The sequence below is a fragment of the Mytilus edulis genome, chromosome 2 (assembly GCF_963676685.1).
Source record: "Mytilus edulis chromosome 2, xbMytEdul2.2, whole genome shotgun sequence".
NCBI classification, from domain to species: Eukaryota; Metazoa; Mollusca; class Bivalvia; order Mytilida; family Mytilidae; genus Mytilus; species Mytilus edulis.
Genome location: NC_092345.1, coordinates 9,497,015 through 9,641,193, shown reverse-complemented (window position 1 = coordinate 9,641,193; position 144,179 = coordinate 9,497,015). Strand labels below are relative to the sequence as shown.

Below are 144,179 nucleotides of genomic sequence, written 5' to 3'. Positions count from 1 at the left end.
AAACTTCAGGACCACTTCGCTATGGAGTGTTGCATAAAAATATTCATATTGCTTCAAATTTTCCCCCCAAGTGAGGTTGTTGACTTATCTTTATTGCAAGAAGAAAGATAGTATGGAACAAAACCATCAAATTGTTTCAGATTTTGCCAAAAACATGAGACCAAAAATTAACTAACAACATTTTTCTATGCATTTGCTTTCATTTTCCATGTCTGAACAAGAGGTTTCTTAAGAGCCTGAATTGGTCAACCATTGAAAATATATCTTTTTCACAATCAATCCATACACCAAATATAAATCCACCATTGCTTATAGTATCTAGGAAACAGACCAAGCCACAAAAACTTAAAATGAACCATGAAAATGAGGTCATGGTCAAGAGGAAACATGCAAGTTGGAAATGTACATCTATACACATAATATAGTTGAGCTACTGCTTAAACTATCTAAAACATGGACTTCGCCACAAAACCTTAAACTTGGTCACTGATCCATGAAACCCTGTCTGATGGACGTCACATAGACCTTGCAAGGATCCCATTAAAGCCATTTACCAAACATGGTTATTCTATTTCCAAATATAAATGATTATCTCACAGGAAAGCAGTCGCTTCTCAATGATTAACTGTTATCACAGAGATATGTGATTTTGATAATGCAAATGTTGAAATTAAATTGGCAATACTTAACAAGTTAGGCTAATATTCAAAGTCAATGAACCATGACTGAGGTATATGGCTAAACCATCTCCATGTAAATGAGATGTGTCAATGCTAATACAACTGCATACTAATTAACTTGTAAACAGAACTATGATAAAGTCAATGAACCATGAAGAAGGGGTTGACGTATAAAATCTCCATGGAAACAATACTTACAAATGCCAATTAATTAGCATACCAAATATCATTGACTTAATATAAGCAGTTGATCTTAAACTGATCTAATCACAAACTAATACATGTAAACTAAGCAAAAGTTTCAAAGTCGATAGACCATGACTGAGGGGACAGGGTCAACATTATCCATTGAAATGAGATTTGCTCATGCTTATTAGTTATTACAACTGAATAACAATTAACATTGGCCTACCCCTAATGGTTCCCATTGCACTGACCTTATCACAAACTACACCAAATATATTTGACCTACAACTTGTGGTTCACCACAAACTAGACCTAATCATAAACTAATACATTGTTGACGCGGTGCTGCCAGAAACAGCATACCTATGTCTAGCTTTTTGACTCCGTCAAGCAAGACAAAAATGAGGTCAAGGACAAAGGACATATAACAAACAAAACCTTGTAAAAAATTATGAAGCATCATGATCTTCTGAAATATAAAGCTTTACACAAATAGTTTCACAGCTGCCAGTGGGTTACCATTATGTACTGCATTCCGAGATGTTCGTGGCAGGCGGGACAAAATAAGAAGAATGAAATCAGCAATATGTCATTTTTTTTATTCAGATGAAAAAGAACAGATTAATAAATTATATCAATTATTGGTGCAAGAGATTCTTGGTAATTGCTTTTATTTTGTACAGACAGTCTGAATTTACCATGAAAATATTTGTGACCAAACTGGTGTTGTTCATACAGCACAGCTGTAATCTGTTATATTTCTAAACAAGGGAAAAGAAATTATTGTCAAAGTAAACTAGGTATGTAACTATCAATCTATTTTAAATATTATTGTGTGTAAAATATATATAGTGTTGCATTTCACATTTTTTTGCAGGGGGTGGGATAGTATAACCTTATTTTATGAGCATGTGGGGCAAGGATGGTTGATTGATTCTTGTTTGCTGTAAATCCAATGGAAATTATTTTATGCATATTCAGAATGAGTGTAAATCAACAAGGAATATAATAGATTGGAAACTTGGAATGTCAACATAATTGAGAATAAGTATGAAAGGGGTCAAAAAGTTAAGATCAACCAAACACTATCGTTATTCCTTAAAATTGGATCTTTTAGTTTTGAAAAAAGAAATTTATCAAACATACATAGAAAAAAAAATGTTGAATTTAAAATAACTTTTTTTTATAAATTTTATCATATCATTTACCTCACACACAATTTTAATGACTCATGAGTCTCATCAGTTTTTTAATTCTTACACCTTAATGTTTGGTGCTTGATGGAAAAGCAGCTTTGGTTTTACCTTGTCCAGGATATAAATCAAGTCCTCTGACATTGAGGCAAAGAGGCTATGGGACCATGAAGGTAAGTTTCGAAGAACAAAAAAAGTCAATTACAACACTATCTATAATAACACACCAATATGTTGTTAAAACAAATAACTTCATGTTCGATATCAACAGCTGTAGTATTTATTTTTCTTTTCTAAATTCCAAGAAAACAGGAACAAAATGATATGAAAGACAAAAACATTGAAGACAATTTTTTAAAAACACAGAATACTCAATGAGAATATAAAATTTGAGAATATTCAACAAACAAAAACAATTGTCTGAAACAAGATAGAATTGCCTAGCGATTGGGCAATACTGTAATATTTGGCAATTAAATATATGTACATTGTAAAATAGATTTTCAACTTATTCTACAACGAAAAAAAGTCATAACAGTAATTTGAAAATACTAAATGTTGAGCTGTGTCTAGCACAGCATGATATGACAACACCATGTATGGATCAACAAAGCAGAGCTAAGACTCTGACATGGTTATACTACTGATATCAAAGTTGATCTAAAGAACTTTTCAAAACGGAGAACCTATGCAGCGTTTATTGGATTTGTTTAAATTTTGAAATGGGTCCTTTCTGACTCTCAATATCAAGAAAATGGTATGGGATGTTGTTTTGTTGAAATTTGTTTTTTCTAATTTAGTGAAAACATCTATTCTGTATTGAAAAGAATACATTATTTTTTATTTTCTATAAAGGGTTTGGTTTAAATCTTAGTTTACTTTAATTTCCAGTACTGATCAATGAGAACACATTACTCCACGAAATGATTTAATCAAATGGACGATATGATGGTACAATAAAAGAACCTGAAGTTTTGCAATCATATTGAAATCTGGTATTTGTAATTTAATTAACATAAACACATAAAAAAATTGTACAGTTAAGTTAAACTTTATTAATTTTAAAAAATTTGATATGTTCTATAATCCAAAGATGTTTTAGGATTTCAAATATAACTATTTAATTTTGAAAATTGGTTTTGATTACCACAAACTAAAAGTAAATATGGGTTGTTTTTTAACACACAAATTAACATTTAGTCATATCTGAGGTATTGTTAAATTTAATAGTAGTAATATATATATTTAGATCATAAAACTTTTTGCATAACAAAAAAAGGATTCTTAAAAACAGAAATGACATCACAGTTACACTCAAATACTATTCTTTTTCTCAACTGCAAAATGCAGTACATACACTTTCATCGACATACACACAACTTAATTTGGCTATTTCTTATGTTATCCTAAAAAGAAAGAAAAAAAGGTGAAATGATGAATTTTTACAAGTCAAACACTTACGGAATCAAGTTTATATAATGCAGTTAATGTTTAATTTGAAAATCTTATGTTTCAAATCAGAGGAGCAATCTAAGCTCTTCATTTGTTGAAAAAGCAAACTAATTAAGCACACAACAAGCACTTTTTGGTTTTTCTTCAGTGTTATACAAGCAGTATATGTGTACAAACTGCTTGCACTACCATCTTAAAGATATAAAAACCATAAATAAATAAAACAAATTAAAAATGTACATTGCACAACTTAGGATAAACAGCAAAATTAATACAAAATGCTGTTTTGATGTGGTAAACAAAATATACAAAAAAATAATTAGGACTAAAGAAAAGTAAAACTCCCACATCCCCAAATTTTTTTAATCAGGTTTTTTTCCTTAATTAATTAATAATGAAATTGCATCCAAGTGAAACCTTCAAATTTGAAAAATAAACCCAAAATTCTGAACTGATCGATGAAAGTTTTTGTTTTGGTATCTGGTACATAAAATGTATGATATTTGACAGCGAAAACTTGTAAACAGAAACCCAAGCAGTCGTCTCAAAGGTATAACTGTTGGACATTTTAAATGATGTGATGAAAACTGGAAAAACACTCCTTTTAACATGGAAATCTTTAATTGCTAAACAAAAAAATAATCTTTTTTAATATTTTAAATGAACAAAATATCTGACAGAAAAATAGCAATGCAGCAGCTATTTATAGGACAATTGGATGACATCAATTTTTCAATGTAAATAAATAACAGTTCATTGACTTGATTTTGCCTTACCAGGAATCTAATGCCAGTATTTTTCACTAGAATATCTTTGTTATTTTATTCTATTTGTATTACACACCTTTTGTAAGTTTGTTATTTCACTTATATAGCCCTAGTATAGAATATATAGGTAAAAGATATACAACGGGAAAGAGTTATACATCGTTGGCACAAACATGACAGTCTAGTACAAAGTATGTTCAATATCTAATTCAAGAACTCTCAATAAAATAGAGAGAAAAAACTAACAGTCCAGCAAAAAGTGATTGTATCAGAGGACATAACATACTAAACTGTTGAACTCTAGTAGAAATCTTGTCTGCATTCACAACTGACAAACATTCTGCAAATTCATCATTTCCTCAATTCCTCTTATCCAAACAAAAACAAAATTCAGTTATCTCCCTTTCATACTTTGATGAATTCACTCCCTTGTCATCGGCAGACATTTTAAGGTGAATTTACAAAACAGCAGTGAGTTTAAATTTATGCTAAGTAACTGTATGTATCCTTCTGTCCTTCAACACGTTCTAGATATTCCTTCTCTATCAAAATGTCTATACATTTCTGAAAGAGAAAAATAAACAAAATATTATTCTAAAAGTTGTGTAAACAGTTCAGTGTAGTTAATATGATTTCCCATCCCTTTTCATTTTTATCTATTAATCAAGTTGTTGTCTTGACAATATAGGTGATCATAACATCAGACTTTTTAACAGGAACCTGTTGTTTAGTGGTTGTGGTTTGTTGATGTGGCTCATAAGTTTTTCTCATGTTTTATATAGATTAGTTTGTTGGTTTTCCTTTTTGAATTGTTTTATACTTGTTATTTTTGGGCCCTTTATAGTTTGGTGTTCAGTGTGCGCCAAGCCAAGTCTCCATGTTAAAGGCCCTACTTATAATTGTTTAATTTTTACACATTGAGTTTTACATATATCTTGTTGACTCATAGAATTCTTTGCTACAAAAACTTGTACCCCATGTACTGCTTGTCCAAAAATCTCACACAAAACTTTAAAAAAAAAAATGAAGTACCTTAATCACAGGAACTCTTGGTTTAAATCTAGATGATAGCTGGTTCAAAACTTCTCCTAAAAGTTGTTGATGTTTTGATGTCTTCCTCATTTTCATAATACGTACTATGGCTGCCTAAAAACATACAAGAAATGAATACATCAATATCTTATTATTTTTCTCCATTGATTTTACATAAAGCATTTTAATCAAAACTTATAGAAGTTAAGATTTACTCAAGTTCAAATTCAAATTTTGTTTTTTTTAAGTTCCTTTTTGTTAAAAAGCTCTTCAACTGATTTGGTTCTTATGCATCCTTGGCATTCAAATACTAAGGCCTTGAGCGTTGCTAATGAAGGGAAATCCAAAAACTGCTTTGGACACACAAAATATATATGTTTTTTTATATATTTTTTTTTCATCCTGTAGAGTTTTGATGTGAATAATAAAGTTTTTTTAATTGTATGTTTGTGTATTTATCAAGTCAAAACTTTGAGCCTGCAGATTCACTATTGTACATAAACGTCCTATTCAACTGTAATTTGTGAAGAATGTTTATATTCTATGATGTAAAGCTTTTAACAGTATTTTCAACACTTTGTTGTACAACACTTTTATTGTCAGGAAAATTTCCTTATTTTCAGCGGAAGATTACTCATCATAAGTAAATGTTCATAATTTTAGCGTTAAGATAAATCATCTTTTATTTTGCAGGAGGATCACTCATCCTACGAGGTAGTCCTTTATTGGTGGATGATTTGAGTTACAGTTGCAAGTTTGCAATGAAGGTTCCCATACCTTTTAAAAAATGCCTTTTTCGTTTTAAGTTTCCTGTTTTTCTGGGAAAAACTTGATGGATTGTAAAAAAATAAGTTGAAAAGAGAATAAGCCTGAGGTCTGACAATCAGTGTGCCTTCTACTTATATGCCACAGTTTAATAACATGCTCCCATTTTAGGTATTTTCTATTTCATTATGTATATGTACCTGTATTAGAAGTTTTCTGTCTTCTTCAATGTGTTTGTGTGTAGCTTCCTGTTCTATTTTCACCTCTTGTTTCATTGGAACGTTTATATTTACACGTAACTTTTTACTGAAAATATATAGCGCCATATCAAACTATTGTTTCTTCATAAATATATTAAATCATAATAGTATCTATACTTGTATTCACTGTTTGAAACAACGTTCACAGATTCTCATATTCCACAATATGTCACAATACTTTTGTAGCTAATGTCTTTCTATTCATACATAAACATTTTCTTTAGACATTATATCAAGATCAAATTTTATCTAAAACAAGACTTGCACTATCATTTTCTATGTTCATTTTCTATGTTCAGTGGAAAGTGAAATTGGGGTCAAAACTCTTATTTGGCATTTAAATTTAGAAAGATCATATCATAGGTAGCATGTGTCCCAAGTTTAAAGTTGATTGGACTTAAACTTCATCAAAAACAATTTTGACCAGAAACTTGAACTTGAAGCGAGACAGACGAACAAAGGAATGAATGGACGCACAGACCGAAAAAAATACTGTTAAGCAAGAATAATTCTCAGAAAAGACTAAACATAACATTCATAATGAAGACCAGACAGTACATGCTAAAAGCTTTAAAAGACTAAAACATAATTAAATCATTAAAGCTTGAGTAACTCATCAGAATTTTTTAAACGTTTAGAATTAGCAAAAAGAATATTGATCCAAAATTCAAAAACAAAGAAAGTTTGTTAAGTAATAAGAAACACAATTTCCATTTTGTGAGTGTTATTTGTTTGTCAACTTACTTTTTGTATCCAAAGAAAAGAGACAGTTGTGACGTAGGGACAAGTTCATTTTCATCATCGTCTGTAACTAGTAACTTAGATTTGAGCAGTATCTGGAGAACTTGCTGTAACATATCCTATAACAGAACATATACTAAAGCTATATATCTATTTGTAACAGTAACGGTACATTTCAGTCTTAGAATTGAACAGTAACTGAAACTAGAAGTGGTATTCTTTTAATTCAAAATAAGCGATTTAAATTGTCTGGTATCTAGAAAGATTCAAATATACATCAAAACAGAAATATTCATAAATATAGAATATGGAATATCTGTAGGACATGCAATACAACATTAATACAAAAGAACCTTAATACTGAGCAATATTTATAGATCTGCACAGAGTAAAAAGAAAATATTGACATTCTTATTTCATAATTACTTTTTGTTTGGTTGCAGTTTCAATTCATTTTGATATCAATTCTGTTCTATCTATATCAAAGTATTACACATATACTTACCAATTTGATTTGTGTACTATCCAGTAATTGTTGAACTGTTAAACTATTTTCTAAATTAAACTGTAAAAGGACGGCTATTTGAAATGTGGAGGCCTGAAAAATATTTAAGAAAAACGTATATCAAATCAATAAAAATTTAAACCAATAAAATAATAGCTTTTATAAAATTGCACTCAGTAATTATGTTCTAATAAAACCTTAAGGTACCTGGTACTACCAGTCTTGTATTACAGTGCTGGTGCATATGTCAAAACATGGAGGGAAATGAAATAGTCCATTTTTTTCTGATTTTTTTTTGGACTAATTTTTTCTGTTTGATTATAAAAGTTTATGCTGAATTGAAACATATATATAAATCTTAAAATAAAATCTTGCATCTTTTTTGGGATATCAATCCAGGAAAGTGGAACTATATCATGTTTACTGAAAGTGGTGTGGCCTAGTAAAAACAGCAAACAGATAGTAGAAAAAAATTGTTTGGACTTCAGAGTTACGTAACTTTTTATTCTTCGTGGCATGACCCACTTTTATTTCGATTAAATCACAATTAAACATTTGACATAAGTACATACATGATATGAACATGAATTTATTTTTCTACGTAGTTTTTTTATTTTTTTATTTTCAAAGATCCACTGTTTTGCATGTTAGCCTATAGAGCAATCAATAACAACCTGCATAGGGTATTTTTTCCTATGTTCACTCAAAGGAAGTAGCTCATGTGGACTTATGTGTGCCCAAATTCTGGTAGTATTACATACATGATTTTGAATTAAAATGAACATAGAATGATTTTTTCCTCTATGAAATCTTCTTCTTGTGATGAAAATTCTAGTTGCACAATTCATTGAAAATTAGTGTAAAGTTGAAGAGCTTCATACAAAAGTAATGTTTTTCTTTAGAGCTATTACTTTTATGGCTCAATTGTTGACATTTAGGTAGAATATGTATGAAATTAAGTTTTGGTGAAAAGATTTTCACAAAATGTGTACTTTACACGAGTGTATGACTTCTTTTCTTGTCTGCAGCATTGCATGGTTAATTGAAAATTCCATATTTGGGTTAAAAATTTGTTTAATACGGAAAAATTTTCTAACACTATCAAGGACTTTAGTAATTAGGTGTGACAAATAATCAATATTCTTACCTAAAACACAAACTTCAGTATTCATTTTGTTTTAACTTGAATTTTATTGAAAATTTTATATGCATTGGTGTGTCAAGTAGTCTAAATACCATCCTATAGTAGGCATATATTACAGTTTGATACAATCTGAAATGTGAAACCCACCTGTAATGTATATCTATTTTTAAAACAATGTGTGACCAACTCTCCTTTAGACATATGATACAACCAATTTAATTTTCTACCACTGTGTCGATTACTATAGAAACAGGTAAATCTTTGAAAACTTCTCTCCATCTGAAATTAACAGCATACATTCAATTGACAGTTCATATAGATATTCAGAACCTGTATTTTCCCCGGTTATCTAGATGATGGTGTGTTACATTTTTCCCTGTTATCTAGATGATGTTGTGTTATATTTTTCCCTGTTATCTAGATGATGTTATGTTATATTTCCCCCTGTTATCTAGATGATGTTGTGTTATATTTTCCCTTGTTATCTAGATGATGTGTTATATTTTCCCCTGTTATCTAGATGATGTTATGTTATATTTTCCCCTGTTATCTAGATGACGATGTGTTATATTTTTCCCTGTTATCTAGATGATGTTGTGTTATATTTTCCCCTGTTATCTAGATGATGTTATGTTATATTTCCCCCTGTTATCTAGATGATGTTATGTTATATTTCCCCCTGTTATCTAGATGATGATGTGTTACATTTTTCCCTGTTATCTAGATGACGTTGTGTTACATTTTTCCCTGTTATCTAGATGATGTTGTGTTATATTTTCCCGTTATCTAGATGACGTTGTGTTATATTTTCCCCGTTATCTAGATGATGATGTGTTATATTTTCCCCTGTTATCTAGATGATGATGTGTTATATTTTCCCCTGTTATCTAGATGATGTTGTGTTATATTTTTCCCTGTTATCTAGATGATGTTGTGTTATATTTTTCCCTGTTATCTAGATGACGTTGTGTTATATTTTTTCCTGTTATCTAGATGATGTTGTGTTATATTTATTTTTCCCTGTTATCTAGATGATGTTGTGTTATATTTTTCCCTGTTATCTAGATGATGTGTTATATTTTTCCCTGTTATCTAGATGAGGTTGTGCTATATTTTTCCCTGTTATCTAGATGATGTTGTGTTATTTTCCCCTGTTATCTAGATGATGTTGTGTTATATTTTCCCGTTATCTAGATGATGTTGTGTTATATATTTCCCTGTTATCTAGATGATGTGTTACATTTTACATATATGAATCTTTAATTTATTCAATATCTTACATATAAGATTCTGTGTTGTATACTAGTGAAAATGTGTTGTCTTCAAATAATTACATGAAAACATTAAAAATCATTATACTTGAAATTATCACATCAAAGTAAACATGCTTAATCAACAAGAATGCATCCCATATCTAGCTAATTAGATCCCACATGTTTAAATATTGGTAAACAGGAAGTGGGTGTTCAAAAATTTGTATCACTGTCAGCTGCTGACCACATCTGAAGTCATTCTGTTAAAAGTTTACAAGAAAAGTGTGATGAAAATATTGTTGGACAAATAACAAACATTCGAATAGACACCAACAAGATATCACTTTTATAGTTGGGGTATAATATTGTTCTCATTCAGTTGATTTTATTTCTTTCAAATATCTTACCTCTTGTGGCAGAGCGAATGTACAAGACTGTTGAAAAGGCCACGACCCTGAGCTTAGCACCTGTACGCTGAAATCAACTACAACAAAAAATATAAGCAATTTACAGAACAGGTTCAAGAAAAATTTTGTCAATTGTTATAGCAATAGTTGTATATTCAATTCTTTTATAGTGAAAATAAAAATTATATGCAGTCATTAGTGGGGTATATAAAAAAAAAAAATCCAACTCTCCAAACATTTTCCCTTGAATTGCCCTAAGCATATAGTTATCATGCAGAAATGGACTGATTTTTTATCCTATGGCGCCTGAATGAAAACTTACTATCCAGCTGGTCTTCAGCAGGAGATTTTTTGAGATGTTCCCTGAATTGATCATTAAGTTCTTTACTGACGCTGATGTCCTGAAACATTCTTTGAAGTTTGGATGTATACTCAAATCCACAGGCTTGCTATCAAAATAAAAACAAATCAAGTGTGAATTAAAACTTTAATGAAACCAATTAACATATGGTTTAACAGATAACACATGTATTGATTACCTTTTGCTCAACTCTTGCAAAAGTATAAGTATAATGGTTAATTTACAAAAAAGGTTTTTAAAACACTTATTCATTTTATAAAATGTACTGTGTTACTATGTGATTCTTTAATGTTTCAGTTTTGCTCTGTTCAGGTGAGTAAAGATGATGATTATGGTTTGGTGTCTAACATCCAGTGGCAATTATTACACGCAAATTAGATCAAGAACATATTTGTGGGATGATTTTTGGGGCATGCTTTGTACTAAACAGTGACCTAGTGGTCCAACTACTGTATTATAAGCCAGTCAAAACTGAGGTTGTGAGTTCGAATCCAGCAAAGAGAAGGTACACTCAAAATCAACCTTCATTGTCAGTTTTCACACTGAAGGTCGGTGGTCTTTATTGGCTTCCTCTCCAAATAAAAACTGACTGCCATGAAATAGCAGAATAGTGTTGAAAGTGGTGTTAAACATTAATCAATCGATCAATTGTACCCAACAGACAAGCTGAACCATATAGTTGAGATTTATGAAACAAATCTTTATTCAAACTGTATAACTGGATTGTCACTTGGAAAATCAACTAATGACAGATTTGACAATCACTACATGTTAATTTTGGTTCATCTGTGTTGTTTGGTAGCTGTCCCATTGATGTTTATCCTGCTTTCTCTCATTCATCTTAAATTTAAACACTGTCTTCACATCATATTTATGTAATACAATCTAAATCAATATACCATGTAAGATAGTATAAGTATATTTATTTTGCACTTGCCAAAAATTCAGCATTGTTATTATTTCTATTCTTCATAAAAATTCACATTAATATGTATTAGGAAACTAAAATTGTTTGTTTTGTATGTGTGTCGTAAACAACAAGTCCAAATGATAGCTATTACTCACAAATGATATCACTGGAAGGATAGTTAATATTGATGTAAAAACGTATCACAAAGTAAAATATTCTAACAAGAACTTGATTCTAAATTTCAGGAAGTTTTAATCTGTTGTTATTGTGAAAAAATTCATATGATGGAAAAAAAATAAAACCAGTTTTTCCCTCCTTTCTGAATAGGGGTATAATATTACCTTTATTTTTGTTTTTCCCCTCATTTCTGAACAGGGATATAATATTACCTTTAATTTTGAGATCATACTGGCTTCAGCATCATCACTTGCAGACATGTGTTGCACTAATCTCTTAGCCAACATTTTACTATAGAATTTCTGGAACACATCTTTATCTTCTATGTATTTAAACACTATCATCTACAAAAGACAGAGGATATTGACGATGCCAACGTGATACCAATATACAACCCAAAATTTTTTCAATTTTTTTGGTCATATAAAAAGAATAATGGACAAACATGTACAAGATATCTTATTATGATAATCCTATATTTAACATTGCAATTTTACTTTACTTTATATTTTATATATTGAGAGATATTTGAAAAGTATTTAACGTTTAATACTACACAGAAAAAAAAATCAAGCTATTAGAACATAGAATGCATCAGAAAAAATGTTTCCGACTTTATCAATATATATTTGCAGATAACATATGAATTCAACTGGTAGACTGATTCCATACTAGTGTAATTATAAACAGGCTCAGTTTTTAAGAGGATTATAAATAAATGATATATTTTATAAATGAAGTTAATGTTTCGGTTGACTGTAAATGCATGAAATGATAAATAAACATTTAAGAGTATATTTTCTCTCTCTTAACAATTGCTTTGCAAATTCTGAATTTTTCTCATCATTATATTAATACATGATATTCAGTCACCTACTTTTCTCAAAAACAATAGATCCAAGTTTTCTTAAAGATAATTCTGTTGCGTTTATTGCATAATAAATTAAATTTCATACCACTTGATTTAATGTATCTTCTAATTCAGCTTCCTCTGGGTTCTTGGAACTGTCAAAAATAAGTATTGTCAGTATCTGAACACTTCATTCATAGCAGCAAATAATGAAAAATATTTCATTTAAAATATAAACAACTAATTTATCAATTAAAATAACTTCAACAATGTTACAATTTAAGCTTTTAAGACTTTTAAACTTATGCATGAAAATGTGACATTTGTGAGTTTAAATTAATTTAAAAGTCCAAAGGTTATCTAGCCAAACATAATCCAAATTGACTTTCCTTAAAACTACAATAAACAATGCATAGACCTGATATGACAAGAATGTTTACATTCCCAAAGCTTTTGAACTCATTAGACTGAGGTTGAATTTACCAAACTTTCTTTCTCCAATTCTGAATTTTACTGAATGTTGAAAAAAATTGCCCTAATACCCACACAAATACTTGAACATCAGTTAACGTTTTTTGTCATATACTGGAAATGCAGAAATTATTGCGAGGTTTTCATTACTGCAAAAATGCGACAGAGTTGTAAACGCAATAATTCAAACTTGCATTTTGAAATATTTTATATGAATTCAACAGGATTTTTCTCAAAATCATAAAATTTAAAATCGCATTTAAGTCTTAAATGACAAAATCGCATTACTAAATGCACGCAATAATTTCTGAATTTACAGTAATGCTTCCAACTTAAAATACAAAGGAAAAGCAGATTATAAATTTTACCAGAACTGACATACCTCTTTTTAAGTAAAAGATCACAGTATCTTGCTAACAATTCAGGTGATTTACTGGAGGAATTAGCCAACTTTGTTACTGAATTATTATTTATAAATCTACCACACGCCTGAAATATAAAACTTCCGTTACTCACTATATTTGTATCTATAATCTATTACTTGCCTGAGGTTTATATTTAATTGCTATATAACCTATCTAGCAATTTAATTGTAAAAGTTAATTTGGTCACTTAATCATTCATCATTAATTTCTTGCCTTAAATATAAAACATCAGTTTTTACTCAAGTGAAGTGTTTTATAACAAAAGAAAATGTTATGACAGAGCCCTTACAACATTGCAAATGCTCAAATTTAAACAGCTTTATTTTAGGTTTATAGGAGAGGTTTTAGCCTTAATAAATATGTTTAACCACACCAACTTTTTAATTCGGCCCTTAGTTTTCTCCTTTGAATAGTTTCATATTTTTTCATGTCTGGGCTTTTTATAGCCAACTATACAGTACAGTTTTTTTTCTCATCGCTGAAGGCTCTATGGGGGCTATTATTTACTTAAATCCACTTCATTTGAACTCTAATTGATAGTCGTCTCATTGGCAATCATACCACATCTCCTTATTTTTGTTTATACACCAACAGTCTACTTTTACAGTGTATATCTTAAATCCCTCCGTTTCAAACATTATTTTTTATCAGTATGAAGCAATCATTTAGTAGACAAACAACCATAAGTGACACTTGACCAAAACTAAGAACTTCTTTTCCTACCCGACCACATCATTTAAATGGAATAGCCCTAATCAAAGTTGTATTCTTTTAATTATGACAATAAACAAATGATACAGTTGTAATAAAAATGGAATGCTGTTAAAGTATTTCTAATTCTTACACAAAAATGTTATGGAATTATTTTTTACATACTTGATTCGCACATGATTTTTTCAATGAAAAAAAAATCATCAGGTTTAAATTATTAATGCATTGCAAAAACGAATATTTCATCAATGAAATTCCAGTTAGATCTTTTCATGAATACTCTTTTTATATTAGATACAAATTTTATTAAGTCTGATAAAGTTTTTTTGTAGGCAAGACGCTTCAACCGAGGCACTACACAGGCGTCATTATGGAGTAAAGGGGTGGCGTCAAAAGGCATCATTATGGAGGAAAGGGTTAATGATATATAACTTACCTTTAGGGTTAATGATATATAACTTACCTTATCTAAGGCTGCCACAAACCCTGAGTCATTACTAAATGCTGTCAGCACTAAGGCATGATATTTCTTATGAACATCTAAAATTGTCTGTACATATATCTTAGGGTCCTGTAAAAATTAAAAATAATAACCAGATGCTCCGCAGGGCGTAGCTTTATACGACCGCAGAGGTTGAACCCTGAACGGTTGGGGCAAGTATGGACACAACATTCAAGCTGGATTCAGCTCTAAATTTGGATTGTGATTAAATAGTTGACACAGCATAGGTTTCTGACACAGAATGAATGTGTTCTAATGAACTTAAAATTTTTGTTTTCTCTTAGAGCAATTCACTATGCTGTTGAATATTAATCCTCTCAAAAAAATGTTTGAAGAAATTTTCTTTTTTATTTATGAAATTTCAAATGAGAAAAATTGAACCCAATTTTTTTAATCACATCCCCCTTTCCCTTATTCCAAAACTAATTTCAATTAAAATTTCTAATGGAGTTTGCAACAATAACTACTCATTTAAATACATCATAAAATATTAAGATGTAAAAAAACTGCTTGTTATCACTGAATGGTAAAGATTATTTTAATTTATCAGTTGGTAGTAAAAAGTGAATATACATTGTATATTGTATATAACAAAGATTTAAGTTGATTCTGGACAAAGAAAGATAACTCCAATTAAAAAAAAATCTTGCTATTGCACAATATTTTGCAATTAGATATTTCTTGCTTACTATTCTGGACAAAGAAAGATAACTCTAATTAAAAAAAAAATTGCTATTTCACAATATTGTGCAATTAGATATTTCTTGCCATTGCGCAATACTGTGCAATTGAAAAGACTTGCTATTGCACAATACTTAATATAATAATTTTAGATCCTGATTTGGACCAACTTGAAAACTGGGCCCATAATAAAAAATCTAAGTACATTTTTGGATTCAGCATATCAAAGAACCCCAAGATTTCAATTTTTGTTAAAATCAGACTAAGTTTAATTTTGGACCCTTTGGACTTTAGTGTAGGCCAATTTGAAAACAGGACCAAAAATGAAGAATCTACATACACAGTTAGATTTGGTATATCAAAGAACCCCATTTATTCAATTTTTGATGAAATCAAACAAAGTTTAATTTTGGACCCCGATTTGGACCAACTTGAAAACTGGGCCAATAATCAAGAATCTAAGTACATTTTTAGATTCAGCATATCAAAGAACCTAACTAATTCATTTTTTGTCAAAATCAAACTAAGTTTAATTTTGGACCCTTTGGACCTTAATGTAGACCAATTTGAAAACGGGACCAAAAGTTAAGAATCTACATACACAGTCATGACAGTTAGATTTGGCATATCAAAGAACCCCAATTATTCAATTTTGATGAAATCAAACAAAGTTTAATTTTGGACCCTTTGGGCCCCTTATTCTGTTGGGACCAAAACTCCCAAAATCAATACCAACCTTCCTTTTATGGTCATAAACCTTGTGTTTAAATTTCATAGATTTCTATTTACTTATACTAACGTTATGGTGCGAAAACCAAGAAAAATGCTTATTTGGGTCCCTTTTTGGCCCCTAATTCCTAAACTGTTGGGACCTAAACTCCCAAAATCAACACCAACCTTCCTTTTGTAGTCATTAACATTGTGTTTAAATTTCATTGATTTCTATTTACTTAAACTAAAGTTATTGTGCGAAAACCAAGAATAATGCTTATTTGGGCCCTTTTTTGGCCCCTAATTCCTAAACTGTTGAAACCAAAACTCCCAAAATCAATCCCAACCGTTCTTTTGTGGTCATAAACCTTGTGTCAAAATTTCATAGATTTCTATTACCTTAAACTAAAGTTATAGTGCGAAAACCAAGAAAATGCTTATTTGGGCCCTTTTTGGCCCCTAATTCCTAAAATGTTGGGACCAAAACTCCCAAAATCAATACCAACCTTCCTTTTGTGGTCATAAACCTTGTGTTAAAATTTCATAGATTTCCATTCACTTTTACTAAAGTTAGAGTGCGAAAACTAAAAGTATTCGGACGACGACGACGACGCCAACGTGATAGCAATATACGACGAAAATTTTTTCAAATTTTGCGGTCGTATAAAAACCATGGAAAGTTATTCATGATCTTTTTTTATAACCAAAATTGTAAAAAAAAATGTTCGTCACATTGAACATTTAAAATCATTTTTATGTTAATTTGAGTATCTAATATTCTATTTAATATAATAACATACAATGTAATAAGAGATAACAACAACTAGATTAATGTGAATTAGATGTCCACTGTGGACAAGTTAAGAGTAAAATACACATGAGAATGTAGTGAAGATCTAATCTACAGGAAATACACTTACATTGAGCCCAGCCTCTCCACATTTATCTATAGCTTCCATTCCTTGGTTATATATATGTGTTTCTAACAAATTCTTCAGTTCTCCCAGACCATCCTGTATCCTAGACACCAATTGATACATTCTTCCTAAATCTAAAAGAAAATGTGAATAGTATAAATTACCTTCTGCCTCCTTTGTAATTACTAAAGATAACTGAATGTTTTTGGTTCTAAATACTTTGTGATGTCAGAGGGTGTGGGTTTTTTTGCCACAGAAAACATGATACAAATCAAAGTAAGTAAAATCAATCAATAGGAGATACATTGTAGCACTGTGTAATGAACCCTATATACCGGTAATAGTTTTGTTAAAAATTGTTTGGAAATTTGGCTTTGAGTTACAGACAGAAAAATGGAAAGGGCTTTACTCATCAGATCAACTGACCATTCTGTTTTAACGGTTTCTGAGGAAAATGTGACAAATCTTCATTTTTGAACAAACAGTTAGACAAGAGATTGCAACATAGCTCCACTTTTCAGTAAGGTTAAATTTCAGAGGACATTTCCAACGGAAATCATTTAGAGCAAACTCTCTTTTTTCTTAAAAATGTTTTCTAATTTTCCCCATACTAACCATCATTTTTATCATCATGTAAGAGATTCTGGAATTCTTGGTGGAATATTTCCAGATGTTTCTCTATGAGAACTTTCTCACACTTCCTGGCTAGAACATCTTGTGTACTTTCATGTAAATACAACTGTACTCTCTTGTGTTCTTCCATTAGTCTGGCTTCAGCCTAAAATATACAAAAAAAGTAAGATTATCAGTCAAATTTGTCAAAACCTGTCGATAGTGTTATTGCAAGTTGTTAAAGCATGTCACTAATTCAGTTTTCGTGAACTTTTACATCAAATTATTAGTGTTATGAATTACTGAACAGCAAAAAGTTGATTTTACCATGGGTTGACCCATTATGCAGATATTTACCCCTTCACTTATAACAAAATGTCGTCATTTGTTTTACAAAATACTTCTTATAGCTGCAAATCTGGAAACTGATCAAAATGGTCTTTGAGTTTGTCCTCATGGAATTAATTAGTGTGTACTCATTATGACAGATTTGATAAAGTTAACTTGAAAAGATGAAAACACATAACATATATGTTTTATATTGGTGTATACACAGTTGGAAAAATGTTCATCTAAAGAAAACACAATACAAGTTCTGCATAGATAGCCTGTATAATTTGTTATAACAATGATAATTCTAAAAGAATTTTAACTTGACAACTAAATGCCATCTCTTACATTCAACCAGTAAGTTGTGTTAATAACCTTACCTTTTTCATATATTCTGTAACAGGATTTTGTCTGAGAAACTCTGTACTCTCTCTTGTATAAAACTGTTCTGTGTCATCCAAGAATGGATTCTCAAAGTGATCTTTATAAACACTTAATGTTGGACCTTTAGTAGAAGGGTCATCTTCATTCAGGCCAAGCTCAACTAAAATGGACTAAATTTGTTAACATCCTATTTGAACACATATTTCATAGATGGTCTTCAATAGGATTTTAAAGATTATAGTATATTCAGCCTTTTAAATAAATTATATTCTCAGGGTATTTGTAGTAAACACTCAATGAAAGACCTTTTTATTGAAAGGTCATCTTCAATCAAGCAAAGCTCAACTAAAATGTAGACAAATTGTAACCTCGACTAAATAGTAAACATATTTTAAGAAACAAATCAAAATGGCCTTGAATAGGGTTTTTAATAAAATAGATATTTGGCCATTCTAATTAATAATTAAGAGATTTATCATATGGTGAAAGTATAGAATTTTCACTTATTTTTAATGACTTACAATCAAATATTGGCCAACACAACAGCAAAAGGTTTCAACTTATTTGATTATGTTTATTTTTCACTTGACAGTATCAGCTGTTTACCATAACAATTAATTAAACCACTCAGCGGGGCACTGACAAGTCTGATGATAATGGTTTCACCATATCTACTCACCATAACAATTAATTACATCACTGACAAGTCTGGTGATAATGGTTTCACCATATCTACTCACCATTAAAATTTATGACATCACTGACAAGTCTGGTGTTAATGGTTTCACCATATCTACTCACCATAACAATTAATTACACCACTGACAAGTCTGGTGTTGATAGTTTCACCATATCTACTCATCATAACAATTAATTACACAACTGACAGGTCTATAGTTAATGGTTTCACCATATCTACTCATCATAACAATTAATTACACCACTGATAAGTCTGGTGTTAATGGTTTCACCATATCTACTCACCATAACAATTAATTACACCACTAACAAGTCTGGTGTTAATGGTTTCACCATATCTCTCCTTTTCTATTAGTTTAAGCACAGCATTTGTTACTTGTTTATTCAGTGGTTTGAATAAATTATCTCTCCATATAATTAATGCAAGCTGAAACAAACAAAAAAGTGTTAGAAGTAGTTTTCTTATATTTTTTTCATTTTTCTCCCTATACACAAATATAGACAGCTACTTCAATTCTCACTACAATCCATGAACTCACAAATTTGAAGTTTATCAAAACTGACTGAAGTGGCAAAGATTTATGTCATTACAAATCATATGTAGGTGTTTTTGTTTGAGATCCTATTAACAATGATTAACAATAAAAAAAATATAATTTGATGTACCTTTAAGCTGTAATGTTATTGTTTTAAATAACCTATAATTTATTCTTCTGTTAGTACTTACAGAATAAATTTCATAAATGCCTTTAGTTCCTTCATCACATTCTCTCCTGACCCAATGTCTGTTTAGATAGGCACACACTCCATTTAATACTTTACTGGAAAACTGATAATCCTCCCATTGTTTGGTGTAGAATGATAGAACCTGCTCATCAAGAAAATCTTGTCCGTCCTGTTGGAGATACATGTAAAATTAAAATTTGACATATAAAAAAGTGCTGGTGAAAAATTTGGTAACGTTCATGTTCAGAATATCAACCTATGAAACTGACATAAAAGCCAAATTATAATGTTTAAAACTTTTCCCCCCTTTGGTTTAATGTTGAATGTGTCAAGAAGAGCAATATAAAGAATTAGAATTAATTAGAGTTCCAAATGGTGAAGTTGAAATCATCCCTTCGTAAATTTTACGGACGCCATCACGAGTTGGTTGACCGTTATGGAATAACCGTTTCACAAATGATATCGGATATGTTCCTTACGTCGTAACTACAATCCCCTTCCCTTTCATGAATGTGACCTACCGAATTAGACTATTTACCGGATTTGTAATCACATAAGCAACACGACGGGTGCCACATGTGGAGCAGGATCTGCTTACCCTTCCGGAGCACCTGAGATCACCCCTAGTTTTTGGTGGGGTTCGTGTTGTTTATTCTTTAGTTTTCTATGTTGTGTCATGTGTACTATTGTTTTTCTGTTTGTCTTTTTCATTTTTAGCCATGGCGTTGTCAGTTTGTTTTAGATTTATGAGTTTGACTGTCCCTTTGGTATCTTTCGTCCCTCTTTAAGAAATATGGGCTGTTGATCACGAATATATGATATCCTTCCTTTAAGGCCATAAAACAGTAGCAAGGGCAGATAAAACTGCATTCAAATTTAACGTCCTGTTTCCCATAGGTTCTGCTTCATGAAGAATGTTATGTCCAAATTGCAAGAAAAAAATCAACAGTAGATGTTTCTGTGTATGCATTTGTATCAAGAAAAATTGTCCAAGGCTTTTTATAATATAAAATTATAATTGAACATCATATTATTGAATAGTGTTCAATATAAATCAAATTTTTTAAGTCTGATTTCAAACAAAAGAAAGTAAATGTATAACATGACGTGTAACATACCCTCAACACTGTGACCAGGTAGGATTTAAGAAAATCTTTTAGTCTTTTATACAGCTCAAATCCAACAAACTGGGCTCCTCCTGTTGGTGGTTTTGGGCGACGCCCACCTTGTGCCCTTGAAGATGACTGTTGACCAGCTTGTCCAGACTGATGAACACTTGTACAGTAATTGTAAACATGTCTAAGTAAACATTAAGGAAGCAATATTTGATTAAATGACAAGTTCACATGTGGTTCCATTTGTTCATGTTTACCAGTGCTATTTAGAATTCGAATAAAACAGAAGTACACAGGATGAATTGTCTCACCTGCTTTACTGACCGTTGAGTTATGTTAAAATAATGTGTTTCATAGTGGCTTAATATTTTCAAAACCAATAATGTTCAAAGCTTTTTGCATTTGTTATAAAAAGAAGAAGATATTTATTTCCAATTATAGGCCCAAAAGGGTATAAATATTACAACATCAATAATTTTCATAATACAATACAAACAATGATATAAAAAAAAATTAATGTCAGAGAACTTTTCAAGTTCTTAAAGAATATGTAGATAAAGAATCTATAGTATGTTTTTTTTTAATATAATGCATTTTAATGCAAGTGTGGTTGATATAAATAACAAACAAGCAGCCCAAAAATAAAGTTAAACCTTACTTTTCTAACTACATGCAAGATTATTGGTTATAAACCCCAAAATTCATGGTATTAATCTCCCCCCCCCCCCCCCCCCTACTAAAAATTTGAAAATTCAGTTTAATTTACAGTAGAACACATCTATCATTTGTCTATGGGATTGAACTGTTTAAACTGAAATGTTTTTATTAATCTCTTGATGAATCACAGATTCACATTAAATGTAAAAGGATACGTGTATAGTTCCATGTATCTGTTTCTAGCCATGCTCTGTCGGTTGTATACATGTTTGATTCCTCCTCGTAGATCATCCCAAATCTGGTCTAATCCAATCTGCTTCAATCCATGTGGATTCTGACGTGATCCTGCCATTTTTTAACCTTATTTAAATCTTCAGTAGAAATGTTATAAGCAGAAATTTTTCACATCAAAGTCAGTTGATATCCATTTTGTGAACTTATAATTAATCAAATCTGGATCTAAAATTCAAACAGAATGAAATAATATATGAAACAATATACATTCAGTGCTGAAGACATGCCTGACATGCTTGAAAATACATACAAATGTACAGAATGGGTAAAAACTTTAGAAGATATTGGTAGATATGTTTTTTGGATGAAAACAGACTTCATGACCCAGATATTCCTTCAAATAAATTTAGCCAATTTAACAGTCCTAATGACTGGTAACCAAAGTGTGTGTGACCCCATAATTTGCAGCCAAAACATGTTGAGATATTGTTTTCTTGTCAGGCCATTATTAATGTATGTGCCTGTCCCAAGTCAGGAGCCTGTAATTCAGTGGTTGTCATTTGTTTATGTGTTACATATTTGTTTTTCTTCATTTTTCTTATATAAATAAGGCCGTTAGTTTTCTCGTTTGAATTGTTTTACATTGTCATATCGGGGCCTTTTATAGCTGACTATGCGGTATGGGCTTTGCTCATTGTTGAAGGCTGTAAGGTGACCTATAGCTGTTAATGTCTGTTTCATTTTGGTGTCTTGTGGACAGTTGTCTCATTGGCAATCATACCACATCTTCTTTTTTATATATACTAGCTTGTTTTCTTTGAAATTGTTAAATAATACTTTGAAAAATGTGACCAAATGCCAAAGTTTTTAATGAAATTTGTGGAGCTTGTGATACATGTACATATTTTCAGACTAGTATGTAGATCTGGCACATTTATTAAGGTTCATCATAAAAAATGGACAAATATGGCCGTATTTTCACCACAAAAACTACTCTGTGTACAAACTTACCTGTGCTGTTTGGAAAGTTTTAATGCCTAGCATCCACTAGATATATAAAAGTTAAATGCATTTTGTGTTTAAGAAAATCTTTCTTGGTTTTTGATGGGCATTTTTTTTCCTTTCTTCAGGTGTAAAAATAAACAGGCACCTGAATTACTTTGATACTGTCCACTCACTGACTCAGATAAACTCTTTAAATTCACCTATAGTCATGATAGTTGTGAAGATACTTCTTGTCCATGTCAATTAAGGACAATCCAAACAATACAAACCGTTTTTTTACCTGAGGGAACATCTCATAGTTGTACCACAACTTAGTTAATTTTCACACCTTTTGCATGAAGGAAAAAAATGCCCATCAAAATCAAAAAGAGATTTAACTTTATTATATCTATTGGATGCCAGGCATTAAAACTTTTCCAACTTCACAGGTAAGTCTGTACTCAAGAGTAATTTTTGGCATGTAAATACAGCCATATTTGTCCGTTTGTTATGATGAACCTTAAACAATTATATTTTGGTGACCAATTTAAGAATTTTTAATGTTGGAGTTAACCACTAATCAGCTTTTACTATGAATAAAATTGAGAATGGAAATGGGGAATGTGTCAAAGAGACAACAACCCGACCAAATAAAAAAAACAACAAAACAACAGCAGAGGGTCACCAACAGGTCTTCAATGTAGCGAGAAATTCCCGCACCCGGAGGCGTCCTTCAGCTGGCCCCTAAACAAATATATACTAGTCCAGTGATAATGAACGCCATACTAATTTTCAAATTGTACACAAGAAACTAAAATTAAAATAATACAAGACTAACAAAGGCCAGAGGCTCCTGACTTGGGACAGGCGCAAAAATGCGGCGGGGTTAAACATGTTTGTGAGATCTCAACCCTCCCCCTATACCTCTAACCAATGTAGAAAAGTAATTGCATAACAATACGCACATTAAAATTCAGTTCAAGAGAAGTCCGAGTCTGATGTCAGAAGATGTAACCAAAGAAAATAAACAAAATGACAATAATACATAAATAACAAGACTACTAGCAGTTAACTGACATGCCAGCTCCAGACTTCAATTAAACTGACTGAAAGATTATGATTTCCTCATATGAACATTAGGCACAATCCTTCCCGTTAGGGGTTTAGTATCATACCATCATAACATATATGAGAAGAACATAACCCGTGTCATGCCAACAACTGTTTTTAGAATAAATGTGTTTAGTTCCGATGCAAAGACCTTATCAGTGAGTCAATATTAACGCCAAAATATGCAATCTTTAATGACTTGACAACAGTATCGTAATTATATCCCTTCTTAATAAGTCTATTCAAAGGTTTGAAGTACATATGTAATAGCTTCCGCATGTGACATTGGAAATGTGTAGAGAACTGCATGAATGTGACAGTTATTGGAATCTTCTAAAACTACATTTGCACAATGATATTAAATTTTGAGTTAACATATGTGATTGCGCTATCCTACTCATCTTTTTTTAACTGAAACGCGACAATATGGCAATGTACATGAATATATTGACTATTGATCACAGGCACTTGTTTCTATCCATAGGAAGGTCGACTATCCATATAATGCTTCTATTTATATGGATAGTCAACATTCCTATGGATAGAAACAAGTGCCTGTGCTATTGATGTAAATTTGTGTAGACATTTGTTGCATCTGAACTTGAAACAGGTTCTCACTCATACTCAGATGTTTAACCAACAAACTGACAAATTCATTAAAAATCTTAGAATTATAAATATGTTAATTTTGCCCTCTGTACTTTAAAGTGTCATTGATAAAAATAAAGATGAATAATCAGTTCCTTAGTCCTCCTTTTATGAGTTTATCTGTTGAATGATATATTTCTGTTTCTTTTTTAAAATTCATTGTAACAAATGTAGCCCGTTTTTATATAATAGTCAAACGATCCCATTAAAACAGGTTAAGATGTTTAAATTACAAAGAACTTGGACAAAAAAATCGTTGTTTAAAAGATAACCTCTTCAAAATGGCGACCGTCCATATCATTTTTGACAAAAGTGTGTTTATTTTTGAAAAATCTACTGAACTCTAACACGAATCTATTATGAAATATGACAATGATATAAAAACGGAAACTGTGTTACATTATTTGATTTTTTTACCATTTATGTAGTCGTTTCCTATTGAATTTCATTTCATTATGGAATCAATAGCGATTGACCTCATTTGAATTGTCTCCCGTTTGTACAAAAATTCCCCACAGAGGGCGTTAAATGCTAAACTATTTGATAACAAATCTTAAAATATTCAACCAGATTATTATCCATACATAATTATTTCTAAAAAATTGAAAACAATGATTATATTAATATTCATATCTAATTGATGAACCTGTAAATTTAACTTTTTTACAGATTTACTGATATTGTTTTGTTATCTTTTATAAGGAATCGTGAGAAATCAGTCAACCAGAACAGATGATCAAAGCTCACAAGAGAGAATTGTAAACAATATTATTACGAAATTTTAGAATGTCAGGTAAGAGACGTACAACAGTGTTAAAGATCTGCTAAAATTATCAAGTTATCCGGGATAAAAATTATTACTGTCTATAAAAATGAGAAGAGAAAAACTAAGGTTTATTTCTACTAAATTAATATATTTTTGTTGTTAATCTACATCCTTGTTTACAAAGACAACAACATAATAAATGTTACAGGCAAATTTTCTAATTCTGATAAGTTACTTGTATCAGTTAAATTAAAATTTTAACATTTTTATTAATTTCAACATATTATTTTTATGAGCATGTTCTGTCAAATTAAGTTCTTGATGAGGTGGGTCCAAGCTACATTGTAGTCCAAATAATTATGATGTCTTGGAAGAATATTTTAAATATTTGCTTTGACGCTTTCCTTCGATGAAAGGCGTCTAAGAAAAAAAAATATAATAGCCTTTCAAGATGTCATAATTATTTGGACTAGGGTCCAAGCGTGATGCAGGATTGGCTGTTTTTTTTAAAGAGTGACATGTGAAAGTCGAACAATTAAGCATGAAAAATGGAAACAAAGAACGGCGAGACACTGATACAGGATTCTCACTAAACAATAAGCGGTATCCGGGATCAGACCCCCACTCAATGAGACCCCTGGCCTGATGAGCATGACAAGGAGACCTACATGTACCTGAGCTAATTTCACAAAAATTCTTTATGAATGATTCATAAAATGTGCATAATCATGATAATTTTAAAACATTCATTTCTGAAAATTATGTTCTTATAGTGCATTGCCGGATGCAGGTTGGAACCCCCCCTTTTTTTTGGCCAATCAAAGCATTTGAATGGGGACATATAGTTGGAACACCCCCTTTGTCCTAGGTTGGGACCCCCCTTTTTAAAATGGCTGGATCTGTGCCTGTTGTGTGTCATCATGGTCATAATTGAATAATAGGAAGAAATTTAAATAACCATGCATGCAGTCTTTTGTTGACTCATGTGACTGTCTTTGGAGGCTACTTTTTTCTTTATCTGAAGCAATCCCTGCCATGCTAGTTTTTTTATCTCCAGAAATAGTTTTACAGTAATGATTATAGCTAACATTCAAAATGAATTGGAGAACAGATCAATTTCCAACATATCATCACACTTAACTTACATGACTTAAACACATGAATTGAAAACAAAACTAGGACCTATTTCAGGCTTGTATGATTTGTAAAAAAAGTTTTTCATCAAGACTTAATTACATCAGCCAATACAAAACAATGATCTGCAGCTTAGTTTGTAAATCTGTGTTTCTTTATGATATATATGTTTTTAAACTTGTCTGATGAAGAAAAATTTATATATATGTTTAAAAATACCAATATTTGTAATATTGTTGCCAAAACCTGCAATAACATTTAAACAAGGAGAAACAGTATTTTATATCGTTAACTACTGTATTTGTAGTATTTTATAAAATGAATAAGTATTATTTGTATTTTAATAGTCTCTCATAATTCTTTTAAGAATGGCACATACATGTATTTAATTGTTTTAACTATGTTTACTGTATAATTAATTTTATAATTGTATCTTGTTTTAATCATGTTGTATGTGGTGATACTTTAATAAACTATTGAATCTGAATCTTTACATAAGTCAGGTAAGTGTAAAAATGTACCTAACAATCATCACTTGGAAAAATATACCTGGCAAGTGCTGTAAAAATGTATATGGGCCAATGAAAAATCCTTAAAAAATGAACATGCATGTAGTTTTCATTTAGATACAATGTACAGTCTATGGTTAACTTCTTGGGAACATGATTAAACCATTTCAAATCTCCACTGAATTTCAGGAAACATTTACAGAAGCTTGTTAGCAAAGAGAACAACTAATTCTACTGTCATACTGTACATCATTTAATGATGTTTTTAGATATATAAATACTGGAGATGTACATCTTCCTTAAACATGTAGAATGAACCCTGCATATATCATGTATATCCTACATCTTTTATTTGCACTTAAAAACACTTGTTTGCTACACATACATTATGTTTATTTTATATTCTGCAAATATGTTTTTTAGTGGTTGTTTTTTCATTCTATTAGTTTTGTGCTCTGCCATTAACTATTGTTATCTATGTATTTTAATTAAATAGTTATTATTGAGCTATATGCATGACAATAATAGTGTTTGTTTTCTCTCCAGGAAAACCAAATAAGTCACCTTACCAAACACCAGGGTATCCTACCCAGGGTTATCCCACCGCTGGTTACCCTACTCAACAATATCAGCAAGGGCCACCAGGATACAGTAGTAGCTTTGCTCGTAAGTAATTGAAGTACATGTATTCAACATACCAGTAACCTAGAATGTAGTTCTATCAAGTGAACCAATACCTGAAGTGGAAAACTAGTGGATTCAGCTAGGTATTCACAGTTGTCATAAAATAAATAAAAATATGTCGCCACAAAGACATCAACACTCAAATTTTCCCAGCATAGTATAGGTATAAAATGGTGTTTGTTAGACTTTGGATCTGCACATACATGTATCTCTTTTGTCAAATTTAATACTAAGAGTAAAATGCATGCTATACTTATTACTTCATCATGATCATAAGGACATTATAAAAGTTATATTTATACACTATATCATTCTATTCATGTATCTCTTCATGTGTTTGAAAAGTTTTACCATATTTGTTATTTCAGGGGCTAAATAATAGCTTTTATCATACTTTCTTCTTTACAAGATGACAAAAGTAAAACCTCAACTACACATGTACATAAATAAATACTAAAGATGTTAAAAATAGTACATGTATAGCTTATCTTAGTGTGAACACACCTACTTAATGGCAAAGTTAGCTCAAAGTGTGAATGCACTTACAGACTGGCAAAGTTAGTTGAAAGTGTTTTAAAGGTACCCAATCTACTGAACTCATGCCCTGTTGCTTTACCTCCTATAGCAAAATCATGACGCACTCGCAATGTAGTTATAATGTCCAAGTATGTGACATCTGATCCATGTGATTAAGATGAAAATATGATTTTATATAATGTCCAATGCATTTTTGATAAGATCAAAAGTTTCTTCAACTTATAAAGCATGTAAAGTGAAAACCTTTGTATTTAACAGATGGCTCACCAGCTCCAGGTGTGACAGTAACTCACATGGCACAGTCTTATCAATCTCCTGGAGCCTATGGTGCACCACCTCAGGGACCACCACCACCCTATTCATACGTAAGTGTCTTTAATAGCATATGTATAGTAACTGCTGAACTTTTTTCATGTGAGTCATAATAATATGTTTAAGGATTTCTAGAATATACCTGCGCTGACATGTTAAGTGTCAAGTCTAGTAATTTCATAAGTTCTTTAGTCAGTAATTTTGTTTACTTAAATTTAAGATTAAATGGACAACCAACAACTTGATTTACGACAAAACAATATATAAAAATCAAATATGACAGGCAGCAACCACTGAATAACATGATTCTCATGAATTGGAACTGGCAAATAAAGAATGTGGCGTGTTAAACATGTTTGTGAGTGCTCAATCCTTCACCTAATCTGGGTTTTTTTCTGAAAATGTTTGTAACAAGTTATAATTTTGTTATTGTTCAATGGGAGTTTTAATAGCATAGACAATTTTGATTAAATAAACTAAATTTTGAGAAAAATGAAATAAATATTATCGTAAAAACAACATTAGAGCTTGTCAATTGTCTAAATATTCATGAATAAAAATAAAATGTTCAATTGTTTTTATAATATCTCCTTTCGCCAATAATAATTAGGTCAGAACCAAGAAAGCAGTTTCTTGTTCTTAATAGAAGGTAGTATGTAATCAATGAACATGCACATTTTCAGTATGTAAAAGTAAGCATACTTTTTCTTGCAAAACAAATACCATTAAATTTAATTAAATTTAATTGAGCAGACTACTTTTGTAAAAAATGTATATATCTTTCTTGTCTGTAAGTACATATTGTAAGTTTTTATTTTTTATTTTAGGCCCCTCCACAACAAGGTTATCCAACACAACAAGGAGGTTATCCAACACAACAACCACAACCATTTGTAGCCAATAATGTCTTTGATTCAGGTGCCAGATTTGACGGAATAGCACAGCCCAATATACCTGTAAGTTTAAGAGTAATAGCAATTGTTCTGTACCAGCCATTAGTCATGCTTGTACAGGCTTCAATGAAGACAAACCACAACATCTGTATCATATCAAATCAAAATCATCAATAAGTACATGTATATAATTATGAAATAATTCATGGGGACTTGAATTTATACTGATATAAGCACAGGTTGGCCCTTTATACTAAATATTTTACCATGAGCGACAGCGAGGGTTAAAATAGTGGCATAAATGGCAAACTGGTTGTAAATTCAGTATAAATTCAAGCCCCCATGAATTAATTGTTTTCTAATAGGACAAATACAGCAATTCTTTTGGATCAAGGCGCTCAAGGTATAGGCAAATATTTGCCGTTTTTAAAATAAACGCACTTTTAATTTGATGTTAAAGAACGGAGCAAATTGAATAAGTGACATGCTTAAACTATTTTCAATAACATATTTAGAGAGGTTTAGATAAATTTAAATGATAATTCTAATATGACGTGCTTCTTTCGCTTTGTAAACAACACCGTGATAAAATTCTCGATATATCTATACTTAGCGCAGACTCCTAGATGTACACAGATGGCTGTTTAAATATGCCTCCCACGTAAATCCACATGTATCGTAACCTATGTGTAAACGGTTGTGGATTTCACTGTGTTAACAATTACAATTGAATAAAACCCTACAGAACATTTATTTTGATTCTGACGCATAACAAAGAGAATTTACACATTAGAGAACGGAAAAATGGACAAAAACAAAATAAATTAAAATTCCGCGAAATTCCAGTAATGATTTTGGCGCATTAACGTCATTTCAAAACATGACGTCATACGAATGAAAACGTCAAAGCTGAAGGTTTTTCTTTTGCGTTAACCGTCTAAACTCGGATACAATTGCATTAAAATAAAGTATTGAGGTAGGTGTTGCTTGTTTTCTGTTCTATTGCATTATTCGCACATTTACTGATTTCAGCAAGTCAACATGGCGGCTCCTTGGTTACAACAGTGAATTTGACGGTAGCTTACGATAAAAAATGTAAATTTGAAATTGCAAATGTTGGGTTTACTGAGAAGTAAAAAAAGTAATGACATTTTTTTCTAGCGGCTAGTTAAGAAATCATTCATGCAGGTTTATTAGATTTGTTTTACATTTATCGAGTAGTGGGTAAAATAGAACAGCCACACACACGGTATACCCATCATCGCTTCAGTTTTTTAATGATCGTATTTGTCCTTTTAGAATCAAAATAATTCATGGAAGCCATAGATTTGTTGGAAATTTACACATGGCCTGGGCCGTGGTATTCGTTAATTTTATCCCTCGCTAACGCTCAGGATAAAATTCGAATATCACGGCCCAGGCCATGTGTAAATTTCCAACAAATCTATGGCTTCCATGAATTATTTCTTAATTTACTTGTATGTATAAAAAAATGGTTTATAAATCATTTTAGCATTGTTTGTTCCCGTTTCCTTGTTGTGATGATTTTCAGTTTCACAAGCGTCTATATTCGTAAAATGCTTATATTGTTACATTATCTTACTTCGACATTGGGTAGCTCATTCATAAAAAAGCATATGACTATGGAGTATGATCGGAACAGCCCAAACAATATATTCATATAACCAAGTGTGTGTACTTAAAGCGTTTGAAGAATGTCATGTTAAACATGTTAAAATAATGTGTATATGATTTGGCTTTCCAAAATCAAAGAATCTTAATAATGTCAATCCTATTAAAGGGTTTGTTGTGAACAATGTTTATATACATGTTAGAGCTCATACAACTTATAAGTATTCTAACAAGCAAGCCAATCTAAAACATTCTGTTCTATCTAACATACTCTATTAATTATTTGTTGTTATGATCTGTGTGTAACCACATTAATATCATGTCATATTGTAGTCATGGTTCATTGACTTCAGATTTTTAACATTGTACAATATTGAGTTTGTGTATATTTGTCATTATTATACCTTACATATATTTTAAACAATTCTATTGGGTGAAACGTTATCACGTGACATGGAATAATTCAGTTGTTTTTCATTCAATTGCAAGGAAGGACGAATAACCCTAAAAATTTGCACCAGCGGTGAATAACCCTATTAACCGGTGAATAACCTTTTCAGTTTGTTGATTTTTACTTGAGTACCTCCCATGAAAATGACGTCACAGACGTAAATAAACAAAATGGCAGCGTGCACGTTACACTGGAAGCCCACCCGAGAGAAATGGAAATAAGGCAGTGGTCATGAAAATAGTGCCAGCAGCCGTGTCTCTTATAAACGGTCCTTTTCAGGGCCATCAATATTTTACAAAAAGATTCTACCTTTGTTGTACATTCGAGAAATTCTAGAACACAAAGCCGTAAAGGTATTTTCAGCTTGTGTGTTTGTGTTGACTGTTGTGTAAAGTCTAAAGAAGTGTTCGAAAGGCCTTTCCAATGTTAGTTCGGTATAATAAAGCAATTGTGGCCCCTTAGAGTCGATGAATATCCAAAATTGTCAACCCTTAAAAGTTATTTCACTTCAGGCTGCGCCCTCAATGAAATAACCTTCTCGTGTTGACAATTTTGGATATTCACCTCTTCAACGGGCCATAATTGTATAATACTTGCAATTAATAATTATTTGGTCATGTCTTTTTGGGATAATTTTTTAAAAGTTCAATGTATATTATATAGATTCTTACATTGTATCCAGTGTATATTTCGGATATTTTTTTTTTTAAACAAGTAGGTACGGTAAGGGCAGATTTTGGTCTCAAATTTCAGGTTCATCTGATGAAAGATTTTGGACACTTTTTAAACACTTCAGTCGATTCAATTAGTTTATGTGAAAGATATGAACTGATTTAGTCATTAAAGACGATCAAATTCAACCTTGAATATAAAACATCTATCAAATATGCCATTATATGTCACTTTTCAGATGGTTTTTGTCAAAAATGAAAGTGGCCGCATCTGTGTTTACTCTCAACCTTTATATATGTTATGTATAATCATCAAATACAACTTACATTTAAATATTCAGAATGAACACAAATGCGGCTACATCCATTTAAGAAACCGTCCAAAATTTAAGTCAAATACTAAAATTGTGAAGATTTCAGTAATTTAGCATGATTTAATGATGCTTGTCCCCGATAGATGTAGATTATATTGTCAAAAACAGCCCATATTTATGTAACAGAACCATTCTTCTGTCAAATAAATAGCTTAAAATTTACATTTTAACAATTTTGTAAAACTGATTTATTTTGGGGCTAAAAAAGGGGTCTTACTTGACCTACTCCTTATTATTTAAATAATGTTTATTTTTCACATTCATTGATAAGGATTTCACATAAACAGAGAATTAATTTCTTCTGTTTGTTTTCAGCCCCCTCCACCAGGATATGCACCTAATGCTGCCCAATATGCCCAGATGCAGGGGCAGACTGTAATAGGAACACAACAAAGGAGTAACTTCTGGACCGGAGGTAGTGGAGGTGGATACACACTAGGAGGACTATAATTCAGTTACTATGTAACCCATTAACACTTTACACCAATGTCAAATCTTCAGCATTCTAAAGTAGTAACGACTGAATGAAATAAATATTATTTAGATTTTTTTTTATAGGTGATTGGAAAATTTAAAGGCCAAAGCTTCGTTAGACATTTAGGTAGATTGAACTGTTGTGTGTATCAACATATATGTGTGAATTTTTAGGGTTTATTGGAATATTTGTCAGTCTTATTAAACTAAAGATCCTAGCTGTGTCCATGAATCCATTACAAGGATCTGACAGCATTTTCTAACTTCTATTTTTAAGAACTTTCAGGATTTGCTGGCTTTGTCCCAATGAAGCACACTTAAACAAATTATAAGTCAAGCATTGACTGGTGTATTTCCAGAACAGAAATTAAAGTGTGTTGCCAAAGCATGGACACGTCACACATGATTGTGAGCAAATCAGTATTTTAATCAGACAGAATATTTGTATAATCATACACTAATCATATCTGAAATCTTTTAAATAAAACTTCCATTTTGCAATTTACCAGAATTTTACAACATTAAAATCAATACTACAATGAAACCAAGAAATTGTATTTCCACCATTTAATCATATGGTAATGTATCCACTATAAATTCTTTAATAATTTGGATATAACAGCAGTATAAAAGTATATAACAGATAGATATTATAATTAAAGCTTTCAAATAGGTACTAATTTAAAGGTAGAAGTACATTAACAAATTATGGAAAACTATTTTCTTCAAAACACCATATTTTTTTTACCACAGAAAGCACTGATTTATATCTCTATGTTTTTATAGAGTATTTTTTGTCATACATGACACATAGTCAACATAATTTTTTTAAAGTGCCTGTTGTTGAAATTTTTGTTGTTTAAAAAATGATAGAATAAATATTTTATCTTCAAGATCAAAGTTTCATTTTTTGTAAGTATATGTATCTACTATTTAAGATACTTTTGATGTCTTTATTGTATATATTTATTATTGTTGAATTATTGTATATTTCAATTGTTACTGTTTTCTGTGATATAAATAATTTTTCAATAAAGTTGCAGAAAATTCCATTGTTTTAATGTAGTAAAATTATATCATTTCTTTCCTGTTAACCAATATATATTAAAACTAGATGTGTCAAAGCCACATGAATGGCCCTGTCCCAAAAAGTTGAAACATCTGCAATTTTAATAACACATGTGGACACAAACATGATGGTAGTCTCACATATCAAAAATCAGCTCAAAATCTGGAGGCGTATAGAAAAAATGTCTATATAACTGTGATTTTCAACAATTTTCAAAGTTGTAAACCCTTTATTTTGGCAAAAACTAGCGGAGCGAAACTTAAACTTGATCTGTTATAATCCTGGTTAGCTCACATACCAAAAATCAGCCCAATATTTGAAAGCATTTAGAAAAAAGGTCCTTATAACTGTGATTTTCAAAAATTTATCAAAGTCCAAAGCCCGAAATTACAGCAAAAATTAGCCGGGCAAAACGAAACTTAAACTTGATCTGTAAGTAACTCACATACCAAAAATTAGCCCAATATCTGAAATCGTTTAGAAAAAAAGACTGTATAATTGTTATTTTCAACAATTTATCAAAGTCCATAGCCCGTAATTTGGCAAAATATAGCCGAGCGGAACAAAACTTAAACTTAATCTGTAACTCATCTTGGTTAACTCGCATGCCAAAAATCATCCCATTATCTGAAAGCGTTTAGAAAAAAACTCTGTATAATGGTTTGTTGCGGAATGATGGATTTAAGGAATTACGGAATTACAGACAAGGGTAAAATTATATGGCACCGACTACTTCGTTGCGGGGACATAAAAAGAAATTGGCCGACATTTATGTACTGCTGTACTGTAGATTCATTATTATTTGTTGGTTATCAATTTTCGTGGGTTTTGTGGGTACAGCTGAAACACAAATTCACATGTTTAAAGAATTACAAATTTTCTATAGGCTTTGAATGCAGAGATTTACAAAACCAGTAAATCAAATGTCCACGTAGAAAATGCAAATTTTATTCAATCCACAAAAATTGATAATCACGATAAATAAATGAATCCACAGTATTGGTCCATTATGACTACAGTATTGGTCCATTATGACTCAGGACTATACCCACAGTATTGGTCCTTTATGACTCAGGACTATACCCACAGTATTGGTCCATTATGACTCAGGACTATACCCACAGTATTGGTCCTTTATGACTCAGGACTATACCCACAGTATTGGTCCATTATGACTCAGGACTATACCCACAGTATTGGTCCTTTATGACTCAGGACTATACCCACAATATTGGTCCATTATGACTCAGGACTATACCCACAGTATTGGTCCTTTATGACTACAGGACTATACCCACAGTATTGGTCCTTTATGACTCAGGACTATACCCACAGTATTGGTCCATTATGACTCAGGACTATACCCACAGTATTGGTCCATTATGACTCAGGACTATACCCACAGTATTGGTCCATTATGACTCAGGACTATACCCACAGTATTGGTCCATTATGACACAGGACTATACCCACAGTATTGGTCCATTATGACTCAGGACTATACCCACAGTATTGGTCCATTATGACTCAGGACTATACCCACAGTATTGGTCCATTATGACTACAGGACTATACCCACAAATTTATACAATTTGTTTTGATTTATTAAATTAATTCAGTTTTTGGGACATAACAAAAATAATCTGTCTCTGACATTCAATATTTTGTATTGATAAGATGGACTTTGTTAAGTCACCATCAAACTTGCAAGTTTATAAACTGTATTAATTAGACTTGAGATTTTCAGTGTATGTATTTGAGGTAATGAATACTTTGCTGAACAACAAAGGTTTCAATTCTCTAAGGCAAAGTTTACCTTCAATGGTTTGAGCATTTTGTGTCCCTTTTAGATTTAAATCTCTGTATATATGTATACATCATTTACTGTCTTCACTTGGATGTAAAATAAAATGAGGATAAACTATGAGACAACTATCAAATAGAAATTAAATGGCCAAGGAAAGTGACAAGTAACTACAGGTCTTTGTACAACCTTCAACAATGAGCAACATCAATAATGTATAGTTATCTATATAGGACCAGTTATAGCTAAATGTGTAACAATTGAGATGGAAATAAAAGAAACAAAATTGAGTGGATCTTTTAGGTTTCCAGAAAGATGCTTTATAGCCTTCCAATGTAGCAAAGATGGCATCATTTGGTTTGATTAATGTGACGCCTAGTATGTATTTTATAGCCATGAGCCTGTAATTCAGTGTTGGTTTGATTAATGTGACGTCTAGTATGTATTTTATAGCCATGAGCCTGTAATTCAGTGTTGGTTGATTAATGTGACGTCTAGTATGTATTTTATAGCCATGAGCCTGTAATTCAGTGTTGGTTGGTTGTTGTTGTCTGTCATATCTATTTTCATGCCCCCCACAGTAGCAGAGGGGGCATCAAGTTTTACGTCTGTACGTCCCAAATTTGTTCTGTTCTATAACTTTAGTTTGCCTCAACCAAATGTTATGAAATATATATACAATGACTAGTATCATAAAACCCATCTACAAGTTTGAATTTTGGTGGCTTCAATTTTAATTTTACTGTTCTACAGTTATGCCCCTTTACAAATGGAAAAAATGCTTAACTTTTCGTTTCTGTTCTCTAACTTTAGTTTGCCTCAACCAAATAGAAGGAAACTTATACACAATGCTTATTACCACACACTTTGCGCGGTGAAAAATTTCTAAGAAAAAAAACATACCCCCCTCTCACTTGAAGTTAAATGGTTGCTCCCTTATAAGCCCCCCCCCCCCCCCCCCCCACACTCTTACATCTTTTAAAAATCAGTTTGGTTAATTCATTTGTGTGCTATAATTGACCATACCTATATCTTGATATTTCACAAGGTTGTGTTTTTCTCTGACTGTTTTTGACCTTTTACACTAAATTCATTAGATGCTGGATCTGTACGGATTAATGATTTAGTACTAGACCTATGATTTTTTTTTATTAATTGTTAATGGCTTTGAATTAGCTGTCAGTACCTGATTACTCTCAGACCTCTACTTAGTGTCTTTTTGTTGTTGGCCAGCCATGCCTACTCTGTATTTTTGTTAGATGTATTTCTATTTGTATCCATCTGATGAGTAAAAGCCTTTTCAGATGATTTTTATAGTTCGGTCTTATTTTGTACTGTAACATCACTGTCCCAGGTTAAGGGAGGGTTGGGATCCCTATAACATATTTAACCTGTATGAACGTGCCTGTCCAAAGACAGGAGCCTGTTAATCAGTTATTGTCAATTGTTGCTGGGTTGCATATGTGTATTTCATTCATTTCTATGCCACCGTCGTCACTTAGGACTTTGACTTCTTTTGAAATGAGATTAAAAAGAGGGACGAAAGATACCATAGGGACAGTTAAACTCATAAATCGAAAATAAACTGACAAAGCCATGGCTAAAAATGAAAGGGACAAACACAAACAATGGTACACATGACACAAGTTAACATACAAAACTAAAGAATAAACAACACGAACCCCACCAAAAACTAGGGGTGATCTCAGGTGCTCCGGAAGGGTAAGCAGATCCTGATCCACATGTGGCACCCGTCGTGTTGCTTATAAGATAACAAATCCGATAAGGCAGTGGCTATTTTGCCGGCTCCGGCAAAATAGCGATTTGTATAGAGTTTTGCTATTTTGTCGGTCTTAATTAAGATTAAAATAGAAGTATAAAAAAATATACTGAAACATACACTTTAATAAGATATATACAACTAGGTCTTCTTTAAACATTTATACAAAACGTGCATATCAAGTTTGATATTCTTTAATAAGAAGTCTCTAAAAACATGTCTTTTTAAAATATTTTTTAAAAGTTAACTTATCAAAATTGATACTAGTACATTTTTTCTTTATTAGGAAGTAAAAAAACACATAAATATTAAAATTGATACTAGTCTAGAACTTTTTTCTCTTAAATCGGAAGTCTTAAAAAAAGCTTAAATAATTTATAGTACTACAAAGGAAATTTTGCCGTTTTTGGTTATTATCTTGAATATTATTATAGATAGAGATAAACTGTAAACAGCAATAATGTTCGGCAAAGTAAGATCTACAAATAAGTCAGCATTACCAAAATGGTCAGTTGACCCTTTAAGGAGTTATTGCCCTTTGTAGTCAATTTTACCAATTTTTTATTAAATTTTTGTAATCTTTGACAAAAATCTTCTCCTATGAAACTACTGGACCAAATTAAACCACAATCATCATGGGGGTATCTAGTTTTAAAAATGTGTCCGTTGACCCTGCCAACTAACCAAGATGGCCACCATGGCTAAAAGTAAAACATAGGGGTATATGTAGATTTTGGCTTATCACTCTGAAACCAAAGCATTTAGAGCAAATCTGACTGGTGGCAAAAACGTTTATCAGATTTAGGTATATCTGCCCTGAAATTTTCAGACAAATCTGAAACTCAGTTTTTGGGTTGCTGAGTTTGTAATTTTACGGAAATTTGCAGTTTTTTGCTATTATCTTAGATATTATTATAGTATCTAATATTATAATTGTTTTCTTTGAAAGACTAATAAACTCACATTTATTGGCGACTTACAGTGTACATGAAGCATTAGAACTTTATTTCATGATCATAACCCATTAGAGTGGGGTTTAAAGAATAGAGAATAAGGGACAAGAAAACATAACAAGATCATATAAGAATATAAAACAAATGGGGTGCTTAAATGTAAAGAATTGGACAATAAGTCAACTATAATTTATTAGAGAATTGCTTTAAATTGAATTGCATTCAAATTGGGTACAGAAATTAAGACATCCCACTCAGATCCGCATACTTTGTTAAAAAAAATTCCAGTCAATATGATTTGACATATTTAGTCTGAAAGAACTTTAATGTAAACATTCAAATTGTCAAAAGTTAAAGCCCGAAGTTAACTCCTGCGTCGTTATCCCAAAGATTTGGATTTCTTTGTGGTCCATTAGAATATCCTTGTTGTGAATATCCTTGTGACATTTGAGCCATATTGGGTGCACATCCAGGAGGAGGCGGCTGAAATATAAGATGAATAAACTATAAAATTGATTTACAGAGTTTTTTTTTCAGTTCGTTCTTATTTTGTACTGTTACACCACTATATATAACTTAATATATATAAAAGGTATAAGGGGGAAAACAATTCTGAGACAAGTGCCTGTGCAAAAAGTATACAGATCGTTTAACCACCATAAGAAACAACTATGTTAAGTTTCATGAAATTTGGATAAGTGGTTCTCAAGTTACGGTGCTAAAAGACAGACAGACAGACGGACAGACGAACGCCGGACATTTGTATACCATAATACGTCCCGTCAAAATTGTGACTGGCGTATACAAACAGGATCATCTGTAATGCTATGGACAGGACCGAGGATGAATGCAAGATTGTAAAAAGGCTTGTATGCAGCCTGACCCAATCTAATACTTCGTCGTCTACTGTCGAGCAGTGAGCCAGGATCCTAGGCTAGCTTGTATCTTACCTGATACCTATAACCATTCTATCTATTACAAAATTTAGGTCGAAGATATACACACTTTATTTACGATCGGTTGCATTGTCGCATATCATGACAATTTTAATTGGGAAAATAAGTATAATCAAGAAGAAAAGACAAAATTATTCATGAAACTGACATTTCAATTATCAATGCATCGATTGTATAACGATCCCCACTAAATATATATTAGAGTTGTATGACACTTGATTTTGGAAGATTTGCTCAAAACAATATGCTGAATACCCGCTTTTTCTGATCAACAAAATACAATTTGCATTTCTATGTAATGAAGTTTTGAAAGCAAAATGTACCTTACTTTTCTTACAGGTCAACTTCATATACGATAGAAAAAGTTTGTTTAAGAACTGTATAGTCATGATTGGCTCCTATCAATCCAGTACTGTGATTCAGGTATCGCAGATCAAATTTATTCGTTCATAGTGTGTTTATTTACGTTTTTTTTTATGGAGTTAAGCCTTCCAATTGATATTTTATCGTGGGTTTTTCATGGTCAGGAATCTGATGTACAGTGGTTGTCGTTTGTTTGTGTGATTTATACGTGTTTCTCGTTTCTCGTTTTTTTTTTATATAGATTAGACCGTTGGTTTTCCCGTTTGAATGGTTTTGCACTAGTAATTGTGGGGCCCTTTATAGCTTGTAGTTCGGTGTGAGTCAAAGCTCCGTGTTGAAGGTCGTACATTGACCTACATTGGTTCTTTTATAAATTGTAATTTGGATGGAGAGTTGCTTCATTGGCACTCATACCACATCTTCCTATATCTATCTTCAATATATAAACACAAATCATTCTTACCGGTATATTGCTAGCTGTAGTGTGTTGAACCATCATTGGGGGACTTTGCTGTGCATACTGTTGAGGTGGTGCCTAATTAAAATAATCAAAAACAAGAATATGTTATGTCTAACGGTAGTAGCTCCTCCTGTCCTGTGAAGAAGGTTCTTAAAACTCTTTTATTGTGGTAACTGAATACTATTAAATGAGTACCCTTTTCATGTCGTCATTTTTAAAAAGTAGCATATACCTAACGTTAGCGGCACCCGAATCTCACAAACGAATGACACATTTGTTAAATAAATCTCATCAGGTATACTACTCGATGCTTAACTTTTGAGAGGCCAAAACTGTTTCTGGACACAAATTTGTCCGATACTGGAGCTTGCCAACATATATAGGCATAGCATAACATAAACCTTTTTTTTCCGACGAAGCAAAACATGTAAGAACATATTATTGAAGAATAGTAAACCACTTAATGTTGCTGATCATGCGGAGGTGCACCCACCATCCAGCTCTAAAAAAAAAACCCAAAAAAACATAAAATAAAAGGTAATTTTGATTCACAATAAGTACTTAGGATTCCTAATTCTCAGGAGTGTCTGCTTATTTAAGCGTTTGTAATATCATTGTATTCATTATAAAATGCCGTCACAGAATATGTTTATTAGTTTCACGTTTCGACAACGTTTAAAGTTTTATTATTGTGTAAGTTTGCCTCATTCTTTAGTTATACAAGTAAATACAATAATCCCTATCACAGTTTTATACAAACACGATTTTCAATTCATTAACACTTTCCATTAACAGTGCTTATTTAGAACATACATTTTTTCCCATTGAATATTTCTCCTAAGAAAATACGAAATATGGAATACTCTTACTAACATAGGCGTATGGTGGCGGTGGTTGATAAGGCTGCGCAGTCAAAGGCTGTGATGACATTGGTGCTGGTGGAGTTGGCTGAACATCTGTGAAAATATGCACTTTTGCAATAAGTCAGCACATATGATTTGTCATGTTTCCTTTACTCTATTTAATATGATTAAAAAGTTATTCAGTGTAGTAAAAAATTAACAAGACGGTTGCCCTTATTGGTTCTAAAGTTTTTGTTTTTTTTTATGAACCGAAGTAGGAAAAAAGGAAACAAAGCAGGTGAAAATCATTGCAAGATTCTGGAGAGAACATAATTATGATGTTCTGTCATTCGTGTCCATGTCCTTAATTATCGTTTGCACACACAGCATAAATCAACTTCTGGAATTTACCTTTTTTTTGCTTATTTTTAAAACTGCTAACTTTTTTGTGGATAATTATATAATCACCATTCAAACCACACAGAGACTAAGCAAAACTAGAACTATATGTTCATAGACTTACAATATCTAGGAGGTTGTTGGGTATACTGTTGTTGAGGGTATTGCTGCTGTGGATAGCCTCCATTGCCATAGTTCTGTTGAGGATAACCTAAACATCAACAAAAAGAAATAACTGCTAGATAAAAATAAGGCGATGGTTATGCAGTCTGGAAAATCCATTTCAAGTTAATATAAAAACAAGAAAATGTCAATAAATGTTACGATACAGTCCATATACAGACAAGAGAATGTGGTATTATTTCCTAGTAGGCTACTCTTCACCATAGACCAAATGAAATAACAATAATAAACGAAAACAAATATAAGTAACATGCAAAAACGACCCAAACAGAGTAACATGATTATGACTTGGGACAGGCACATACATACATAATGTGGTCGGGTTAAACATTGCTGACAGACTAAACTAGATATTCCCTATGCTCACTTGTCTATTATTCAATTTAACTTGGTCGCACATAGGAATAGGAACATAATAATATGGATCTTACCCGACATTTTGGATTTCGTTACGTATTGACTACAATTGAAAATAGATCAATACTCTTTTCACCCGTGAACAAAACAATATTCATATGACCGTTATAATAAATGACCAGGTCAATCAATATTTAAATGGACATTGGTCAATATGTACGACCATTCAGAAGAAACTCGTGTTTAAGCTTGTTACAGAATATCGTTTGCTTTAAATTATTTATCCTTTGGAATTATTTCAACACAATAACGTTGGAACCTTTGGTACAGCGAATGTGTTCGTTTTAGAGCCACAAGACTGCATATTAGTTCTATGACGTATAACTTCACTTTCTTATTAAATTTTCAACGTATTTATACTGATATTTTTTTTTTATATATATAAAAATGCCCCGAGGTCATATGTTATAGGACTAGCATAATATAAGCCGTTTCTTTTTTTAAACATATTTTAATGACGATGCATTGTTTAGGGTATAGGTTTATCTTATTCAACTGTAGTGCTATATATATATATACTATTCCTCCGTGTGTTTTACGGCTATTCAACTGTAGTGCTATACTATTCCTCCGTGTGTTTTACGGCTGTAGTGCTATACTATTCCTCCGTGTGTTTTACGGCTGTAGTGCTATACTATTCCTCCGTGTGTTTTACGGCTATTCAACTGTAGTGCTATACTATTCCTCCGTGTGTTTTACGGCTGTAGTGCTATACTATTCCTCCGTGTGTTTTACGGCTGTAGTGCTATACTATTCCTCCGTGTGTTTTACGGCTTGGTGTTATGTTGATTAACGGTAAAATATAATATGTATATTCAGACGATAACATTGATATATTCTGCGTTGTAATAAACCGACAGTCTGTACTTTTGCGTGCGCAAGTTCACAAGTTTTGCAGAGTTACTTAATATTCTACCATTAAACTATTCTGGACACATAGCTATCAAGCCGTTGTTCTTATTTTCTTTAACAACGTGGCCAAGAAGCAGTAAATGTAAGATTTGTAAAAGTCAGACTCTTAACATAAATCCCGCACATTCACGCTATATTTACAATAGCACTGATTTGGCGTTGCAACACAAATAATGGCGTAAGTGATTAGGACGCTTTGGCCATGGATCCATCTATTTTCTCAACCCTCTATCCCACCCCTGCTTTCGTTTGGATGATTACTTTTATATTTCAACTTATTTTCACTTACTAGTATTTAATTTGTTCAGACAGAGATGTTCACCTTACAATCATTAAACGTTTAAAATATAGATGACCTACTATATAGAGTATCTAAGAAACAAAAGTAATCAGGAAAACTTAAGATTTACCAATAAAACATGAAAAAGAGGTCATGGTCAGATGATAATTGGCAGACAGACATATACACCTTTTCATAATTCCAAACATTAAATATAGTCGACCTATTGATTATAGTATTAGAAAACAGACAAACAACCCTTCTACACTTAGCAATGAACCGTACAAATTAGGTCAAATAAACATGTCAGACTGACATGTACATTGCAAAATGTTATTATACACAAAATATAGTTTCCGGGGTGCGGAAGTTTCTCGCTGCATTGAAGAACCATTGGTTGCCTTCGGCTGTTGTCAGCTCTATGGTCAGGCTGTTGTCTCTTTGACACATTACACATTTCCATCCTCAATTTTAGCTATTGCATACAGTATTAGAAAAATAGATCAAATCACAAACACTAATCTTAAACCACTGAACCATGAAAATGAGGTCAAAGTCAAATGACACCTGTTACTTGGACATGTACACCATACAATCATTCCATACACCAACTATAGTAGACATATTCCATATAGTATCTGAGATATGGACTTGACCACGAAACTTTAACCTTTTTCACTGATTAATTTTAGTTTAAACATATTTATTTATAGTGGATTGGGAAACAAGTTTTGCAACTTATATTAATCCTTTTCCACTTTGCAGGTACAGTGCTGCCTTGTAGCGGCATTAGCCTGCTCTTTTTCGAAATCTACAAGGGTGTCTTTAACGTGCAAGAGATTTAAACATTTAAAATTACTGTATCTGATTTTGACTTTCAACATTAAAAAGAATAATAAGTCTGATTTCTTTTCTTAATTTCACGATTGTAACTAAATTACAACTTGCATAATTTACAAGTCATGCATACATAGTTAGCATACATATGTAGACCATTAAACCAGTTCTCACAGAAAAAAAACCAAAATCAAGGTACATAGAATAGAACATTTGCATGATTTGGAGTATAATTAGTGCACTAATATTATTGGCTAATGAAAGTACCATCATGAGAGCAGAATACTTACAGCTTAATTATTGCTGCCAAACAAAACAAGCGATGGTAAACATGATTTAAATGATTAAGGAGATTGAAATATTCAACACATTATGTATTCGTTTATTATACAGAATAATTGCATATAATTACTGGTGAATACCACCCTAAAAATCAGCAAAACTGATTCCACTCGGATTTAAAAGAAATAAAATACATATAATAAAGGGGAACAACTCGGTTGGTTTTCAAATAAATGCATCTTTCTTGGGACAGTTGTTTTAAAGGTTTATGAACTATATTTATATGATAAGTTTAAAATGTCACCGTGGTTAGCGAATAATAAATAGTTAGATTACCATGAAGAGGGGGATATATACAATATGTTTAGTATTAAAGGCAAATATTCAATCAGTCGATTCATATTAGGTAGAGATTTTCTGCTTTCAGTTAAAGTATGTAATGGTTTATATGATCAAAAGTCTGACCAAAATCCATACAACATGGTCCCAACTAATTCAACATTATGAGTAACTATATATGTTAGCCTCTCATCTATTCGTTTGTTCAAACGAGTATAACACACATGCCTTTAAAAAAATATAAGATTTTGATGTTATCATTACTGGTTCATGGAATAAGTTAGAGTTATCTTCCGTTGAACAGAAATATGGTTTAAAAGAGGGGCGAAAGATACCAGCTCATAGATCGCAAATAAACTGACAATGCCGTGGCTAAAACATGATTACATTCATACATTATATATCATTAATAGTTCTCTAAAATTAGATATGATGTAACTCAATGTATATTAGTCTAGTCAATCTAGCATAAATTTTACCCCAACCCGAAAGTAATAGTAACAGAAGATTTTTAGGTTTTAATCTTTAGCATTATACCCCAAATATACACAGATAAAAAAAGTCCCATAAAATCTTACTTGAGGATACTATATTTTGAGAAAATGGGAGAGGGGTATATACAGGAAATAATTTTACAAGAAACATGTACATCCCATATCACTTTTTCTTTTCAAATTTCTTAGATATGTGTTTTATCAATCATTTATATTAAAGAAGTTGAAATAATATGCATTTTGTTTAGTTTAAACAGAGAAAAGTCATAAATTTACAAAATTGTAAATTTGACGCGAAAAAGCATCAAACTATGACAAAACTTTCTTATATTAACACCTACCAATATTTTTTTTTAAGTTAAATTTATTCAGATTGGTTCAGTTCATCTTTATTGAAAGCATGAAAAAATGTTTAATAGTGGAGTTGTGATTTTTTCCCCCGATGATTGCCCTAAAATAAGTAAAAATAGATGAAAATTGGGAAAATCATCAACATTGGGATACTTTAAAAAGGCCCTAGCAAAAAAAAAGAAGTGCACACCGTATGATTTTTTCTTCAGCAATTATTTTTTTACGGTTGTATTAAACCCCAAAATAACAGCCGTTAAATAAAAAAAAGGCTCATCAAAGGTGTACATCCATAACAATCAGTATCCCTTAGTCAGTGTTCATTGCGTTTTGTAAATATTGATAGACGAAAAATTCTTGTATATTATTGTATAGTAATATAATATTTCCAACAGAAAGTAACCAAAAGTTAGCGTGCAATAAATTCTATTATTGCACTAGTGCAATAAATCTTCAAAATTCATGACGTCATCAATGACAAAATATTAGTTTAAACCAATTTTTACTTTCAAATATTATATTGCTATACAATAAAAGGGTTATTGCATGAATATTGGGGAATATTGTCCCTCGTAGAACATATATTGCACTCGCAAGCTCGTGCAATATTTGACGTTACGCACGGTGCGTTCGGACTAAAATTACGTTATTATATGATTTTAAGAACGCAATAATTTGCTTATACAAAATAAAAACCCCAACATCCATATATATACAGAAAGGCCCGGACATGTTTTTCTTATTTTAAGTTAATTCTATAAATTTTTGCACAATACATTTATTTTATTGAACACACAAATCTTACTTTTACAAATTGCATGTCCGGCGTAGCATTTCAAATTAATTATAACATCATACCCGTTTTTTTGGTATTGGCTGAAATTTGAAACGAAATATTCAGCAGAGGAACCTGTCTTAATGTGTTATGAGGAAAGTTTATCAACATTTCAGTTTTATCATTATCCGCCTATAAAGTCATAAATCATATTAAAACTATAATCAATAGAAAGTTCTGAAAAAGATAAACATTTCCAAAGTTTCAAATGTAAAAAAAAACTTTTTCTTGAAGCAGAATTTTAAAAAATCGAATGTCTAGCCACTATGTCCTTGAAACGTAATTTTTGTCCATTCCTTAGGTGAAACATGTTGTATAAATACTAAATGTGCATTTATAAAACAATACTAACATATTTATAAGACACACACTATAAGTTCATACAAATGGCTAAATGAGTCGGGTGTTTTCGCAAACATGATGACCTTACAATTTTTTTTCGGAAAGCATTCCCTATGTCTAGCCATTATGTCCAAGTGCGTCATTTTGACGTTTCTGCACAGTGGCGTCTTTTATACAAATACACACTATTAACGAACTGTTTAGGCAGTTAAAATGATACCGGGAAATGTTCATTCCAAAATGGTCTGCTGAATCAAAATAACACTCAGATTAGAAAAACACACAAACATAAGGAATAAACCCTTTATAGACATATAGTACCAAAGTCTACGATAATTTCCTTTATGTTCGACTCTGAATCTGAAAGATGATATGTTAGTATCGGAACACGAGCATCTTGCATGCCTCTAATTTCAAATTCTTTTCGGTGAATTTTTGCATCTAGAAATTTTACCACCTGGAATAAATGGATTTTTGATGTATTTTGTTTTAGTGATTTCATATCACTTTTCCATGTAGACAGCGAGTCAGTGCTGATCCGGGCGCAATTTCAATTTTGTATTACGAGCGACTATCTCTGTACAGTGCTTATACTTCGAATAAAGGTCTTTATGTATTTCTGCTTCTAACTTATCTAAATGAGCAACTAATTTCTGTTTGATTTCCGACACACTTTTCTTGATATTATTTTGACTTTTTGGCAAAACTTCTAGTGATTTCTCAGTTTGACTCAGCATATTCTCAAGGATATTGCTTGAAAGTTCTCGTTACCACGCTGACAACCTGCACAGAATTTACTGTCAGCCATACTGTAAGAATAGAAATTTGTAATTAAAAGATGATAGTTATGGTCATCTTTGGCAATGGTATACTGCGGAATTTGATGAGATTATCGTACAAGTGAGAGGTTTATCGCTATCATATTAAAAACCAGGTTCAATCCACCATTTTCTATGATTTGAAAATACTTGTTCCAAGTCAGGAATATGACAGTTGTTGTCCATTCGTTTGATGTGTTTTGTCATTTGATTTTGCCATGTGATTATGGACTTTCCGATTGAATTTTCCTCGGAGTTCAGTATTTTTGTGATTTTACTTTATACTACTGTTGTCTTTATAAATTTATTCACCCATTTTTATTGATTTTGTATTTAAATTGTAGCATAGATCACATTAATCGTTAAGTGTTTGTTCACTTGTGTTAATGTATTTTTTGATTGAGTTAAGCCTTTTCAATTGATTTTTTATAATTATTAAACTTCATGTCAAAATGCCAGATTTTGATTGGCTAATACGAGGGTGTCAATTTACTCTATTACCCTTCATGGAGACGCTTGATCAAGTGTGCGCTTTATTAAATACGACTCTATCCTATGACAAATACTCTATCACCCTTCACAGAGACGCTTGATCAAGTGTGCGCTTTATTAAATACGGAATGGTTATGTACAAGATGTCATAGTTTATTACTTTGAATTTTAAATTTAATCGACAGTAATAACAGAACATTCAGTATAATAAATTAAATAACACATATCTGAGAGGATGATAGAGCAGATTGTTACCCCTCGAAAAGACATTGTCAACTATTACCCTCTCAGCTATGTGTTTTTTATATAGTGTGTCTTACTATGTTGTGATGTTACACTATTGTTTAAGATAAGGGTGAAGATTGGTACCTATTAAAACATTTAAATCAAATATGATTGAACTGCCACTTGTGGTTCACCCTAAACTAGACCTTATCACAAACTTATACAGTGTTGATGACACTGGAAACGGCATACCTATATCACGCCTTTTGTTACTCCGTCAAGGCAAGACCAAAAAATGACATTCTATTGTAAACATCATATTATGAAAATTAAAAGGTATTCAAGGTCTCCAAACAATGTCACATATGTTATTTGGCCTCATCAGTTATAGTACATGGTAAGTTTTCCCCAAGAAACATTTACAATCTGCACACCAAGTTTTATTGGTGTTGATTTATAGTTTCTGAGTAACGAATGCAGACCTGCCTTCAGGATGTACTTAGGTGAAATCTAAAAAATCAAGAAATTAAAATTGATACTTTATTTTAAATCAAAGCGCTGTAAGCACTGTAGACAGTTAACCAAAAACCAAGGCAAACATAATTATGAAAACTGTGGCAATGTTGCTTCAATTTTTTTTTAAAGATTTAAAAGAACAAACATTAAACATTCAAATATAATTGTACATGTATGTTCATTTAATGAATTAATCATCAAGGCAAATAATTCATATTTTATCAAGGTTTTCAATAGCAACGTATATATCAAGTATATTTGTTTGAAATTTCACAAATTCGTAATGATTGCAGCTCTTCTAGTTAATCGTAATTGTTCGTATTAGTTGACTGTTAGTATTTCAAGTTGACTTTAGTACGAGCTTGTAAAAGTATGAATGGACTTGCTCCCCTGGAAAGAAAACTGAGTTTGTGTTCTACAGTACAAAAGTTATGAGACACAAATCAGACAAATGTTTACTACTACAGGGATCAATAGTGAGGTCTGACTGACCTGTCCATAGTACATGTAAAGGACTCCCACCTTCAACCCAAGTCCATGATGTCTAAGTTTGGAATAAAATGACAGGTGTTAATAGGTCTAGCAAAGTGATATGCATATGTGACGCCTATGAGATTGACCTTGTATGTCATTCAATCTTTTTGAAATGACAAACAGGAATGAATGGTTTAGGAATTGGTATCTCAATCTTTTACAAGTTCTCAAAAAACAGGGTGTGAGTGACCCTAGGGACTACCCCTATTTTTCATTTGATTTTTTATATTGTCCCATACATGAATATATATGGTTTAGGGGTGGGGGACTTCAGTGACTTCCCCTATATTTCATTTGATTTGTTATATTGTCCAATACATGAATATATATGGTTGAGGGGTGGGGATCTCATCTGTTTCCAAGTTATCAAACAGGATTGGGTAGGGTGACCCTTAGGACTCCCCCTTTATTTCATTTGATTTGTTCTTTTGTCTCATACATGAAAATATATGGTTTTAATTTAAGGTAAGGATCTCAACTGTTTCCAAGTTCTCAAACAACAGGAGGGGTGGGGTGACCGCAGGGACTTCCCCTATATTTTATTTGATTTGTTATTTAGTCCCATACATGAGTATTTATGGGTACGTGGTGAGGATCGCGACTGTTTCCAAGTTCTCAAACATGAGGGTGCAGTGACCCTAGGGACTCCCCCTATAATTCATTTGATGTGTTATATTGTCCAATACATGAATATATATGGTTTATGGAGGGGATCTCAACCGTTTTCAAATTCTCAAACAGGAAGGGGTAGAGTGGCCCCACGAACTTCACCTATATTTCATATGATTTGTTATATTGTCCCATACATGAATATAAATGGTTTAGGGTGGGGATCTCGACCGTTTCCAAGTTATCAAACAGGAGGGGTGGGATGACCCACAGGGACTCCCCCTATATTTCATTTGATTTATTATATTGTCCCATACATGAATATATATGGTTTAGGGGTGGGGATCTCGACTGTTTCAAAGTTCCCAAACAGGAGTGGTGGGGTGACCCCAGGGACTCCCCCTGTATTTCATTTGATTGGTTATATTGTCCCATACATGAATAAATATGGTTGAGGGGTGAGGATCTTGACTGTTTCCAAGTTCTGAAGCAGGAGGTGGTTGGTGACCCTAGAAACTTCACCTATATTTCATTTGATTAGTTATATAGTCCCATACATGAATGTATATGGTTGAGAGGTTGGAATCTCATCCATTTCAAAGTTATCAAACAGTACGGGGTAGAGTGCCCCAAAGGACTCCACATACATATAATTTGCATACATTCAGGTATCATATAATCTAGTTGCACTATATGTGTAAAATAAGAAACTTCCAGCTATTTTAACTGACCCATCAAAATTGAGAAAAAAACAATTACCCATTTAGTAATATGTTTACACTTTAAAAGCATCTAACTTGCTTTACCAACATTTATTACTGATAAAGAAAATTTATACTGTCACCAGGACCATATATTGTTAGATATACTGTTCCCAGCTGTCACAAAACCTCACATTGTATTGGATTTTGACATTAAAATTTGTCAAACGGTAATTTTGAGTTTCCTATGGATACCTATGGATCTTCAGAACACTGGCACTGTTGCACCATTATATTCAGCTCTACTTCATCATCATTGTATTTAATTGTACGTTCTCACATTTTCAGTACAAAATATTTTCTGTTTTTTCATTCTTTTACATATATCTTTTGGTTTTCAATTCTAGTATTTATATTTATTTACCATGCAATGATGTAATTTGTCATCTGTCTGATTTTTTTAAGTTCAAAGATCGCCAAAACCCGGAATTACCCATATCCGCTTCCGGAATCGGACCCGATATTAGAATGTTCTTCTCATATCAGCCATTTTGTTTTCAATGTTGTTTTTGTCAGATACGATTTTACTCGAATTTACACATTATTTGTCGGCGATTTTCTGTATAAAGCTAGCGGTTGAACAAAATGAACATCGCTGTTATGAATAATAATGCTAAAAACAAGTTTTGAGATCGTTTATTAGGAGACTTTGGTAAAAAGGTTTCTTCTTCTTCTTTAGGTTTTCAGTAGTCCTTCAATGATCTGAAGATTATTTACTGTTTGTAAAGTTATTTTTTTATTTCCTCTCAAGTCGTGCATGTCGAGCGTAGCTAGTAACCAAGTCGAAAGTCCGACCGCAAAAGTGGAAGTTCGCAGACCTGGGACAACCGCTAATGAAACCCCTACCTCCAAATTGAAAAGATACAAAAATTTCGTCTTAGGGAGCTACCATTTGATTTTTATGGGGGGGCTAGGATGAAAAAATTTGTCCTGCATTTTTTTTTTAGCTGTAATCTCTGTCCTGCCTTTTTATTTTTCACTCTGTTCGGTCCTGCCTTTTTTTTTTTTAGTTTATCCTGACTTTTTTTACCTAAATTGTCGTCCTGGCTTTTTTTTTTGCAGGTGTCTCATCCTGCCTTTTTTTTTACTCAAAACTCCTGTCCTGCCTATTTTTTTCAAATTTCATCCTAGCCCCCCCATAAAAATCAAATGGTAGCTCCCTTATAATTTAAAATTGCCGCCAACAGCATGAACAGTGGATCTTTATTTTAAGACTACTGACGTAGTTGACTACGTATTGACGACAAACAATATTCCTACGACTTTTGCCAATTGGGAAATCTAAACTACTTGTCTTTAGAAATTTTCGGCGATTAAACATTTCATACATTTGTTCTTTGACAGCTTAGCCAAAATCTCAGGGGATAATAAACTACATAAAGATTCCTATAAATGTGCCCTACTTCCTATGTGTAACTTCAAAACTTTTGGATAAATCGACGATCATTTAAGGTTTTTCTGATCATATTTTTTGTAATTAAGAATTAAAAGTATGAAAAAACTGTCCAATTAGTTATGAATAACATAAAATCCAGCTTGATAATAACAATGGCTAGTATTTCAGCATATATTGGGTAGAACACAAATCTAGGGTGCTCGCATAAGGCAGCTTAACTGCCTAAAAATCATCAGGTAAGGAACAAAATAAGCTAAACATGTGGATAGGTCATGAACCTCATTTTCGAGATATTCGAGTTTTTAAAAAAAGCGGGAAAGGGCTGACTCAGACTTTTATCTTACATTTGTATTGGTATTATTTGGGTCTCAAATTCAAAGAACAAAAATTAAGAAATTGCTTAAATTTTGGAAAATGGCTTTTTATGAGCTATTGAAGTCGTTTATACAAAGAACTAGAGGCTCTTAAGAGCCTGTGTCGCTCACCTTGGTCTATGTGAATATTAAACAAAGGAAGCAGATGGATTCATGACAAAATTGTGTTTTGGTAATGGTGATGTGTTTGTTCATCTTACTTTACTGAACATTCTTGCTGCTTACAATTATCTCTATCTATAATGAACTTGGCCCAGTAGTTTCAGTGGAAATTGTTAGTAAAAATTTACAAATTTTATGAAAATTGTTAAAAGTAGACTATAAAGGGCAATAACTCCTAAAGTGGTCAACTGACCATTTCGGTCATGTTGACTTATTTTGTAAATCTTACTTTGCTGAACATTATTGCTGTTTACAGTTTATCTCTATCTATAATAATATTCAAGGTAAAAACAAAACACAGTAAAATTTCCTTAAAATTACCAATTATGGGGCAGCAACCCAACAAAATTTCAGGGCACAGCGGCGGATCCAGAAATTTTCATAAGTTGGGGCCCGCTGACTGCCTAAGAGGGGGCCCGCTCCAGTCATGTTTCAGTGATTCCCTATATAAGCAACCAAATTTTTCCCAGAAAAGGGGGGGGGGCCTGGCCCCACCCTAAATCCGCCTCTGGGGCAAATAGATCTTGACGTAATAAACACATTTACCCCATGTCAGATTTGCTCTAAATGATTTGGTTTTTGAGTTATGAGCCAAAAACTGCATTTTAGCCCTATGTTCTATTTTTAGCCATGGCGGCCATCTTGGTTGGTTGGCCGGGTCACCGGACACATTTTTTAAACTAGATACCTAAATGATAATTGTGGCCAAGTTTGGTTAAATTTGGCACAGTAGTTTCAGAAAAGAAGATATTTGTAAAAGTTAACGATGATGGACGACGGAAGCAAAGTGATGGGAAAAGCTCACTTGGCCCTTCGGGCCAGGTGAGCTAAATATTGACTGTAGAGGGCTGTAACTCCTTAAAGGGTCAACTGACCATTTTTGCCATGTTGATTTATTTGTAGATCTTACTTTGCTGAACATTATTCCTGTTTACAGTTTATCTCTAATTACAATATTAAAGATAATAACCCAAAAAAGCAAATTTCTTTAAAAATTACCAATTCAGGGGCAGCAACCCAACAACCGGTTGTCTGATTCGTCTGAAAATTTCAGGTCAGATAGATCTTAACTTCATGAACAAATTAACCTCATGTCAGATTTGCTCTAAATGCTTCGGTTTCAGATTTATAAGCCAAAATCTACATTTTACCCCTATGTTCTATTTTTAGCCATGGTGGCCATCTTGGCTGGTTGGCCGGGTCACGCCACACATTTTTAAAAATAGATACCCCAATGATGATTGTGGCTAAGTTTGATTAAATTTGGCCCAGTAGTTTCAGAGAAGAAGATTTTAGTAAAAGTTAACGACGACGGACGCCAAGTGATGAGAAAAGCTCAATTAGGTGAGCTAAAAATGGGTGTTATGGGGCAAAATATTTTACCCTGTATTGATGGAAAAATAATGAGGAGCTTGAACATTTGACACCAATTTCCAAAACCTCACCTAAGTACATCCTTAAACTAAGAACTGTATTATTCATCTTCTATTTCGGTGAGTGTGTATAGCCTTGGTAAGCTTTTCCTAGGGTTACATTTGCATATAACTAATATTTTCCTAGCTCAAAATTATTTGTTAATACTTGGATTTCCTATGAATAATGGAACCAATAAATTAAGATAAAGGAACTTCAGACATTTGAAAGTTCATTTCACAGCCTTTAATAGCTTACCATACGAAATATGTATTTCTCGTTGTTGTAGGTTGTATAGTGACCTATATTTTCTGACTATTATTAAACCAGATGCTCCGCAGGGCGTAGCTTTATACGACCGCAGAGGTTGATCCCTGAACGGTTGGGGCAAGTATGGACACAACATTCAAGCTGGATTCAGCTCTAAATTTGGATTGTGATTAAATAGTTGACACAGCATAGGTTTCTGACACAGAATGAATGTGTTCTAATGAACTTAAAATTTTTGTTTTCTCTTAGAGCAATTCACTATGCTGTTGAATATCAATCCTCTCAAAAAAATGTTTGAAGAAATTTTCTTTTTTATTTATGAAATTTCAAATGAGAAAAATTGAACCCAATTTTTTTAATTTCATCTCCCTTTCCCTTATTCCAAAACTAATCTCAATTAAAATTTCTAATGGAGTTTGCAACAATAACTACTCATTTAAATACATCATAAAATATTAAGATGTAAAAAAACTGCTTGTTATCACTGAATGGTAAAGATTATTTTAATTTATCAGTTGGTAGTAAAAAGTGAATATACATTGTATATTGTATATAACAAAGATTTAAGTTGATTCTGGACAAAGAAAGATAACTCCAATTAAAAAAAAATCTTGCTATTGCACAATATTTTGCAATTAGATATTTCTTGCTTACTATTCTGGACAAAGAAAGATAACTCTAATTAAAAAAAAATTTGCTATTTCACAATATTGTGCAATTAGATATTTCTTGCCATTGCGCAATACTGTGCAATTGAAAAGACTTGCTATTGCACAATACTTAATATAATAATTTTAGATCCTGATTTGGACCAACTTGAAAACTGGGCCCATAATAAAAAATCTAAGTACATTTTTGGATTCAGCATATCAAAGAACCCCAAGATTTCAATTTTTGTTAAAATCAGACTAAGTTTAATTTTGGACCCTTTGGACTTTAGTGTAGACCAATTTGAAAACAGGACCAAAAATGAAGAATCTACATACACAGTTAGATTTGGTATATCAAAGAACCCCATTTATTCAATTTTTGATGAAATCAAACAAAGTTTAATTTTGGACCCCGATTTGGACCAACTTGAAAACTGGGCCAATAATCAAGAATCTAAGTACATTTTTAGATTCAGCATATCAAAGAACCTAACTGATTCATTTTTTGTCAAAATCAAACTGAGTTTAATTTTGGACCCTTTGGACCTTAATGTAGACCAATTTGAAAACGGGACCAAAAGTTAAGAATCTACATACACAGTCATGACAGTTAGATTCGGCATATCAAAGAACCCCAATTATTCAATTTTGATGAAATCAAACAAAGTTTAATTTTGGACCCTTTGGGCCCCTTATTCTGTTGGGACCAAAACTCCCAAAATCAATACCATCCTTCCTTTTATGGTCATAAACCTTGTGTTTAAATTTCATAGATTTCTATTTACTTATACTAACGTTATGGTGCGAAAACCAAGAAAAATGCTTATTTGGGTCCCTCTTTGGCCCCTAATTCCTAAACTGTTGGGACCTAAACTCCCAAAATCAATACCAACCTTCCTTTTGTAGTCATTAACATTGTGTTTAAATTTCATTGATTTCTATTTACTTAAACTAAAGTTATTGTGCGAAAACCAAGAATAATGCTTATTTGGGCCCTTTTTTGACCCCTAATTCCTAAACTGTTGAAACCAAAACTCCCAAAATCAATCCCAACCGTTCTTTTGTGGTCATAAACCTTGTGTCAAAATTTCATAGATTTCTATTAACTTAAACTAAAGTTATAGTGCGAAAACCAAGAAAATGCTTATTTGGGCCCTTTTTGGCCCCTAATTCCTAAAATGTTGGGACCAAAACTCCCAAAATCAATACCAACCTTCCTTTTGTGGTCATAAACCTTGTGTTAAAATTTCATAGATTTCCATACACTTTTACTAAAGTTAGAGTGCGAAAACTAAAAGTATTCGGACGACGACGACGCCAACGTGATAGCAATATACGACGAAAATTTTTTCAAATTTTGCGGTCGTATAAAAAGTTTTACCATTACCACACTTTACACAAGTGTTACTCTTTCCATACTATTCAACAAATTGAAAGAGTTGGTCCTACCTTATTTCATAAGAAAGAATGGTCAATGTACATACAAATATTGTGGCTTGCTTTAGGGAGGGATAAAATTTACCTTGTAAAAAAATCACCCTGATTCAAACATAAAATTCTCTGGAACTGACATCTTTATTGACAACATATTTGTTACAATTGGAGAAATTGGTTTTCAACAAACAATCGGCATTCCCATGATTACAAACTGTGCTCCTTTTCATGCCGACTTGTTTCTTTATTCATATCTGACTGACTTCATACAGGAGCTTCTTTGGAAAGATGAAAATAAGCAATCATTTATGATTATCCCTTCACACAGCTTTCAGCTATAAAAATGATGTTCTATCACTAAATTATTCCAAGTTATGAGACTTTGTTGGAATGGAACTATCCAAACGAACTTGAAGGAATACAAGTTCTGTTGAACCACAATCACGTCCAACATTTGACAAAGTGAACTACCATACAACACTAATCACTGGCTTTGTACTCAAAAATGCAACACGACAGGTGCCACATGTTGTTTATAGAACAAGATCTCCTTGTCCTTTTAGAGCACCTGAAATCCCCCAAGGTGTTTAGTGAGATTCATGTTACTCAGTCTTCAGTTTTCAATGTTGTGTTTTGTATACTGTTGTTTGTCTTTTGGTTTTTTTCGTTTTTTTAGCCATGGCGTTGTTAGTTTATTTTTCGACTTATGAGTTAAAATATTCCTTTGGTATCTTGCACCTCTCTTCTGTGTTATTTGATCTAAGATGGAGAGATGCTTATACGAATACCATATATTATTACTTTGAAATGAAGGCTTAAATTTTAAAATTTAATTGTTATTATTGATATGTAAAAAAAATTGTGAAGAATTAACAAATATATATATATAATGTTAAACTAAAAAAATCACAGTAAAATTTCATACAAAAACCATTAAAATTTAAAAAGCATTAAAACAAAGTAATGAATAACAAATTACTTAGAAAATTATGTAAGATTATAAAACTTTGCATAACCATTTACCAACACGCAGATGAAATGCTATTAGTTGACAACTGGTTACTAATCTATTCAATTATTGCATCTCAACAATATACATGTATATGCAGTAAGCTGAATTCTGTATTATACAGAATTGGAGAAATATATTTCCAAATCAATGTTTACGAGTTTCAGTTGTCAACTTAATATCATTAACAAAAAGACTCCTTCTTAAGAAGTCTACTAATTTACATGTAAATAAATTAAAAAAACACACTTTTAACAATTAAAAAATATCCATACAAAATTCTTGATTAATAGAAAGCACTTTCAACAACTAAAACAACAGAAAAAACAAAGGATATAGAGTATCCATCCATGTCACAAAATCAGTACATGCCAAGCAAAAAAACAACATACAACCAGATGCTCCACAGGTCGCAGCTTTATATGACTGCAGAGGTCGAACCCTGAACAGTTGAGGCAAGTATGTACACAACATTTAAGCTTGATACAGCTCTGAATTTGGTTTGTGATTAAATAGTTGACACAACATAGGTTTCTGACACAGAATGAATGTGGTCTAAGAACTTAAACTTAAAAACTTAAAAATTTTAAATTGTACATTTACCTATTATGGTCCAATATCCAAAATCTAAATACATGGTTAGATACAGCATATCATAGAACCCCAAGAATTCAATTTTTGATGAAATCAAATAATGTTCAATTTTAGACCCTTTAGAACTCAATGTGGACCAATTTGATAACTAGGCCCAAATATTAAAAATCTAAAAACATTGTTAGATTCAGCATATTGAAGAACCCCATATATTCAATTTTTGTTGAAATCAAACAAAAAAACAAATTTTTGACCCTTTGGACCTAAATGTAGACCAATTTGAAATGGAACAATACTGTGCAATTGAATATTTCTTGCTATTGTGCAAAACTGTGCCATTGAAAATTTCTTGCTATTGCACAATACTGTGCAATTAGATACTTTTTGCTATTGCGCAATACTGTGCAATTGAAGATTTCTTGCTATTGCAAAATACTGTGCAATTGAAGATTTCTTGCTATTGTGCAATACTGTGCAATTGAAAATTTCTTGCTATTGCAATATACTGTGCAACTGAAGATTTCTTGCTATTGCGCAATACTGTGCAATTGAAGATTTCTTGCTATTGCACAATACTAAGCAATTGAAAATTTCTTGCTATTGCAAAATACTGTGCAATTGAAGATTTCTTGCTATTGCTGAATACTGTGCAATTGAAAATATTTTGCTATTGCACAATACTTAATATAATAATTTTGACCCCGATTTGGACCAACTTGAAAACTGGGCCCATAATCAAAAATCTAAGTACATGTTTAGATTCAGCATATCAAAGAACACCAAGAATTCAATTTTTGTTAAAATCAAGCTTAGTTTAATTTTGAACCCTTTGGACCTTAATGTAGACCAATTTGAAAACAGGACCAAAAATTAAGAATCTGAATACACGGTTAGATTTGGCATATCAAAGAACCCCAATAATTCATTTTTGATGAAATCAAACAAAGTTTAATTTTGGACCCTTTTGGCCCCTAATTCCTAAACTGTTTGGACCAAAACTCCCAAAATCAATCCCAACCTTCCTTTTGTTGTCATAAACCTTATTTTGAAATTTCAAAGATATCTGTTTACTTATACATTGTACTAAAGTTATTGTGCGTAAACCAAGAAAAATGCTTATTTGGGCCCTTTTTGGCCCCTAATTCCTAAACTGTTGGAACTAAAACTCCCAAAAGCAATCCCAACTTTTCTTTTATGGTCATAAACCTTGTGTTTAAATTTCATAGATTTCTGTTTACTTATACTAAAGTTACAGTGCGAAAACCAAATGTCTTGGGACAACGACGTCAACGTCATACCAATATACGACCAAAAAATTTTCAATTTTTGCGGTCGTATAAAAAGCAAAAGAACAGCACTTTTATTGCTGCTTTTCATCATAAAGTTACAAGCCTACCAGTATTTTAAAACATTTATGAGTTTTAACTGATTTTTTACAGATTGTCATTGCATTAAAAATAGAAGTTTATATCAATTTCCACAAGAGAACTGCACCAACACTAAACACTCCAACAGTTACAGAAGAGAGTAATCCTTTAACTGAAGGTAACCAATTCTCTATCCAGTCTCTCTCTACAACCATTGGTGGCTCTTCATCTATAACTGGGATGGCTTTTCCTTCTTTTCTCTGTATCACCTGTCATATACAAACAAGTATTTTAATATATCTTTGATAATGTGTTCATAAATATAAGAAAGAAGAATTGGTATGATTGCCAATGAGACAAATCTCGACAAGAAACCAAATGACACAGAAATTAATAATTATAAGCCACCGTACAGCCATCAACAATTAGGCATACCCATACCGCATATTCAGCTATAAAAGGCCCCAAAATGACAAATTTAAAACTATTCAAACGGGAAAACTTATGGCCTTATTTCTGTACAAAAAATATGAATGAAAAACAAATACATGTATAAAGCAATTTATATGGTATTATACTTGTTGTTCAGTGTTGGTTGTTCAGTGGTTCATAAGTGTTTCTTGTTTTTTCATATAGTTTAGACACCTGATCTTCCTGTTTGAATTGTTTTACACCAGTCAATTTTAGGCCCTACATGGCCTGCTGTTTGGTGTGAGACATGGCACAGTGTTAAAGGCAGTAATTTAACCTATAATTGTTTACTTTTTACACGTTGTGGTGAAGAAAAGTCTAATTGACACCCATACCACATCTTATTTCTATTATATATACATAAACAACCACCTTTATGTAAAGCAGTAGCAAAAGGGTTGACTAAACTGGGGTATAATAAAATATGGTCAACCCTGCACTTTATAAAAGCCTTGTCACATCTATTTGAGTTGTGAGTAGGTGACCAGGGTTCTTGGTCATAAAACTTTACTCAATACTAGGAGTTCAAATTTGGTGGTTGAAACACCAAAATCCAGTCAATTGATTGGTTGATTTCCCTGAATTTTTATGACAACAAAAAATGTTATTTGTGTACAGAGGATGCAAGCGTGTCATACCAGCATATCATTGTATAGGAAGATGAATGGGGTACCCTACATGACAATAACACTAATTTATTTATGTACAGAGGATGCAAGCGTGTCATACCAGCATATCATTGTATAGGAAGATGAATGGGTTACCCTACATGACAATAACACTAATTTATTTATGTACAGAGGATGCAAGCATGTCATACCAGCATATAACTGTATAGGAGGATGAATGGGGTACCCTACATGACAATAACACTAATTTATTAAAGCGCAGAGGATGCTAGCATGTCATACAAGCATATCACTGTAAAGGAGGATGAATGGGGTACCCTACATGATGATAACACTAATTTATTAATGCGCAGAGGATGCTAGCATGTCATACAAGCATATCACTGTATAAGAGGATGGAATGGGGTACCCTACATGACAATAACACTAATTTATCTATGTACAGAGGATGCAAGCGTGTCATACAAGCATATCACTGTATAGGAGGATGGAATGGGATACCCTACATGACGATAACACTAATTTATCTATGTACAGAGGATGCAAGCGTGTCATACAAGCATATCACTGTATAGGAGGATGGAATGGGGTACCCTACATGACAATAACACTAATTTATCTATGTACAGAGGATGCAAGCCTGTCATACCAGCATATCACTGTAAAGGAAGATGAATGGGTTACCCTACATGACAATAACACTAATTTATTAATGCGCAGAGGATGCTAGCATGTCATACAAGCATATCACTGTATAAGAGGATGGAATGGGGTACCCTACATGACAATAACACTAATTTATCTATGTACAGAGGATGCAAGCGTGTCATACAAGCATATCACTGTATAGGAGGATGGAATGGGATACCCTACATGACGATAACACTAATTTATCTATGTACAGAGGATGCAAGCCTGTCATACCAGCATATCACTGTAAAGGAGGATGAATGGGGTACCCTACATGATGAAAACACTAATTTATTAATGCGCAGAGGATGCTAGCATGTCATACAAGCATATCACTGTATAAGAGGATGGAATGGGGTACCCTACATGACAATAACACTAATTTATCTATGTACAGAGGATGCAAGCCTGTCATACCAGCATATCACTGTAAAAGAGGATGGAATGGGGTACCCTACATGACAATAACACTAATTTATCTATGTACAGAGGATGCAAGCGTGTCATACAAGCATATCACTGTATAGGAGGATGGAATGGGATACCCTACATGACGATAACACTAATTTATCTATGTACAGAGGATGCAAGCGTGTCATACAAGCATATCACTGTATAGGAGGATGGAAAGGGGTACCCTACATGACAATAACACTAATTTATCTATGTACAGAGGATGCAAGCGTGTCATACAAGCATATCACTGTATAAGAGGATGGAATGGGGTACCCTACATGACAATAACACTAATTTATCTATGTACAGAGGATGCAAGCATGTCATACAAGCATATCACTGTATAGGAGGATGGAATGGGGTACCCTACATGACAATAACACTAATTTATCTATGTACAGAGGATGCTAGCATGTCATACAAGCATATCACTGTATAGGAGGATGGAATGGGGTACCCTACATGATGATAACACTAATTTATCTATGTACAGAGGATGCTAGCATGTCATACCAGCATATCACTGTATAGGAGGAAGATGGAATGGGGTACCCTACATGATGATAACACTAATTTATCTATGTACAGAGGATGCAAGCGTGTCATTCCAGCATATCACTGTATAGGAGGATGAATGGGGTACCCTACATGATGATAACACTAATTTATTAATGCGCAGAGGATGCTAGCATGTCATACAAGCATTTCACTGTATAAGAGGATGGAATGGGGTACCCTACATGATGATAACACTAATTTATCTATGTACAGAGGATGCAAGCCTGTCATACCAGCATATCACTGTAAAGGAGGATGAATGGGGTACCCTACATGATGATAACACTAATTTATTAATGCGCAGAGGATGCTAGCATGTCATACAAGCATATCACTGTATAAGAGGATGGAATGGGGTACCCTACATGACAATAACACTAATTTATCTATGTACAGAGGATGCAAGCCTGTCATACCAGCATATCACTGTAAAAGAGGATGGAATGGGGTACCCTACATGACAATAACACTAATTTATCTATGTACAGAGGATGCAAGCGTGTCATACAAGCATATCACTGTATAGGAGGATGGAATGGGATACCCTACATGACGATAACACTAATTTATCTATGTACAGAGGATGCAAGCGTGTCATACAAGCATATCACTGTATAGGAGGATGGAAAGGGGTACCCTACATGACAATAACACTAATTTATCTATGTACAGAGGATGCTAGCATGTCATACAAGCATATCACTGTATAAGAGGATGGAATGGGGTACCCTACATGACAATAACACTAATTTATCTATGTACAGAGGATGCAAGCGTGTCATACAAGCATATCACTGTATAGGAGGATGGAATGGGATACCCTACATGACGATAACACTAATTTATCTATGTACAGAGGATGCAAGCGTGTCATACAAGCATATCACTGTATAGGAGGATGGAATGGGGTACCCTACATGACAATAACACTAATTTATCTATGTACAGAGGATGCAAGCCTGTCATACCAGCATATCACTGTAAAGGAGGATGAATGGGGTACCCTACATGATGATAACACTAATTTATTAATGCGCAGAGGATGCTAGCATGTCATACAAGCATATCACTGTATAAGAGGATGGAATGGGGTACCCTACATGACAATAACACTAATTTATCTATGTACAGAGGATGCAAGCCTGTCATACCAGCATATCACTGTAAAAGAGGATGGAATGGGGTACCCTACATGATGATAACACTAATTTATCTATGTACAGAGGATGCTAGCATGTCATACCAGCATATCACTGTATAGGAGGAAGATGGAATGGGGTACCCTACATGACGATAACACTAATTTATCTATGTACAGAGGATGCAAGCATGTCATACAAGCATATCACTGTATAGGAGGATGGAATGGGGTACCCTACATGACAATAACACTAATTTATCTATGTACAGAGGATGCTAGCATGTCATACAAGCATATCACTGTATAGGAGGATGGAATGGGGTACCCTACATGATGATAACACTAATTTATCTATGTACAGAGGATGCTAGCATGTCATACCAGCATATCACTGTATAGGAGGAAGATGGAATGGGGTACCCTACATGATGATAACACTAATTTATCTATGTACAGAGGATGCAAGCGTGTCATTCCAGCATATCACTGTATAGGAGGATGAATGGGGTACCCTACATGATGATAACACTAATTTATTAATGCGCAGAGGATGCTAGCATGTCATACAAGCATTTCACTGTATAAGAGGATGGAATGGGGTACCCTACATGATGATAACACTAATTTATCTATGTACAGAGGATGCTAGCATGTCATACCAGCATATCACTGTATAGGAGGATGAATGGGGTACCCTACATGATGATAACACTAATTTATTAATGCGCAGAGGATGCTAGCATGTCATACAAGCATTTCACTGTATAAGAGGATGGAATGGGGTAGCCTACATGACGATAAAACTAATTTATTTATGTACCAAAGATGCAAGCATGTCATACCAGCATATCACTGTATAGAGCTGTATAGGAAGTTGGGATGGAGACGAGTACCCTACATGATGATAACACTAATTTATTTATGTACAGAAGATGCAAGCTTGTCATACCAGCATATCACTGTATAAGAGGATGGAATGGGGTACCCTACATGACGATAAAAATAATTTATTAATGTGCAGAGGATGCAAGGGTGTCATACAAATATATTACTCTATATGATAGAAATGGGATAGCCTGGGATCCTGGCTCACTGCTTAACTGTAGAGCCAGGGGAAATACAACCTCATCATTTCTTCAACTGGTTGTTAGAACGATACACCGTGGGATTATGTGATTTTTTGACATATAGCAGGAAATATTCACTGTGTCTAAACCACACCGGCAAAATTTATTCGGACTCGATGGTGTCTAACAAACGGCACAATGACGGAACCTCTATAGACAGAAGAAAGATAGGTTTCTCCTTATTTTATTATTTTTTTATGATATCAAAGAATATATATACATATACAACTATTTTCTATTGTGATATGCAATATTTTCTACAACCGTTCTATATTAACGGAGAAATAAGTAAAAATGCATGTCAAAATGACCAATTGAGTGAACCTTGCCTCGAAATTGTTTAATTTCTCGTTAAATTGTTCACATGGTACGGAAAAAAAAGTACGGGAAGATAGATACTGACACGAAGATTGCAAATTTAGTTATTATGAGCATCTCAATACTTGTATTTCTGTGTATGGAACGAAAGAAAAGGGTCATGTCAAATTAAAATAAACCGGTTTCGTCAATGTTGTTTACTACACAATCACCCGGTTTCGTCTATATATATCACCCGTTTTTTTTTTTTTTTTAAACAAACAAATTAATAACTAGAGGCTCTAAAGGGCCTGTGTCGCTCACCTTGGTCTATGTGAATATTAAACAAAGGAAGCAGATGGATTCATGACAAATTGTGTTTTGGTGATGGTGATGTGTTTGTACGTCTTACTTTACTGAACATTCTTGCTGCTTACAGTTATCTATAATGAACTTGGCCCAGTAGTTTCAGTGGAAAATGTTAGTAAAAATTTACAAATTTTATAAAATTTTTAAAAATTGACTATAAAGGACAATAACTCCTTAGGGGGTCAATTGACCATTTCAGTCATGTTGACTGATGTGTAAATCTTACTTTGCTGTACATTATTACTGTTTAAAGTTTATCTCTATCTATAATAATATTCAAGATAATAACCCAAAACAGTGAAATTTCCTTAAAATTACCAATTTAGGGGCAGCAACCCAACAACGGGTTGTCCGATCTGAACATTGTCTTTTGAGAATTTAAATATATATTTATTGTAAAGTAAACTTGGCGTGTTAAAATCTATTTTAAACGGGCACGTTTGGACATAGGTAATTATGGTTTCCTAATGAAAGACGCATCCCTTATTTCACTTAACTTCAAACTAATTTTAAATTTGTTAACGAGGGGAATTTTGTACCATAATTGGCAATAAACAGCTGCGCCATGATCGCATGATACGCCCGTCGTCTTGTGAGTGACATTATATGCAATAATCAGAAATAGTTTCTGAGATAGGGCGCACTATGTGAAAACCTCTATTCTTTTTTTAATAATAAAAGTATGAATCATCACCAAAAAGTATAGAGATCTTAAGATTAATATTAATAAGAAGTGAGTAAAATTTAAACAATAATCATAAATAGGTTTTGAGATACATTGCAATAAGTGACCCCCCCCCCTTTTGTTTTACCAAAACTAGAGGCTCTAATCAGCCTGTGTCGCTCAAATCATGACAAAATTGTGTTTTGGTGATGGTGATGTGTTTGTAGATCTTACTTTACTAAACATTCTTGCTGCTTACAATTATCTCTATCTATAACAGTACTTTCTGTGGAAAATATCTTCAAATTTTAAGAAAATTGTTAAAAATTGACTATGAAGGGCAATAACTCCTTAGGGGTCAATTGACTATTTTGGTCATACTGACTTATTTTTAGTTCTTACTTTGCTGTACATTATTGCTGTTTACAGTTTATCTCTATCTATAATAATATTCAAGATAATAACAAAAAAACAGCAAAATTTCCTCAAAATTACCAATTCAGGGGCAGCAACCTAACAACCGATTAACCGATTCATCTGAAAATTCCAGGTCAGATAGATCGTGACCTGATCAACATTTTTACTTCCGGTCAGATTTGCTCTAAATGCTTTGGTTTTTGAGTTATAAGCCAAAAACTGCATTTTACCCCTATGTTCTATTTTTAGCCATGGCGGCCATCTTGGTTGGTTGGCCGGGTCACCGGACCCTTTTTTAAACTAGATACCCCAATGATGATTATGGCGAAGTTTGGTTAAATTTGGCCCAGTAGTTTCAGAGAAGAAGATTTTTCTAAAAGATTACTAAGATTTACGAAAAATGGTTAAAAATTGACTATAAAGGGCAATAACTCCTAAAGTGGTCAACTGACCATTTTGGTCATGTTGACTTATTTGTAGATCTTACTTTGCTGAACATTATTGCTGTTCACAGTTTATCTCTATCTATAATAATATTCAAGATAGTAACCAAAAACAGCAAAATTTCCTTAAAATTACCATTTCAGGGGCAGCAACCCAACAACGAAATGTCCGATTCATCTGAAAATTTCAGGGCAGATAGATCTTGACCTGATAAACAATGTTACCCATGTCAGATTTGCTCTAAATGCTTTGGTTTTTGAGTTATAATAGTCCAGCAGCTAAGTCCAATATTTTGGGACAATTGATCACTTTATGGTTAAAGCATGAAACTTTGCACAGTGTTAGTTATGATGTTTATAAACATTTTTGAATATGGAGCCATCAAAAAAATAATCCACAATGGCCACCAATTTCAAAATGGCCGCCAACAGTCATGAAGCAGAGTTCAAAAATATAGTATAATTTAACATTTGAAAATAAAAGCACAAAACTTTGCATATTGCTAGTTATGATGATTATTAAAATCTTTTCTGAATATGGAACAATCAAAATAAAATTCCATAATGGCCGCCAATTTCAAAATGGCCGCCAACAGTCATGAGGCAGAGTCCAAAAATATGGTATAATTTATCATTTGGAAATAAAAGCATAACACTTTGCATATTGCTAGTTATGGTGCTTATTAATCTTTAATGAATATGGAACAATCAAAATAATTCCATAATGGCCGACAAATTCAAAATGGCCACCAACAGTCATGAGGCAGAGTCCAAAAAAATTGGTATAAATGATCATTTGATAATAAAAGCACAAAACTTTGCATATTGCTAGTTATGATGCTAATTAATCTTTTCTGAATATGGAACAATCAAAAATAATTCTTTAATGGCCGACAAATTCGAAATGGCCGTCAAAAGTCTTATTATCAGAAACTATATCGTGTATATCTAGAAAGCTATTAATAATCAACAAATATTTGTGCTTTGCAAAACTTTTTGTTTGTCTTTTAAACTTTTTCGATTCAAGCGTCACTGATACGTCATTTGTAGACCAAACATGCGTCTGACATACAGAAGTTATCCACAAGGAATATATAAACTGATTTACGATCATATTTCTTACAACATGGCTACTGAAAAGACGTTCAGGGTATCAAGTGTAGAATATGACAAACCGACTAAATTAAATAATATTGATTGGGCAAATTGCATCCTATGCCAAGAAATAATAGATGAAAAACGTATATGCCCATTTGATTCTAAACGTCTCAATGTTGGTGCTGGTTATCAATCTTTAGCTGACAATACTAAGAAGTTTCAAGAATTACGATTGATGCCTGAATGCATTAATGTGTGCATTGAAAACTTAGACGAGGGATCTGGAATAGCACAGTCTTTCATTGACCAAAAGGCATGTTGGCACACATCTTGCAACTTAAACTGAACAGGACAAAGTTGGATAGAGCAGAAAACCCAACCTCACTTGAGATAATAGATAATAAAGCAACCACATCTAAAAAGAAAACTAGACATAGCTTTTCCGTTCAGTCCACTAGTAACCCGTCTGTGTGCTTTTTCTGTAATGAAAATGCCCAAGAAGCCCTTCATGAGTCCTCAACGTTTCGACAAGATACACGTGTGAGAGAATGTGCAGTAAAATTAATTGACACGTTGTTACTTGCAAAGTTAAGTGCTGGTGTTCTAATTGCACAGGAAGCAAAGTACCACTCTAAATGTTTTGTTTTCTTATATAATCGTTCATCTCGAATTAAAATGAAAAATGTAGATGTCGAATCTAAGAATGAAAGTCAAAACTATGGTATTGCATTTTCAGAACTAGTCTCTTATATAAATGAAACAAGGTCATGCGATGAGACCATAGGTGTTTACAAGTTATCAGATCTATGTAAACTTTATACGGAAAGAATAACATGTCTAGGTGCAGATGTTTCATCTCGAGTTAATAGTACACGACTAAAATACAGAATTGTAATTTCCCTAACTTAAATGCTTACAAACAAGGTCTTGAAAACATTCTTGCTTTCAAAGATGACATAGGTCCTGCATTGAAGAGAGTCTGCTTAGAAGACTTTGATAATGAGTAGTTTGTCAACATATCAAAAGCAGCTACGTTTGTTCGTAGATATTTTCGCATCAAATTCAGAATTTAAAGGAACCTTCCCAAAGGGATATCAGGAAGCTTCTGTACCCAAGTCATTGCTTACTTTGTCAGCATGATTCAGTTTGGACCCAACATTCAGGATCGTTCATATTCTCAGTCGACATTAACAATAGCACAACTTCTGACTTATAGTTGTACAAAGAAACTATCCAACCGTCACATGAAAGATCAATAACCTCCAGTTTATGCTCATTTGGGAATCATGATACATGTAAGACTAGCAAACGTGATCTAGTAGATACTTTCTTCAAACTTGGACTGTCTGTCTCCTACGACCGAGTGTTCGAAATTTCTACTTCCATGGCCAATGATGCTTGTCGTCGTTATGTCCAAGAAGGTATTGTTTGCCCTACCAATCCACTACAAAATGTATTTACTTCGTTTGCTGTAGACAACATTGATCACAATTCAAGCAGTATCTCGTTAAAAGATTCATTCCATGGTATATCTTTATTCCAACATATTTTAGAGGATGTTCAAAGCGTTGTTCAAACATTTGACCAATCTGAACCTATGTTGAAATGCCAGTCAAAGAGAGTGTCTCTTTTTTACCAGAAGGTTATTCAAATCTTCCATCAGCTGTACTAAGATTCAGCGAACCAGATATCCCATTAGTTGAAGGAGAACTTTCAATTGATATGTCCTCAAGGTTTTGGCACTGGAAAGAACTTCCTTTATATTTAAATTCATGGATTGTGCCTTGCTCTAGGACCATTGAAATTAAAAGTCTTTCCACTGTTCCATTCATTTCTCGGTTGTGGCACAGTCTCAGCTTTTTCTGAGAAAGGTACGAAATCAGCTTGGGACACATGGTCCGTATATGAGGAGTTGTCAGAAGCATTTCTGCAGGTTATTGAAAATCCAAATAAAGTGGAAATTTTAAAATTGTTAAAAGTAATAGAACGATATGTTGTGCTTTTGTATGATCGGTCTAGTACAGCTAATATGGTGAATGAGTTAAGAAAACAGTTATTCGCGCAGAAGAGAAGAACAATTGACAATTTTCCTCCAACACGAGATGCACTTCTTCATTGAACATACGAAACGTGCAGCTTACCAAGGTAGTGGTATTTGGGGCAATTGTTTAGTTGCAAATTCAAGTATGCCATCACCAGATTTATTTGGTTGGCAAAAACTTGATGGTACATGGGTACTATTCTGGTCTGTGCTTGCTGAAGCTTCAATGTTATGCCAAGAGCTCATCCACTGTGGATGTAAGAAAGGATGTCGAAGAGCATGTAAATTCTTGAAAGCAGTATTATGCAACTGCTCACCGGACTGTGAAAGAGAAACTGATTGTGACTGTGCTTTCTTTTGATTTTCCTGCATTTGTATCATATTTTAATTATAATTTTAATCTGTTGTTATGTTAAATAGTTACTTGTGAGTTGTTTTTTTATTTCTTATCTCATTTCTAAAAAAGAAATACTCTTTGCACTGATTCAATACTGCATATGTTGTTTTTTTTTCATTTCAGGAAAATTGTGAAATTTTCTAAGGTCAGTACCTGTAACTATGAAAAATAAGAACTCGTCAAAGACGCCATTTTGAACTGTATCGGCCATTTTTATTTCATAGTTAATGTCACCGGTTACATTAAATAATAATATGTTTGTATATACGTGCTTGTATTGAAATAAATGATTTATTTTTTAATCATTTTTATACCATATTTAAAAACAAACGTCAAATTTTGACTTGTTAAACGGCGCCATTTTGAATATTGCCGCCATTTTGAAAATATTATCTATGCACCCAGGCATTAATGATACATTGTAGGCCTTTTTCAATATCAAATGATCAGTTTCACGGATTTGGTAACTTTCTATCACACAATGATGGTGTATATATACGAATACTGTCAAACTTAGACATTTTGACGCGCCATTTTGAATTTGGACGCCATTTTGATGATTTCTGTATTATAATGTTTAAAAAAATAATAATTGACATATCTTAATTGTATTTCCTTAAGTTTGTGACATCTTCTGAACTCATTAAAATAGGAAGACTTCATCAAGTGAATTATGTTATACTAATGTTGGCCATCTTGAATTTGGCAGCCATATTGGATTTTTTTCGTGGCTCCATATCTGAATTTTGTCTATACCCCTTAATCTTTCACTATGCCAAGTTTCATGCTTTTACCATAAAGTGATCAATTATTCTGATATCCGCTGGACTATAAGCCAAAAACTGCATTTTACCCCTATGTTCTATTTTTAGCCATTGCGGCCATCTTGGTTGGTTGGCCGGGTTACCGGACACATTTTTTAAACTAGATACCCCAATGATGATTGTGGCCAAGTTTGGTTAAATTTGGACCGGTAGTTTCAGAGGAGAAGATTTTTGTAAAAGTTAACGCAGGACGACGACGGACGACGGACGACGTGATGAGAAAAATCAATCACTCTAAACCAAAATTTTGAACATCACCAAAAAGTAAACAGAAGTTTAAAAGATTTATATAACTAAGAAGTATGTAAAGTTTGATGCAGTTAAAATACTTCGTTTTTGAGATATAGCTCGACATGTTAAAAAAACCCACATTCCTGTTTCACTTACATTTCCTGTAACTCAAAAAGATTTAATTTGATTTTCACTAAAAGGTTTACAGATCGTTTGACCATTATAAGAAATAACTATGTTAAATTTTAAGAAAATAAGATAAGCTGTCCTCAAGTTACGGTGCGACATGTTTATGCTGGACAGACAGATAGACGGATAAATAGACGGACGGACGAACCGAAAGACTGATAGATCGAGGAACAGACGGATGAAAGGACGGACGAACGGACAGGTGGGCGGACAGACGGACAGATGGATGTATACAATAATACGTCCTGTCAAAATTGTGACGGGCGTGTAAAAACGTAAAGAAATGGAAAAAAAACCTTGTAATTAAAGGTCAATAAGTTTATTAGGATGTCGGCCAAGTCGACTTATTTGTATATTTTGTCTTCCTTATCATTTTTGCTATATAACTTTTATATATATTTGAAAAAAGTGTATAGAAATCGATAAAAAGAAATTGAAATTCGTCACTTATCTCATAAAGTGTATACTGAAATTAAAATATTGTAAGAAATAAGAAAACAGGGACATCCGCGAAATCGTATTATGTGAGTTGGATTATGTTTATTATAAACAAGAAAGAAATCGTTAGATCTGTGTACCATACTTGTATATGTTCCAGTCAAACCTTCTAACTTTTGAAATATGCAGCTTTATACAAATAGTTCAAAACGCTATGAATTCGAATCACTATGCTTGTTTAAAAATATCAAGGAGAATGTTTATAATAAGCATAATCCAACTCACATAATCCGATTTCCCGGGTGTCCCTGTTTTCTCATTTCTTACAATATTTTAATTCAGTATACACTTTAAAAGATAAGTGGCGAATCTGGAAGATGTATAGGTTGCACGCCAACGACCCCACCTTTGGTTGCCAAAACTATATTGATTCATGTATTTAACGATTTTGTAAAGCAAAAAATAATCAAATATTGTTCAACTCAGCGGTATGTAAAAGCTGTTCGAATAACGTCCACTTTGAAATAAACTGAATCCGTCTGTCCGTATATATTGTCAAAATATATTGACCAACGTCAGGGTACAATCACCATAACACAATGGCGACAGTACAGACCTGGTTTTTTTTTTAATTAATGTTAACAAAATAATTATTATTGAATTTTGTCGATGACCTGAGACTATTATACTAATTTGTACATAGCAGTATAGGTGTCATACCACCAATTACTCCCTCAAATTTAGAACGTATGTGAAAGTAGGCCTACTCGGAAAAAAGATAATATGTGGAAAAAAAGTGCATTTGATGTCATTGTTCACCTAAAATAACCAACAAATTTGCAGAAATGAAAGTTTTGTTGAAAGAGAAATATATTAAGACCATTTTGAGCCAAAATTTACCTGTCTATGAGTTTGCATTAAAAATTGAGGATTAATGCGCTCCATAGTATACTAATTTAAGATTTCCAGAAAACCAGGGGTTATTTTTAGTGGTACCTCCTTTCGGAAGCTCTCTGCTTTCTTATATGATTTTGAATGTATGTTGAAAATTGGCATGCAGAAAGGTGACACCTGTACAATTCAGGATATACCTAGTTTCTATGAAGTTAAACTTAAGGTAAAATATTTAGAAAGCTGTGAAAATTGCAAAATTTGGTTGAACAGATAGGGACTTTTAATTGGTGGTATGACACCTTTACATGTAGTTACAATTAGTGATAGATAAATTTTATTTTAATGCATGGTAGTTGTAATCCTACATTCATTTTCTATGTCGATTATGCATGCATATACATTTGTCTTAATATCAACGTTTATTCTTAAGAAGATTTATTTTTAACGATGATAGAAAAGATTACATACATAGAATGATTAGATTACTTATAAAGGTGTCCATCCTTTTGTGCAAGAAAATCACATATCAATTGTGTGTTTCGATTTTTAAGACCGTAAACTTTAATTTCAAGTTTAAACATGTTCAACATATTTTCCCATAACTCATATAGAAAACGCATATTTAGAGAGCTTGAACCTCAAACTCCTGTTAAAAAAATTCGGGATGCAAAGTAAAATTAAAATATTTGTGTTTTATAAGAGTAGGAATTTAAGTGTTTGCTTATTATTTATTTGAATCTGAGACTCATATAAATAATAAGCTGTTGTCCGGTGAAAGACGTTGTTTTCCAACGACCCACAAAACTCCTTTTCAACGCTGAAGTTAAATAATCAATTATAATGTAATGCAATTATGATATTTTTATTTGACCAATGCATTGTGAAATCTATGACGAAAACGGGTGGAAAACATTGATGAAACCAGCCAGTTCCATTTTGACATGACCCTTTCGTTCCATACACAGAGATACAAGTATTGAGATGCTCACAATGACTAGTTTTGCAATCTCCGTGTCAGTATCTATCTTCCCGTACCTTTCTTTTCGTACAATGTGAACAATTTAACGAGAAATTTAACAATTTCGAGGCAAGGTTCATTCAATTCGTCATTTTGACATGCATTTTTACTTATTTCTCCGTTAATATAGAACAGTTGTAGAAAATATTGCATATCACAATAGAAAATAGTTGTATATGTATATATATTCTTTGATATCATGAAAAAAAATAGAAAAAAGGAGAAATCTATCTTCTTCTGTCTATTGATGTTCCATCATTGTGCCCGATGTTAGATACCATCGAGTCCGAACAAACTTTGCTGGTGTGGTTTAGACACAGTGATATTTGTAATGTATTTAATGAGAATTAATTTACCCTCATATGAAAAGTAAATTTTGAATAATTTAGCAAATCTAATCAACACATTATTGATAAAAATCCTGAATCACCAGTTAATTAATAATGCTGTATATCAACAAAGTATTGTATTGGATTAGGATGACAGGCTAGGAAATGGGATACCCTTCATGATCATTATTAAATTATGATTTTCATGATAATACTACAATTGACACTAATGATAGCTCAAAAATAGGATGAGACTAGTCATGATTGACAATAAAATAGTGTATGCTCACTTTTGTTTACACTTGGTAAAAGGGGAAATTTGATGCCTGACTATTACTTCAAATCATACATTCAAAGGGTTATTTAAAATTGTTAAACTGGGATTGTTAGACAAAAATAAATGAAACAAAATCCTAAATTAATTAGACAAGGGGCCCACAGCCTAACACAATATGACAAGTTACAAAATAGTATTTTTTCAAAGTGACAGACCTCTTTAGCTGCTCTGTATCCTGCCTGAATTGCACCATCCATATATCCTGCCCATTTTGTTGCTGTTTCAGATCCAGCAAAATGAATTCTTCCGTGTGGTTCTCGCAAACATCTGCAAAAGTTAGTTAAATGTTTTTGATGGGGTTCAACTTCATGTCACTCAGGATTTGGTTTTCTATGTTGTTTAATGTACTTTTGTTTGTCTTTTTCATTTTAAGCCATGGCATTGTCAGGTCATTTTTAACTCAAATGTTTGAATGTCCCTATGGTATCTTTTGCCTCTCTTTTTTAGAATTATATTACTGGGTGCTTTTCAAAGTTTAAAACAAAAAAGCAACTCAGAGTCAATAATATTTCAATAAACAGTTGCATCAGGAGTGCATGTAATGCCTGTCTACAAATCAGTGAGTTTTTTTTAATCCTGACTTTTTTTTTAACCTAAATTGTCACCCTATCTTTATTTTTGTTTGCAAAGTATCTCATCCTGCCTTTTTTGTTGTTACTCAAAACTCATGTCCTGCCTATTTTATTTCAAACTTCATCCTAACCCTCCATAACTACACAAAACAGAGTGTAAAAAAATTCAAGAAGAACTGTGCAGATTGAGTTTATTAGTGTTAAGCAGTCAATAGACATAAGAAATATTCCTTAAAGGTTCTGCGCTAGCCTGTATAGTCGCCGTCAGCTGAAATTCGTAGCGGTTATCGGTAAAAATAATCTAAACTATCAATCGCGTTCACGTGAGATATAGTTTTTCACATTCCATTCATAAATCGCAAAAAGAAAAACCACTACTGACCTACCTTTTGAGTGATCACACTGTAATAATCCTGACCTTCACATTTTCCAGTATATTTTCCATTGTAATTCCGCCATCTTTGTTTCTATGAGGATCATTTTTTTACATATGACATTCGTCACTGTATGCAGTTTCCTGAAATGTTCCTTTCATTGATGTGATAAGGTTTCCCGCGCTTTATGCAAATTTTATGAAATTGAACTCCACGGAAACACTTCCAGTAAAAACAATGGCTGATTCCACCATTCAAAATTGTCTATGAAAAAGTGAAGGTCAGGATTATTACAGTGCGATCACTTAATAGGTAGGTCAGTAGTGGTTTTTCTTTATGCGATTTATGAATGGAATGTGAAAAACTATATTTTGAGTGAACACATTGATAGTTTAGATTATTTTTACCAATAACCGCTACGTATTTCAGCTGACAGCGACTATAGGTTCAACATTGATAGCAAAAAGATAATATGTGATAGAAAAAACGTTGAGTGTTAAAATAATATTAACCTTCAAAGTCTTATATTACCGGTATAGGACTACTTTACAATAGACCAATTTTGAGTTAATAATTATGTCCTTCACAGGAAAAGTTCATCAAGTATGCGCTACTTTATGACGTCATTTACAAGATAGAGGGGATCACCTGTATCCGTGCACTATTAAAGCTCATCAATTAAGGGTCTTCGTGATTGTCATTATGCAGGATAAACTAGAAATAATGTTTGATGACCAGATCAGTATTGATTTTTGAACTTATCTAAGACATTGTTGAAATAACACCTTTGGATATTTTCACAAATAACAATAATAGTTTGTGTTATTGTACTATTTTAGCATCATACATCATTGTGGTTTTGTTCAACACTTATCATTTTATCAAAAACAAGACTTCCATGGATAAACAGTCGTACCAAGTTTTAAGATTGATTTCTCTTATTGAAAAAAAATTATACACCTATTGACTGGTTATGAGGGTAATAGCAAGTTTGTTGTCCCTGAGATACCAACTATTGCTCGAGGCGAAGTCTCATAAATGTATACAATGGCCTAGTTACCTGCCCATAGTTGTCAGTACACCAGGTGGCATATTAGAAGAATAACATCCACCAGAAAATTCCTCAGCCATCCAATTTTTCTCCAAATAACCTATTGGCTGAAAAATAAATGTTCATTTTAATGTTTATCACACATCATACTTCTAAAGTTACAAAAAATTGTTATTCACAAATATTCTGTCAAGGTTTTATGCAGACTTTGGCAAAAGCAATAAAATCAAATATCCATAAATTATAAGAGCCTGTGTCGCTCACCTTGGTCTATGTGCATATTAAAAGAAAGACACAAATGGATTCATGACAAAATTGTGTTTTGGTGTTGGTGATGTGTTTGGAGATCTTACTTACTGAACAATCTGGCTGCTTACAATTATCTCTATCTATATTGAACTTGGCCCAGAAGTGGCAGTGAAAAATATTTATATCTACAAAAATTTACAAAATTTATGAAAATTGTTAAAAAATTGACTATAAAGGGCAACTACTCCATTTTGGTCAAGTTGACTTATTTGTAGATCTAACTTTGCTGTAATTTATTGCTGTTTACAGTTTATCTCTATCTACAATAATATTCAAGATAATAACCAAAAGCTGCAAAATTTTCTTAAAATTACAAATTCAGGGGCAGCAACCCAACAACTGGTTGTCTAATTCAATTCAGGGCAGATAGATGTTGACCTGATGAACAATTTTACCTCATGTCAGATTTGCTCTAAATGCTTTGGTTTCAGATATATAAGCCAAAATCTACATTTTACCCCTATGTTCTATTTTTAGCCCTAACAGCCATCTTGGTTGGTTGGCTAGGTCACCGGACATATCTTTTAAACTAGATACCCCAATGATGATTTTGGCCCAGTAGTTTCAGAGGAGAAGATTTTTTAAAAAGTAAACGATGATGGACGAAGATGACGGACACAAAGTGATGAGAAAAGCTCACTCGGCCCTTCCGCTAAAAATGAGGAGATACTGTATGATTCCCAATAAGACAACTATCCAACAGAAATCAAATGGTGTAAATGTAATATTACTATATGTCAGTAATGAGCAAAAACCAAAAGTTCTCAACATGAAAAAAATGTAAAACAATAAAACATGTAAAACAAGGTGTACTTTTAATACCAAACAATAAACAATTAATGAAAGACAATGACCAATGACAACTACTGAATTAAAGGGGTCACTTGGGACAGGACAACTACTGAATAAAAAGGGCCACTTGGGACAAGACAACTACTGAATTAAAAGGGTCACTTAGGACAGGACAACTACTAATTTAAAGGGGTCACTTGGGACAGGACAACTACTAAAATAAAGGGATCAATTGGGGACAGGACAACTACTGACTAAAGGAGGTCACTTGTGACAGGACAACTACTGAATAAAAAATGTCTCTTCAGACAGGACAACTACTGAATCAAAGGGGTCACTTGGGACAGGACAACTTCTGAATCAAAGGGGTCACTTGGTACAAGAAAACTACTGAATTAAAAGGGTCACTTGGGACAGGACAACTACTAAATTAAAAGGGTCATTTTGGACAAAACAACTACTTAATTAAAAGGATAACTTGGGACAGGACAACTACAGATTTAAAGGGGTCACTTGGGACAGGACAACTACTAAAGTAAAGGAATCAATTGGGGACAGGACAACTACTGAATAAAAGAGGTCTTTTCGGACAGGACAACTACTGAATCAAAGGGGTCAATTGGGACAGGACAACTTCTGAATCAAAGGGGTCACTTGCGAACAGGACAACTACTGTATAAGAGGTCACTTGGAAGAGGACAACTACTGAATCAAAGAGGTAACATGGGACAGGACAACTAATGAATTAAAGGGGTCACTTGGGGACAGGACAACTACTGAATTAAAGAAGTCACTTGGGACAGGACAACATCAACTACTGAATCAAAGGGGCATTGTGACAGGACAACTACTGAATTAAAGGGATCACTTTGGACAGGACAACTACTGAATACAAGAGGTCACTTGGGACAGGACAGCTACTTAATTACAGGAGTCAGTTGGGACAAAACAACTATTGAAATTAATTCGTTCATTTGGGACATGACAACAACTGAATTAAAGAAGTCACATGGAGACAGGACAATAACTGAAATAAAAGAATAAATTGGGACAGCACAACTACTGAATAACAGGGATCACTTGGGACACGACAACTACTGAAATTAGAGGGGTCATTTGGGGACAGGGCAACTACTGAAAGTACAAAGGTCATTTTGGAACTAGTGAATTAAAATGATCACTTTGGACAGGACAATTACTGAATCAAAGGGGTCAATTGAGACAGGACAACTACTGAAATTACAGGAGTCCTTTGGAACATGACAACTATTGAGATTACAAGGGTCACTTGGGACAGGACAACTACTGAATTACAGGGGTCACTTGGAACAGGACAGTTATTGAATTACAGTGGTCACTTGGAACAGGACAATTACTGGATCAAAGAGGTCACTTGGGACAGTTCAATAACTGAAATAAAGTGGTCACTTGGGACAGGAGAATTACTGGATCAAAGAGGTCACTTGGGACAGGACAACTACTGAATAAATCAGATCACTTGGGACAGGACAACTACTCAATTTCAGGAGTAATTTGGGACAGGACCACTATTGAAATTACGAGGTTCATTTCAGACATGACAACAACTGAATTAAAGGGGTTACTTTAGAAAGGACAATTATTGAAATAAAAGAATCAATTGGGACAGGACAACTACTGAATTACAGGGATCACTTGGGGACAGGGCAACTACTGAAACTACAAAGGTCATTTTAGACATTCCAACTAGTGAATTAAAATGGTCACTTTGGACAGGACAATTACTGAAATAAAGGGGTCAACTGAGACAGGACAACTACTGAAATTACAGGAGTCATTTGGGACATGACAACTACTGAGATTACAAGGGTCACTTGGGACAGGACAACTACTGAATTACAGGGGTCACTTGGAACAGGATAATTACTAAAATTACAGTGGTCACTTAGTACAGGACAATTACTGAATCAAAGAGGTCACTTGGGACAGGACAACTAATGAATAAAAGGGGTCACTAAGAACAGGACAAATACTTTATTACTGGGGTCACTTGGGACAGGACAACTATTGAAATGAAGAGATTCATTTGGGACATGACAACAACTGAATTAAAGGGGTAACTTTGAACAGGACAATTATTGAAAAAACAAGAGGCTCTCAAGAGCCTGAATCGCTCACCTTAATTTTTTTGGTTAAATCTCTCATCAATGATTATTTTGGCTTTTCAATTTATTTAAATGTTCTTTGAATCGTCCTATTTTCTTCAAAAGCAAAAAAAACATCATTTTCTCCTATGTTCTATTTTAGCCATAGGAGCTATGTTTCTGACATACAAGGAAATGAAATATAAAATTTATACTAGATACTCTGAAACTCATTTAGCCTAAGTTTGGCTGAAATTGATACAGCAGTTTCAAAGGAGAAGATTTTTTAAAGTAAGTCAACATGATGAACAAATTGTGAAAAAAGTCTTTAAAGGGCAATAACTCCTTAAGGGGTCAATTGACAATTTTGGTCAAATTGACTTATTTGTAGATCTTACTTTGCTTAACATTTTTGCTATTAACAGTTTATCTGTATCTATAATAATATTCAAGATAATAACCAAAAACTGCAAAATTTCTTTAAAATCATCAATTCAGGGGCATTATACCTGAAAAACCAGTTACCCAATTCGGCTGAAAATTTCAGGACAGGTAGACCTTGACCTAATAAATACTTTAACTTCTTGTCTTATTTGCTCTAAATGCTGGAGTTTTTGAGATATAAGCCAAAAACTGCATTTTACCCTGTGTTCTATTTTTAGCCATGACGGCCATGTTTTTTGACGAAATAAAAAATAAAGCACAAACTTTATTTTATACACCCTACTGATCATTCAGTTGAAGTTTGGTTGAATTTGGTTTAGTAGTTTTAGAGGAGAAGATTTTTTAAAGTTAGCAAATATGATGAACAAATTGTGAAAAATTGTCATTAAAGGACAATAACCCCTTAAGGGGTCAATTGACAATTTTGGTCATATTAACTTATTTGTAGATCTTACTTTGCTGATCATTTTTGCTGTTTACAGTTTATCTTTATCTATAATAATATTCAAGATAATGACCAAAAACTGCAAAATTTCCTTAAAATTACCAATTAAGTGGCAGCAACCCAACAATGGTTTGTTTGATTCATCTGAAAATTTCAGGGCTGATAGATCTTGACCTAATGAACATTTTTACCCAGTCAGATTTGCTCTAAATGCTTTCGTTTTTGAGATATAAGCCAAAAACTGCATTTGACCCCTATGTTCTATTTTAAGTAACGGCGGCCATGTTTTTTGACGGATCAAAAATCGAAGCACACACTTTGTGCAGGATAATCTAAGGAACAATCATGCTAAGTTTCATTCAAATCCATTCAGTTGTTTCAGAGGAGAAGATGTTTGAAAAATTGTTAACGACGACAGACGACGACGACGGACGCCAAGTGATGAGAAAAGCTCACATGGCCTTTTAGGCCAGGTGAGCTAAAAAAATCAATTGGGACAGGACAACTATTGAAATCCCCGGAGTTCTTTGGGACAGGACAACTACTGAAATAACAGGGGTCACTTGGAACAGGGCACCTGCTGAATTAAAGAGGTCAATTGAGACAGGACAACTACTGAAATTACAGGAGTCATTTGGGACAGGACAACTACTGAAATTTCAGGGGTCATTTGGGACAAGACAACTACTTTAAATTACAAGGGTCATTTTGGACAGGACAACTACTGAATTACAGGGGTCTCTTGGGACATGACAACTGCTGAATTAAAGGGGTCACTTTGGACAGGACAACTATTGAAATAAAAGAATCAATTGGGATAGGACAACTATTGAAATCCCAGGAGTTATTTGGGACAGAACAACAACTGAATTGCAGGGGTCACTAAGGACAGGACAACTACTGAAATTCAGGGCTCATTTGGGACAAGACAACTACTATAATTACAAGGGTCATTTGGGACAGAACAACTACTGAATTACAGGGGTCATTTGGGACAGGACAACTACTGAATAAAGGGGTCACTTGGGATAGAACAACTACTGAAATTCCAGGGCTCATTTGGGACAAGACAACTACTGAAATTATTGGGGTCACTTGGGGACAAGACAACTTCTAAATGACAGGGGTCATTTGGACATGACAACTACACCACTTGGAATAGTTACAAGCAGAATGTGGCAGGGTTAAACATGCATAAAGCATTTAAACTTAACCATTGTTAACAAGGTGCTAGGAAGACATTTTTCTGATGGACTTAACCTTAATTTTAACCATTCATAATTGTTGCTTTATTTCTTTTGAATGGCTTCAATTATTGCTCAAAATCAATTGAAAATTTGAGCATCTGACTTTGGTAAAGACGTAAAACATAAAACAAATGTCGTTACCACTGATAAACTAGAGGCTCTTAAGAGCCTGTGTAGCTCACCTTGGTCTATGTGCATACATGTATTAAACAAAGGACACAGATGGATTCATGACAAAATTGTGTTTTGATGATGGTGATGTGTTTGTAGATCTTACTTTACTGAACATTCTTGCTACTTGCAATTTTCTCTATCTAAATTAACTTGGCCCTTTAGTTACAAAGAGGAAAATATTTTGTAAAAATTTACAAAATTAATGAAAATTGTTAAAAATTGACTATAAAGGGAAATAACTCCTTAAGGGGTCAACTGACCATTTTGGTCATGTTGACTTATTTGTAGATCTTATTTTGCTGAACATTATTGCTGTTTACAGTTTATCTCTATCTATAATAGTATTCAAGATAATAACCAACAGCAAAATTTCTTTAAAAAATACCTATTGGGGGGCAGCAACCCAACAACCTGTTGTCCAATTCATCTGAAAATTTGAGGGCAGATAAATATTGACTTGATAAACATTTAACCCCTGTCAGATTTGCTCTAAATGCTTTGATTTCAGATTAATAAGCCAAAATCTACATTTTGCTCCTATGTTCTATTTTTAGCCATGGCGGCCATCTTGGTTGGTTGGACTGATCACCCAGACACATCTTTAAAACTAGATACTCCAATGATGATTGTGGCTAAGTTTGGTAAAATTTGGCCAAATAGTTTCAGAGGAGAAGATTTTTGTAAAAGAACAAAAATTTACAAAAAATTGGTGAAAAATGCCTATAAAGGGCAATAACTCCTTACGGGGCAACTGACCATTTTGGTCATGTTGACTTATTTGTAGGTCTTACTTTGTTGAACATTATTGCTGTTTACAGTTTATCTCTATTTATATTAGTATTCAAGATAATAACCAAAAACGGCCAAATTTTCTTAAAATTATCAATACATGGGCATCAACCCAACAACCCGTTGTCCAATTCATCTGAAAATTTGAGGGCAGATAGATCTTTACCTGATGAACAATTTTAGCCTGTCAGATTTGCTCTAAATGCTTTGGTTTCAGAGTTATAAGCCAAAATCTACATTTTACCCCAATGTTCTATTTTTAGCCATGGCGGCCATCTTGGTTAGTTGGCCGAGTCATCAGACACATATTCTAAACTAGATACCCCAATGATGATTGTGGCCAAGTTTGGTTAAATTTGGCCTAGTAGTTTCAGAGGAGAAGTTTTTTGTAAATGTTAATGGCGACGACGACGAACGACGGACGCCAAGTGATGAGAAAAGCTCACTTGGCCCAAGGGCCAAGTGAGCTAAAAACAGATCAATGGCTAATTAATAAAATTTAAACAAGAAAATCATAACAGGCAACTGAAGTTTACCAAACAGGATATGAAACAAAATATGTTATTGCTCTATAATTTAATTACACATATTTCTTAAAGACTTCACATTTTTTCTGTTTTAGCAATAAAATATTGATATAAGAATTAGATGGTTCTTTTGTGGTTTAATTTGTTTGAAAAAGCATTGACCTTGCACACGTTCAAGTATAAAGCACTTCTATATATTATTAACAAATATTCTTCACGTAATGCTTTAAAGTGGTATAGGTGTCGTCTGCCAACTTGGATTGTAAAAAACAAGGAACCTAAGGTCCAGATAATTTTTATCAAGTTAGCCAAATTTGATGTAGGAATACAGATATTTAATTTATATTTACATTTAAAAGAACCAAATTATAAGAATATAACTTATAAATATTAATATTTTGACAAGTGTAGATTGTTTTTGGTTGTTTTTAAATGTTTTTGAATTGGCATGTTAAGGGGAGGTTACTCTAAAACAGTGCATTTTCTGAAGGAAATTAATCTACATAGAATTTTCTTTATTTGTATTTTAGCTGGAAAAAACATACGGTGACCCTTTTGATATTTTCAAAGCATTGTCTGAAAGCTATCTTTTCCTAATTTAATTTACAATTCTATATTTTGTTTAGTTTCTAATCACAAAATGGTGTTTTTTCCTTTATAATCCATACAAAATGTGTCATTTTGTCACAATCTGTAGCTTGAGAAAATGCGGGGTGACCTATCTTTTTAATATATATTTTTGAACATATATCAATAGATACTAGGTTTTGGCAAAGTATGAACCAAATCTATCATTTTTTTTAGACTTCCATACCACCTTAACAGTCAACTATTTAATATTATATGGAAGCCACCCTTTTTCTTTAATAGATTACCACTTGATTGTAAGTTCACTGTTAATTTACATGATAAACATCAAGGAAGACAATTCATTCTCTTTCAAATAGGTTTCATACTGATTCATATAAATTTGAAAGTTGACATCACAAGGTACTAGTATATGGAACAACTGATAAACTCTTGAAAATTCAAAACTTATGTTAAAGAAAACATCAGCTAAAGGCAAATATTATAATTTATAGCAGAGCAATATAAATTTGAGCAGAAATTAGATACAATTAAATTTTTGAAAAATGTATTGATTTATATAAAATATATTTAAACAAATAGATGTAGAAGTAACGGTTTTTGGTCCACAGAGTGTACCAATCCTGGTAGACAAATTATCTAGCTCATTTTATTTATCCCTTGATTCATTCTAATTTTGATTGTAAAATCATTCTAATAATTATTATTTTAAAGACAAGTAGGATTTCCCAGAAATCTCCACAGAAGGATATAGTTATGAAATGTTTTAAAACATCTATTCATTTAATAGATTATAAAAAGGTGTGCTTATTAACTATTCATTATTTTTACAATCCAATCCCATTTCATGAATAAAAATAAACACTTACCATTAAAAATGATTGAATTTGATTTAAATCCCTCTTGTGGTCTTGTAGTATTAGCCGATAAATGACTCAATTTTTTTTATATTCAGCAAAATAAAAAAAATGCAATACATTTCTTTTTTTCTAAAAAGCTGCCTTTTCTCCACCTACATTATAGAAAATTTAATTATGATGTCACTATTTTTTTTTTATATACATATATATTAATTGCAATTGGAACTGCAAAACAAGTCTGTCTTTGCAAGCCAGCAATTCCAAGGTGTATATTTAAAAAACCATTATCACATTGAAACTTGGTAGTAGCAGAATAGGATTTTGGCATGGCTTCTTGCACTACATTTATTTTCATGCTTGTTATCAGCAGCTCTATTATTATAAGACATCAAATCTTAGGTAAGCATTTTTTTCCTATCATGAAAAATGTCTACAGAAATTTGTAGGTCAGTTTTCTTGTTCTATAAGATGGTACTACAGATTTCACTTAAAGCATATTATTCAAATTTTTATTTACTTATTTAAATATTTCCAATGGAAATAAACGATCTGAACTGAATAAATACAAATTAAGGTTCACATTCAATTCTGTTAAGATAGATTAAAAAATCGTTGGAACTCCCTTCATTTATTTTACATTTATACTGTAAACCAACTTATTTTTGCGTTTCACGTTTTACCCTTTCTTGATCACTTCGCAGCTATTTAACTTGAAAAATTTCTGATTTACTTGATGAAGTTTAACAAGGAAAGATAAAAAATTTACATATTCACGACGATTTATATTCGCGTTTTTTTCTACTCGCTAAAGTCAGGAAAATAAATCGCTTGCAAAATAAGTTGGTTTACTACTATACAGTATACAATCAGAGAGTTCTACAGAAACAAAAATTTGTTAACAGATCACACTATGGTTCTAATGTAACATACTGTTTTTTTTCTCTCAATAAAATTGCATTTCAAAATTGTCAAAAGTTATCAATAACATTACTTAAGGTGGTACCTAACACTACAGGGAGATAACTCTGTAAAATCAGCCAAACGTTTTAATAACGTTGTCTTGTAAAGGGAGTATTAAGCTTCTCAATGATCAAAATTGGTGTTTGTCAATCTGCTATATAACCAGTGTAATTTTTCTGATAAAACGGTTGGTTCAAAACTTTTGATATTTATATATTTTGGTTAAAGGGTCAAAGTAAATACTTTGTCAAAATTTTATGAAAATTAAACGAGCCAAATTAATTTTAGTGAAAGTGTTGGTACCACCTTAAGGAGGCTCGGGGGTATAAGATTTTCAGAAAAAAAATAAACATTTATTTTTCATTACAAATTTTATTTATTACCTTAAGTAGTTGTTACTTTATCATATGGTACAATAATCATTCCAAAAAAACAATTCGTGTTGGCCCCAGATGAATGTCAATATCAAGAAAAGGCTTCAAATTATTTCCCTTTGATGCAAAATGCCATTTTTTGGTTTTTAAATTGAAATATCTTTTTTAAGTCATCGGTTACCTATATTTTTTTATTGTTGTTTTTGAATAAGCTGTACATAAACTAAATAATTGTAATATTTGATCGATTTTTGTAATTAAGTTCTTTTTTTATTTCGATATTACCGCTATTTCTCCTATAAGTTCAACAGAAAAAAAGGACCTTAACAAAAATGTATGCTTCTTTAGAAGGCTGATTGTGAGGGTAAATGAAAGGTAACCCCATTTTTTTATTTAATTTTTCTGTTAAGTATAAGATAAAGCTCATTTATAGAAAAATATAGCGAAATCCTATATTAAATACAACCAGATGCTCCGCAGGGCGTAGCTTTATATGACCGCAGAGGTTGAACCCTGAACGGTTGGGGCAAGTATGGACACAACATTCAAGCTGGATTCAGCTCTAAATTTGGATTGTGATTAAATAGTTGACACAGCATAGGTTTCTGACACAGAATGAATGTGTTCTAATGAACTTAAAATTTTTGTTTTCTCTTAGAGCAATTCACTATGCTGTTGAATATTAATCCTCTCAAAAAAATGTTTGAAGAAATTTTCTTTTTTATTTATGAAATTTCAAATGAGAAAAATTGAACCCAATTTTTTTAATCACATCCCCCTTTCCCTTATTCCAAAACTAATCTCAATCAAAATTTCTAATGGAGTTTGCAACAATAACTACTCATTTAAATACATCATAAAATATTAAGATGTAAAAAAACTGCCTGTTATCACTGAATGGTAAAGATTATTTTAATTTATCAGTTGGTAGTAAAAAGTGAATATACATTGTATATTGTATATAACAAAGATTTAAGTTGATTCTGGACAAAGAAAGATAACTCCAATTAAAAAAAAATCTTGCTATTGCACAATATTTTGCAATTAGATATTTCTTGCTTACTATTCTGGACAAAGAAAGATAACTCTAATTAAAAAAAAATTTGCTATTTCACAATATTGTGCAATTAGATATTTCTTGCCATTGCGCAATACTGTGCAATTGAAAAGACTTGCTATTGCACAATACTTAATATAATAATTTGAGATCCTGATTTGGACCAACTTGAAAACTGGGCCCATAATAAAAAATCTAAGTACATTTTTGGATTCAGCATATCAAAGAACCCCAAGATTTCAATTTTTGTTAAAATCAGACTAAGTTTTATTTTGGACCCTTTGGACTTTAGTGTAGACCAATTTGAAAACAGGACCAAAAATGAAGAATCTACATACACAGTTAGATTTGGTATATCAAAGAACCCCATTTATTCAATTTTTGATGAAATCAAACAAAGTTTAATTTTGGACCCCGATTTGGACCAACTTGAAAACTGGGCCAATAATCAAGAATCTAAGTACATTTTTAGATTCAGCATATCAAAGAACCTAACTGATTCATTTTTTGTCAAAATCAAACTAAGTTTAATTTTGGACCTTAATGTAGACCAATTTGAAAACGGGACCAAAAGTTAAGAATCTACATACACAGTCATGACAGTTAGATTCGGCATATCAAAGAACCCCAATTATTCAATTTTGAAGAAATCAAACAAAGTTTAATTTTGGACCCTTTGGGCCCCTTATTCTGTTGGGACCAAAACTCCCAAAATCAATACCAACCTTCCTTTTATGGTCATAAACCTTGTGTTTAAATTTCATAGATTTCTATTTACTTATACTAACGTTATGGTGCGAATATATATATATATAATATATAAGTGTCTAAGAATGTAACTTTAACACACTAATGAGTGTTATAAAATTAGTTGTTATATTTTATATATTATTCACGCAATATTTCGCTAAACAAATTAGCTTCATCGGGCGTGTGCATCTATCTAGGTGAAATTGGATGCATGACAAAAAAATATCTTTGTAGCTTGACGTTTTTGTGTAAAAGTTTAAAATATTGATTGATGGGGTATATACAAGATATTTTTGCCGTTTATTGTACATAATAATTTTAAAATCTAAACAAATAGTTGTTTTAGTTAAATAGAATGAAATTCATGATTTATTCCTTTGGTTTTGGGTAGAACTGTTTTTCATCCCTCTCATTAAGTCCATCAGGTTCAAGAGTACGTAGCTGATGCATCCAGAACCTTTCTCTCTGTTTTCTCCTTTCGGAGTCCCAATTTTGATTTACCTCAATTATTTGAAAGGTGATATTATCAAAAGTATGTCCTGTTCTTAATTGTCCAATTACGAGACACATCTTAAGAACAGGACATACTTTTGATAATATCACCTTTCAAATAATTGAGGTAAATCAAAATTGGGACTCCGAAAGGAGAAAACAGAGAGAAAGGTTCTGGATGCATCAGCTACGTACTCTTGAACCTGATGGACTTAATGAGAGGGATGAAAAACAGTTCTACCCAAAACCAAAGGAATAAATCATGAATTTCATTCTATTTAACTAAAACAACTATTTGTTTAGATTTTAAAATTATTATGTACAATAAACGGCAAAAATATCTTGTATATACCCCATCAATCAATATTTTAAACTTTTACACAAAAACGTCAAGCTACAAAGATATTTTTTTGTCATGCATCCAATTTCACCTAGATAGATGCACACGCCCGATGAAGCTAATTTGTTTAGCGAAATATTGCGTGAATAATATATAAAATATAACAACTAATTTTATAACACTCATTAGTGTGTTAAAGTTACATTCTTAGACACTTATATAATTTAATTTAGTAACTGCATCAGTTTATTTACAAACTGATCCACACCTAGATAGATTGAATGTTGATTGTTGCTATTTTTAGACACTATATATATAATATATGGTCATAAACCTGATGCAGTTACTAAATTAAATTATATAAGTGTCTAAGAATGTAACTTTAACACACTAATGAGTGTTATAAAATTAGTTGTTATATTTTATATATTATTCACGCAATACAGACGTTTTATATATATATATATATATATATATATATATATATATATATATATATAAATATATATATATATATATATATATATATATATATATAATACATATAAATACATATGAATGCACAGAGCAAAATATTTACACTATTTACAAATTATACTAAAAGCATTTAGCCAGGATAACACACATGCAAACTTAGAAATCTAATGAAAGTACACAGCTAATTAATTTATTTTTTATCTTTTTCAGGATCTTTTCTGGATAAGCTATATGAAAGAACAATCTGTGGAAACTTGGATGATATATTTCCCAAGTCTTCTTGTCAAGAAATATTGCTGATGCGAAATCTTGCTTGTCAATACTGTAGTGATATAGACTGTAACCAGCTGTATATATGTAGGAATTCATTACAATTAAAGTGAACAATCAATTATTAGTTAAAAGGAAGATAAAAAGAAGAATAGATGTTGATGTTATAAACATCAGATATAACTGTACAATTCTCTTGAATTACTGAAGGGAGTTGGTCATCTTACTCATTATTTTAGCTGTAAATTTGATTAAAACATATGTAAAAATGTCCAATTGTTTCAGTTAAAACATCAATCTCCAATCGCTTTACTTAAGGGATGTATTTGTGATGTCATAATAAAGGGGAATTTGGTAAAAAACCTCATATTTTGCAGAATACTGCAAAATGTATAATAGTTTAATGAATCTAAGTTGCGCCACCCTTCCCCCACAATATTTTGTATGTAGTTATCAAAGGTACCAGGATTATAATTAAGTAAGCCAGACGTATGTTTTGTCTACATAAAGCTCATCAGTGACGCTCATATCAAAATATGTATAAAGCCAAACAAGTACAAAGTTGAAGAGCATTGAGGATCCAAAATTCTAAAAAGTTTTGCCAAATACATCTAAGGTAATCTATGCCTGGGATACGAAAATCCTTAGTTTTACAAAAAATTCAAAGTTTGGTAAACAGGAAATTTATAAAATTGACCACATTATTGATATTCATGTCAAAACCGAAGTGATGACTACTGGGCTGGTGATACCCTTGGGGACAATACGTCCAACACCAGTGGCATCGACCCAGTGGTGTAAATAGTTATCAAAAGTACCAGGATTATAATTTTGTACGACAGACACGCGTTTAGTCTACATAAGACTCATCAGTGACACTCAAATCAAAATATGTATAAAGCCAAACAAGTACAAAGTTGAAGAGCATTGAGGATCCAAATTTCCAAAAAGTTTTGCCAAATACAGCTTAGGTAATCTATGCCTGGGATAAGAAAATCCTTAGTTTTACAAAAAATTCAAAGTTTAGTAAACAGGAAATTTATAAAAATGTATATACAAGATATGGTATGATTGGCAATGTAACAACTCTCCATAAGAGACCAAATGACATAGAAATACAACTATAGGCCACTGTACGGCCTTTAACAATGAATAAAACCCAAACCAGATAGTCAATTAAAAATGTCAGAAATGACAAATGTAAAACATTGGAAACATGGAAACTAACAGCAAGAACAAAATAATGAACGAAAAACAAATATGATAAACAGCATCAAATGACAACCATTGAATTAAGCCTCGGCCACACCTTACTGGATAGCACGAACGGATGCCTAGCGGATGAAAATAAAATTTGTCAGTTGACAAAATTGTTATCCGTTGGGAGTCCGTTGATGTACTAACAGAATAAAACGGATGTGTAACGGATGCATAACAGACACACACCGGATATGCAACGTACGTGAAACAGACACGTACCGGACAGAACGGATGTCGAACGTACATCCAACGGACGAGTACAGCATAAAACAGACACCTATCGGAAGCGTACCGGATAAAACGGATGAACAAGATATACGGAAAAATCAAAGGTGACAATAATAAAACATGAAAATTGCATAAATATTCAAAATGTTTCTGTTTTACTGGTTTTGGTTTGTTCTTCATAATTCCATCAAAGGGCAGTGTCTGCCCTGAAATGAACTGCTTGATTGTGAAGAGTGGGCTATACTCTCAGATCGAATATGAATAATAAGAATTCATGAACCTTAAAAAATCTGACATACCAATAATTGGCATTTATCCGTTGCAGATCTGTTCATCATCCGTTTTATCCGTTGTACATCCGGTAGAAGTCTGTTTCTCATCCGTTCAACATCCATTTTATCCGTTAAACGTCCGGTAGGTGAACGGCACAACATGTAAAAAAAACCTCCCTCTTTTTTACAAAATACTCAAGAACTCAAAAATGAAATTTTGAATCATCACCAAAAAGTATACAGATCTTAAGATTAATATAACAAAGACATGTGTAAAGTTTTAAGCAATAATCATAAATCGTTTTTGAGATATGGCGGGACATGTAAAAAAAAACCATACCCCCTTTTTTACAAAATACTCAATAACTCAAAAATGAAACTTTGAATCATCACCAAAAAGTAAACAGATATTAAGATTTATATAACTAAGAAGTGTTTAAAGTTAATTTAAGCCATAATCAAGAATCGTTTTTTTGAGATACAGTGCGACATGTGAAAAAAAAACCAAACCCTGTTTTAGTTACAAAGTGCCGGAACTAAAAAAGTATTAATCTTATTTTCACCAAAAAGTATACAGATCATTTGACCATCATAAGAAACATCTATATCAAGTTTCATGAACTTGGATAAGTTGTTCTCAAGTTACGGTACAACATATTTACGCCGGACAGACAGACGCACAGACGGACGGACACCGGACATTGGTATACCATAATACATCACGTCAAAATTTTGACAGGCGTATAAAAACCGTAATTTTTATACGTGTGCATGTAAAACAAATTTCGTTGTAGAAGGGTCTAAATACAGCACAAACAACATTTTCCAACAGACCAAAAAAGTGAAGAAGTATATTTAAACAAAATATTTGACTAACAGGTCGAACAACTGATGTTCTTAATCCCTGCTGACTGCCATTGGCGATTGCTAAATAAAATTGATCACGAGATGTAACAAAATGGATCTTAATATAAATTTAATACTAAACAGAAAACAATAAACTTGTGGCCAAGATGTTATGCCGCAAACACAAGTTGTCAATATTTTTTTTGTACACCAGATCTAGATTTCGACAATATATGTCTCTTCAGTGATGTTAGGGATCGAAACAGTATTATTATATAATATATACTTCCTTCACAGTATTTGATGATTCTAGAAACAGCTAAAAAATCATTTATACTATAACTAGCAGACAACTTTACATAATTTTAAAGCAATGTAAGTGATTTTTTGACTCAAAAATTAGTTAAAAATTCTGAACAGTTGAACAGTTTGGTTTAATAAAACAAATTGCAATTTGGTCAGAATTTTGAATAAGTTGCAATAGGTGGATTATGTGAGCAACACTAACAGTCAAGTCACAGTAAATTATTGTTTCTTGGCTGCACACTGCAGTGTTTCCAAACTGTCCATAAAGATGGAAAAATGCATAAATTCTGTATTTTTCATGAAATGTTTTTGATGTTTTTCTTGACTGTGCATTTCCAAACATTATGTGCCAGTTTGAAATAGTTGTTGCACATTTTATTTTCTTGAGCCTATACCAGGGCCTTAATGTCACCTCCTCCTTTAGAAATGGTTCAAGCATTTGAATGCTAATTTCTCCATTAAATATAGCATACTACATATAAATGTATTTGTATTTATTCATATAAGGTTAACTTCTAGATATAAGTGTGATTGAATCAACAAATTTGTTTTTTACTCATTCTTTATTTTAACAAACATGTTAGTATAGTCTGACTAGACAATAGTGTTTCACCATGATCTTATATCTTACTGATAAAAATCGATAGGAACAAAGCAATCAATGCATTAGTATAATTCTAGAGGGATTAATATTCCTATGTTTTTTTTTATTTGTGTCAAATCATTTTATATAATTTTGACAATAAAGTGTTTAAACTAATCAAGTAAAACTGTATAACTACATAAAATTTTTACCTTCAGAAACTGCTCACACTTAAATGCTTGTGCATAGTGTCGACAAATTGCATCTTTCCTACAAATAATCAAATAAAATTAAATCATTTAAGAGTTTGACTGTTTCTCTGGTATCTTTCACCTCTCTTTTTCAGTGATTAACAAGAGCTGTCAAAATGACAGTAAACCGGATTCTTTAACATTTATTTGTGTTCTGGCATTTATCAATATTACAAGGACCAAAACTCCGAATAGGAAATTTTAAAAGATTTGATTGAACGGTTCATGAGTAAATGCACGGACACAACATTTTGAAACTTTCAAGAACCGTAACTCCTGAACGGTAAAAGTCAAAATCGTCATTATTGAACTTGACCTCCATTTTGTTGTCAGTAACAACATATTAAAATTTTAAAAGGTTTGGTTGACTGGTTCATGAGTAAATGCACAAACACAACATTTTTTAAACTTTCAAGAACCGTTACTCCTGAACGGTAAAAGTAAAAATCATCATTATTGAACTTGACCTCCGTTATGTTGTCAGTAACAACATATTAAAATTTTAAAAGGTTAGGTTGAACGGTTCATGAGTAAATGCATGGACACAACATTTTTAAAACTTTCAAGAACCGTAACTCCTGAAAGATAAAAGTCAAAATCATCATTATTGAACTTGACCTCCATTTTGTTGTCATTAACAACTTATTAAAATTTTAAAAGGTTTGGTTGAACGCTTCATGAGTAAATGCACGGACAACATTTGGTTGCCGCCCGCCCGCCCGCCCGACTGCCCGCCCGCCGTACATCCCCAAATCAATAACCGACATTTTTGACACAAAAATCCGGTTCAAAACCTTAAATTTAAACAAATCTTTTACCTATGTAGAAATTCATACTCTTCATGAAGTTAAGGGAGTTTATAAATTATACATTGGTTGCCAATGATAAAACAGTACATACAACAGTTAATTTATTAACCTATACAAATATATTGGCATTTTAACTTGTTCAATTGTATGAAACAAGGTATTATATTTCAATAAGAGAAATCTCTGTATTACTGAAAAACTATTACACCAGGATTTCTATATCACAAATTAATCAAATCATTAAATAAATTTCATCACCAGTATAAGGCCTAGACATCATGTGTCAATATAAACAAATACAGACATTTTATACATGCAGGTTATTTCACATCCAATTTTTTAGGGTTATATTCTATACAAAGCACAAAAATGTTGGCATTCACCTCAAAGTCTAACCAAACTTTTAAACAGACTTATTCAGAACAGATATAGCTAAGATACTTCTGTCAAGTCATTAAAAATGGGATATTTTGGTATTAAAATTGATTCACTCATAGGGTCTTTGCATTGGGAAAAAAAACACATTATTCTAAACCAGTTGATTACATGATACAGCTTATGTTCTTCCTATATTTTTTATAATGGCATGATACTAAACCCCTAACTGTAGGGGTTGTGCTTGATTTTCATATAATGAAGACATAATTTTTAATCAGTTTATCTGAGGTCTGGTGCTGGCATGTCAGTTACTGCTAGTAGTCCTTTGTTAATTCAATATGTACCATTGTCCATAGACAAAGATCCTTAACTTTTAGTCTCTTGATTGGTGCTTCAGTTCTCTAGCTTGACTGGCTAAAACAATCTCCATGATAACTGGGTTTGATATCATACCTATTGGACTCTGATTGGTTCATTAGTTCTCTAGCTTGATTGGCTAAAACAAACCCCATGATAGCTGGGTGTGTTCCATCAGGTTTCGTGTCATCAATGCAATAAGTTATAGGACCAAAGTTTGAAACTGCACTACCACACATGTCTGTAAAAAGATAATTGTAAAACAAAGTGTAGTCATTAATACAGATGTTTTGGGAAACTACCGGTAATCATTACAGAACTCCCCTAGAAACAAAAAGTGGAAGTCTCTCAAAAAAGATGTGTGTTATGTCTTCTGTCTTAATATAATATATACAGAAATGAAAAAGTCAATGATTTGAAGCTTTGAAATTTGTTGAGATAAAAAATTAAAATAGAAGTTGACAACACTTACCGTATATCTTGTATAAAATTGAATCTGGTTTGGATAAGTCTGTTCAATTGTTTTCAAAGAGAAACAAAGTGTAACACTGACAAAGACAAAAGTGATCCCTATGTAGACAGATTCTATAGCACAACACAATAAAACCAAAGGCTCACTGTCGTATCCTACAAACTAGAGAAACTGTCAATAATAGAAATTATGCCTTAAATTTTCTCATTTAAAAAAAGTTTCACATTTTGTCATGGATCCTTAATATTATGTGGAATTTGTTCTGCTTATTGATGAAGGCCATATTGTGAATTATAGTGGTGAACATCCAAGTAATTTGGTCTTTAGTGGATGGATAACTGTCTCATTGACAATGAATACCATATTTCATATTTCTATGGTTTCCAAAAGGTGCACCACAGCATTGTACATGTGTAAACACACTTAAAGTATGCATATATTCCATTTTCAATTAAAAGAGAACAAATAAATGCAATTCTTTTGTATCATTTGTTTTAATTGATCTGTATAAAGAAAAACACACATTTTGAATTCTTTATTGTATTTGATTTGATTTTTGGTGTTTTTATGCCATTTTTAAGGACTGCATTTAGTCTATATCATGGCGGCCAGTTTATATTGGTGAAGGAAGCCAGAGTGTCCAGAGAAAACCATCAATAGGAAAACTGATAATTCTAGTCAATTAAGATTGGAATTGAGTGCACCTGCACAAGCAGAGTTTGAACTCACAACCTCAGTGTCAGACCAATCGTCCAACGAGGCCCCTTGTACTGTATTGTATTGACATGGTTTTACAATAAGAAGCAAATGTTTTGTTTAAAGAAAATTTTATACTTTTGAAAAAAGTTACTACACAATGCGTGTGTACCCTAGGTAAACTCAATTTTTAACAGTTAAACTAAGGATAGATGTCTGAAAACTTCAAAAGCTTCACTTACAATACAATTCCCATTTATGACAAGGCATCATATGGTTGAGTTAATGCATCAAAACTTCTAATGTAATTTAAAAAAAAAAAAATTGGTGGAAAGCAAAAATTAACAATGATATCAGGCAATTCTAACATTTACATCACTAAGGTCAATGAAGGTCAACAGCCTTCTAAACTTGAATTGTCTGCTTTTTCAGGGGAAAAAATATCCAAACAAAAATTACTTAAAGGAACCTAATGAACCAGTTCTTAAAATATGAATTGATTTTTGTTTTTGGAAGTTTTTTTATCAATATCCTCCAAAGTACAAGACAACTGCTTTAAATTCAGAAATTATTGCATTCATTTATTATTGCAGTTTTGTCATTCTAGACTAAAATGCAACTTTAATTTTTGTGATATTGAGAAAATCCTATATGAATTCATATAAAAAATTTCAAAATGCGAGTTTAAATTATTGAGAATATAACCCTGTAGTATGTTTGGCTAAAAAATGAGTGCCTGCAAAATCAAGCCAAAAAGAAAAAGAAATGAACTTGTGCCTATATGATGTGTAGAGTTGGGAAACATTTGATTTAAAAATAATAAATAGACTATAGATGATTCCTGTTGTTAGGAAAAAGAAAATATATGCAAATAATTTTTTTTAGATAAAGTATTTCATTATGGAACCATTTTTATAATAAGTCATTTGCTAATTCTCACACGTATGGTGTACATGATCAACTATTAGGAAATTTCTATATTTTGTAACTATTTTTCATGACATGACAATACCTGAATACTGGAGATACATAACTATAGTACACACATCACTCTGGGACTCTTTGTTTTAAATATCAAGCTTAGGAATGTATAATACAACTTGTAATATGATAAGTATATTGAACCTTTTCATGAATATTTAACATAACATGCACAGCATGGTTCATACCAATTTGACAGAATATTTTAGAACACATTAAAATACGTTAAAATTATTAATAGAAATAAGCACTTTAAAAAAAAGGGATGATTAAATGGATTTTCATTGTCTAACCAAAATATTACATCAAAATTCAGGATGATAATAGATTAATAAATATACTTTGCCTCAATGCATTAGACTGACAAACCCATCCTGATTTCAATATGCTAGCTCTAAATGTAATAGTCAGCAGGTAGACACATCATATTATTCTGACTCTGAACCAGTTAGTACCAGTCAGACTTTCCTTTTACTACAGAAACTAGAGGCTCTTAAGAGCCTGTGTCACTCACCTTGGTCTATGTGCATATTCAACAAAAGATAGATGGATTAATGACAAAATTGTGTTTTGGTGATGGTGATGTGTTTGTAGATCTTACTTTACTGAACATTCTTGCTACTTACAATTATCTTCATCTTTAATGAACTTGGCCCATTAGTTACAGAGGAAAATATTTTGTTAAAAATTTACAAAAATTTACAAAATTCATGAAAATGGTTAAAATTTGACTGTAGAGGGCTGTAACTCCTTAAGGGGTCAACTGACCATTTTTGTTATGTTGATTTATTTGTAGATCTTACTTTGCTGAACATTATTGCTGTTTACAGTTTATCTCTATCTACAATAATATTCAAGATAATAACCAACTAGAGGCTCTCAAGAGCCTGTGCCGCTCACCTTGGTCTATTTCAATATTTGCATAGTAACAATGGACACAGATAAATTCATGACAAAATTGTGTTTTGGTGATGGTGATGTGTTTGTAGATCTTTCTTTACTGAACATTTTTGTTGCTACAATTATCTCTATCTATAATGAACTAAGCCTAGCAATTACAGTGGAAAATATTTCCTAAACATTTACAAAAATTAACAAAAATTTATAAAAATTGTTAACAATTGACTATAAAGAGCAATTACTCCTTAAGGGGTCAATTGACAATTTTGGTCATGTTGACTTATTTGTAGATCTTATTTTGCTGAACGCTATTGCTGTTTACAGTTTATCTTTATCTATAATAATATTCAAGATAATAACCAAAATCTGCAAAATTTCCTTAAAATTACTAATTCGGGGGCAGCAACCCAACAACAGGTTGTCCGATTTGTCTGAAAATTTCAGGGCAGATAGATCTTGACCTGATAATCAATTTAACCCCCATGTCAGATTTGCTCTAAATGCTTTGGTTTCAGAGATATAAGCCAAAATCTACATTTCACCCCTATGTTCTATTTTCAGCCATGGCGGCCATCTTGGTTGGTTGGCCGGGTCATGTCACACATTTTTAAAACTAAATACCCCAAAGATGATTGTGGCCAAGTTTAAATTAATTTGCCCCAGTAGTTTCAGAGGAGAAGATTTTTGTAATAGATTACTAAGATTTACAAAAAAATGGTTAAAAATTGACTATAAAGGGCAATAACTCCTAAAGGAGTCAACTGACCATATCTGTCATGTTGACTTATTTGTAAATCTTACTTTGCTGAACATTATTGCTGTTTACAGTTTATCTATATCTGTATTAATATTCAAGATAATAACCAAAAACAGCAAAATTTCCTAAAAATTACCAATTCAGGGGCAGCAACCCAACAACCGGTTGTTCGATTCATCTGACAATTTCAGGGCAGATAGATCTTGACCTGATAAACAATTCTACCCCACATCATATTTGCTCTAAATGCTTTGGTTTTTGAGTTATAAGCCAAAAACTGCATTTTACCCCTATGTTCTATTTTTAGCCTTGGCAGCCATCTTGGTTGGTTGGCAGGGTCACGCCACACATTTTTGAAACTAAATACCCCAATGATGATTGTGGCAAAGTTTGGTTAAATTTGGCCCAGTAGTTTCAGAGAAGATTTTTGTAAAAGTTAACGACGACGGACGCCAAGTGATGAGAAAAGCTCACTTGGCCCTGTGGGCCAGGTGAGCTAAAAACGGCAAAATGTCTTTAAAAATTACAAATTCAGGGGCAGCAACCAACAACCCGTTGTCGGATTCATCTGAAAATTTCAGGTCAGATAGATCTTTACTTCATGAACAATTTAACCTCTTGTCAGATTTGCTCTAAATGCTTCAGTTTCAGAGTTTAAGCCATAATCTACATTTTACCCCCTATGTTCTATTTTTAGCCATGGCAGCCATCTTGTTTGGTTGGCCGGGTCACGCCACACATTTTTAAAACAAGATACCCCAATGATGAATGTGTCAAAGTATGGTTAAATTTGGCCCAGTAGTATCAGAGGAGAAGATTTTTGTAAAAGTTTACAAAAATTTATGAAAATTGGTAAAAAATGACTATAAAGGGCAATAACTCCTTGAGAGGTCAACTGACCATTTTGGTCATGTTGACTTATTTGTAGATCTGACTTTGCTGATCATTATTGCTGTTTACAGTTTATCTTTATCTATTATAATATTCAAGATATTAACCAAAAACTGCAAAATTTTCTTAATATTGCCAATTCAAGGACAGCAACCCAACAACCGATTGTCCAATATGTCTGAAAATTTCAGTGCAGCTAGATCTTGACTTGATAAATAAATTAACCCCATGTCAGATTTGCTCTAAATGCTTCGGTTTCAGAGTTATAAGCCAAAATCTACATTTTACCCCCTATGTTCTATTTTTAGCCATGGCGGCCATCTTGGTTGGTTGCCTTGTCAACTGACACATTGTTTTAAACTAGATACCCTAATGATGATTGTGGCTAAGTTTGATTAAATTTGGCCCAGTAGTTTCAGAGGAGAAGATTTTTGTAAAAGATTACAAAAACTTACGAAAAATTGGTAAAAAATGACTATAAAGGGCAATAACTCCTTAAGAGGTCAACTGACCATTTTGGTCATGTTGACTTATTTGTAGATCTTACTTTGCTGATCATTATTGCTGTTTACAGTTTATCTTTATCTATAATTATATTCAAGATATAAACCAAAAACTGAAAAATTTCCGTAAAATTGCCAATTCAGGGACAGCAACCCAACAACAGGTTGTCAAATTTGTCTGATAATTTCAAGGCAGCTAGATCTTGACTTGATAAACATATTAACCCCTGTCACATTTGCTCTAAATACTTCCGCTTCAGAGTTATAAGCCAAAATCTACATTTTACCCCTATGTTCTATTTTTAGCCATGGTGGCCATCTTGGTTGGTTGGCTGGGTCACGCAACACATTTTTTAAACTAGATACCCCAATGATGATTGTGGCTAAGTTTGATTAAATTTGGCCCAGTAGTTTCAGAGAAGAAGATTTTTGTAAAAGTTAAATGAGAAAAGCTCACTTGTCCTTTTTGGCCAGGTGAGCTAAAAATAAATGGGGAATGTGCTCACAGGGACACAGATAATATATAATGCTATAAAGGGACATAACTCAAGATCTGTAAAAGTGACTCTTCCAAAAATTGAACTTAGACTAAGTTTTGTGGTGTTATCATTATTTATATACATTTAATTACATTTAGTTGAGATAAACTCAAGTTAAAGAACAGCACTTTTTTCATTTGTTAAGGAGCATCACCCTAGAACAGTAATCAACGTGGTTGTAAGCGCTGAACGGTAAAGATTGCTTCAATTTATCAGTTGGAAGTTAAATTGAATATTGTATTGTAGCACAGGTTGTAGTTGATTCAACTACCATTCTTGACAAAGAAAGATAGCTCCAATTTTCAAAGAAGACTTTAAAATATTTTTAGAAATGAAGGGTAAAAATTGCTTTAATTTACCAGTGGAAGGCAAAATTAAACATTGCATTGTAGTTGATATATATATCATAACTTAACATATATTAACTATAAACATGGTCAAAGGAAGATAACTTAAATTTTTATAATTACTTGATTGATATTTTAGCAATTTTTTCATTTGTAAAGTGCATAAATCTAGAACAGTAAAAATGACTGTATAAGTGAGTGAGTGTAGAAGTTTCATAACATTTGGTTGAAGCAAACTAAAGTTAGAGGACAGAAACCAACTTTGTGACGTATAGATACTAGATGTACGTACGGATGGACAAGGGTAAATCTTAATGCCCCATTGGCTACAGCAGGGGCATAAAAATGACCTTGTAACAGAAATGATTTTTTAAATGAGAACAGGAAAGAATAAAATAAAAAGAGAATGTATTCATGGGACACAGATACTGCCAATGCTTGCATAAATAAAGGGAAATAACTCAAGGTTGATGCCACCCAAATTGGATATTGATTTGAGTTTTGTGGTAATAAGTATTTTGTATAAGTTTCAAAACATTTGTTTGAGGCATACTTAAGTAAGAGAACAGAAACCAAGATTAAAATGTGAGTGCAGACATACAAAAGAACAAATAGCTGGACAAGTGTAACACTTCATGCTCACCTTGCAGTGGCAGGGGCATGACAAAATAGAGGGACACCCCCATCGCTATTTATAATTTCTTGTCATTCTTACCCTTTTTTCTCCAGAAAGCTTCCTTATAATACATGACTGTTTTGATAATAGATCCCATTGGCATTTTCTGTATCAGTTGTATTTTCTCTCCAGGAAGTGAAGGCTCAAATGATATACTGGATATCAGTGGTGGAGGAATTGCTAGTATCACATAATCTGCCTACAGAAAAAAATATACATAAAGCAATGGCTATTATAACATAAAATTGAGAAAGGAAATGGTGAATATGTCAAAGCGACAACCACCCGACCATAGAGCAAACAACAGCCGAAGGCAACCAATGGGTCTTCAATGCAGCGAGAATTCCCGCACCCGTAGGTGTCCCTCAGCCGGCCCCTAAAATATGCATAATAGTACAGTGACAATGGACGCCATACTAAACTCCGAATTATACACAAGAAACCAAAATTTAAAATCATACAAGACTAACAAAGGCCAGAGGCTCCTGACTTGGGACAGGCGCAAAATTGCGGCGGGGTTAAACATGTTTATGAGATCTCAACCCTCCCCCTATACCTCTAGCCAATGTAGAAAAGTAAAAGAATAACAATACGCACATTAAAATTCAGTTCAAGAGAAGTCCGAGTCTGATGTCAAAAGATGTAACAAAAGAAAATAAATAAAATGACAATAATACATAAATAACAACAGACTACTAGCAGTTAACTGACATGCCAGCTCCAGACCTCAATTAAACTGATTGAAAGATTATGTCTTCATCATATGAATATCAGGTACAATCCCTCCCGTTAGGGGTTTAGTATCATACTATCATAAAATATATGAGAAGAACATAACCCGTGTCATGCCAACAACTGTTTTTTTAGAAATAAATGTGTTTAGTTCCGATGCAAAGACCCTATCAGTGAATCAATGTTAAAGCCAAAATATGCAATCTTTAATGACCTGACAACAGTATCGTAACTATATCCCCTTTTAATAAGTCTATTTAAAGGTTTTGTTAGTTTCTGAGGAGAATACTGACATTTTTGTGCTTTATAAAGAATATTTCCATAAAATTTTGGATGTGAAATACCTGAACGTATAAGATGTCTGCATGTTGAGTTATATTTACGAATTATTTCCTTATACCGGTGATAAAATTTAGTAAATGTTTTGACCAGTTTGTGATATCGAAAACCCTGGTGTAATAATTTTTCAGTAATACATAAATTTCTCTCGCTAAAATCTAATACATTGTTACATACACGAGTGAATCGTACAAGTTGAGATATATAAACACCATAAGATGGTGACAAGGGAACGTCACCATCTAAAAATGGATAATTAACAATAGGAAATGAAAAATCATCTCTTTTATCATAAATTTTTGTATTAAGCTTCCCGTTTATGATATAGATATCAAGATCGAGGAAAGGGCAGTGGTCATTGTTATCATTAGCTTTATTTAAAGTAAGTTCTACAGGATAAATTTCTTTAGTATACATACTGAAGTCGTCATTATTTAGAGCCAATATATCATCCAAATATCTAAAAGTATTGTTAAATTTTTGTATCAAATGTTGTTTTGATGGGTCTTTGCTAATTTTAGTCATAAATTGTAACTCATAACAATACAAAAACAGGTCCGCAATAAGTGGTGCACAGTTAGTCCCCATTGGAATTCCAATAACTTGACGATATACGGAATCTCCAAAGCGAACAAAAATGTTATCAAGTAAAAATTCAAGTGCATAAATAGTATCAAAGCATGTCCAATTGACATAGTTCTTTTGTTTATTGCTACTAAAAAATGATCTAAAAGAGTTTGAACATATGTACTCGCATTCCGACTTTTTAAATGCCCAGTTAATTAGGGATGTGAATTTTTTCTTAATAAGAATATGAGGCAAAGTGGTATATAGGGTATATAGGGTAGAAAAATCAAAACTTTGAACATAATCTGCCTATGCAAAAACATATATATGGCAATGGCTAGTATCACATAGTCTCGTACACAAAAATATAAATAAAGCAATGGCTAGTATCACATAAATTCTCTACACAAAAATATAAATAAAGCAATGGCTAGTATCACATAAATTCTCTACACAAAAATATAAATAAAGCAATGGCTAGTATCACATAAATTCTCTACACAAAAATATAAATAAAGCAATGGCTAGTATCACATAAATTCTCTACACAAAAATATAAATAAAGCAATGGCTAGTATCACATAAATTCTCTACACAAAAATATAAATAAAGCAATGGCTAGTACAGTACATTCCGGATATTTGCATAGCCTATTTGTCAGACTAAATTATGCAATAAAGCGGAGTTTGCTTATATCCGAAATGCCAAATTACAGAGTCAAATAACATCGATAGTGCAGATATCAGTAAAGGAAATCCCTGAAGAAAGATTATGTCCATAATCCACTTACAACATACTGAATGCTTATTTATTCTAATATAAGTTATTTGTCTAGTGTAATACATTTTATTTCATTGTGTATTCTTTCAATAAAGATTATAAACATGTTTTGTTTTAGTTTATTTATGTCCCGACTTTTCCTTTACCTGATATATATCAAATGTGAAAGATTGATGCATAAAATTCTTCAAACAAATATAAATGCCCTGTAATATTTAACAAAATGTAGATCACCCCTACCCGAATTACGAGATTACACATTGGATAATGATCGATAATTAGCAGGCATTATTGTTTTATTAAAAAATATCAATAAAACAACAGCTAGTACCTCATAATCGACCTACACAAAGATATCAATTAGGCAATGGCTAGTATCACACAATCTGCGCGCCTATACAAAGATTTCAATAAAGCAATGACTAAAATAACATAATCTGCCTTCACAAAGATATCAATAAAGAAATGGCTAGTATCACTTAACCTGTCTACACAAAAATATATATAAGTCAATTACTAGTATCACATAATCTGCCTAAAGAAAGACATCAATCAAGCAATGGCTAGTACACCATAATCGACCTACACATTTAGGTATCAATAAAGCAATGGCTAGTACCTCATAATCGACCTACACAAAGATATCAATAAAGCAATGGCTAGTACCTCATAATCGACCTACACAAAGATATCAATAAAGCAATGGCTAGTACCTCATAATCGACCTACACAAAGATATCAAAAAAGAACTCACTAGTACCTCAATATCTGCATTGAATCTGCAATTGCCATTGTAGTCATATGGATTATGCATTTGTATTTCTTATTTGTTTATTGTTTTGTACAAAAATCAGGCCTATAGTTTTTAGTTTGAACATGCATTATGGGTTTTTCTCATTGCCGGAGGCCGTATGATGACCTATAGTTTCCAACTTCTACGCTGTCCTAAGTTTCTGGTGGAAATTTGTCTCATTTTTTAATCGTACCACATATTTTTACCATGATCATTGCCTTAAGAGAACTTAGCAGTTGTGTTTATTTCCAAACCAAAATCATCCATTGCCAATTTATATGTACATGTATTCATAATACTGACCCTTAGAAATGTGTAATAACATCAAACTAACAAGTATCAATTCATTCAGAAAATCTTACTTTGTATGTTTTTCCATTTTGGTTTGTAACTGTTACCATAGAGTCAGTCTGTGTAATGCTTGTGACAGGACTAGACAATCTTACTCGCTCCCCAAGACTTTCAGCAATTTTGTCTGATAACTTCTGACTACCATCTATAAATTTCTTTTCCTGAAAAAGATCACAATCAATCATTATAAATTCTAATGCAACAATGTGTGTATTGTTCATTTAGATTGGATAAAGTCACTTATTTTCATGGCATCAATTGACAATTGATGCTATGGAATGCACAAGCGCAGACAATATATGACAGATTTTAAATTCATGTTTTAACGTTGTTTTCTGTGAGTTTCATTAGAAAGAAATTTGATGGTCGCAAATACTTGTTTACTGTCTCCGCTAAAGTGTTGCCAGTAAACTTAATTTTCGACCATCAAATCACCAATTGATGCTGTGGGAGCTTAAAATATAATACAATTATCGCCTAAGGGAAGACATCAAAAGATCGATTTAGGATAAACCAGGTGCTCCGCAGGGCGCAGCTTTATACGACCGCAGAGGTCGAACCCTGAACAGTTGGGGCAAGTATGGACAAAACATTCAAGCGTGATACAGCTCTGAATTTGGATTGTGATCAAATTTTTGACATTACATGGGTTTTTTTTTTACACAAAACAAATGTCAAGATTTTACAAATCAATTAAAGATTTCTTCTTCAAACTTTTTAAATCTAAAATTAAATAGTTGACACAGCATAGGTTTCTGACACAGAATGAATGTGGTCTAATGAACTTAAAAGTTTTTTTTTGCCTTTGAGCAATTCACTATGCTGTTGAATATTAATCCTCTCAAAAAAATGTTTGAAGAAATTTTCTTTTTATTTATGAAATCTGAAATGAGAAAAATTTAAACCCCCCCTTTTTTCACATCCCCGTTTCCCTTTTTCCAAAACTTACAGATATCAATTCAAATTTCTAATGGAGTTTGCAACAATAACTACTCTTTTAAATACATCATAAAATATTAAAATGTAAAATAAAGTGCTTGTTATCACTGAATGGTAAAGATTGGTTGGTAGTAAAAGTGAATATACATTGTTTATTGTATAAAACAATAAAAAAAACTTCATCAGCAACATTTTATATTGGCAAATTTCCAATGAAGTTATTTACATAAAGTTATTGGCAAATAAAAATAGAAAATGACATCATAGTCATGTCTGGCAAATGTCCAACATACATTATCTAAAAACATTTTAGATAAGATAAGGAAAAAAAGCTTCATCAGCAACATTTTATATTGGCAAATTTCCAATGAAGTTATTTACATAAACTTATTGGCAAATAAAAATAGAAAATGACATCATAGTCATGTCTGGCAAATTTCCAACATATATTATCAACTACTATTCTATACAAAGAAAGATAACTCCAATTGAAAATTAATTGCTATTGCACAATATTGTGCAATTAGATATTTCTTGCTATTGTGCAATACTGTGCAATTGAAAATTTCTTGCTATTGCACAATACTTGATATGGAATCCTGATTTGGACCAACTTGAAAACTGGGCCCATAATCAAAAATCAAAGTACATATTTAGATAAAGCATATCAAATAAGCCCAAGAATTTAATTTTTGTTAAAATCAAACTTTGTTTAATTTGGACCCTTTGGACCTTAATGTAGACCAATTTGAAAACTGGACCAAAAATTAAGAATCTACATACACTGTTAGATTTGGCATATCAAAGAACCCATTTATTCAATTTTTGATGAAATCAAACAAAGTTTAATTTTGGACCCCCATTTGGACCAACTTGAAAACTAGGCCAATAATTAAAAATCTAAGTACATTTTTAAATTCAGCATATCAAAGAACCCCAAGGATTCAATTTTTGTTAAAATCAAACTAAGTTTAATTTTGGACCCTTTGGACCTTAATGTAGACCAATTTGAAAACGGGACCAAAAATTAAGAATCTACATACCTAGTTAGATTCGGCATATCAAAGAACCCCAATTATTCAATTTTTGATGAAATCACACAAAGTTCAATTTTGGACCCTTTGGGCCCCTAATTCCTAAACTGTTAGGACCAAAACTCCCAAAATCAAACCCAACCTTCCTTTTATGGTCATAAACCTTGTGTTTAAATTTCATTGATTTCTATTTACTTATACTAAAGTTATTGTGCGAAAACCAAGAATAATGCTTATTTGGGCCCTTTTTTGGCCCTTAATTCCTAAACTGTTGGAACCAAAACTCCCAAAATCAATCCCAACCTTCCTTTTGTGGTCATAAACCTTGTGTCAAAATTTCATAGATTTCTATTCACTTAAACTAAAGTTATAGTGCGAGAATCAAGAAAATGCTTATTTGGGCCCTTTTTGGCCCCTAATTCCTAAAATGTTGGGACCAAAACTCCCAAAATCAATCCCAACCTTCCTTTTGTGGTCATAAACCTTGTGTTAAAATTTCATTGATTTCTATTCACTTTTACTAAAGTTAGAGTGCGAAAACTAAAAGTATTCGGACGACGACGACGACGATGCAGACGACGACGCCAGCGTGATAGCAATATAGAAGAAGAAGAAGAAGAATTGTTTATTATAGTGCAACCTGAATATAAAGTATATCGTTACATTAAATACATAATATAAAACTTCAGCCAGCCAAATAGGCTTATGATGCACTGTTTGAATCGTTATTTAACATACCTATAATTAAGAGACTTTATCATTGTTCATAAAATTTAGTGTCATGTTATATATATAAGCGAATTGCAAAAAAGATAAGATAAATAATTTCAAATCAAATGATCATAGTGTTAAAGTTCTGATATGATAACAGTCTGCTATAAAATTTGCCTTTCTCTGTATATTTGGGACAGTGGATCAAAAAGTGTATTTCGTCCTCAACGGAGTTTGTATCGCACATCTTACAAGTTCTGCGTTCTACTGGAATGTTTCTAACTCGTCCCTTTTCGATTTCTAAAGGAAATGTCCCACAACGCATACGTGAAATAGAAGATCGCTGACTTCTAGTTAAGCAACGTTTTAGAAAGGTTTCTGTTTCAAATTCTGTTTTAAATAGTTTGTACGTTCTCAGTTTAGGCATTTGCTGAATATTGTTTAACCAAGATTGTTTATGTTCGTTTTCTAAATGCGTTTTCACAGAATTGATTAAGTATGGCGTTATAATATGTTGATTCTCTAGAAAAAATACATCGCTGAGTCCGCATGAATCAAACAGTTTCTTTGCGTGATTGAACCACGTATCACGATATCTGGTAGATATATTTTGATCCCAGACGAAAACTTTACGACATATTCTAGTGTCAGGTAATTTAACTAGTCTACAATAAAGACGCACAATATTGACCTGAATTCTATGATGAACCGGATACCATCCCATATCTCCAGTGATTGCGGGTATCGGCGTTGTTAGACTTACACCGAGAAAAGTACGTATAGCTCTATATTGTAGTCTTTCTAATGAATCATAGCGCTTATGTCCCCACACACCGGATCCATACTCTAGTATAGGTAAAACTGTCGAGTCAAAAATCTTCGTATATGTATCAAAGTCCATTCCATCCATTGCATAGTATTTCGACACAAGTGAACCTAAAGATCTGCTTCCACTGGAAACTAGTTCGTTTGTTGTTTCCTTATAATCCAAATTTTCAGTAATTACAAGTCCAAGATATCTGTATTTCGAGACTGTTTCGAGAGTCATATTGTTTAGCTGGAACTCATAATCATTCTTAGGTTTCGAAGCTTTCCGTACGTGCATTATCTTAGTTTTGTCCGTATTCACTTTAAGTCGCCATGTCTTTGACCAATCGGTTACACAGTGAAGTAATGATTGTAATCCATCTACTGTATCTGAGATCAGTACAATGTCGTCGGCGTAGAGAAGACAGCTTAATGAATCTGTTCCAATGTTAATTCCTTTACCTTAAATTAAAATTTTTGCGGTCGTATAAAAACTTAAATCAAATAGTTTGGGGGTGGGGTGGGGTGGGGGGGGGGGGGGTAAAATTCTGCAAGTTTTGTATATCTTAAATCAATTTTTACATATATCCCTATTGGTCACAACTAATATCCCTATTGGTCAATCAATTTTTCCCAAATTAAGTTAAGAGAGGGGGTAGTGGGTCAGTGAATCAAAGAGCTGAAAGCTCTGAAGAAAAATGACGCCACTGTCTCTAATATTGGGATAGTTTTTATGCAAGTCTTGATTTTCACATACCGTAATTAATAGTTTAACAATGCAACATGTCTCGTAAGCATATAATTGATATTCGTATATGTGTGTGTGTGAAGTGAAGGTGCCAACTGGCTGGTTTTTTTTTTTAAAGACAAATGAATAGGTCAAGACTACCTGAATTGTACAAATAAATACCGTAGAAAGGCTTCTATATTTCTCACTGGTACATAGGCTGTATACGGGTCCGTTCGCGCCCATTCACGTTTGCGCAAACTCATGTTCGCCCCCTTTCACTTTCACACCCTACATGTTCGCAACTAATCTTAATTGGTTTTGTGTTTAATAACTCTGTAAGCAAGTGTTTTCTTATAAGTATAATTGTTGTCATTGTCTCAAAATAAAGTGAGACAGCATTTTTTTTTTGTGTTGAATAAATCTTAATCATGTTTTGGATAGCGTATTGTTAAAGATAATAATAATCCTTTCTAAATAAAGTGGTATTTTGTCAACGTTTTATTTAGCGTTGAATAACTCTTAATCATGTTTTGGTTAGTGTATTGCTATACTTTGTTTCATTGACCTCTTTCATAATGAAGTGAGATTCTGACTATTTTTTTTTCTGTGTGTTGAATAAATTTTATCATGTTTTGGTTATAATAGTGGATTGCTATATTTTGGTTCCTATATTTTATTGTTTCGTTGTTTCAGATCAAAGGGCTTAAAAACAATTATCTTTTGTGTTTTTCCTTTAAAATCTTCAATGTTTTACTCATACCAAGCTATAAATACATTCAGTATTTACACCAAAGCAATTTAAAACAACAATCATGATTTTCCAATTATTCAACTTGAATTTGAATTAAAATTGGGCGCGAATGAGTAGAGTGCGAACGGACCTTGGGTGTGAACGTGCGAGGTGCGAAAGTATTGGGCGCAAACAATCCTGATACCACATAGTCTGAACCCCCTTCTCCCACAAAATATGAAGTAAATTAAAAACAAATTGTTCAGAGAACAATTGAAGTCTTTCCACTAGAAAAGATCTATTTTTATATTGAAATATGAAAAATCAGTTTAAAATGTTAGTTCCTATGGCTTTATGACGTCCTATTAACCTATGACCTTGACCTCAATTTCAAGGTCACAAACCATGGACCTTGAATCAAAATATCCTAGGTCTTTAATATGTTTGGTTAATGAGTACTACCACTTGACGCGTAATTTTAAATGTAAGATGGACAAAAACTCCCTTTTATTGTATGCGCAGCCTTTCAACCAAAATATACAAGTAAGGACATGTCGCAACTAATAATTTATGAAAAATTATTTGTCAAAATGTCATACAGTATTTGAAAAGAAGTGAAAATAAGCCAAAATCAAAATTCATAATATGACCTTGACCTTTGACATTGACCTCATTTTCATTTTTAGTACCAATGACCTCATGAAGACTCTATGTCTCTATCAGTTATGGTTTACCAGTTGAAAATGCATATCGCTTGAATCAAATGAAAAAGGGGGAATAACTCTCATATGGAGTCCCCATAGAGCTATGGTTCAAACGAATATTCTTATCCTAAATATGTAACGAGCAATTTGGTAAAATAAAATCTTTTACGGTTACGAAGGAGAGGTGGCCACAAGAAAAACAGTGTTACAACGTAATGTATTTTGTTATAATTACATTTGATATATGTTTCATTATAATATTTTATTCTGATTGGCTAACTGCACATCACATGTTATTCCTCAAGCAATTGCATCACTCAATAAAACTTTTCATTCATGATAACACGTGGTCCCACAATAAAGTGCACAGATGAATTGAATAAAAAAGTTATAAAATTCGTGTTTTCATGATCCTAGCTAAAAAAAGTAATTATAAGTATTGAATGTTTCTTTTTGTAACCTCATAGGGTTGCAAAAGCGTTGACCGTGTGCACATTTTTAGAATGAAGCGCTTACGCTTACGCGCTTCATACAAAAAGTTCTTCGGTCAACGCTTTTACACCTCAATGAATTTACAAAAAAAAAGCATTCAATACTTAAATGCAGTTGTAAATTTTTAAAGCAAAAAGAGTTAATACTAACTTTCACTTTTTTGGATGTTCATGTACATTTTGTATGTATTTATTTTTCTCAACTACATGAATTTTTTGGTGTATTTTTAATGATATATATGAGTAGTCCAAATAATTATTACGTCTGGCAAGGCTTTTTAAATTTTATTCTGGGACACCTTCCTATGACCACAACATGCACAAGGCTATGTTAATTTTTTTCTGGGACGCCTTCTTAGGAAGCCTTCCTACGAACGTCTTAGGAAGGCGTCCCAGAAAAAAATAAAATAGCCTTGTCAGACGTCATTATTATTTGGACTAATACATGAGATATTGGATATTTTTATGCATTATTTAACCAGTTGAGTCTTTTACAGGATTGTTTGTTTAATGCTGTTTAAACATTACTGAAAAAAAAACCACCTTAAATTTGCTAATTATTTGGCATGAAAGTTTGATTTATTGAAAGGGACTCATAGTTTTCCATTTAATTTTAATAATTGTCTCTTGGTTAAAACAATAGCTTCGTTGTTTACTTTTATACACAACAACATATTCACTTTGGTTTCGTTGTTTACCTAATATTCACTATGTACTTGGTAACAGTTATTAATTAATTGAATAGAAAATATTATAATAAATATTATTGGAAGCCGAATTGACGTCAAATAGGTGCCGATTTGACTAGATGCCAATTTAACCAGGTGCCGACTTGACTTGTACGTTTCAATTCCTCTGCGATCGTTTGCGGTATTTTCTTGAGAAAACCTATTTTCCATCATCAAAGAGAAGAAGAAACTGCTTGAAATGATTCCCGAACGCTTCGTGATTGTTAAAATAAGTTTAATTCACTCAAAAAACAATTTTAAAACTTGCGATGTTTAAACAGGAAGTTTCAAAAGCACGTGTAAAAGAAGAAATTAACCGGTGAGAGTGGAAATCCGTACATAACATATATCCTTATAGTACGACTTTTAAAGCAAAACAGTTTCATCCTTTTGTAAAACAGTCTTTAATATACCTATCACATTAATGTTTGAAGGGTCTTAAGCTTATTCAAACCATATAAGTCGGTATGAAACACCAAAACGGAATGATAATAACCGATTACGTTTTGTAGTTTACAAAATTCTGGACTGGTTCCTGTCAAACTACAACACTTTGTTCGACTGTAGTGGAATACAAACAGAAACCAGTTAGTTTGTAAACTGGTTCCTGGCTGATTACTACACAATGCTCATGCATAATGATAACACAAGCACATTCCAGTTTGTATTGAAATTAGTAAATACGAAACCAAGCGCGGTAGGCAGAGAAATCAGGTCAGCAGTTATGGAACAATGACTGCGTCATTTTCCAAAAACTATGTGAATTAAGTTTTTTTTATCCCACATTGAACTTTTGATGTCGTCCCTAAATAACTGTTAAATGAATGCAGTGTTTTGTCCATTGACATTTTATTTGAACAATGTGCTAAAACAATCTTTTTTCAACTAGCATTATAATTATAATATCCCTCAAAGTAACCTCCAAACTTTAAAATCCATAAACAACTGGATTTTAACCTATATTTTGCACATTGTACACAAAAAAACAACAAGCGATCAATTAGGTATGCCAGACATTGGGGTAGAGAAACCTTAGAATTTCAAATAATTCTACCTTTTATACACATAATGTTTACCAAGGTGTCCAATGTTCAATTGATGCTATCATTGCATAGAAAATACAATATTGTTATCCTAATACTTAAAATAAGAGAGAATGTAAAATTACAAAAAATCTTAACTTTTTTTTCAAGTAGTCACTGAACCATGAAAATGAGGTCAAGGACATTGAACATGTGACTGACGGAAAGTTCGTAACATGAGGCATCTATATACAAAGTATGAAGCATCCAGGTCTTCCACCTTCTAAAATATAAAGCTTTTAAGAAGATAGCTTTCGTCACCGCTGTATCACTATCCCTATGTCGAGGTTTCTGCAATAAAAGTTGCAGGCTCAACAAAAACCAGAGTATCTCACCTGAGCCCCTCCGCTTGTATCAGACATCTTGGCCACACCTCCTCCACTGTGAATATACCATAGTGCAAATAACAGGGATAATTCATGAGGCTCCACACAGTATAATCCTCTTATAAATAAACCTATACTGTCTCTTGCAAATCTGGAAGAATAAGAACACAAATAATACACAATGCCTAACAAATAATACATAACCCTTCACTGTAAATAGTACACAGCATATCACAAATAATACACAATGCTTCACATCTTTGAATCTATTTAAACTTTTCTCACCCCAGATGCTAATAATAACACTCTTTTTTGTTTCATTTTGCTATTCAAGTTTTCAAAAAAGTATAAGAAAAATACCAAACTCAACACATAGCCTCGCGTTCATTTATAAAGATATAATCAAGCGGTGGAGTTTAAAATGTTACAGCCCATTAAAAATTGTTTATACTAGTCAGGTGTATGATTTCAAGTTAAAATGTATTTCAAAATAGTTTCCATCTTTCAATTTCAGAATCAACCTGATATCTGAAAATATCTTGTGAAATCTTGACAAACTTTTGTTTGCATTTTTCAAATTTTGTCTTTTGCATAATCTCACTTCAGAGCAGCCTTCAACAATGAGCAAAACATATACTGTATAGTTAGCTATAAAAGGCTCATGTTTGACATAATGAGAAAAAATCCATTGAAAAATCAACAGCATTGTCTGATTGTTTTATCTAAAAACAATGAAAAACTAGATGTGTCAAAGCAACACGAATTGCCCCGTCTCAAAAAGTTGAAAAATCTGCAATTTCAATAACACATGTGTACACAAACACGATGGTAGTCTCGAAAAAGCTAAAAATCTAGAGGCGTATAGAAAAAAAGTCTGTATAACTGTGATTTTCAACAATTTATCAGAGTCCAAAGCCCATAATTTCAGCAAAAATTAGCCGAGCGGATTGAAACTTAAACTTGATCTGTAACTCATCATGGTTAATTCACATACCAAAATTCAGCCCAATATCTGAAGGCGTTTAGAAAAAATTCTGTATATTATGGTTTGTTGCGGAATTACAGAAATTTGGAATTACAGAACTTTGGAATTACGGACAAGGGTAAAACTATATGGCATGGACAACTTCGTTGAGGGCCCTAAATGTGTGACAAATAGTGTCCCAAGACAACTGCTAAAATAAAGGTTCCTGACTTGAAACAAACACAAAAAGAATGTGGTAGAATCTAACATACTTGTGTAATATCAGCCCAAATCTAGACCAACTGTGTATCAGTAAAACATAAGAATAATTTATAAAAAATATGTGTTTGATTTCATAAAGGTGTAATAATCAGTGAACTCAGCTAAAGCTGCTGGAATTATTAACATGTATTTCATAAAGGTGTAATAATCAGTGAAGACAGCTAAAGCTGCTGGATTTATTAACATGTATTCCATAAAGGTGTAATAATCAGTGAAGACAGCTAAAGCTGCTGGATTTATTAACATGTATTCCATAAAGGTGTAATAATCAGTGAAGACAGCTAAAGCTGCTGGATTTATTAACATGTATTCCATAAAGGTGTAATAATCAGTGAAGACAGCTAAAGCTGCTGGATTTATTAACATGTATTCCATAAAGGTGTAATAATCACAGTGAAGACAGCTAAAGCTGCTGGATTTATTAACATGTATTCCATAAAGGTGTAATAATCAGTGAAGACAGCTAAAGCTGCTGGATTTATTAACATGTATTCCATAAAGGTGTAATAATCACAGTGAAGACAGCTAAAGCTGCTGGATTTATTAACATGTATTCCATAAAGGTATAATAATCACAGTGAAGACAGCTAAAGCTGCTGGATTTATTAACATGTATTCCATAAAGGTGTAATAATCACAGTGAAGACAGCTAAAGCTGCTGGATTTATTTACATGATAACTTATCAGTTGTTCCACTGTTTGTATCCCTGTGCTCAGCTCTTAATAAAATTGCATATCATGGCCTTGTAAAATCAAAAACATTGAACTGGACATATCAGGGATGCCATAATGTATGAACCGACATTGATAAGTCTTCTGGTTTGCTTTTGAAACAAAGAAAATAATTGTTTCTATTGTGCATAATACACAATTACAATCTGATAAATCACTTATCCGGTTGTCTGCATATTGGTATTGTAAAATTTTCGACATTTTTGAACTAACTTGCTGCACTCATTCGCAAAAAAAAAACTTAATATTGTGACTATCAGCTGACATTTTTGGATATCAACATGCATACAACCTGATAATTGGTACATATTCCCTCGTCCGGCTTGTACTACTATTGTTTAACTTACTGTGTCCAGCAAATTTTGTCGAGGAATTCTTTGACAGTCATACAGTCCCATTCTTCAGCCTTTTTTGCCAACCAAGGGGCGTGTTTAGGTACCTGTCAATCATAATACTGTATTAACATTGTAGATCTACTTTATAATATACATGTATACACTATTACATATCATAAATAGATAAACAAGTTCTTCCATAAATTTTATCTTTTACAGGAATATTTGTCCATAGAACATCCACTGGCGCTATAACATTATCTTTAGTAGAGGGTGGTTAAGGGTTATTTTCGGGCAAAGTGTTTTGCCATTTTTATTTCACGTGCTGCTGTGAAAAAGGTTTGTTATTCACCATGTTTTGTGAAATGGGTAAAAAGATCAACATGCAAGAAATTTTTAATTATTCATTCATTATGAAATTCACAAATTTTATTTCACGTCCCCCCCCCCCCTTTTACGCTCATCTTAGTAAACAATGAAATCTTGGTCAATACCCTAATTTTTTAAATATTTCACAAATTTGAAATCAAAGTATGTACAAAGTTTTAAGTTGATTTGACCACAACTAAATGGTTAACACCTTTAACCAATAATCTTATTGGTAAACCAATAAATCTGGGTAAAAAATTTAATTTGGCATATATTTAAAATATTACATCATGATGAGCAACAGTGCCTTGTTTCTGGTAGGTGTAACCAAAACTTCATGGTATAAAACTATTTTGAAACCTAAAGACTAAGTCTTAACTGATTATATGTGAAAGACATACAGACAGATGGACACACATTCCAGAAAACAATCCCCTAGCACTATCATAGACAGGGCATTAATCAGTGTTGGTGTTACAAGGTAAACGAAAATGTTTGATGCCTGCTGTCTCAAAACTGATATGTTGTTCAGTGGTTGTCGTCTGTTGATGTGGTTCATGAGTATTTCTGGTTTCTCGTTTTCTAAAACTTTATAGCTTGCTGTTTGTTGTGAGCCAAGGCTAGTTGGTGTTGATGGCCAGACTTTGATCTATAATAGTTTACTTTTACACATTGTGACTTGGATGGAGAGTTGTCTCATTGGCACTCATACCACATCTTCTTATATCTATTAATAAGCAGAAATGATGTCTATGTTTTGGTAAGAAAACGTCAATATATCACTCATATAAAACAAGAGTGCACATGCTGCAATGTCTCGCCTTCTTTGCTAACCGTTGCTTTTAGGTTAATAATTCTAAATATATAAAACTTTACTACAGCTAACACATAAACTTAACATGATCCAAAAGAATGAGGTCAAGTTCATATACACATTACAATCATTCCATACACCAAATATAGTTGATCTAGTGCTGGTAGTATCTGAAAAACAGACCAAAACACAAAAAGTTAACTTTCAACAATAAACTGTATAAATGAGGTCAAGGTCAGATGACACCTGCCAGATGGACATGTACACCAAATATAGTAGACCTATTGCTCATAGTATCTGAGATATAGAATCGACCACAAAAGCTTAACTTTGTTTACTGATCCATGAAATGAGGTCAGGTCAAGTGAAAACTGTGACAGGCATGAGGACTTTACAAGTAAGTACATACCAAAAACAATTAGCCTATTACTCATAATATGGGAGAAATATTTTTACTAAAAATCTTAACTTTTTTTTCATGTAGTCACTGAACCATGAAAATGAGGTCAAACAATGAACATATGACAGCTGGAAACTTTACAACATTAGGCATCTATAAACAGAGTATGAAGGATCTTCTGAAACATTTAAGCCTTTTAAGAAGTTTGTAAAGGTTGCTGCTTCCACCACTGGATCACTATCCCTATGTTGAGCTTTCTGTGACAAATTTCCCAGGCTTGACAAAAATCATTTCTTCTTTTTGCGATTTAAAACCAGATGCTCTGCAGGGTGCAGCTTTATACGACCGCAGAGGTTGAACCCTGAACGGTTGGGGCAAGTATGGACACAACATTCAAGCTGGATTCAGCTCTAAATTTGGATTGTGATTAAATAGTTGACACAGCATAGGTTTCTGACACAGAATGAATGTGGTCTAATGAACTTAAAATATTTTTTTTGCCTTTGAGCAATTCACTATGCTGTTGAATATTAATCCTCTCAAAAAAATGTTTGAAGAAATTTTCTTTTTATTTATGAAATCTGAAATGAGAAAAATTTAACCCCCCCATTTTTTTCACATCCCCCTTTCCCTTTTTCAAAAACTGATCTCAATTCAAATTTCTAATGGAGTTTGCAACAATAACTACTCATTTAAACACATCATAAAATATTAAAATGTAAAATAAAGTGCTTGTTATCACTGAATGGTAAAGATTGTCTTAATTCATCAGTTGGTAATAAAAGTGAATATACATTGTATATTGTATAAAACAATGATTTAAGTTGATTCAACTATGATTCTGGACAAAGAAAGATAACTCCAATTGAAAATTTCTTGCTATTGCGCAATACTGTGCAATTGAAAATATTTGCTATTGCACAATACTGTGCAATTGAAGATTTCTTGCTATTGTGCAATACTGTGCAATTGAAAATTTCTTGCTATTGCACAATACTGTGCAATTGAAGATTTCTTGCTATTGCCGAATACTGTGCAATTGAAAATTTCTTGCTATTGCACAATACTTAATATAATAATTTTGGATTCTGATTTGAACCAACTTGAAAACTGGGCCCATAATCAAAAATGTAAGTACATGTTTAGATTCAACATATCAAAAAAGCCCAAGAATTCAATTTTTGTTAAAATCAAACTTAGTTTAATTTTGGACCCTTTGGACTTTAATGTAAACCAATTTGAAAACAGGACCAAAAATTAAGAATCTACATACACAGTTAGATTTGGCATATCAAAGAACCCCAATTATTCAATTTTTTATGAAATCAAACAAAGTTTAATTTTGGACCCCGATTTGGACCAACTTGAAAACTGGGCCAATAATCAAAAATCTAAGTACATTTTTAGATTCAGCATATCAAAGAACCCCAAGGATTCATTTTTTGTTAAAATCAAACTAAGTTTAATTTTGGACCCTTTGGACGTTAATGTAGACCAATTTGAAAACGGGACTAAAAATTAAGAATCTACATACACAGTTAGATTCGGCATATCAAAGAACCCCAATTATTCAATTTATGATGAAATCAAACAAAGTTCAATTTTGGACCCTTTGGGCCCTTATTCCTAAACTGTTGGGACCAAAACTCCCAAAATCAAATCAACCTTCCTTTTATGGTCATAAACATTGTGTTTAAATTTCATAGATTTCTATTTACTTATACTAAAGTTATGGTGCGAAAACCAAGAATAATTTTTATTTGGGCCCCTTTTTGGTCCCTAAATCCTAAACTGTTGTGACCTCAACTCCCAAAATCAATCCCAACCTTCCTTTTGTGGTCATAAACCTTGTGTTTAAATTTCATTGATTTCTATTTACTTCTACTAAAGTTATTGTGCAAAAACCAAGAATAATGCTTATTTGGGCCCTATTTTGGCCCCTAATTCCTAAACTGTTGGAACCAAAACTCTCAAAATCAATCCCAACCTTCCTTTTGTGGTCATAAACCTTGTGTCAAAATTTCATAGATTTCTATTTACTTAAACTAAAGTTATAGTGCGAAAACCAAGAAAATGCTTATTTTATCCCTTTTTGGCCCCTAATTCCTAAAATGTTGGGACCAGGGTTTCCCCTGGATCAATTATTTTTTTCGCCATCTCTTTCGCCAAAACAATATATTTTTCGCCACTTTATTATTTATTTTCGCCAAGTAACATAACTATATTTTTCGTTTAAAATTTACCTTTTTTTTACAACCCCCCCCGCCCCCCCCTTTCCCTTAAATAAGTTGATTTTGCCCCATTGTGTCTATGATTATTCTCTCAAACTTATTTTAAAGTCTACTTTTTAATGAATAAACACTAAACATTTACTTAAAAAACAACAGATTTTTTGAATTTAAAAGGGAAAAATATTCATTGTTTTTTAAACAACTTTTCTAGGGAAAACGGTAGTAGTAATTTTTCCCAGCATTAGGTTGGCCTTTTGTGTACCCAAGGCAGGTGAAGGAAGTCAAATTATGAGCGCTGTGATTGGATGTAAGGGTACAATATATTTTTTATTTATAAGAATAACTGCAGTGTGTATATTTACAATATAAATTTTGAAACCTATTGAAATATTTTCTAGAGAATTATTCGAAAAGACTTGCAAAATTTCATAAATTTGGTGCAAAATGACGGTGGGCATGGATAACATAAACAAGCTCCGTTGGAAGTTGGTCATGATACTATTTGGCTTTAATAACTAAAACAGAATAATAAAGTACTAACACAACATATAACTGTTTTATCCAGGTTTTTATCTTAAAAAGTGGTAAACTTAGAAAATGTTAATAGTGTCGCCTATGGCAGAATAAATAGTACCGTTTTCCCTTCTAAATGAGGGGCCACTATACTTTTATTAATAAAGAAGATATAAATAAGTCCTGAAATATAACAAAATTAATGGACATTTTTTTATCATATAATACCAGTATAGTTCGTAGGGAAAGTTTCTTTAAAAGGAAAAACTAATGTGCCGTTTTGTACTAAGAAGTGGTTTTTACAATAAACAAAAGTTTTTTCACATGAAATCACATGATATTGATCCCTCATTCCATGTGTAGTCATTACATTGAAGGGTTACTCTCATTTTCGAGGGGTTGTTCCCAACCTTTTTGATAGATTTCTTCATAACGACAGTTTTCTTTTATTGACCATCGTAAATGAAAAAGTTGAGACGTAAAACTATGCTTGAAACACGTGTGTCACTCAAACGACTTTAAAGTAGTCTCCCTAATCAATTGCCTATATTAAAGTCAAAGGATAATTAAAGTTTTAAATCAGAGATTTTTCTTGCTTTGAACATTTTTCCTCACAACAACAGCTTTCTTTTCTAAACTATCTTCAAAAGGAGAGGAGACGTCAAAAGTTTGCTTCAAACACCTGCGTCGCAAAGTGGTAAATAAATTCTGTATGTGACATTTAGCGGAAGCCATTTAACCATACCATTTTGTCAAACAGTTCAATTAACACCTTTATTAATTAGTCCTTTGTTGTCGATAGCGATTAAACGCAATCAGCTGTTTATTGATTTTCTGTCCAAATCTTAATGAGGTCAAGGTGAATTCCGAGTATTGTCTGATCCGGTTAAGTCTGAGAATCTCGAAAAAAAGTAAATAAACAAGATGGAGGAAAATAAATCGTTATATATATTTCTTTTGCCAAATTCTTTCGCAAATGACGAATTTTTATCGCCAAAATTATTATTTTTTCGCAAATTGCGAAAATGGCGACAGCCAGCGGAAACCCTGGTTGGGACCAAAACTCCCAAAATCAATCCCAACCTTCCTTTTGTGGTCATAAACCTTGTGTTAAAATTTCATAAATTTCTATTCACTTTTACTTAAGTTAGAGTGCGAAAACTAAAAGTATTCGGACGACGACGACGACAACGACAACGACGCCAATGTGATACCAATATACGACCAAAAAATTTTCAATTTTTGCGGTAGTATAAAAAATACAAACTTTCATACAACAGAGTAATGATAAATAATAAAATGATGTCAGCACACATGATGGGCCACAAATTTTGTCAACACAGAACATTAAAAACTAGAGGCTCTCAAGAGCCTGTATTGCTCACCTGAGTCTACTTGGGTTTTTGAAATCATATAAAAAAAGTGGTTCTCTAAAAGAAGTCATTTGTATGCATTTCCCATAGGATCCTATGTTAAACTAAGTCCCCTGCTGGCGGCCATATTAGATGATGGATCTGCTACAAAGTTACAACACTTGGTCATCATCTCATAAGGAACATTCATACTATGTTTGGTTTCATTCCATTCAGTGGTTCTCTAAAAGAAGTCATTTGTATGAATTTCCCATAGGGTCCTATGTTAAACTAAGTCCCCCACTAGCGGCCATCTTGGATGACAAATTGGCTACAAAGTAACAACACTTGGTCAGCTCCTCATAAGGAACATTCATGCTATGTTTGGTTTCATTCAATTCTGTGGTTCTCTAAAAGAAGACATTTGTATGTATTTCCCATTGGGTCCTATGTTAAACTAAGTCCTCCACTGGCGGCCATCTTGGATGATGGATCGGCTACAAAGTAACAACACTTGGTCATCACCTCATAGGGAACATTCATACTATGTTTGGTTTCATTCCATTCAGTGGTTCTCTAAAAGAAGTCATTTGTATGCATTTCCCATAGGGTCCTATGTTAAACTAAGTCCCCCGCTGGCGGCCATCTTGGATGATGGATCGGCTACAAAGTAACAACACTTGGTCAGCACCTCATAAGGAACATTCATGCCATGTTTGGTTTCATTCCATTCAGTGGTTCTCTAAAAGAAGTTCAAAATGTAAAATGTTAACGACGACGACGACGGACGACAGACGACAGACGACAGACGACGGACGCCAAGTGATGAAAAAAGCTCACTTGGCCCTTCAAAAAGTTAACAATTAACAAGAAGAAGAAAAAAAACCCACATATTTATCTACACACCTGGATTGCCATGGATTCTATAGTTCTAATTGCATGGTTTAAATCTAGTAGAACAAATGGGTTTGTTACAGGTGGTATAACTCCTTTATACTTGTACCAACAATTCTGTTCAAATAAAAAGAAGTAATAAGATAAGCAATCAACTGTTATCCATGAAAGTTAAACTAGAGGCTCTAAAGAGCCTGTGTCGCTCACCTTGGTCTATGTGAATATTAAACAAAGGAAGCAGATGGATTCATGACAAAATTGTGTTTTGGTGATGGTGATGTGTTTGTACATCTTACTTTGCTGAACATTCTTGCTGCTTACAATTATCTCTATCTATAATGAACTTGGCCCAGTAGTTTCAGTGGAAAATGTTAGTTAAAATTTACAAATTTTATGAAAATTGTTAAAAATTGACTATAAAGGACAATAACTCCTTAGGGGTCAATTGACCATTTCCGTTATGTTGACTTATTTGTAAATCTTACTTTGCTTAACATTATTGATGTTTACAGTTTACCTCTATCTATAATAATATTCAAGATAATAACCAAAAACAGCAAAATTTCCTTAAAATTACCAATTCAGGGGCAGCAACCCAACAATGGGTTGTCAGATTCATCTGAAAATTTTAGAGCAGATAGATCTTGACCTGATAAACAATTTTACCCCCATGTCAGATTTGCACTAAAGGCTGCGGTTTCAGAGTTATAAGCCAAAATCTACATTTCACCCCTATGTTCTATTTTTAGCCATGGTGGCCATCTTTGTTGGTTGGCCGGGTCACCGGACACAATTTTTAAACTAGATACCCCAATGATGATTGTGGCCAAGTTGGTTTAATATGGCCCAGTAGTTTCAGAGGAGAAGATTTTTGTAAAAGATAACTAAGATTTACGAAAAATGGTTAAAAATTGACTATAAAGGGCAATAACTCCTAAAGGGATCAACAGACCATTTTGGTCTTGCAAAATTATTTGTAGATCTTACTTTGCAGAACATTTTTGCTGTTTACAGTTTATCTCTATCTATAATAATATTCAAGATAATAACCAAAAACAGCAAAATTTCCTTAAAATTACCAATTCAGGGGCAGCAACCTATCAACGGGTTGTCCAATTCATCTCAAAATTTCAGGGCAGATATATCTTGACCTGATAAACAATTTTCCAACGATAACAGATTTGCTCTAAATGCTTTGGTTTTTGAGTGATAAGCCAAAAACTGCATTTTACCCCTATGTTCTATTTTTAGCTATGGTGGCCATCTTGGTGGGTTGGCCCGGTCATCGGACACAATTTTTAAACTAGATACCCCAATGATAATTGTGGCCAAGTTTGGTTTAATTTGGCCCAGTAGTTTCAGAGGAGAAGATTTTTGTAAAAGATGACTAAGATTTACGAAAAATGGTTAAAAATTGACTATAAAGGGCAATAACTCCTAAAGGGGTCAACAGACCATTTTGGTCCAGTTGAATTATTTGTAGATCTTACTTTGCTGAACATTTTTGCTGTTTACAGTTTATCTCTATCTATGATAATATTCAAAATAATAACCAAAAACAGCAAAATTTCCTTAAAATTACCAATTTAGGGGCAGTAACCTATCAACGGGTTGTCCGATTCATCTCAAAATTTTTACAGCAGATAGATCTTGACCTGATTAACAATTTTACCCCATGTCAGATTTGCTCTTAATGCTTTGGTTTTTGAGTTATAAGCCAAAAACTGCATTTTACCCCTATGTTCTATTTTTAGCCATGGCGGCCATGTTTTTTGATGAAATGGGAATTAAAACACAAACTTTATTCTAGATACCCTAGGAATCAATCAGATGAAGTTTGGTTTGAATTTGTTCAGTAGTTTCAGAGGAGAAGATCTTTGAAATAGTTTACGACGACGACGACGACGGACGGACGACGACGACGGATGCCAAGTGATGGCAAAAGCTCACATTTCCTTTTAGGAAAGGTGAGCTAAAAAGACAATTAAGTTAAATAACATCTTGGCTTTCAATTTATAAATTTTGCTCAGTTCCCTGAGTACCAAATTTGGGCTCAAAATATCAAATCCAGTATTTTTGATTGGTTGAATTCTGAGTCTGAGTGCAATAATGGTACATGTATTTCTATTGTTTAAGACACCAAGGCCTTACTGGTATTGTATACTAAGTGTTTCAATTTGGCCATTTCTACAAGTTGCTGAAAGTTTTCATTTTTTAAAAACTTTGCATTGAATACACATCTTTTCTATTTGTTATAATAACAATAATAACATTTGCCTTCTTTATATAAAGTTTGGTTGTCAGATCAAATAGTCAAATATTTGTTTACAACTGCAGAGAATCTAGTCTAATAAGTTGCATTAATAACAACCTCACAATAATTTCAGAAATTACAGTATATAAATATACCACCATAATTACTTTGAAGTTAAGTACAGTTTTCTCCATGTCATTCACATCATAAAACTTGAGCCCATATTCCTCTGACAGACTATATACATTATCTTGAGTTGGTCCTACATAGGCGCCACCAAGGTCTGACTTACCATGGATGGGGTCCTAAAATACATAAAAATTACATGGTGAAAAGGAGTGAAAATTTTGTTTCAGAAATATTTCTTATTTGCAACCTATAATACTTTTAATGTAATAATATTATAATGATCATGATCATGATGAATGGCTGTTTAATGTCCAGTGGCATATTCAATGCATATTAAGGATAAAAATATGGTAATGTGTAGTAAACGTGATATAAATATGAACCCTTCTTTGCACTAAACCAAAATCCAGGGCAAGATTTTAACCTACTAGCGCACATGGTAAAAATATGCAAGAAGACATTGGATGTTTGGATATGTACTGATGAATATTTTAGCCTTAGACCCGTAACTTTTAATTTGTTATTATTGGCTTTGAACATATACATAGCACTAAAAATAAAATAACGAAACACAAGAAGACAGCTACTGAGAACAATTACTATGTATCAAGAAGTCCTTTTCAGCTGACTTTTATTGTTTGATCTTTTGTGTTTTGTTACATTACTGTCCCAGGTAAGGGGGAAGGTTTGGTACCAGTAAACTAGTTTAACCCTGCCACATTCTGTGCCGTTCCTTAAGTTAGGGACCTGTAATTCAGTGGTTGTGTTTAACCCTGCCACATTCTGTGCCGGTCCTTAAGTTAGGGACCTGTAATTCAGTGGTTGTTGATGTATATCATATTTGTTTATTTTGAGCCTTTCGTTTTCCTTTTTGAGGTTGTTTTACATTTGACCTTTGGCCTTACATAGCTTACAATGCATATTAGGGTTTTACTCCTTCTTAAATGCCTTATGGTGAACTATTTTGTCATTTTGTCTCTGGTGGAAAGTTGTCTGGCAATTATACCAAATCTTCTCAATATTATACATGTTCCCTTTAATACCTGGACACATTTTTCCATCCAATCTTTCCTTTTCTATTTAATTCTGTATGCTTAATTGAGAAACATCAAATACCAATTTCAAAGTACATAAACTATAAACCCCCTCTGGACACACTTAAGGAGAGCATGCTACATGTACCACTTTGTTTTACTATATAACTATATTTAAGACTTACATCAATTGTACACGTTCTGCCTCCAACTCTGTCTCTTGCCTCTAAAACAGTAACTTCCATACCATTCTCTATCAAAAACTTAGCTGCAGTTAGTCCTATTTCAAATATATCCAAAATACATTATTTTTATGACTACAACATGTACAATGATGTACTGTGATGTACACAAATTTTCATTATACATGTTTAAACATGCTAAATGTCCATCTTATTTCAGGAATCATTACCACTGGTGATCACTGGTTATGGTTGGTCTTATAATACATGTATCTTAACAGATTTATACCATTTACATTTGGTAATAGTAGCAGATCTTTAATCCTTTTTCATTAATCTTTCAAATTTGAAATTTTTCATAAACATGCAGAGTAGTGTAGACATGATCGACCACTTGTTGATGCTTGATATTATTTCAAGATATTTTTTGTTTTTCTATGTTGCTGTCTCATTGACATTCAAACTTTTATTTGTCCATTTGACTTCTATATATTAATTTGCAGAAAAAAACATGTTAGAAATCTACTTTTTTCCTATTAATATTTTTCTTGGTGTATGTTCACTATGTTGATATATAATAAATGCAAACTCTTGACTATTAATTTCATGATTTTTGGTCCATAATCAAAAAAGTTTCTCATTAGGTCTTTATCATAAATTTTATGTTTTGAAGTGTTGATCATGATCACCATGTAGTAAGCGTGAATAGTGTAATTATGGCCTTGAAAACTGACCGTGCAAGGGCTGTATAGCCAGCCAAGGTTGTTAAAAACTTCCATTAGTTGTTGAAAATGATCCTCACATTATAATTTTGATTATTGATTTTATATCATTTTAAAAATATGAATACACAGTATACATGTAAGTATAAGGCTGGAGAAGGGCCGGTGAGGAGTGAACTCGATCTTAGCTTCTTGCTTAAATCCATGCCGTGAGTCACAACTGAGTTTGATGATCTGGGTCGCATTACCCATGAAGGTGTTGGTACTATTACTGTTGTAACTGGTAATTGAATGCTTTAAAGTATATTGAAATAGTTGACAATTTTGTTTATTTGATCGTCATTTCCCTGCTGACAATTACTACTTCGTACTTTATTTGGCCCTTTTAAACTTTTTTGGATTCGAGCGTCACTGATTCATGAGTCTTTTGTAGACGAAACACGCATCGGCGTATATACAAAATTTAGTCCTGGTATCTATGAGTTTATTTACATATACCAAGATGACAATGCCCCGGTTCATAGAGTCAAAATTGTGAAAGAATACTTGGAACAAAATCAACTTCATGGAATGGCCAGGGACGAATATCAGGTCCGTTCGCGCCCAATACACTTTCGCACCCTACATGTTAGCACCTTGCTCATTCGCACCCAAGGTCCGTTCGCACTCTACACGTTCGGGCCCAATTGTAATTCAAATTCCAGTTGAATAATTGAAAATTCATGATTGTTGTTTTAAATTGCTTTGGTGTAAATACTGAATGTATATATAGCTTGGTATGAGTAAATTGAAGATTTTAAATAAGAAACACAAAAGATAATTGTTTTTAACAGCTTGGTCCCTTTGATCTGAAACAATGAAACAACAAAATATAGCAATACCCTATTACAGTGAAACCTGTATAAACCGGCTGGCTACGGGGCTATAAAAAAGAACCGGTTTGGACAGTGAGCCGGTTTATTCAGGTTTCCGTTTTGACCGGAAATAAATGAATTGGGGCGTCTGTGTTTTACATATCCTCGTTTGTCACAAATAGACCTCGCTAGCATCAGTCTTCAACTTGTCTATTTCACTTTCACTCTGTTTTTCATTTGCATCATAATGCTCGCATTGTTTGGATTGTAACACGAGAGTTTCGTTGGTATTGCCGATTTGAAAGCAGAATATTATCAAACGAAATTTCATTGCTATCGAAACATTGTCGTACAGTTGATTGTTGTCACCCGGGTGTTCTTCATTATCAGGGTCATTAGTTTAGGGGTTCATAACAGGGAACCTAGGATTTCGTAAACACGATGTAAATTTCTTACTCTGCGATTTGAAAAAAAATATCCAAGTTACTACTTAAGTTCAATCCAAGATATATTCAGCGTGTCTTTTAGTTTAATTAACATGTTTATTGTGTTTTAATATATAATACAGCTCACCACTGGACGACTGTAAGGTCACAGTTTCACACCTGGCTAATTGATTATTATGAAAAGCCATATTGTACAAAACAAATGTGTTTTGATTGCATATCAATCATTTGGAATTAATTAGACCAACCGGTGTTGACAGGTAATAATTGATGTAATTAGGAGTACCGGACTGCATCATGAGGCTGGAATTCGGAATACACAGGGTGCGGTTTACAAAGGGTATTTTAACAAAGACTTTGAAGGGGAAAACACAGGACTTTAATTTTCGGCCGGAATGGACGGGAAACCGGTTTATTCAGGGTCCGGTTTACTCAGGTTTGACTGTATAACCAAAACATGCTAAAATTTATTCAACACACAAAAAAAAAAAACGTAGTCAGAATCTCACTTTATTTTGAAACAGATCAACATGGTCAATGAAACAAAGTTATAGCAATACACTAACCAAAACATGATTAATAAAGAGTTATTCAACACAAAATAAAACGTTGACAGAATCCCACTTTATTTAGAAAGGATTAATTTTTTTTTTAACAACATGAACAATACATATCCAAAACATGATGAAGATTCATTCAACACAAAAAAAAAAAATGCTGTCTTACTTTATTTTGAGACTATGACAACAATTATACTTATAAGAATACACTTGCCAAATCTTGATTACAAAGTTATTAAACACAAAACCAACTAAAATTGGGCGCGAACATGTAGGGTGCGAACAGACTTTGGCTGCGAACATGTAGGGTGCGAAAGTGAAAGGGGGCGAACATGAGTGGGTGCGAACGTGAATGGCCGCGAACGGACCCGGATTCAACGAATATATCCTTACAATTCATAAGAAAACGTTATGATTCGATTACAAGACGTTTATAAGTGATATTAATAAGTGCAAAAGGAAACATCACAAAGTATTCTAGTAAGTGAGTTCAGAACATTTCCAATGGTTAAAAAGTGACAGATACTTGACAACTGTCTATTATAAATACTTTTTAACAATAAAATAATTCTAACCACTTAGGCCTGCGCCTACAATTACTGTTTGTGGACTTTGTGTATCCATATTTTCTCTTGGGGCTTAAATGAGATGGGGAAAGCAATGGACTGAGAATTGTTCATTTTTGTCGTTATCTGTTAGAATATATCAGCAAATAGAAATTCTTCTGGGAACCAATGTGTATTTAATTCCTATGTCCAACAAGGCTCGAAGTGCACGAACCAGGGGGTTTGGGGGATTGCCCCCCCTCCCAAGATTTGTTTTTTGGCTAGACGCAAAATGGTGCGTTCTGAGGGCCTAACAAAACCGTCCATGGTCTTGTCTAAATGTCTAAATTGACCTCAAAATCACGGTGGATGTGCATAAAACCCAAAGCCGATAATCTGTCATTTCTCAACGTGCATTGTTAGGAGAACACACAGTATTGTATCAATAGACGAATACAATGCGAGGTTAACTATATCAAGCGTTTGACACAGTGTTGTCGGCACTTTATCACTAGGTAGGATTCGACAGCGAGCTCTCCAGCGTTCAACCTCTCTCTTGAAGTCTTCTAAAGACAACCCGATATCTATCAGGTATGTCTGATGAATTGTGACAATTTGGTCATTATTTATTTTTCAGACTACACACGGAAGAAGATATTGTGCATGAAAATGGTTTTCTGAATTCAAAAGTCGAGAATCAAGTTCCGTCATCATATCATCGGATCCAGAAACGGATAGTAGAGTAGAGAGAAATTCGCCGGTAATCCCTAGGTGTTTCGGCTGGATGGCTAGCTCTCGAGGTTTGTCTTCAACATGTAGTAGGTGGTTTTCTATGCGTTAATGAATAACACCAACAAGAGCTAAGGGTTCTGATGCTTTATTGTACCAGTATGTAAATAACAAGTCTGAAATAGCAATACAACATATATAAATAACAAGCTATTTCGTATAACATAAATATAATACTTTTACGAATATCACAGGTTATATAATGCAGAAATATTATATAGAATACCTTGAACTGTTATTAACTAAGTAGCAAGTAAAATGTATTGCAAGTAGACAATGTTCAATGTTTACATTCTATGAAATTGACATCGGGTGTCACGTGTACTTTTACAAATGCTTGACCTTTAAATATATACTAAATCGGAATATGATACGTAATTTACGTGTATCTGTGTATTTGTATTAAATACTGGTTTACCTTACAAACGGTATATAATAAATGTTACATCTACATTTATTAATAATGACTTCATTAAAATATATAATACGTATAATAATTAACTACATAATATCATACAACAATCATAAAGTTGCAAATATAATAATCATAAAGACTTATGATGTCAATATTATCGATTCATTAAAAGCTCCAAATTAACGGGAGGTAATTCATGTTTACAATACAATATAAACAAAGTTAAACTATATTAAACTATAAATAAATATACTCTTACCACTTGTGGAGTGAGTTGTACTACTGATAAGGTTAACGGCACATCATATACACATCACAATCATGTGTTCGACATAATTACATTACATGGAGTCCTGAAACCAAAATACGAACATAAATACTCGGACTCTTAATTATAAAAATATACAATGTAACAAATATTCTTTACTCATTCATATTTGTACTTGATAAAAACTATTTACTACAAAACTATTACTTTATATAAATGGAAACACTTTTCCGTCTTTCACTTAATAAGCCGCCATTTATAAAATATAGACTATTCATGACAATAATCAAATGGTAATGTACGCAAATTAACAATACAATTCTACCGTGGCAAATAAACCGTAGATTATAAAATCGTATACTTATAGCGTAATAAAATACTCTCTTGTACATCTCGTGTACTTGTGTTACATACATGCGATATGAGGAGAACGTTACAAAGCAAAATAGAAACTTTACTAAAATATCATTTACGTGAAAAATATAAATAATGTTAATAAAGAAGTAACTTACAGTATTCTATAATAATGTTGTCCAAAATATATAAGGTTTACAGGTAAACTATGTGGTCAATATAAGCATATAAATTCAATGGACTGTCATGGCTATCGTCCCGTGGAAATGTACAGGTACAAAACAAAAGAAATTAAACTTGACCGCGAAAATATTAACAGCCAATCAAATACAATGATTTAAGTAAATCCCTAATGAATATTCATAGAAAATAACGTGAATATTACTATACATAAAAGTAAGGTTTGCAAGTAATAATTTAAACTGAATATACAATATTCAAAATATGTAATTAAGCTTTATAATAAATATAGTAATTAAATAGATGATTTTTACAATATATAAAATGATCATTAAAATCACTCTGCTACATTCTCCCCGCTGTAGGAAAATGACTTCCACGTCATTCCAGTCTGTTTTCCCCCTTCATTGAAGGTTGACGTCCTCGGCAAGCCATTAACCAGTTCGCATGATGTCGAGTATGGTTCTTGACAACTCAATCTCTAAGCCTTTAAATCTTCCTTTTCTTGCTTCAGACTCCAACCAGTGAATCCTCATTAACCAATCAGGCTGTTGGATAGTAGTAGCATGCTTGGATACAACATAGTCCTCCAGGTATTTCGGTGGTTTCCTTTCTCTCTGAGGTCTAGTTGCTACTGGTGGGTCTCGTGGTGGTGTCGGTAATATACGTCTTCTTCTTTGTTGTTGTTCCGGAGCTATGGTGGGTTCGTCTGCCTCTCCTAGTGATAAGTCTGTTGGCGCACTCTCATCTTGATCAATAGAAGTGTGTTCTTCTGTAGTCTGAGCAGTCGCTTCTTCAGGTTCCTCATCACTCACAGGGTTTGGTTCTGCAGCGCTTATAATGTCTACAGGAAGAGCGTCCCCTCCTAAACCAGTTCCCTGCTGATCACTACTCTCAGCACCATCATGGCCGTCACCAGTGAAACCAAGAGTTCCTTCTTCTTGTAGGTCCACAACTGGTACATCACTGTTAGTGTTGTCCTGTGTATCCTGTTCAAGTATCATATATCCATACTCCTGCTCCGACTCCTCATCTGATACTTCATCAGTGGTCCTGTTCTCACTGTTCCCTTCAGATTTCGCCGGTTCCTCAGGCTGCTTCTTTCTTCTTTGCCTGGGCGCAGGACGTTTCTTTTCTTTATCTGTATCTCTTACAGTTGGCAGATCTCCAATAGGCAAGAAAAGATTCCTATGTAAAGTCCTCTTTCTTCCTTCTTTATTTTCTTTCTGAACCACGTATACTGGTATTCCACAATTAGGCTGACTAATTATACAGTACGGGTCATCTTCCCACCTATCTGCTAACTTGTGCTTTCCATCAAAAGCTAGAGTCTTGACTAAAACTCTATCTCCCGGTTTCAGCACAGCTCCTTTTACTTTCTGGTCGTAGTGTGTCTTCTGTCGTTTCTGGGCAGTAAAGATGTTTCTTGTTGCTGTGTCATATGCCTTACGAAGTCTTTCTTGCATTTCTTCTGCATACTTAGTTGTAGTTATAGGTTCAGCTTCATCTCCAATTCCAAAGGCGATGTCAATAGGTAGCTTTGGTTGTCTTCCGAACATCAGATAGTAAGGAGAGAATCCAGTTGATGTTTGACGAGTGCAGTTGTAAGCATGGACAAGACCAGCAACATGCGACTTCCAATCTTTCTTCTGGACGTTCTCTAGTGTTCCAAGCATACCAAGTAATGTCCTGTTGAAACGTTCAGTGATGCCATTACCCATCGGATGATATGGTGTTGTTCGTGACTTCGTCATACCAGTGATGTTGCATAATTCCTTGATGATTTTGGATCCGAAGTTGGCACCTTGATCGGAGTGAATTCTTTCTGGCAAACCATAGTGGACGACAAAGTTGTTGAAGAATGCGTCTGCAGTTGTTTTTGCTGTCTGGTTTCTTGTTGGTATTGCCAAGGCATATCTTGTGAAATGGTCTGTTATCACTAATATGTTCTCAAATCCCCCTGTAGATCTTTCAAGTGAGAGATAGTCCATACATACTAACTCAAGAGGTTGTGTCGTCTCGATGCTAATGAGAGGTGCTCTGTGACTTGCAGGTTGCTTTCGTCGAATACATCTGTCGCAATTCGATATCCAGTTGTCAACATCTCGATTCATTCCAAACCAAACAAAACGATCTCTAACCAATGATACTGTTTTGTCTCTGCCTTGATGTCCCATCTCATCATGTAATGCTGTAAGTACTTTGGAAATGCAGACTTCGGGTAGTACAAGTTGTTTATGTTGTTCCCCATTATCATGTATAATACGGTAGAGTATGCCATCAACCATTTTCAATTTGTCGTAGTTGTTCAAAAACCAAGTGTTCCATGGTGAACGTTCTAACTGTTCTTTTCGTGGCTTGCGATGTTCATCAACCCAATATATCCAATCTTTAATGTAAGTATCTTGCTTCTGTTCCATCTTGATGTTAACTAGATGTTGTGATGGTAAGTATGGATCATCAGTGGCTTTAGATGTTGTCATCGATAACGTCTGAACATATGGTTGTGCATGTTGTAACTGACAAATGGCTTTCACAGAATCTGTACTAATGTTGGAGGTGTTGGTACGACCAAGTAGTTCTGGAAGTCTGGAAAGTGCATCTGCATCAGCGTTGTTGGCACCAGGTCGATAGACGATATTAAAGTTGTATGATGACAAACTTGCTATCCAACGGTGTCCAGTGGCATCAAGCTTCGCTGTTGTTAACACGTAGGTAAGTGGGTTGTTGTCTGTAACCACGGTAAATGTGTTGCCATAAAGGTAATCATGAAATTTCTCTGTTACTGACCATTTCAGAGCAAGGAATTCTAACTTATGGACTGGGTAGTTCCTCTCAGTCTTGCTAAGTCCTCTGCTGGCATAGGCTATGGCTCTTTTCTTTCCTTCTTGTGATTGGTACAATATATTTCTCCAAGACCAAGCATAGATGCGTCTGTATGTAGTTCAAAAGGTTCCTTGTAACGTGGATAACCAAGAACTGGTGGCATCGCTAGTTGACTTTTGAGCTTCTGGAAGGCATCTTCTTGTGGCTTGTCCCAAACCCATGATGTTACTGTTGGCTTCTTAAGTTTTCGCTTACTAGACTTCTTTGGTGCAGGCATCAAGTCTGTGAGCGGTCTTGCTATCTTGGAGAAATCTTTGACAAACTTCCGGTAATAACCGACGAAACCAAGGAAGCGACGTACCTCTTCTGGCGTTGTTGGTCGAGGCCAGTTGATAACTTTCTCTAATTTATCTGGATCAGGTGAAATACCATCTTTAGAGACTATGTGGCCGATGTACTTGACTTTATCTTTGAAGAATGCACATTTCTTGGGCGAAAGTTTCAAGTTGTGTTCTCTTAGTCGTTGTAATACCATCTGTAACCTTTCAAGATGTTCTTCATACGTCTCTGAAAAGATGATCAAGTCGTCAAGGTATATAAAGCATATATCTAGGTGAAGATCTCCAAGTATCTGTTCCATGAGACGTTGGTAAGTTGCTGGACTGTTTACGAGGCCAAACGGAAGTCTGTTAAATTCATAGAAACCAAGAGGGCCGACTGTAAATGCTGTTCTAGCCTTGTGTGTCTCTTCTACCTCTACTTGGTGATAACCACTCTTCATGTCCATGACGGTATAGTAGTTGTTTCCTCCCAAGGCGTCAAGTATTTCTTCGCTTCTTGGAAGAGCATATGAATCTTTAATTGTCAGCTGGTTCAGTTGTCTATAGTCTACACACATTCTGAGCTTGTTGTCTTTCTTTCTAACCAATACAACATTCGATGACCAAGGCGAATGTGAACGACGAATGATCCCAGCAGTAAGTAGTTGTTGAAGGTGTGTTCTAACTTCGTCGAATAAGGCAGGTGGAATACGCCGGTGTCGTTGTTTGAATGGTGTTTCATCTATCAGTTCTATCTTATGCTGTACGGCGGTGATGTGGCCTATATCAGTATCTGATGTGCTGAATACGTCTCTGAATTGATGTAGTAATTCTCTGGCTTTATGTAGTTGATCATCACTAAGTGTGTCTGGAAATGTAGATTCATTCCATGCATCTTGTTCATAGGTATCTGGTATATCAATGTCGGTGACTGAAACAGGTTGAAGTTCGCAAAGGATGGCATTTGGCGAAACTGTCACTGTTCTGGTAGTAACATTACTGATATGTACTGGTATGATGCTGTTGTTTCTATACTCATATGATACTAATGATGGAGCTATATCTAAGTCTGATGGTATTGCTGCTCTATCAGTTGACTGTAGGAGTCCACAAACTGGATGGTATGGTAGTTCATGGTCCATGTAACCCTGTAGAACGACATCTTTGTTAGGTGGTATACGGATTGTCTTTCCTTCAGCACTCTTAATGATGGCAAGTCTGTTGCATCTCTTCTGTAGTTCTTTATCTCTAAGAAGCAAACATCTAAATGTGATATACCAAGGTGTATGTAGATCTGCTGTTTGTAGAAAGCGTGATCCATATCGTTGCTTTACATCAGTCATAGCTGCTGTCAAAACATTGGTTCCCAGTAGAAGTGGTACAAGCTGGTTGTAAGAACTGTCTGGAACGACTAACAGTAAACATTGCTGAGGATCTGCTGATGTAGATGTACCTGGTAATTGTAGATCTGCTGAGATGTAACCAAGGTATGGCATGTTCTGACCATCTGCACACTCGATGTTAAGTATCTGGTTGAGTGTCTGGATAGGACTGTCAGCAAGGTACTGTCGATGGAATGACTGGCTAACTGTACTAACTGTAGAACCAGTATCTAGTAGTGCTGCTGCTTGAAGTCCATTGATGACTACTGTGACTTCATTAGGGCTACCAAGTAATCCTTCTGTATCACCTGATAACTGTCGTTGTTGGTACATCTTAGCTTCAGTGTTCATCTGCTGAAAGTTACAAGCTTTTCTAGTGTGATCCAGTCTAACTCTGCAGGCAAAGGCATAGTGGCCTGGTTGTCCACATCTGTAGCATATAACAGGTTCTCTGGATGGTTGAGATACATAAGTCGGAGTAGGAGCAGGTTGGTATTCAGCTTCTATCTGGTCCCAGTATGGACGTTGTCTGTTGCGTCTTCGGTGACGACGACGTTTTCTGCGTGGTGGATAGTAATGTGGATTATAAGTGTCGTAAGTGTTGTAGGGTTGGTCATACATGGCGTTGTAACATGGCTCATTCGGTTGGTCATACATGGCTAACGGTGTAGACTAGTGTACCTATAAACATTCAATTCATTTACCCTAATTCAAGTTCAATAATAATGCAAAAATCTAATAAGTGTCAACACCACCACACTAAATGATCAAATGAAAATGTTTAATCAATACTAAAAAATAATCAACAATGTCTATCTACAATCTCAAAATCTAGATACTATCTAACTCAGTGAATGTCTAATATGTAAATAATATATGACAATAAATTTTAATTCATATCAACTTAAGTACCAATTCACTATACAAAGTACATTTATAAACGATATATATACTATGTATCTAATACCAACTAGCAATGCTACACATAAAACATAATGTGTGTTATAATTGCTAAGTTCAACTGAGCATTGACCTATACCATGTGGGTTATAGTTCAATGTAAGTACAATACACTACAACTGTATACCGAAAAATAAATTTAAAATATAAAAGTGTATGCTATATACTATGTAGCTATGCTACTGTAATCTACAAAGTATGTTTATCACTATCAGCAATACATGTACACCACAAAGGAACGCCTATATAAACTAAGTGTACATGTCCACTGACAGACTAAGTTCGTATCCAAGTAAGTCTCGGAAAAAAATTTAAAAATTTTTTTTTTTTTTAAATGTATAAATGTTTAAGTATGAAAAGGTCAAAATGTAGGACGTCAAAAAAAATAAAATTTAAAGTCCAAAAAGTGGATGCAAAATTTCAAAATTAAATAAGTTCTATAAGTGTGTAAATGTTTCAAGTGTATGCTAAGTTTCAATGTATCAAAGTGGTATACAGTATATAATGTAAATAAATAAGTCCTACCTTAAACTAGAAAACTATTCCAATAATTACACTGTTCCACAAAAGTATAATTAAATCACAATATTTCACAATGTAGAATAATACAAGTTCAGTTTTCCAAAAGTGAAAAACAGAAAGTCAAGTTACTATAAGTAACATCCGGTACTATAATGTCATCCGGTAAACTGTAAACAAACGCACGTGGACGATGATCACATGGGTCGGAATGTTAGTAAACATAAGCACGTGGTAAAGTTCATCACCTGGTACCATAACGGAAGTAAACAAACACACATGGTCACTGCATACATGGACTCGAGACATCTAATGGTGGTCACTGACATCACATCTGGATCTCCACAAAAACTGGTATGTGCCATCAACCCAACGAAACGTGGGCGCCATTTGTAGTAGGTGGTTTTCTATGCGTTAATGAATAACACCAACAAGAGCTAAGGGTTCTGATGCTTTATTGTACCAGTATGTAAATAACAAGTCTGAAATAGCAATACAACATATATAAATAACAAGCTATTTCGTATAACATAAATATAATACTTTTACGAATATCACAGGTTATATAATGCAGAAATATTATATAGAATACCTTGAACTGTTATTAACTAAGTAGCAAGTAAAATGTATTGCAAGTAGACAATGTTCAATGTTTACATTCTATGAATTTACGTATCATCCATAATGAAACATCTAGACATTCACGATTTACTATACCCACTGCAGCATGGTTTTAGATCTAAAGTTAGCTGTGAAACACAACTTTTAACTTTTACACAGCAAATACTTGATTACATGGCAAACGGTAAACAAACTGACGTAGTTGTCATGGACTTTTCAAAAGCGTTTGATAAGGTGGACCACCAAAGACTTATCCTAAAACTGAAACGCATGGGAATTAATAACAAAACAACAAATTGGATAGAGGCATGGTTATCACATAGATCCCAAAAAGTGGTGGTTGACAGTCGCACATCAAATAGTTGTCCTGTATTGTCAGGCGTCCCCCAAGGCTCTGTTCTCGGGCCATGTCTGTTCTTAATTTACATCAATGACATGCCAGACAACCTCAAAAGTAATGTTCGCCTCTTTGCAGATGACACTATTGTGTATCTAACAATTTCATCATTAGATGACTGTCACACCCTTCAATCAGACCTACATAAACTGGAACAATGGGAGCAAGAATGGCTTATGTCCTTTAACCCAGACAAATGTGAAATCATCCACATAACAAGAAAACATAAACCTATCATCTATAACTACACATTACATAATCATATTCTAAAATCAACAAACAAAGCAAAATATCTTGGCGTTTCCATCACAAAAGACCTGACATGGAACTCTCATATAAATGACATCACAAACAAAGCAAACGCATCACTGAGATTTATTAAAAGAAATGTAAAAACAAACAGCATAAAAACAAAAGAACTGGCTTACAAAACATACGTAAGACCAAAAATAGAATACTGTAGTGTCGTCTGGGACCCGTGGCAGAAACAACAAATAAATAAAATTGAAATGGTACAGAGAAGAGCTGCCAGGTATACACTCAACCAATACAGCTATCAAAGCAGTGTAACAGCCATGCTTGAACATCTAAGATGGCCAACATTACAACAAAGAAGAAATCTTGCATCCGTCACCATGCTATATAAAATCCAACACCAATTAGTCTCCATCCCAGTAAATACATACCTAATACCATCTAAGGAACATAAATTTATACAGCCATTCTCTCCCACAAACTATCATTTATATTCATTTTTTCCTAGAACAATAAGGTTGTAGAATTCCCTACCATACCAAGTAGCCTGTAGCCCAGACTTAGAAGCTTTTAAGTCTGGTGCAAAACCACATATGTACTGCTAAACCAAACCATGTTTTTATCTATATACAAAAAAATTAAAAAAAAAAAAATGTTTTTTGAAATTAATGTAAATATGTTTAGTTAATTTGTTTCCCTAGTATGTGCCTTCTTGTAATCTTCAACATATTGAAGTTAAGAAGTATTATGTAGATGTAGATGTAGATGAAATTGACATCGGGTGTCACGTGTACTTTTACAAATGCTTGACCTTTGAATATATACTAAATCGGAATATGATACGTAACAAACAAATGGAAGTTTTTAACGACCTTGACTGGCTATGTGATACGTAATTTACGTGTATCTGTGTATTTGTATTAAATACTGGTTTACCTTACAAACGGTATATAATAAATGTTACATCTACATTTATTAATAATGACTTCATTAAAATATATAATACGTATAATAATTAACTACATAATATCATACAACAATCATAAAGTTGCAAATATAATAATCATAAAGACTTATGATGTCAATATTATCGATTCATTAAAAGCTCCAAATTAACGGGAGGTAATTCATGTTTACAATACAATATAAACAAAGTTAAACTATATTAAACTATAAATAAATATACTCTTACCACTTGTGGAGTGAGTTGTACTACTGATAAGGTTAACGGCACATCATATACACATCACAATCATGTGTTCGACATAATTACATTACATGGAGTCCTGAAACCAAAATACGAACATAAATACTCGGACTCTTAATTATAAAAATATACAATGTAACAAATATTCTTTACTCATTCATATTTGTACTTGATAAAAACTATTTACTACAAAACTATTACTTTATATAAATGGAAACACTTTTCCGTCTTTCACTTAATAAGCCGCCATTTATAAAATATAGACTATTCATGACAATAATCAAATGGTAATGTACGCAAATTAACAATACAATTCTACCGTGGCAAATAAACCGTAGATTATAAAATCGTATACTTATAGCGTAATAAAATACTCTCTTGTACATCTCGTGTACTTGTGTTACATACATGCGATATGAGGAGAACGTTACAAAGCAAAATAGAAACTTTACTAAAATATCATTTACGTGAAAAATATAAATAATGTTAATAAAGAAGTAACTTACAGTATTCTATAATAATGTTGTCCAAAATATATAAGGTTTACAGGTAAACTATGTGGTCAATATAAGCATATAAATTCAATGGACTGTCATGGCTATCGTCCCGTGGAAATGTACAGGTACAAAACAAAAGAAATTAAACTTGACCGCGAAAATATTAACAGCCAATCAAATACAATGATTTAAGTAAATCCCTAATGAATATTCATAGAAAATAACGTGAATATTACTATACATAAAAGTAAGGTTTGCAAGTAATAATTTAAACTGAATATACAATATTCAAAATATGTAATTAAGCTTTATAATAAATATAGTAATTAAATAGATGATTTTTACAATATATAAAATGATCATTAAAATCACTCTGCTACAAACACTGCCTAGGAACATTTTCAACTATATCAAAAGCCTCTGTTATATCTAGAGCGATTTGGTATAGCTCGTTCCAAACACTCATTATCATCATTTCGCTCGGAACGCAACATTTCAGTATTAACGGACAAGTACTGCGGAATCGGATGAAGTCTTGAAAGGCTATTTTATTTTATTTTTAATGCGTTGACGTCTTATTTCGACAGGAAGGTGTCAAAACAGAACAATATGAAGTAGCCTTACAACACAATGATTTAAAGAAGGAATTCAGATTAGTATTTACCATTATCGTAATTTACATATAAAAGAGGGGCGAAATATACCAAAAGGACAGTCAAACTCATATAAAGGTTATTGTAATTCGTTAAATTGTTCAGGGTTGGATCCAAAGTTGAGAGATAAAAATGGAACAAACGTCAATTGGTCATTTTTTGCCAAAATTATGTTCGAAATTTACAACCTTCATCCAAACAAAAACGTGGGTTTACAACCCCTGCAGCCGGCTGTTAGTTCAACGACGTGCATTACATTTTTTTTTATTGAATATACCTTGTCGGAAATTTGAAGGTGTGGACATCTTTCCATTTTTCAGGCAAAAGTTATAACTTTACATTTTTTCCTAAGGATTTCGAATCTTTCAACAAAGAAATATCTGGATAAGATGGTCCCAGATTTTTTTGTACTGGCTTTGACATTGACACTGATGCTACCGCCGGTTTATCGTAAACTTTTGACGTTTCAGAGTCTATATTGTCCTGAGTTGTTGCTGGTTGTGTTTCTGCATGCCTATCACCGTTGGTACTGTTAGTAGGCATTTTGGTGAAAAAATTGTCGTAAGTTTGCCCTTTCGGCTTGTCACGCTTTGAACTGCTCATGTTTACGCTGCTTTTTTACGTTGAGTACCAGAAAAAAATTCTCGCAAATAAATTAAAAACTATTTCGGTCAGGGTTGATTTTACATACGGAAATATTATTGTGACGTTATTAAAATAGTTATACTGTATCGTTATCTACGTTTCTTGTTTAATTAAGTTAAATTATATATTTTTTACTCGTTTGTATTTTTATTTTATTTTTCTGCGTAAATTATTTTTTTTTGACCCCGCGATGTGCACGTCATGGCGTGACAGTGTATATGGAGCTACGCCCCAGCCAATTATAGATGACTATGGCACCATCAAAGATCAAATAAGTTGGGTATCAGCAATTATAAACATCCACAGAGGCGGACGATTTGAAAAGGGGGGACCCTTTTCTTGGGGAAAAAATGATTGATTAGATAGGGAATCACAGTCCGGAGCATGACTGGAGGGGGCTTCTCTTATGCAGTCAGTGGGCCCTCTCTTATGAAAATTTCTGGTTCCACCAATGAACTGTACGTACGGCCTTCAACAATGATGAAAACGAATACCCATATTGTGTCATAGATCAAATTAAATCGTTCAGTGAATGTCCACTGACTTGTGTGTGTTTATATGTCTTTTGTTGAGTTAAGCCATTTCAACTGATATTTTTAGTGTGTCTTTCTATGTTGTGATGTTAACTATGATTGTTTCAGGTAAGGGCAGTACATATTAAAACGTTTAATCCCGCTGCATTTATTTTCACCTGATCTAATTCAGAAACCTTATGTTCAGTGGTTGTCGTTTGTTGATGTGGTTCATAATGTTTCTCGTTTTTTTTTAAATTTATTATATATATAGATTAGAACGTTGGTTTTCTTTATTTTCAGGTGTTCTCCTCTCTTTAATGGTCAGGTCAGTTTGGTATCTTATTCGTCTTTCTTGTTCATTATGAATAAGAAGCTGTGATATGAGACAAAATAATTATCAACTACAGTCGTTTGTTTTTGTTGTTTTTTTTTCAGTTGCGTCTTTTTTAGATTTACTATGATTATTTGTTCATTTTATTTTTGCATAACTGTATATTTTTACTAAATTATAACTGCTGGAGCAATCTATTATATCTGTTTGGGTTTCTCACCGAATATTGTCAATATAAAGGTCGGAATTATAAACAACTGTCATGCAAATTGGGGGATTCAGCTTGCTATAAAGTCAGGTTTAACCGACCATTTCATCAGTAAAACGTCTATACCAAGTCAGGAATATGACAGATATTTTCCACCCGTTCCGTTTGTTGATCGTCTGAGCTAAGTCAGTTGCAAATAGTTTTTAGAGTTTGTTTTTATATTCTGCCAAGTCACACACAGGTTAGGGTCGGGTTGATCGCTATATATAGGGGCTTTTATAGCCAACTATACGGTATTAGTTCTTCTCATTGTTGAAGACCTGCCGTACGGTTGCCTGTTTTTGCTTCATTTGAATTCTGATAGATAGTTGTTTCGTTGGCAATCATACCAAATCTCTGAATGTTTATGTCATTCTTGTTATCATAAAATGTTATAAAAAAAGGATTTTTTTTATGATAGTTAGGCATGATCAATGACGAAAAACAGTAAAATGTCAAACATCTAAATATCAAGGTTAGAAAAACATTCAGATACCCTATTGTGTATATTTAATGTTTTATCAAGAATTGTTATTTCAAAATAGTGCAAAATGTGGTTTATACCATGTTCAACAATTTTAAAGCCAAGTAGTCCATCAGCTAGTTCTCAAAAGCGCGCTAGTTAAGGAGTTTGTGTTACACCCCAGGGTACCGCGATTTTTTTTTAAAGAATTCAACTTCATTATCTTATTGATAAAATACAAGGTGTTAGACTAAACAAAAAGTGTCCAAAAGAGGATTAAAAACGTCCCTTCCAATGGTCCCCTCATTTAGCAATCACGACTAAGTAATTTTAAATTATTTTCTTTAATATAAAGCGATTAAAAAAAAATAAAGTATAGATTTAAACAACTAAAACAGATACAAAACTAATCAAATTAAATATAACTCGGAAGATTTTTTGTTTAAAAAAAATGTTTTTTACATTACAAACAATCCGATTTTTTTGGGTTCAAATTAAGGCATATTTTCTCGTTTCATAAAGAATTCGTTATTCAATTACCCGTTTAAGTTAATTACACTTGAGAATTAATCATTATGCAATGTTTAAATAATTTGGAGTATCTATATAACGTCTAAAATATGAATTATTTAATAAAATATATGTACGTGCAAACACTCGTGAAATACCGGAAATCATCAAATTACCGTCTTTGATTCAGTATACAACATGTACAATGTATTCACAAATAAGCATTATCAATTTGCAACTGAAAACAAACATTTAATTGTCGATTTATGATCTTTTTGTGAGACAAATTATTTTATAAAGTGAATGGGTAACGAAGTATTTATGACAAAATTACAAATTAAGGTGATTTGTTTGCGTTCAGAAAAGGTGCACTCTATCGAACTCAATAAAGGTGTGCTTGATAACATTTTGTGATTTAGCTATGAAGTAATTGACTTAAGATTGTTAAGTCATTCAATCGACAAACATCGCTTTGAACGAACGTCAAATAGTCAGTTGTGGGGTTTGGTAATACTTTTTACTTTCTTAAGTTTCTTAGAGATACAATAAAAATGGCTTTGTTGGTTTCAATTTAAATAAAGATTATGATAAACGTTGGTTGCGAAATGCTCATGAAAGAGCTTCGATATTATTAAAATGTCGAGACTTGGTAGGAATGGTTAACCCTGAAACATCCGCCCAAAAAGAA

General features: G+C 32.9%; 5 protein-coding genes across 7 annotated transcripts; 1 reads left to right on the top strand and 4 right to left on the bottom strand.

The window, feature by feature from the left end:
• Nucleotides 1–1,444: 1,444 nt before the first annotated feature.
• LOC139510102 (cullin-1-like) lies at nt 1,445–25,120 on the bottom strand. Its single transcript, XM_071296357.1, has 20 exons — nt 25,018–25,120; nt 21,840–22,083; nt 20,971–21,151; nt 19,854–20,021; nt 19,412–19,553; nt 18,424–18,587; nt 17,717–17,879; nt 17,105–17,235; nt 14,754–14,861; nt 13,537–13,643; nt 12,790–12,838; nt 12,046–12,177; nt 10,708–10,834; nt 10,386–10,462; nt 8,873–9,004; nt 7,582–7,674; nt 7,080–7,195; nt 6,276–6,381; nt 5,311–5,424; nt 1,445–4,842 (listed from the first exon to the last, which is right to left on the bottom strand). Exons 2-20 carry the CDS (start codon nt 21,974–21,976, stop codon nt 4,762–4,764), a joined length of 2,328 nt encoding a protein of 775 aa, XP_071152458.1. The 5' UTR covers nt 21,977–22,083; nt 25,018–25,120; the 3' UTR covers nt 1,445–4,761.
• LOC139510103 (DAZ-associated protein 2-like) lies at nt 25,118–34,087 on the top strand. Of its 3 annotated transcripts, none has more exons than XM_071296360.1 (5): nt 25,118–25,393; nt 27,556–27,675; nt 28,489–28,595; nt 29,370–29,498; nt 32,879–34,087. In XM_071296360.1, exons 1-5 carry the CDS (start codon nt 25,387–25,389, stop codon nt 33,011–33,013), a joined length of 498 nt encoding a protein of 165 aa, XP_071152461.1. In that variant the 5' UTR covers nt 25,118–25,386; the 3' UTR covers nt 33,014–34,087. The 3 variants fall into 3 exon arrangements, with proteins under 3 accessions (XP_071152461.1, XP_071152459.1, XP_071152460.1); XM_071296358.1 differs by having other exon boundaries at nt 25,308–25,423; nt 27,456–27,675; XM_071296359.1 differs by lacking the exon at nt 25,118–25,393 and adding an exon at nt 25,811–26,668 and having other exon boundaries at nt 27,004–27,675.
• Nucleotides 34,088–38,918: 4,831 nt separating this feature from the next.
• On the bottom strand, nt 38,919–42,385 carry LOC139510474 (uncharacterized). Its single transcript, XM_071297051.1, has 5 exons — nt 42,278–42,385; nt 41,788–41,874; nt 41,296–41,378; nt 40,426–40,497; nt 38,919–39,126 (listed from the first exon to the last, which is right to left on the bottom strand). The coding sequence occupies exons 1-5, from the start codon at nt 42,282–42,284 to the stop codon at nt 38,995–38,997; spliced, it is 381 nt and encodes a 126-aa protein (XP_071153152.1). The 5' UTR covers nt 42,285–42,385; the 3' UTR covers nt 38,919–38,994.
• A 17,202-nt stretch (nt 42,386–59,587) lies between these two features.
• On the bottom strand, nt 59,588–129,276 carry LOC139510101 (amine oxidase [flavin-containing] A-like). The gene is made up of 13 exons (XM_071296356.1): nt 129,168–129,276; nt 126,014–126,108; nt 124,833–124,970; nt 122,424–122,528; nt 115,851–115,942; nt 113,535–113,676; nt 105,255–105,404; nt 101,721–101,880; nt 95,016–95,160; nt 93,337–93,394; nt 76,621–76,718; nt 74,770–74,881; nt 59,588–59,825 (listed from the first exon to the last, which is right to left on the bottom strand). The coding sequence occupies exons 1-13, from the start codon at nt 129,214–129,216 to the stop codon at nt 59,655–59,657; spliced, it is 1,515 nt and encodes a 504-aa protein (XP_071152457.1). The 5' UTR covers nt 129,217–129,276; the 3' UTR covers nt 59,588–59,654.
• Nucleotides 129,277–134,009: 4,733 nt separating this feature from the next.
• On the bottom strand, nt 134,010–136,328 carry LOC139510434 (uncharacterized). Its single transcript, XM_071297017.1, has one exon. The coding sequence runs from the start codon at nt 136,326–136,328 to the stop codon at nt 134,010–134,012; it is 2,319 nt and encodes a 772-aa protein (XP_071153118.1).
• Nucleotides 136,329–144,179: the final 7,851 nt, after the last annotated feature.

Bases quoted from the DNA above. Each gene is read 5' to 3' on its own strand.
- LOC139510102 (XM_071296357.1), bottom strand. From the start codon at position 21,976: ATGGCAGGATCACGTCAGAATCCACATGGATTGAAGCAGATTGGATTA. The intron at 10,463-10,707 runs GTAAGTTTTCAT...TTTTTGTTGTAG, and splicing joins TGCTGAAGACCAGCTGGATA to TTGATTTCAGCGTACAGGTG. The intron at 5,425-6,275 runs GTACATATACAT...GTATGTTTTTAG, and splicing joins ACAGAAAACTTCTAATACAG to GCAGCCATAGTACGTATTAT.
- LOC139510103 (XM_071296358.1), top strand. From the start codon at position 27,525: ATGACAATAATAGTGTTTGTTTTCTCTCCAGGAAAACCAAATAAGTCA. The intron at 27,676-28,488 runs GTAAGTAATTGA...TGTATTTAACAG, and splicing joins ATACAGTAGTAGCTTTGCTC to ATGGCTCACCAGCTCCAGGT. The intron at 28,596-29,369 runs GTAAGTGTCTTT...TTTTTATTTTAG, and splicing joins CACCACCACCCTATTCATAC to GCCCCTCCACAACAAGGTTA.
- LOC139510474 (XM_071297051.1), bottom strand. The intron at 40,498-41,295 runs GTTAGTAAGAGT...TATTTTAATTAG, and splicing joins CACCGCCACCATACGCCTAT to GCACCACCTCAACAGTATGC. The intron at 39,127-40,425 runs GTAAGAATGATT...CTTATATTTCAG, and splicing joins CTACAGCTAGCAATATACCG to CCGCCTCCTCCTGGATGTGC.
- LOC139510101 (XM_071296356.1), bottom strand. From the start codon at position 129,216: ATGGATACACAAAGTCCACAAACAGTAATTGTAGGCGCAGGCCTAAGT. The intron at 93,395-95,015 runs GTATGATATCAA...GATTATTTGTAG, and splicing joins AACCAATCAGAGTCCAATAG to GAAAGATGCAATTTGTCGAC. The intron at 59,826-74,769 runs GTCTGTCACTTT...TGTATATGACAG, and splicing joins GATACAGAGCAGCTAAAGAG to GTGATACAGAGAAAAGAAGG.
- LOC139510434 (XM_071297017.1), bottom strand. From the start codon at position 136,328: ATGTATGACCAACCGAATGAGCCATGTTACAACGCCATGTATGACCAA.